Source organism: Struthio camelus, chromosome W (assembly GCF_040807025.1).
Source record: "Struthio camelus isolate bStrCam1 chromosome W, bStrCam1.hap1, whole genome shotgun sequence".
Lineage (NCBI taxonomy): Eukaryota > Metazoa > Chordata > Aves > Struthioniformes > Struthionidae > Struthio > Struthio camelus.
This window is the reverse complement of record NC_090981.1, coordinates 52,764,554-52,883,502: the sequence shown is the minus strand read 5'-3', so window position 1 is coordinate 52,883,502 and position 118,949 is coordinate 52,764,554. Positions and strand designations below refer to the sequence as shown.

The following is a 118,949-nucleotide window of genomic DNA, read 5'->3' as shown; positions in this document are numbered from 1 at the left end:
GGACAGAGGATATAATTTACAATTGTATTTTGGACCTTCTAGAAATGTCTCCAACTGCTTGTGTGGGTGCCAAAATTCCTAATTGTCATCTCTTCAAATAAGGCCCTAATTTAGACTGCACAGGCTGACTCTGTGCTTCCCTTAAATTCGCAGATTTTATTAACTGCATAACTGTCATTCAGCTTTCTGAATGCCAGAAATTAATCTGTGGGTATTTTCTGTCATACATGAGTCCAGGGGAGAAGCTTGAGCCGTGAACATTTTAACTAGTTAAGGCACTTCCTAAGAAGCAAGCCAGCCAAATTCAGTCCTCTGCCTGAGAGCGACGGTTACAAACATACCCCACCTCTCAGGAAAGTTCCCCAGTCAGTTAGCTAGAGACTCAAGCAGGTGTATTTTACATTCAGCATTACCTTTTATCAATACCCAAAAATGAGAAGAACCTAGAGGAGGGACTGGAACGCCGAAATTTCTCTCCCTTTAGGAGAATGTCCCCACAAACAGATTACACTGTCAAGCTCTTTGCTTACCCTCCTTGGAGGCAGGACTCTCACACTCTCTGCTGCACAATAACGTAATCTTATCAGGAGAAGCTGAGAATGCTTATCCTAGCCCCTGCTATTGCTTGGCACTTAGGGTTAGGGTCTGAACATGGGTTTCCCACTCACAGAGTGGGTACTCTTGACAGCTAAATTATTATATAGCAAGATTAAAGTTCAGTTATTTGGAAGGATGCAGGCTTTTGCCCCGAAGAGGAGGCTCTACACTCCAAGCAGACAAAGATGCCAGCACTCGCTCCAGTGCCAATGCTGCCGAGAAATACCTACTATTTCCTATTGCCTATTTCCATACATTTTTCTTCCTGAGTATTTTGAATTTTATCCTGAAGCAGCTGACTCAACCTCATGCGCTACCTAAGTGCCAGACATTTTACCTGGAGAGGCCTTCACTGGATTTTAGCTCTTATTGCAGTATTAGCTGTTGTCACCAATGGAAACAGTACAGAGAAAATCATTACCAGCAATACACAGCAAAAGGGTTCATTCTTCTCTACTGCCTACCTTGCAGAAAAGCACTTTTGAGATCACAGGAGGAGCAGAGGATGCTGCAGCACAATTATTAACAGGGATCAGAGTCTGACTGGGATTCAAAAGAGGAGGGAAATAAAAATCTCCGAGGTACGACGGAAGTAAGGATTGAAAGGAAAATGGAGGCTGATAAATTTCTGTGATTCCTTGCCTCTGTGAAGGCAAGAAACTGAGACATTCTGGAGAATGAGGCATCCAAAAATTCACTTACTGAAGAAGCAAGGAATACCAGTTTGATAGACTGCTATTAGCATCATGTTGCAGTTCCTGAATCGTTCTGGGAAGTCACCTGCTAGCAGAGCCCCAGGATTCATCTCAAGAATTTTCTTCAAGTCTTTCAAAGAATGAATCAATGCTGGTGAACTGGAAAGCTTGGCGGCTAATGTGGTGTTCCCCTAATTTGGGTCAGCCAAATTAAAACCCTTTCCGTATCACCAATATGACATACTATTAAGCAGGTTTAGAAAAATGACCTTACTCACTGAGGAAATAAGCACTGATGAAATGAAATGAAATGAAATAAAATAAAAAACTCAAGACATTATTAATCTTCCAGGTCCAAAAAAAAAAAAAAAAAAAAAAGGAAAGTAAGCCATGAAGAAGCTGTGAAGTCACTGTGAGAAGCTGGGGGAAGAACATGTCTTGTTCTAGGAGCTGCAGCACTTCCTTTCTCAACCCCCACTCTTTAAACATCGGTCATGATTTGAAGGACTGTGACGTGTACTGAGAGGGTCTGAAGGTCCTAAAAAGAAAGAATGGGGAATGTTTCCCATGGCTGGCTAGCAACTTTACTCAGGAGAGAACCTGCCACTGAGATACACAAGTGCGAAATAAGAATATTGGAATTTGTGTTTCTTAATACAGCAAAGATCTTTAATTCTGCAGGCGTTCTTCTTATTGAAAACATTTCTCCTTGGCTATATAGCTTGGTCATTCTCTCAAATAAAGTATGTCAAAAATGTGAATTTTATATCAGTTGCCCATACAGCCTCTTTCCAACCCTGCCTCTCAAAAGATTTCTTATGACAAAGCTGAGTGCTAAAAAAAACAGATTCTCCTAAGTTCTGGGTTTTTTTCAAATCTTAGGTCTTCATTGGCTTTTCGGGTGAGGAAGTGAGTCTGTTATTTTGATTCCTAAATGCAAAAAGCAAATTGGGGGAAGGAGAGGTCTACTCACAAATATATAATTAGTGCAAGTTCGTGCCCCACAGAGGTCATACCTGAATATACAGATAAGTGGTCTGGATCAGTATGGTACTTCTTATGTCTCTAATCTGCTTCTCCTTAATTCAAAAGAGCCTGAAGTTGGCTTTCAGAACATACTGCATTGATTTCTCTATCTTTTTAAAACCAACATTGTAGTAGAGGAATAATAATAAGTAAAAAAAAAGGTTCAGCGGAAACTAAAGGAAACTAACTAAAATGAGTTAAACAAAAAAGGTTGGTGCTCTTTTCTGCCAGCATAAATAGACACAAATGTTCTGGCTTCTGGTTTTAAGCTTTGCCTGAAAACACGTTTACAGTCACAAAAGACTTACGCAGAGACAAGTGCAAACATAACTGCTGCACAAGGTTATACTAACACAGGACTGTGTGGAATACATACAACACATTACATCAAAGCATGAAGATCAACAGACTTGTACCATTTTTACAGGGAATAAATGTGATTCCCCTTTTTGCTGCTCAAATTCACGGACTGTTACAGGAGTGTGTGAGGTCATTACTAACCCTGACCTTCAAACTCTGGCAGCCCTTGTTTACAGCAGGAAATTAAGTTTTGTCTTATAAACCAGCATGTCCACATGTTACATTTGCATTATTTAGTTAGCACCAAGACTTTTTACACTACCTCACATGATCTCACATCTGGCAACTAACAGTCCCTTCCTCCGACATTGTGACGTGCTCTTTAGTCTTCCATTGTATACTTGGTTATTCATTCACGTAGTTAAATTTACATTTTATTTATGCTCAGCGTGAGTATGGAAATTGGGGAAGAAGAAAAAGAGCTTGAAGATTTCTTTTATGCTTTTTGTATCCTGGGCCTACTAAGAAATAAGAGGGTTGCTCTAATTAAGGATCTTTCCTATCTGAAAGGACTTTCTGGACCCTCTGATCGTGGCAGGGGTCCAGAACACAAAACAGAGTGGGGTGTTTTCACCTGCATGAATTTTCCATCCCTGTACTTCCTGATTCAAGCAAGGGCTGCCAAGCAGCTTGGCACTAATGGGAAAACTCACTATGTAAGGAGCATTCATCCAAAACAGCTTCTTCCCCGTTCCTTTTGGATTTTTAAATTTCTTTTTCCCAGAAGGGCACAAAAGGACTTCAGTATAAAGCTCAATTATATGTTATGAAGAAACACTGTAGGTAGATTGCAGCTGAGTTTATGTTGTAATTTGTACTCATTCATTGCAGGACGTGTATGTACTGCTTTTGAAAAGTATAATGCTTTACCAATATGACTGGGACACATCCATATTAAAATTTTAACAGTACATACAGTTCCATGTCACCGTTACTGGAAAATCTACTGAAGAATCTTTTTTTGAAGAGAATTTGAGAAAAAATTACACAGGGCTAGTTTTGGCAGCTCTCTTTCTGGAAAATCAGATGCACGAGTTTCACAACTTCAAGAGGCATGGGAAATGCCAGCATTTTAAAGAAAAAGTTCTAATTCACTAGTCTATTATTTCAAGCTAAGCAAGAACAGAATCACCTCCTCTATTTTCATTTATATTTTTATAGTTAAAAGTTACTTACAACATATAAAATAGATTATTTGGATTGTAAAACTACTTGGACTGAGACTGTCTTATTGCTACACAATACCTAACAATGAGCAGCTGAGACCTTTCTGCACTACTCAAAACAAATAAACTATTAATAAAAACATGGTTAATAATATGCTTAAAATAATTGCTTCTGCAGTTCTCACTAACAACACAAAGAGCTTTGCTTGCTGGATTAGGACTGCTTCTCTTTTGAATTCCACTGAAAATAAGGTGATCATCAAACACCCCTCATCTGCAATAAAGGTTACACTGTTAAGCTTGCATAGCGAATCAAACTCCTCTGTCAGCTAACAGATGAAGGCTGCACAGATGTAACTGAGAGCATAAGCTGATTCAGGAAAATACACAGGAACATATTTGCACTCAAATCTCTTTTAGGTTATGTTAACCACCTAAAGTTAGGCAAGTAAGTAATCCCTTTTGTTTCATCTTATCTACACTCAGATACCACTTACAGTATATTGTCAGTCAGAGAAGGGGCACTCTGACCCGTCCATTCTCTCAAGGATACAGTTTTTGGGTTCTAATAAAAAAACAAATAGAAAAAAACAAGAAAGTTTTTTATTAGGTACTGACTGTCCTTCCCAGAGGTGGTTTTGTATTCTCCAGGAGACATTACATGCACTACTTGCCATAATCTCTGTTATTGCCAATGATTTCCAGCACATAAAATACTTGGAAGGAACAGCAATCTTTCACGTTTCTATTTACTGACTAACCAGGGACAGAAAGGAGATTTACTTTGGCAAGTGAATTAAATATCTTAGCTCTTCATCACTATTGTAAAGCCTATTTCCTGGTATTGGAAATTGTTTGCAATAGCCTGCTGCCCTTTCGTAGTTTTAAAACTACAGCGTTTCATCATTTTAGGTCAGCTAGCAGGAAGTTACTGATACATCATTTAACCATGGAACTCAGAGCTAGGAACTACAGAGTGTGACACGAGCTCCTCTCTAGAGCTGGCTTGTTCTTGAAAAACTATGTTTCATTGTAACATTCTCCAGTCTGCTCTACTGCTTCAACTTTGAAGAACTTAACTTTGAACACACTTGTCTGACTCAGCTTCCCCATTTGTGCATAGAGGAGAATAAATCTTTTTTTTTTTCCTTGCTAATTAGGGACCTAGTGAGATTAGCTAATGCTTATAATGCACTTTGAAGATAACAGTAGCTGTGCTAAATGCTACCACTAGGTGACTCACTAGAGGAAAAAAAGCAGCTGTCGGTGAAGAAGCTTTGCTTTGATAAATTATGAAAGGATGTGACATTTGATATCATTTAAATATATTTTATTCACGACACAGGACATCTCTGTTCAACTACTTTGATTTTAAAAGCCAAGAAGGTCTGGCTGCTCTGAATAATACAATAAACCTTACAACCCTCATGACTCACAAAAAGCCAGCCAAATACGACAATAAATAAGCAGCCTGGTAAACCATTTTCTCTTTTATGTACCTCTGCAAGTCCTCTCCTTCTCTACTGAGTAGACTTTTCAATTATTCCTAAAGGTCAGCAAGTATGGGTTATTCTGAGATGGAAAATATGTAGCAGAAATAACAAATACCTTTTGTGAACATGATAGGAGAGTGTTTTCAAACATGTTTTAACTGCAGAATATTGTGCCACATTTTTTCAAGCCTAGCTACAGTACAAACGTACACAACTCTAGCAGTAGTTGTTCTTGTTGCACAAAGAAAATCTGTTTGTTACCTCTGTAGACTGTAATTGTGTCAGTATGCCAGAACAGCTGGAATCTGAACTGAAAACTAAAGCTTTTATCTCCGTCAATGAAGTTAATTCCTGCTAGGTAAACAGCAATGATTTCCTGACACAAAGAAATATCACCAGCACGAGGGAAATAAACCTGTTCTCTACCTTCAGTCAATACCACTCTTTTTCAGAGACACTCCTTCCCCTGATTTACCTTGCAGTCACTGGTATCATATGTCATCCAGCAACTCAGTAACAGAGCTTTCACATTCCGGTTTTATAACCATGTAGTTCACCTTCACTTTTGCCCTTGAAAGCTTTCTTCTTCCTTGCAAGCCTAGAGTATGTGTATACTATGTGGCAATGCAAACAAACTCATTACAAGACCAGTCTTTCAGCAAGGTAGGCAGAACAACTGGATGAAGTTAAAAAAAAAAAAAAAAAGAGCAACAACTCTGTCTTTCATGTGTCATTTTCCAACATTTTTATTTTCCAGAGAAGGTACATTTACAGTCTATTGCATAAGCAGTTCGAACTTATTCTGATGAAATGGTATATACCTAGTCTGAGCCATTTCCCATCTTTAACTAAATACCTTTTGTGATCACAGTGGGAGAATGTTTGTAAACACATGCTAATGGCAAAAAAGAAAAAGTTGTACTCATCTTTCTTTTCAAGCCATTGCATCTGCTCACTATAAAATAGGAAAAACGCTCACACTCTTGATGACCAAGGAGATACTGCATTTCTTACACAGTAAATGCAGACAACAGAGAAACAAAGAAACATGCTAACACATTATCCCTTTGAAACAGACAGGAAGAATATCCTTTTTTTGTTGTAAATCTAGTCACAGCCAAACTGGTTTTCTTATATGAAATGAGCTTGCATAGAATTTGATCATTCAGCATGACTTTCAGTGGCAAAAATTCATAGGAAAACACTACTTAGTTGAAACTCAAGATTTACTGTTAACAGAAAGAGGTTATAACACCCAGAGGAACAGCAGAGGTGTGCAACCCTGTGCATCACCTACGGGAATCATGGTTCTCCTTAACTAACGCTCTAGCGCTCCTCTGCGCTGAGGGTTCAGATGGCAGCAGCAAGTACAACCCACAACTCCACGACAGCGCCACAGAATACTACCAGAGGTTTTTTAACTGCTTTGCTAAACCCTTAGCATGATAACCACAAGTGATGAACTTTTTTATATTGCCATTGAGAGAGACTGACAGTGCACGGAACAAGCTCCACTACAGGTTATCCAAGTAGAGCCTCTTCTAAGGCAGATTATAAATGGAAAAATCTAGGTCAACTCTCACTGGAAAGAGAAGGAGCAATCTTTTAACAAATTTCATATTCCTAGTCCAACTCTCCACACACCGAAGCTATTTAAAAAGTGCAGGGAAAACATATTTTACAAGAAAAACAACCTTAGCAAGTTACATTTTTCAAAGAAATGTACACTGAAGCAAAGACTTAGCATTGAAAATTTCAGCCACAATAAATATGAGGATAATAACTGAAATTACTAAAACTTTTAAAGAGATATTCCTGGTTTCGGACTGTTGAGAAGAAAATCGTCTAATTTTACAATAAATGTTTGTATTAAAAATGTTACAATTCATTTAAAAAAGCTGATCGTCCCTTTACGGAAACGTGTCAATCTACAAGTGATGTTGAAGTGCCGCAGGAGAACTGCATTCCGTTGCTTCACTTTTCCATGTCTCCCTCCAGGTAAAACTATCTGCTGGATAAAACATTCCCTGAAGAGAGGGTTTCCTTCTCCAATAACAGGAAATCATGACAAACGATAGGAAGTATAACCTGATCTGCAATCAAATTCAGTAAAGATGGGAGCCTGAAGCACCCATACTACAACTCCTGTGAAGTACTCACAGAAGTGCTTTCAGATGGAAATACCTTTATTTTCAGCTGAAATATTTTTATATTCAATTTCTAACAAGAAGTGACAGATTTTATCTGGGGGATTTTCTGTAGCCTTAATCCAGTCACTTAAAACAACAGTTCCATGTGAAACTGAGGTGTCCCATCAAAAGCATCAGAAAATAGCGTGGGTGTGTTACTCTTCAGAAAACCAAGAGAAAGCCTAGGTGTTTTCTAGACAGACTACCAAACTTAACAAGCCAGATAAGTTTATTTAAGATACTATGCCACCAAGAAAGGTAGAAGTCACTATTTTGGTTTTGTCTCACTGTTTTTGTAAATACTAAAATACCAAGCAAAGAGCATCACTCTTTTGTCACTCTTTCTTGACCATTAATTATGTAGTGTACGCCAAAGTTTTCTTTTCTCTACTTCCTAACTATATCCTAACTATATCTAACTTTTGTTTCTGAATTTTGCCACTGATCTTACTCTAGGCCTTACTGGACAGGGTGCATATCATACACGTAAACAATAAAGTGCAGTTTGGCAGTCTTTGTTCCCAAGTTCTTCATGGCTTAAAAGACGCAAAAGATCTATTGGACAGGATGGCAAGAAGAAGAGCTGCCAGGACCTGGGGAATTCACACAGCAATCCTGCTTGCGCTATGGCTGATGCAAACCCCAGCAAACTAAAACAGACTGAGGGCCTGCAATCATGTTTTACCTGGAGCGCTCGGTTCTCGTTTTCAAGAATATTGGGTTGTCTGTAAGGATTGAACAAACTTATACAGAAAAACTGATTTACTGAATATGTACTCAGACAAAAGCACTGCCAACTTCATAACCCTTCTTCGTATTTGGTAAAAATCCTTTGCAAAAAGAAGCATCATGTTATAACAGAAAATTATCACAAGTAGGTACTGTTTTCAGGAAGTTTACTGCACTTTGCTGTAAGGGAACATCAATTTTGCTCTGCCAATAAAATAACGCTGCCTTCTCTCCCTCAGTTTCCGGGAATAAACAACTTTCTCCATTCAGGCCAAACACTTTCTGTAATATCTCAACAAAGCAATCTATAAAAAAGGCAAAGAATGATGTGATCCATAGAGTTTCACATCAACAAATCATAACGTATCAGATAAGTTTTTCAGTCCTGTATACAATAAATCTTTAGCTTAGAATTAGTCAGAGTAGCACAAATCCGTTTCTGCCTATATGTGCAAATTTAAATTATGCCATGTTTGAACTAGATAATCAAATCTGTTCCGCATTTCTTTTCCCCACTTACAGCTTTATAGTGCATACATCTTTTTTTTTTTTTTTTTTTTTTTTTAAATCCAAACCGTTTCACTGTTTCTAACTTAAAAGCTGGCTATGGGGGTTATGCTAGCAACAATACACAGAACTACTTATTTCTGACCAGGCTTATAATTCTAGTTTTGTTTAACTATCAGCAATTTAAATTGAACTGTTAAATTGAAACTAATAGCAATATATTCTGTAAGCTTTTTAAGTGTCCTCATAGGAATGAACAGTCTGCTAAAATAAATGAGAGAATAAGCCTTAATGTGGTACAAGTTGTAAATTCCTCATGCCATTGTTACGTCTATTATCCTTGGCTTTACCTCTTTATCACAGTTCTTGTACCCAAACTCACAGCTACTGTGGTATGTTTCTCTGGTTTGTTTGCAAAAACTGTTGTGAATGGATAGACAGCACATAAAGCTAAAGACAACACGCCAGTCCAGGAACCCTTATGGAATATTAAGCAATTTTAAACGGGAAAAATGACTAAGACCAAACTCCAGTAAAACTGAATTAATAATTTACTTGACAACATGAGGAAGGCTCAAGGGACATTAGCAGCATTCCCCGGACACAAAAAATGTTTCTGTGGTGGATATGGCAACATAGCATATAGTCTGACTTGGTGAATTACTCTTTCAATGTATTTCAACATACAAACCCTTTGCCCATTTTCACACATAAGCTGGATTTGCTTAAACAAATTTGGCTTCACAAACTACCTAGAAATCTATTTAAAACTTCTATCAAGGGTATACAGGGTCACTTTTAATTAATTCTCAATATTCTGAGGACTTCCTTAACATTGCACTAAAACTTTGTTGCAGAATTAAGAGGTAGCACAGCCGGGTTTCTTATTCAGTTAGACAAACACTCCTCCTTCCCCATCAAAATTCAATACTAAATTACACGAAGAAAACACATGTAGCAAATGGAAAGTGATTATGCAAGCATCAAAAAAAATTGTGTGATATATTAAAGATAAATAGCACTTGTATTTACATAGCAGGTTTGTTGTAAAGCTATGTTATGTTACTTATAATACAACATTCAAACTTAAGATTCAATGTAGATAATGAAAAATTTGGGGAATCTAAATAAAAGTTCAGTTTAGTATTTTGAGGAAAAGTGTTGTTACCTTTTCTGTAATGAATGCAAAGCGTACTTTAAGCTGACAGCACTGTCTCTGTTTCAATGCAAGGTTTGTCTTTAACATGGAAACAAAATCTAAGTTGTAGAATCAAATTACCATTTGATCAACCCTCCTGCTATGCAACACTTAAAAAAAAAAAATATTTTTTTTCTGAATACATTCAATACATGAATACATTTGCATAATTGACAGAATTCAGGTTGGCTCAATTACTTAAACAGAAATGTACTCTTTTGATGTACTTTATCACTTAGTTTCATTCTGACATTAGCTGATGGAGTAAAAATACACATGTTCAAGATTATTAACTATGCATTAACATTTCCTTTAGAATGAACCTGAATCCCTTCCCTCTCTCCATATTTTTCTGGTCCTTTATTTCCATGAGCAAAGGAAATAAGCCAATACCAGTGGCCTGGTAGCTGAAAGTGCAAGTATTTCAATGCAATTCAAACTTGCCAACATTTTCTTTGGAGCATGACATCAATTACGGATAAGTCACTTATCAATATCCAGTTAAAGGTACATGATCATTAATACTATATACTTCACTATAACAAAAAATGGTACCAGTACTCATATGACAACATAGATTACATTTTAAAGTCGAATATAAACTAATAGAAAATGTGTTCACTTTTTCTATTAAGGCCTCTGGGTATTAGAAGAAACTTTATCTTGTTTCTGGAGCATTGGGAAGAAGAAACATTCAATCTTTTTTCTCTTAATTTGGCAATTAGTAGTATCTATCTTTTATGACAGCAATTCAGGAACTGTCAGGAGACAGGAAAAAAGCAACACAGTTCTAAAAAAACACAGTTCAAAAAAATCACACTTTCTTCAACTTTTAAAGTACAACTTGAAAATATATGGAAGTAGTTTAGATGAGCAAAATAAGCAAAGCACTGAAATAACAGTAATATTTTAGCAATAAGTATTTCACATTATACATGAAATCATTAGCTTGGGCTTGTTAATACTTTTTTGTGTAATTCACATGCTTTTTGTGCTTCACATTTAGTCTTTATTATAATACATACATTCAGATACTTTTGGGGCATTTTTGCCACAGTTTGGTATAAAAGTGGCAGATAACACAGTTAGATCAATCAACGCAGTTGAAATGTACATGAAATAGTGCTACGCCATTTTTAGGAAATTCATTTGTAACAGGGAATTGTATCTCCTAAGTGATGTAGGCTGAAACAAGTATTTCAATTCTTTGTTCTCTAATTGGGCTACCCACAAATTGCAGCAAATCACATGCAACATGTCTGTTAAAAAAAAAAAAAAAACTGTTAAAAAAAAAAATCTTAAAAAGCTGTCAATGGCCTGAAATAAACTTGCCTAAATGTCAGGATGAGGAGTGAGACTGACACGTCTGGTCTCCTGTGCAAAGCCCACTTATCTCGGATTTATCTATTAATCTCATGCACACCTTTCTTAGGAGTACATGCAAAATCATGAATTCCCACAAAACCGAAGATCCTTTCAAAGTGCCTCTACTTCCTGTTCCAAGTCCAAGGAGCGCTTCCTCAAGCTGTTTTTGCTAATGCAACAGATAGCAGCGTGCACATAAAAATACACAGAACTCTGTGAAGGAGAAGTGAGCGTTGAGAGGGAGAGAGAAACGAGTCACACGTCAAATGTTTGCTATTTTCCTTAACACATTTCTATTACATGTTCATTCACTGCAGTGGTAGAAGCGGTATAAGAACATGACTGGAAAATAGAGTAGTTTACAATATAGCTGGACATTTTTGCAAAAGAAACTCTAGAAATACAGAAATTGGAAATATGTATTTTTAAATTACTGGAGATGTCCCCCATGAGCTGATCTTTAAATATAGCTAGAACAACAGATTATTACTGTAAGATGCATGATGCTCTGCTGAAAAGTATGAGTTTAAGGACCATTGGTGGAAGTACAGCTACCATAAAAAATGCTGCAATGACAACCTAGAAATAAGAAAATGTAACTCCCCACTTTGCTCCTGTGTATGCTTCACTCTGCTACAAATCTGAATAAAGCACAAAACTATAAAAATATTTTGCCATAAAACAAGAATACAGAAAATTTTCTGCATGGATTTAAGCGCTCACTTCTTCCCAAAAGATATCGCTTATTGTCATTTGGTAGCCTATACTTTAAAACACACGTTAAAAATAAATGAACAAGCAATACTCCTGCTGCAGTAATCCATCATGCTTTTGGACAAAATACAGATATCAAGTTCCTACTCTGAGGGTGCTAAAGCAAGGCATTTGTGATGTTGTTTACGGAAACTTTTCCATGCTGTAAAAAAGAAAAAAAAAAGAGAACCACTGCATAAGAACAATTCTTTAAGGAATGTTCTGCTTCCCTAATTTTCTGTTCAAGAAAAAACCTAAATAATTATTCATTTTAAAATAAATGGCCCATTGTACTGTCAAGACAAGTTTCTCAAAGCATGGAGCTATGCATGAAAAACAAGTAGGGCAGAGACCATTCTTTTTGAGGGAAGGCACATTTTTAAATGGTTCAACACTTTCTGTAAACAACCTAGTGGGCTCCAGAGGCCTTCAGTACTTTGCAGCTGTCGAGGAAGGTTTGTTGTACCTATTAAGTCAGCCCTCACAGTTAATCTTTCCTATAATTTTTTTGTACTTTATCCTAATATATACTCACCCATATAAGTAATGCTAAATGTGAAAGCGTCACTAAGTTTTTACACTCTTCGTTAAGATTATATATGCTCCTCTACAAAAACACTCCGTTTCTGTCAGCTATTCATCACATACACTGGAACAACTTAGGTCCCATAGCCTGAATTCCATTGCCCCATTAAATGAATAAAAAGATTAATTAAATAGCCATTATAGACACTTCTCAGCTCACACACTGTCAACTAGACAAGAGCTGACCTTTTACTTTGGGACTTTTTCTGAGGAACTTTCATAAAACTGTTATTCTGAATAGCCCAGAGTGCAAATTGCTACTATTTTTATGAAGCTGTAACACAATCACATTTTTCTTTAAGGAACTTAATTTTTAAGGAAATTCCTGTCTCAGTATAATAACAATGCATTTCATTTTGCAATAATAAGGACAATATTGCACTGAATGGAAAATGCTGCATACAAGATGAATACAGTAGTAAGGTCCTAAAGCAATCTCATAATCTGAGCAATTTTAATTTTCTTGCATCTTACTGAACCTTCCCTAAAGCTTGTATTTCACTGAAATACAAGTTTGCCTTTACATTACTATCCTTAAATATTTAAGCTAAAAGTTCTTAGTTCCATTTTAAATAATATTCATAATCAGTATATTTTCAAACACTTTGGTCAACACACAGTACTGTAATCAAACTGTTCCCTCCTTTTGAACCATAAATAATAGCTAATAATAGTCTGCAAATTGAGTATCAAGCAACTATGAAGGAATAGAATTCAATATAAAGACTGTATAAAGACAGTCAGCGTTCAAACAGGTGCAGATATGCAGTTGCACATTGTGTAATACAAACACCATTTTTTAAAATAGTTGAATAGAGGAGTCCAGCATGAAAACAAATAAGTTACTAAAAAGTCTAACTGATAGTTCTCAGAAGTGATAGACACTAATAAATTCTGACTAATGCTTAGCATTTATACAGTACTTCACATTTTCAAAGTGCTATACAAACGCTATCTTGTTACAGGGATGAAGTGTGTTATTCAAAGGCAGGACATAAATCCAAAGTGAATCGTGATCACATGAACAGCACCATGATAGTAAGAACAGAATTTAAGAAATTTAATCACTACAGAGATCGGGTACTTTATAAATCGGCTAGCTATGCAGGAACTACAACGGAAGAAACACATTTTACAAGGGCAAAGCATAGATATGACATTATTACCATTCATGAAATGTACTTCTGTGGCCACAAGGAACCGACACTGGAGCTTTCACTATCTCCATAAGCTTAAAATGCCTAACTCAGAAGTCATTGCAAACATAGGGAAACCTTTTCAGTGATAAACAGATAGCTTATGTTTTAATATAAACAATTTCTAAGATACCTCATCCTTATACATCAATGTAGATTCCATGTTTTATAGACATTAATTCTCTAGTGCCTGTTAAGTACATAATAAATGAACATAGATGAGGTAAAGATGCTGTAATTGCCACATACAGCCAATACGGCAAAGGCGGAGTTTTTCCAAGTGGGCAAATCCAGAGGCCATGACGAATCCCGTCACGGACATGATGAGAAGTCCAGGATATGAACAACATCCAGGGAAGAAAGCACCATGAGTCCTTAAGCCTGAAAAGGTGCATAATAAACTTTAATGTCAGAGCCACAACAGGAATCACAGTAGAACAATGAAGAAGTGGTCTTTGTGGAAGAGTCAGAGCAGCCTGCAGAAAAGAAAAATATAATTGGCAATGGCTACAACCATGGCAGGGAAAAAAAATGCTTCATGGATGTTTAGAGGTGTATTATCAAGTGGCTGAATGGAAGTGCAAAGAAAAAGGTATTTTTCCTTTCCACTTTAGTTGATCAAAATTAACAATACGAATATTCAAATGCATGACAGCTGTGTACTGCCTTATCAATAGCAGAGCTGTGGGTGGTGGGACAGGCTCTTCTCTAGCACGTGATATGAATCATGAATCCTATTAAGCAGTACTGATGGTAAAACTGGTAGGAGAGGCGTGACATATGCTATTTAACATTTAGTCATGTGGTATACGTTAACCTGTATAGTATACTGCACTATGTATTATAAGTATTATTTCAAGATAACTTACAGGGAAAACAACCACACACTTGAAATATTAAATATGCTTTAATGACATTTATGTTCAACGAGACACTGTGTATTATACCACTTACCATCTGTGATATATTAGTTCGCCAATATCTAATACAAAGCGGCAATTTCTAATACCACACTAAAAATATGATGAAATTTACATAAATTTGGATTGCCTTGGCAAAGTGTTCGCCATTAACAGGGAAAAGACATGTTCAAAAGCCAACATTTGAATAACTTGTGATTGGGGTTTTGATATTAACAACTTGTTTAATATTCCTTCAATTAAAGCCTGATATTTGATTTTAATTAAGGTGAACGTCTAGCTAGTAAGTCTTCATAACACAGAGACTGAATTTAGCCTTTTAAAGAAATGATAATTATTAAACGTACATACTTGAGAAAATATTCTGGATGTACTTATTAGCAACAGCTAGCACTATCTCCACATTATCTCCACAAACTCAAAAGACAGTAAAAACTTAATGCTCTGGATCTCAGAGAACTTGTTCTAAGCAGCAAATAAGTAGACTCTTGTTTCTGTAAGAATAGGAACAATAATGGCACATTACTAAAAGACCTATACAGAGGAGAAACGACAAGCATGATTAACAGTCAAAGCGGGGCAAGCCCCTCAGCAAACTCTGCCTACCAACACCTAGTAACTAACGTTCAGCAGTTCAGTGAAGCATGACTTCATAATTCAGCATCAAAGATGCTTCAGTGGTAACCCTTCAACCCTCTTTTCCTACCTTCTGGCTCTCCTGAAGTCTGTAACTTGAAACATGGGTCATATTCATTAATTTTTTGCTCATTTAACCCTGTTATCTTCATGACCTTCTGGAGAGTCATCAGACTAATCCACAGTAGCTTCTGTTCCATGGGTGTAATCACAATTTGCTGATGCGATATTAATTGGCTTAATTTAAATACTAGTGAACATTTGGAAAGGCTGTAACAGGCACCTGACATGATAGTACATCAGGCTGTTATGTTGGACATGCATCTCACTGCCCCTACTGCTGGAAGCAGAGCATCACTACAGGACACAACCCAGTAATCTGTCCATGCAACACCTATGTTAACTGCTACAGGATTCAACTATTATTGTAACAGCAATTGTGGGACTCTGGAATAGCTTCAAGTTCTTGTGGGTATGTATTATAGACAAGTGCTTGGACCCTGCCTTCTCTGTAAGGTAACTGGTGTAAAGGAAGAAAGATGTCTCAACCTTAGCCAAGAAATGCAGAGATGCATTTCCCAAGGCATTTCCAAGTTATGCACTTCCCTGGGATATAACTGGCTTTGGATAACGGCAGAGGCTACGTTAAAAAAATTTGCAGAAAGCTTTGCTCTATTAGCGTCCCACCACATGCTTGCCTGTGACTCTCTTGAGCAGGTGACGGGGAAAAAGCTTACAAATACAAAAACAATCCAGTAAAAGTCTCATAACATTGTCTCAACAACTTTTAACTGAGCAAGTATGGAACCAACTCTTTTGACTTGGTGCGAGGATATATTTTTTTGCAAATTTATTTTTTTTCCTCCCCATACAAGTAGATTGTTCAGAGATTAAATTAGAATAATCCCTGTGATAATTAAAAAAAAATTCACTATCTAGCCTACAAGGTAGTCAGATTTTGTTATTGTCAGCGTGGGTCTAAAAAGTCCATATGACTCTATTTTCGCAGAATTGTCCTGGATAGTGATACATTTTGGCAGAGATCCTGTTCACTGGTCACTGCTTCTGCACTTTGTGGAAAAAAAGAAAAAAAAAGAAAAAAGAAAAAGAAGCTTTCAGTGGTAAAGTCCAAACGGTTCTTTTGCCTCTGCCCTATGGAGCTTAGGTGCCAATGGCAAACTCAGTGGATAGGGATAATTTGAACGTTGATTATTTAAGCAACTTATCAGTATTTAACGCCAATCTTTATCCAGCTCTGGGGAGGCAATCCTTGAAAATTTTTCATAAGAGAATTAGTTAGATGGCCGGGTTGCTTGTAAGGCAAACCACAGTGCTGAATTTTAGCAACAGAAACCCTATTTTATAATTGCAGCATGGTCATCAGGCTTCTGAAAAGATGTCGTCCAAGCTCCTGATCTGCTTTCTCTTTTACATTCAGTAACTAGAACAGTTACATCCTTGAGTTGCCAAGCCCACATATTTCTGTTTGGAAATATAAGCTCTTACACTTTCTCTTACTCCTAACAGGCAGATTTGTTGGTCTTTCGAAATCATTAGGTCTTAAAAAAACGGTTACAAGCCTTTTGTGCCTCAAACCCCCAGAAAAAAAAATCAGCACGGAGTGGGCAGACTTGGGGAGAAGTTTACCATAAGAGAGGTCAGGCTGCAGTCACTAACAAAATTTGCTCATGACACAAATGACCTTTTCCATATGCCTAGATTTTCAATCAGGTGCAAGAGCTTCTTGAGGTTCCTGTTCCTCCAGCACCTCTCATATACTACGATGAGAAGCTGGAGATAGGTGACAACAACGTGAGCTCCCTCAGTCACATTCTGTGACCCCTCAGAAGTCTGAGGTTCCAAGTTTTGGGCTAATTCCAGACCTGTACCTTTACTATTGAGTTCACTGTGCCATGCTTGTTCTCAAAGTACAGAAATGCTCCTGTGCAGCCCAGGCTAGATCACCAGCAGCACGTTAACTGGCTCTGTTACAATTTTTTTCTGATACAGTCCATCCTGATTGCTTGCCACTAACTGCATTCTCTACACTTTCGGGAGCCTGTAAGTCTTAAGCAGCAAAATAGCAGTGTCTGTGCATCTGTTCTGTAACCTGAGTGTCTGTTTGGGCTACAATCCTGGGGATGCTTCTCACCAAAGTCCAGGTGGTACATTTGGCCAATCATGCTGCTTAAGTTTATCAACAGAGCTGACTGGGATGGCAAGCTGCAGTAATTTCACTTTTAGGACTAGTCAGTGTGACAAATTCCCCAAACACTGATTCTTAAGATTCTTTTGTGTTTGTATGTATACAATATATAGTAGAAATTCTGGTATACATGGAACTACAAATTCGAAGCAGCAAGATCTTTGTAGATTTTATACTTGTTCCAAAAAATAATATGGGTAAAAGAGTAGATCACGTGCTACTTGGTATGCAAGTATTTATCCGAGTAAGCATATAAATACTGCAGGTGACTATTTACCCTGAAAACTCCAGAAGAATAATGATGAAACCATGAAAAACAGCGCAACAGTCAAACAGCCGGAGCAGCAGGCTGTGTTGGCAGTAACAGAAGCAAACGCAATTCTACTGGAGGAGTGTGGAGGTAGCATGTGAAGACAGATGACCGTACTGCCTTATGGCAAAAGGAAGCGTTATTCAAAAAAGGAACCCATCATCAGATTTTAGGATGATAACTAATAGCTTTATAATTGCTTGCCGTATTGTGAAAAATGCTATAATTATAACTTAGTAATAGTGCTGTGCTTAGTTAATGAGAATACTAATTTCTTAGTTTCTTAGTAACGTTGTTTAAACAATAAACACTGTAGTCTCTTAAATCAGTAACTCTCAAGCCAGCATTCTAAAGAGGGAGAATGGGATTGGTAAAGTAAAGTAAAAAGTAATTAACAAAAAGGTAACTCATGAAGTAAGAAATTATAGGAGAGTACTTCAGTTGCAACAGGAATGTGCTGAGGACAAGATTGGAATTCAGAATCATCTTGCTATGTGGACAAGCCTGGAATCATGACACAAAACAGAGGCACACCATATTAAGCTGAAGAAAGAAAAATCAAATATAAAAATTAGGTCTAACTAGCCAGGCAACAATACAGAACAGAGTATAAGGGGATTATATTAGATCACACACTAAACATTCGATTGTGATGGCCTCACAAGGAGAGACAAAACCTGTAATAGAAATCTTTAGAAAAGAAAAACAAAAGTGTAGTAGTATGCATGTAACCTGAGAAAGAATTAACCTGTTCTACTTGCCTCATAAGGCCTCATCTAAAATACTACAGGCAGTTTGGGATAGAACCCTTTAAAGATCTTTTAGGCAAGAGTCAATCCAAAGCAGACCAGAAAAATAGCAGAAGTCTAGAAAACACAAATCCAGGCCCTTCAGCCTTTTTGGGGACTTATTTACTCAAGAACAGACTTTCTGGAAGGCATAATGCTTTTACAAGTTTTAAGAGTAATGCTGTTAGAACTGTAAGGGTCTAGAGATGCACTAGAAGATAGCATTTGTAGATAGAATAAACATCCTTTATTAACCCAGTTAACATATTTGAGGTGGGAAGAGTTACACAGAGGCAAGCAACTATGAAAGGGTCTTTAGGGTAACTTGAAAGGGTCTTTGGGTAATTTGCCTTCTCCTCACTTTAGTTATGTAAGCTGGGCTATTGAAGAGCTATTCTTCTGCCTGAAGATCTTTTATTTCTAATTTGTAAAACATTTTTTGAGATAGCACAACAGTCAACTATTTCTCCCAAAGAAGCCTTCAAGAAAAAGTGACCAAACTGCTAACAAAGATGATTTAGGTTGGGTATTAGAAAAACAATTTCTAGCTGTTTAGGAATTGAAAAAAAAAACCACAGGAACAAATTAACTCATGATATTGCACTAATTTACTTTGGGATACTAGGAACAGTCTAGACAAACATTCTGCATCATGGAAAGTGTAAATATATTTAATATTGTCTCACTGAAGACAGTAAGGAGAAAGAACACCTCCTAATTCTGTCCTACAATCCTATGATAAAATACAATATCCAGGTTTCTAAACTGACATTGTTGTAGAATGCCATCTAGTGGTGGTGATTAAGGAAAATATAGGTTTTGATAATAAATGCAAGAAAGTAATACGATTGTTGCAACACTTAGTAGGTTTTAATAACTAGGTATTCATTACTGTGTTTACCTTTTCAAAATAAGTGAAAACACACAAAAAATAGATTTATATACAATATTAAAATGTTAGTATTTCACAGGTCACATTAATCATCCAAAATGATTTTTTCTTTTTATAGTTTCATAATTTTACAATATTTCCATATACAAAAAGAACAATAAAGGGGGCAAATGCTTTCTCTTTCAAAGATGAATAAGGGGGAAACTAATCATATCAGAAGTTCTGCCAAATGAACAAAGCAAATGCAAGTATCTTTTAATTACAGCAAATACGGATACTATATATAAGCAAAGAAGATAAAGTATTTTCCCCATCAGAAGCTTGATTTTTGGATCTCTGTCACAAGCAATAATGCTTCTTGCGTTCATCACTCCTACCAAATTTAAAAATTTGCTAAATGATTTTGCATAGTTCCTCTTCTAGTTAAGGAATTACACAGAACAGCAGTTCTCCCTCCATCTCCTTCCTTCCTCTCCTGCCTCTGCTTCTTAGGAGTTACTTCCTCTGTCAACCACATGAAGCGTTTAACACTTCTCCAAGCAAACTGGGGAAGAGGAGGAAAGAAGGCAAGAGGGTCAAACTACCAAAGTATGCTCTGGCAACTTGCTGGATAAAAAGCTGCCGCCTTTTTATCTTCCCCCGGGCAACAGTAGGTCAGTCTGGAGGTGGGGAAAATAAGTATCACGTATGCATATGCTTGCTAGCAACACCAGCACAATTAGACTGTGAGGAAGTAGAGCACCGAGGCTCTGGCTAAGGACACTAGGAGCCAGCTGGGTGCAAAGAGCACCTGCCGCAACCGGATGCGGAGGATCTGGAGGGCAGGGCTAAGGTGAGCGTGGCCTGGGCTGGCACTGCTGGAGCTTGGGGAAGGTGCAAATATTTTGGAGAGTATACAACATAGACTGTTGTGCTCAGACAAAAGCCAGGTATAAATCTTTGAAGCAGGCAATAAGACAGGGACAAATATAACTGTGTGTCTGGGGGAGCGGGAATAAGACAGATGTAAAAAAAATTTGAGAACCACTCACAGAAAATGCCATAATCTGGCTATACTAATCCTACTGAGGAACTCTATCCTAACAGGCAGTTCTGCAAAAGGATGATGATCCCATATACTCCTAAACAGGAGCCAATTCACTTTTCCTTTTATTAACAAGTTTGACACTTGCTTGAGTTTCTTCTACGTTTGTCCTAAAATGTAATTGATTGTAGATTACCTTCAAAAGACGGAACAGGTCATATATTGTTTGCTATTTCTGCTCTGCAATTTATGAGCACAAGTAACTAACAATAAAGCAATCTTAACCTGCCTGAAAATATCTGCAAGTTTGGGGGTGGGGGTGAATAGTCAGGGCTGGTGATTTCTCAGTAAGAATGGTTGAAAGTAACAAAAATAGAAGTTAGATTATCTGTTTTCCAGAGATTTCTACTCATTATCTTTCTTTGGGATTTTATAATCACAGTGACTGGGTACAAAGTATGAATTCCCATGCATCTTTTAAAAAGTATCTAATTAAAGTATTGTTGAAACTTCTTTGTAGAGCATATGGTGGAACCAATAAAGTAAACAGCGATTAACAACAAACAAAGACAATAAGCAATCTCTGATCAATTTACTTACCTTTAATGACAGGGAGCCAGCAAGAAAGAAGTGGTCCACGTCAATGACGGAAGAGAGGAAGCCTGCCAGAGTGACTTCAGTGAAGTCACTTTTCTTCCTGAGTCCAATCACTATTGCCCAGGACCACATTCCTAGTATACCATGCACTGCATTATCAGAGAAGGCTCGAAGCCAGTCATTTTGCTGAATGAAGGAAAACTGCAAAAGTCTGTCCACTACAAAGCAGAACATTCCCAAACACAGACTAGAAATCACTGAAGCTGTGCTGAAAGTCTGGAGAAGAGCATGGGCCTTTTCAGTCTCAGATGCCATTGTAAAAACCATGTCACTGCACACAAAGCGTCATCAGGATATACACTGTGCATTGTTCTTTGTAACTTCAGTCGTTCTGTAGATGTCAGAGAGAACGGAGAGAAAAGTCTTAAAGAAAAACATACTTCGTAAACGTATGCATTTCCACCCTAGTACCGCTCTCTGAGCAACTCATAGTTTATCCTGCAGAATGGTACGAAGAATAAGCATTAAGATAACCAAAACTACTAAAACATCTTCAGTATTTAGGATCAACACAAACTTGAAGAGAACACCTTTCGATCAAGAAGTAATCAAAATTAACTCATTACAAAGCAAAGCTACATGTATTTCTCCTCAGTATGTGCTCAACAGCAACCCCTACTGTCACTTCCAAGACTCTTCCAACATTCTTCCAAAGGCAAAAGGATGAAAGAAATAAAGGCAAAAGGATGAAAGAAGTAATCCTGTTCTCTTACTTTTGAAAAGCTGACTGCTGATTTGAAAATAAAAGCACTGATATTAGTATTAATGATTGATTTCTACCACTTACAAGTCCTCAAATGTTTATTTACATTCTCAAAAAAAAAAAAAAAAATCACCTTTTACCAGACAGTTTTGTAACCATTTCAGAATGACTACCCTTTCCTTAAATAACTGCTTACACCTCAAAAGAAACCACACACTAAATTAAAAGACCCCCACACAACAAGGAACTATAGAATACATGGATCATACTCATTTCTGTGTTAATTTTAAAAAACACTTTCCAAATAAAAGTTCTCATAATTGATGTATTCCCTAGCTTTGTTACGTTAAATAATAATTAAAAAGCAGACTTCAAAGCACAACATCAATTCTAACTATCCAATTTTTATGTTTTTTCTCTCTTTTGGGGGAAGCCCTGGAGATAGACAGGATGTAGGCTTTGAAATGATGGTCTGAAAATGGGTTCCTTCCCAAGAGGGTGCTATTTCACTGCAGTATATTAAATCTTGATAAGCATAACATCCTTTGTTCTAACAGTTCTATCAGGTAAAATTTTATTCTAAAGAAGTCTTTATGAATTTTAAATGTTTTGTTAAAAATGAATTATTTCTATCACTGTTGGCACATAATATTTTATGATTTTAAACACTTCATCAACTATTACAAGCCCCACAATACATCATATCTTTCTTCGATTTTGTCTACATGCCTGCTTATTGTAGAATTATCCACAAGACTTGACTACAGGCATTGATTTTTACAGGGAAAAAAAAAAACACTGAGGCATTTATTTGAAAAAGGTTAAAAAAAGAGAGAAGAAAGCATGAATAATATATAGGCTTTGCCTACAGATAAGAAAAAGCAGGTCAAGTTTAGAGTCTGTTAACCATGACTGCGTCCCTACATGATTATTCAGAAGAGTTTCTTGAACACTGGAAATGCAATTTATTACGGTAACTTTACAAAATGCAGTATATTTTGAATAAATTCCATTTTAAGGAACAAACCGCTTAGCCCTTAAAAGTATTACTTCTATACAACCATCATGTCAGGTCGGATTTTATTTGAGACCTGCATAAAACCTGAATAAGCCTCCTGTCTGGGAAGAAATGATGCAGCAACGCTTCCTTAAAAAGCATACGAACATTTAGTGCCAAACTTACCCTGACACCAGGAGGACACATCTTCCCTCCTCCTCGCTTCCCTCCCCCCCCCCACCACCACTGCAGTTGCCTTGACTTATTCCAGTGAGAAATGTCATCTATGCCTTAGAGCTGTACCTCTGTGGCTGCTGAATCCAGTCCAGTTCAGTCAATGTAGGAAAGAAAGATCCACACCTACATAAATGAACCAAGGCAACAGTAAGCACAGAGACTACAAAAAGCTTTACAAACTCTCCATAAAACATGCATGAAAACTGAACAATATTCAAGATTCAAAAAGAAGGAAGCAATATCTTTCTAATGAATTCCTAAGTAAATATAATTGAGCTGAAAGTAACTTCAGCTAGGGCTTAGAAGATCCGTAGAAGGCGGCAGAAAAAAGTCACACTGTAACACAACAGAAAGGCACAAATAAAGATAGAAAACCCAAAAATAATAAAATCCAATGCCATAAAATCAGAAAAGAGCACTTCCAGCCTTCTATTTTAAGGAACTGCATTTCAAAACGTAGAGAATTTATCTGAACAGATTGTTACCTGTAGCTATGTGCCTTAAAGATTCCCAGCTGAATGAAACATAATATGAGTCCCATCCAGAGACTCTTTTTAATTTAATCTAATCAATTAATAATCTTAGTATAGATAAACAGAGATGTACAAAGTCAAACACCAAGAGGTCTGTGCCAATTCTCATCTTATGCTCCTATGCTACAGGTATTATTAACATGTACATAAAATATATAAGAAAAGTAACACGACAAACTTAAAAAAAAAAAAAAACCAAACCCAAATGAATATCTTTGAGAATTATTTACCAAAAATGAAACAAAGTAACACTGCCAACTGGAAAACAAGAACAACGCATAGACGGGTGTCTTCGAGCAAGAACGTAGAACTGGAAGCTAAACTCAGCTTTAGTTGAGTCTCTGGCATAACTGTTCTTTGTAAACAGTCTGCCCCTGCAGACTTTTGTAGACAAAAATGACAACTCTCTGTAGAGAATCAAGTTACATTCCCAGATAAAACAGTGTAGGTATAAATATGCTGCAGGTCGAAAGTGACAAATCAGACAAGAAAGAGCAAAACTCCATTCAACTAGAACTCCTAAATAATCTTTTTTTTTTAAATCTAAAACTAGAAACTGTATTTTTGTCTGAAAAAATGTTTTTCATACTGCTTATAAAATACTGCAAGAAAGTTTTGTAAATTTTTCTATACTATAAATCTCACAAAGCACAGCATTAAAGGAATAATCAATTTAATCTACTTTGCTAAACAAAATATTGATTGTTCTTTCCAAACTGTTAATTCCAAATACAACAAAACCCACAAAATACTGAACAGAAAGTCTGTAGCTCAAGTTCCACACAAAAGTATTACATAGACAAAGGTACTACTTCCTGTGAGATTGTATAACATGGTTTAATAATCTTAAAAAAAGATTATGCTAATAATAATATTTAACCTCTTTGTATACTCTTGTCTACAAATACAGCCAGTGAAAACACAGTACACTGTCACTCCATCAAACCTCTAAAGGATCAAACCCTTCCACACCATAAACAGGAATATCAGCTCTGTACATAGCACTATAGAACTAAGGGAATATTATCTCTAGCTTTGGAGCTCATATTCTTATTATTAAAACAAGAAACTGGGAAATAGATGCATAATACAAGAATGCTTAGAAAGCTAACTTCACAACTAAAGACCATAGGTGCTTAGTTCAGTTAATATACTGAAGAAAAGATTTAGACTGGGTTTACACATGCACACAACAGTTGATATAGTAAAGCATTAAGCTTTATAATAGATAAATTATTAAGCATGATCTCTGTCTATACCCACAAAATGCAATTTTGCTGATATATCTCACTTCAGTTAAGGAAATCATAAAAAGGTTTTTTTTAAAAAAGCACAGATGACATTGTAAATTACTGACACAAGAAGAGATTTAGTACATCAGCCCTATAAGCATGGATGTGGGGAAATACCCGATATTAAAAGGCCTTTCAATTTACCCTGTAAGAGCAAAATAGAAAGGCAAGGGCTACAGTTAACCTTTAGAAACATTATCGCCCTCCAAAATTTTTGCTCCAACTTAGTAACAAGCTACTAGGTGCATTAATATATACAGGAATTAGTGCAGTGAAATTCTACTGTCTACTTTATGTTAAAAGCCAAAAGATCACAGTGGTTCCTTATATTTCTATAATCTACTAAAATATTATTTGGTACTGGAAACTAATTCCTATGCAAAACCGCATCAAATACAATGAAGGTTAAAGACGAGATCAAGCCCTATACAGCACTATAACCTGGAAAAGTAGATCAGAGCGTAAAATAATCTGAAGGACTAGTAACTACAACAATTTGAGGTCAAGTAATTATTATGTCAGGGAGGGAAGGGCAGGGCGTGAAGGAGGTGGTCGGAGAAGGATGAGGATAAAAACATTTCCTAAAGCATGCAAGTGTCAGCAGAATTTAACGAGATACTGAGGAACACACTGTGAACTGAAATCACAATGAATTTAAGGGGGAAAAAAATGATTAAATTGAGGATCTGCAACTTGGCAATTAAATTGTTTATTTCAGGGACCAAATATGAAAGTGACTGAAAAAGAGGCCAAAATAGATTCAAAATTCAAATTTTCTCTTTAACACGTAATTCAGAAGTGAGATGTATCTGGGAGAAAAGGAGGAGTTGAAAGAAATATCCTAAAAGCATATAGTAACCTTAAACAAAATTACAATACTATCAAGTTGAAGAAAGTTTCGTTTGTTATCCTAGACCAAAAAAAAAAATAAAGTGTGATTAGGAAGGTATGTGAATTAGCCCCGTTAATTATAACAACATTTGGATCATAAACAGCTAATCCAACTGGAAATTAAAAATACAATCAGTCTGTGTAACTAAGGAGACGGACAAAGGAAAAGACAAGCATGCTAGAGACACGCGATTACGGGCAGCAGCAACAAACGCGTTTTTACGCCTCGAGGCAAGGGCATCGCTTGCTTCAGCGACCTGCACCGAAACTCCCTGTCAGCCATCTCCTCAGTCATTAAAAACACACACGTACCGTCATCTTCCTCACAGAAACGGAACCCAGAGCGTTAAGGCGACACTTTAAATCACGTCAAGTCCGTTCCCCTTCCTTGTTATCAAGGCCGGACACCGCGCACGTACGCCCGCCCCGCGCCAACAACCGCCGCACGCTCGGCGCTTGTCGCAGCAGCACCGCCGCCTCCCACTTCCTCCCCCCCCCCAACTCGGGGCCCCTCACCAACGGCGACAACAGCATATTCAACCCCCCCCCCGCCCCGCGCCACGGAGGTTGAACCAAATTCAACCCGCACACGCCGCGCACAGCCGCAGCCGGCGGGCGGAGGCGCCGCCGCCGGGCGCAGCGCGGCCCCTCACGGCGGGGAGGCGGCACCGCAGACCGCCGCCCCGCGCCCAGCCCCGCTCCGCTCCGCGGCCCCCGCTCCCACCTTTCCAGGCCAGCCAGGCGGCTGCCTGCGCGGGACGGCGGCCGCCGCCGCCGCCCCTTCACCCCATCTCCCCCCTCCGCCGCACGCCGCCGGCGGGGTGCGGGGCCAACGGGCATGCGCGGCCGCGGAGCACGCCGGGAGGGCGGCCAGGGCCTCCCCCCGCCCCCGCCCCCGGCGGAGGGTTTGGGCTCTTCAACACGGGTTTTATTCCCCGCACAACAGCGTTTGCCGTAGGGCTTCCGCTGCGGTGGTCTGACAAGGAAAATTATGCGGGCTTTGAGTTTTCCCGACAAGATTAAATAAAGCACCGGAAGGAGGAAAAAAAAGGAGGGGGTGGAGTGAAACGGCGCTATTTTATCACTCAGGTTAGAGAGGGAAAATCGCCAGTTCGAGCTGCGCGCCAGTGGCTGGCGGACCCCACCCCGGAAGGGCCGCTGGACGGTGAAAGTAAACGCACGCTTGAACACATACGCATTTTATTACAAAACAGTAAAGTAAAAATAGTCGGGGGAAGTTCTTGCTCTATTCATTACTGGAAATTAAAAAACCAAAACCCCATGCTGTCAGCTTCTGAACGACAACCCATCCTCGCGTTAAGGCTGCCCCAGGCGCTCGAGGGGATCCGACCCGGTGGCTCACGCGGTCCTCTACCGTTAAATAACGGAAAGCCAAACGCACAGGAGGAGCAGCTGCCCCACCGCCTCAGCCCTGCCGCGCGCCTAGCGGCTGTGAGCCGTTAGGGCGCTACTGCTTCTTCCCCCGTGCGGGCTCTGCAACTGCGAATCACACCCCTCGCTAGCCTGAACAGGTCTCAGCTGTGAAGGCTTCATTCCTCTAACGACATAACATCTGTGGGACGGCTCCGATGAAGACAAATAATACAGGTCCTTCAGGTGCTGCGAAGCTTCACTTCCCAGAGGAAGCAAGCAGAGATTCAATATCTTGAATTACTTTAGAAGTTTTTTCCAATGCCTCCAGGATGCGCTCTTTGCTGATTTCTTCAGGCTCGCTCACGTTTTCTGCTTTTCTGCCCGGAGTACCAGGTGGATTGTTTTTTGCAGCAAATGTTCTTTTCAGAACATTGCTATTCTCCAATAGAACTAGCATCATTTTGTTAAGAAAAAAAAAATCAAGCTTTTCCTCATAAGAATGAGAAAAATTATTCTACATATTTGTAACCATTATTCTGCATTAGGAAGTCTCACATTCATAGCACAGTCATTACATAAAACTAAAAACTAAAAGTGCAAATTACTTACAATGTCCATAATGTATTTCTAGGAAAGGTCTTTAAATAAAACTCTAATATATCCAAAAGTGTACTTTAAAAAATAAATCATGTTAAGATAATAATAAATCAGACATGTTGCACAGTTTAAACAGCATTAAATTTTCATACTAATAAAAGTAAGCAATGGTTTTAAGCATATGAAGCACTGCATACTTTTTTGCAGCTGGTTAACAGTGAAGCAAAACTGAGGTAGCTGATAAGCACAAAAGTAGTTTATTGCAAGGACACGTCAAAAGGCAACCTAATCATCCCTTTCTCTGGAACAGATTAGTGGATGAGTGTCAGTAAAACTCACGGAACACCCTTAATAGTGGTTCCCATCCTTGGTATCTCCCTACCGAGAACTAACTCCTGACAGCTGGTAAAATGCTGTAACACCATAGTTCACCCTCCTTGTTAGCCCAAGATTTAATTTTTTTTCTGAAGCTACAAGTAGCATCACAAAATCTTCAGCAACAACCTACTATTCAGATGTAACGCGTTAGAAATACGGGGGGTTATATATTCCGCCATTGTTTTTTAGCTAGTGGTCTTGCACAGAAGGGGAATAAGATACATGAGAAAACAAAAATGGATAAATGAGAAAAAATTTCCCTTTTAAAGACACTATTGTTAAGAAGTGGGTAAGACAGAAAAAGAAGTTGTGATGAGGATAGAGTCTTTGATGATCTAAAATTGCAGCTTTGAATATGCAGATGAACAAAAAGTACAAATCTTCACAGCTTTCAAAAGGATACAGTTAAATCTCTGTATTTTTTCAAGCTCAGCATCAGCAGACCTGTAAAAAGATCATTATTAATCATAGTATCTACAAGGGTTCTCAAATGTATTTTGGTACTCCAAAAATTAATTTTTTATAGTTTTGCAGAACTACAGATAATCAGTTGAGCACAATCAAGAGGGAGGAAAAAAAAGCTTTATTTTTATCCTTCTTTCAACTGCGAGTCAATGGCTGCATTTGTAAACCATACATGTTTCCAAAAAATCAGGGCTCTGATCTAAGAATAGCCTCTTTGCTGTATATATGCATATCTATATATAATGTTTTTTGTTTCATCAACTGCTGAGTTACCAATAATTTGAATAACAAGCGCAAGTGTAATCAATATCAACTAATGTTTTTAATACAGTAGACCTTTGGTCAGTATCCTGGATTAAAAAGGACAAATGTATTAGGGACAAATGATCCAGATGTCATTTAAAAGCTCAATGTACTATTTTGGACTGTTTGGTGTTCTGTTAAAGTATGCCTTTCTTAGTCCAGTTTCTCCTGTTCACCTTGCAAAATACTAGTTCTGTAACACGAATCTTACTTTGGCAAAGTCACCATAATTCTGATTCTGAAGTACAGTAAAACAAGCTTCACCTAGGAATCAACTTATCTAACATTTTAAATATTGACAGAAAAACAGAAAACCAGGCAAAATAGTGGATTTAAGGGTTTTCCTTTCAGATCCTTAAGATATGCAGTCTGCAAAATACAGAATTTATAGTCTTGTTCAGTTTTATTTTCAATATTATTCATAATCAATTATATAGGATAAAGATGAGTACCAATTTTCTTCATTGACAGTGTGCACAGTATATTCAGGAGTCTCTTCCCTGTCATTCAAACTTCTGCACCATTCTACTACTGTTCTGATGTACCTATGTAAACATGAAAATTCACAGGAAATAAGGGGTTATTTAGATAAGAATTACACTCTGTTAATTCAAACAAAAAGTTGAAGGAATGAACCAAAACACCTGAATTTGAAAGAAAAAGCTACAATTCAAAATCTAGTTTTATCTAGGTTTCTTTGCCATTTTTTGATTCTCACTTTTTTTTCCCTAGAATCTCCTTCATATTTAATTCTATGTAGTCATAGACAATTCTAACAAAGCAGTGCGATTTGTAATTAATAGTATACAACTGTTATTTTTTTCTGTGAATGTCTGCTTGCTAAATTTCAGCAGAATAAGCTGCATTTAAAATCCACCCTAATGAGGCTGTAATTAGAGCAAACAGATTAGAAGAACAGTCTGCAGACAGAGGTCAATATCTGTAATGAAGCAAAAATTGGATAAAGCTTGCTCTTATTTGCTCTATTACTTGCTCTATTTAGGGCAAAGTTTTTTTTTTTTTTTTTTTTTGCTTATCCACTGATTTAAGTGCCAAGTTGCAGCTCTAGTCTGAGATTCTGTTTTTTAAAGACATTACTTCTCTGTAACAGTTATTCTGGAATGACAGCCTGCTGTGGTCCTGAGTCATACAGGTCTTGAATCCTTGCCAGATATGAGATGAGGCTTTTGTCACTGTGTTTTTCTGTTTTTTTTTTTCCCCGATACACTTACATTTATTTCAGTAAATGTCATTTCATCATACAAAAGGACTTGCACAGAATTCTTCAATAATTAATTTAAAACTGTTTAAATTACTTATACCTTTCATAGATTCCAGGATGACTCATTTGGATTAGCTGCTGTACCCCATCAGGAGCAGTTAATTTACACCAGCCTACATTTTCATTTACCTTAGAAGAAAAAAATTTAAAAGTATTAATGTTCTCCTACAGTCTGGAAAAAAAAAAAGGATGCAAATAAGTATTACCTACTCATTTAAAAATTAAATATCTGTGAACATTCCAGTTTAAACATTTAAAGATTGTATTTTGCTACGGATAGAATTTGGCAGTCTGCTGTCACAAATGGAGAAAAGAAAACCTGGCATGGTCCCCAACACCGATTTTGTGCTACTTAAGAGTAACTTACTCATAAAAGCGTGAAGAGAAGTTTCAAAACTTGAAAAACTTTCAATTCTTTCTACTTTTATCATTAGTGAATGTACGGATTTGAGCTGATTCACATTATACTGCTACTGTATCTTTTGACAAATTGAATATCACATTTAGATTGTTTATAATAGAGACATCCTGAGACACTTCAATACCTTTGTGTGTCTTGTCACCTTAGGGTAAGACGGCAGATACACGAGCCAAAAGTGCTGTTTTGCAAAAGTCAGTATAACCTTTCTACTTCTATATTAAGTAGATTTAAAAAAAAATGTATGTGGAATCCCCTATCTACAAGGTTACATTTCTATGCAGTGAAATTTTTCACTACCCATTTCCTCAGAAAGGGTCTCTATTACAAAATGATGCTTTCTGTCAGAGTGGGAAAATATTTAAGATATGTTATTAGTTTCTTAGTGGATGGTCAAGAAAAAAGTCCCAAATCAAATAGCTACAAACTACAGCCCATATAGCTTTAGCTATTATTATTTCTAATCCAGGAACCTTGCTAAAAACAAGTTTTTTGCGGACAAGTTAACATGATTGCACTGTACAGAGCAGGTGAGGCTTCAGGTCAGTCTTCATTCATCTTTTATATGTAACAAGATATTGCCTAGCTTACAAAAGTATGTGAGAATCCATCCTATCATTTGACTTTCATGTTTTAGGAGGACAAGAGGGAGTTCAGAGAGGAGAATGACTTCTCAGACAATTGTACCTTCCTCATTCCTTTATAGATAATTAGAAATTACATAAAATCAAACACTCCCTTCTTTGACCAATATGAGCGACTTGTTCAACAAATAGTCTCATTTATCTCTTTAGGCATGAGTTGTGCACTGAAAGATCTTTCCTCCTCAGTTTTCGGTTAGAACATTGGGAATACATTAATGACATCTCAGGACAGTTCCGATTTTCCCTTAGACCATTAAACCAGCTTAAGAGCAAACCAGAGCAGAAAACTGATATGATTCATGAAATTCCCAAAAGAGTTCACTTTGTGTTTTACAGGCATCAAAACTTTTTTTTTTTTTTTTTGCATTTCTCATTAATTTCCTATTAACACTTTCATCTGAAGAGTTTTAAGAATGTCCTTTCTCTAACCCAAGAGTTACCTGGATCCTTCTACAGCCAGGTTTGAAATCCCAGACCATATACAAGGTCATCCCATCCCAAAAAGTAGCATGCACTTTATTATCTGAGCATACAACAAGTCTTCCTATTCCGGGAATAACTTCTTCAGCCAGTAAACATGGCAACATCTCACGTCCATCTGTCTCAGGTATCTAGAACCAAACAAATAAATTAAAAAACTGAGGAAAGGTCAATTATGCCATTTGAGCTATTTATCTCTCCCCCAAATTTTCAGGTCACTTGTTTTATCAGACTACCACTAGCTTTCCTGATCATACAATTGATTTCTGCTTCACAAATGTATCTTAACATGGCATAGTTTTGTTTCCCAAATATATAACTCCTGGTCTTTGTTTACAGAATACACACACCATTCTTCCCCCTAGACTAGGCTCCATTTCCCATAACTGATATAATCATTTTTTAAACACAGAAGTATTTATAAAGCTTCAGCTACATACCATTTTCCAGCAGCAGATACTAGAGTTATGAGTTAATGAAAGTTTAGTCTTGTAGCAGTACTGAAGCATTCTGAGGAAAAAAAAAAAAACATACACAAACTAAGCATTTCCTAATTACTTATTATGTCTTTTACACAGTTGTGACCTTTGTTCTACAAGTTTACAGATGTCCCCTGTGCTAATATAAGTTCCTTTAACATTTACACTTAATGTAATAGGCATTATGTGTAATTTTAATTACTCTCATTTCAAAATCAGAGGAATTAATATAACAACAATAAAGTAGAGGAATAAGTTACTCGGTTGCCTCAGTAATGATGGAGGATATAGAGTATGGACTTCCTGGTACATCAGGAGGTAGACTGTTTACTGAATACATCTTTTCTTCTCTCTGCAGTAAAGAGCAGAAAGGAGTTGAGTGATTATAGCTACCACAGAATGAAATCAATATTTAAAAGCTTCCAAGACATGAAATTGCGTTGACTTCTAACTCCCAGACAGTAACTATAATCACATTTACGTTTATCCCAGAAAACAGATGAATAGCTAGTTGAAAAGTAAAAAAGTCAGATGCCTCCTTTAAGCCTCCTTCTGTAGCAATATATATATTCATAGTTTCCATGCGCTCAATATGGACCAAGAAGTTCTTGCATCACACAGTAGACCGTGGTTCATTACTGAGTGACTAAGTTTGACTATAAGTTAAAGAGTAGGTTTGAAGGCTATAACACTGACTCTCATGATTCTTTAAAAATACAAATACACAAATCTAGTGAAGGACTGAAGAAAAAAGTTTTTCGATTTGAAAGTATAGTTAATAAATAGTGAAAAAAGCGTGGGATAAATTTACGAAACATAAATGGAGTAAAAGCTGTGCCAGAGAAACTCGTCACTTAAAAACAAAGAAGTATCTTTGCTATTATGCCTCTGAAATACATTTTTTAACAGAGCAAATTTGCTATTCAACTCAGGGATTTTTTCTGAATTGCTCTAGCTACCTAACTACTAGCTACCTTCCATATTAGCAAGCACCACTACTACTAAATATTGAACATTGTGCTATGGGACAAGAGAGATTAAAGGACTATTGCACCTCCTTCCTGGCTTTCAAAGATGTTCTGACCCTCACAGGAAAGAGAAGGATTCACGATCATTCAGACTGTCTTTAAAAACACCTCTTTGGGAGGGTACCCTTCAGTGCAGTGCTGTATTTCTCCCCTTATTTTCCAAGAAGTCGTCCCTTTGCTCTGCTGCTCAGATTTGGGTAATGCTCTTTATGTACACTTTTTTCAAACTGATCACACTCAGCTAGCCTACAACATGTGAGGGGGTAGAGTAGTAAAATAGTGCCTTTATAAACATGCATCCTGACAGCACAGTTACTCCTTCACTTGCCCAAACACACCAAAGTGTCTCACTACTGGTTTTGTCTCTCTCCACTTTTCTCTAGCATGTGAACTGCAAAGTGGAAACAGAAGCTGTCTTACCATCATCTTTTTGTTTTATCTTTGCAGTTACAGGCAAAACATTGTATTAAAGCACTGCATAAGCCCTTGAGAAGATCTCCACTCCAGGAAACTTACGATAAACAAGACAAGACAGACATACAGAGAGGTGAAACCACTTCTCCAGCACTAAACAGCTGGTCTGTGGCAAAGCTGGGACCAGAACCAGCATGTCCTACATTGTGTCCCCATATAGCACCCTGCTGAGAAAAAGAAAACACTTCCAACTACATAAAAAAGATTACAGTTTACTCCATGTAAATATATTTAAAAAGTAAACTCCTCTTCTAAATTAGTGAGAAATGGATATTCCAGAATCTTACAATGCCTAGGCTTTTGAAATAAATCTTATAACACAGCTTTTTCTTATTGTGTCCATACATTCTGAAGCAGAAGGAATAATTTAAAAATTGATTGCTTTAGTCACTACAGTAATTACCCGATGGAAAATTGTAGGGACTTCACTATATACTAAACACCCAAGTGTCTTAAAACTATGAAAGCTGCGAACAAAGGAATTTGGAAAATATTTTTAATAGTTTTATGTCTACCTTTTTTGTTCCTTTCTGAATTGCATAATGCATGAAGTATTTTCCCAAAAACGCTCCTTCTGACTTTAAAAATGTGCCATCACCAGGATAAATTTCAGCAATGTTTGTACTACCATGGATAAACCTATGAGAAATAACATGATTTTTAACAAAATGCTGTGCCACTAGACAAGCAACATACCTTAGTACAGTTGAAGAACATGCTAAGCACAAATACATTTTCACCAAAACACTCACAAGGAAAGCTTTCTACCGTTTCCTAAGCAGCAGGGCTTACCAATTTCTTTTAAGACAGAAAGTCAGCATTACTTTTGTAATGTAATGAGGGGCTTTTATTTTGCATATGTGTTTGTTTTTTTCTTTTAAAGAAAGTGAGGAGAGCGTTTTAGTATGCTGTGTTGAGGCGAACATCTCACAAGAGTTATTCAATCTTCAGACAGCAAAATACAGTGATGCTGAAGAGACGAAATCTACTCTTTTTAGTGGAGCAGCTCTACCTTCTGTACACAGAAGACAGAATTGTCGGACTAAACTGCTTCCTGAACAACCTGAAGCGTTCACTCCCATTACAGCTGTACATTTTTCACTAAGACTACCAGACTCTGCAATCATGCAGTATCTTGGGGCTCAAAACTTGTTTAAGGATCAGTTTCTGAAACTGTGTGGTCAGATGCCTTGAATTCACTAGTGGGGCTTTAAGATCCCAAAGAAATGAATTCTAGTTCCAAACTGCTGCTACACATTTTGTTCAGATGACCTCAGAATTCGGGAATTACACTGAGAAAAATGAAAAACATTGGGCAGAAAGACTAAAGCTTTAAAGACTGAATTGCTTTCATCAAAGACATTGTACCTACTTCTCGTATTACAGATGCTGCTAGCAAATGTAGCATTTTTGAAGTTTGTATCACAATTTGAAAGACATATTTTTAAAAAAGTTTTATTTAAAAAAAACATAGGGATACTCTGATTGCCAATAAAATCCACAGTGAAGTTTAGCTGCCTGTAACAGGGTATTACAGAGATCACCAAGACAAACGTTTCTAAAACTGAAGTCTTCAACACCAAGAGAAGTGATATAATTTGCAAAGAAACCAAGCATCATAATTGCCAGTGAAGTCTATGGGAGCTACAGCTGCCCAGTAACATCTAAGAAGTCAGACCACTTTTTTTAAAATCCTTAAATATGATTTCAGACTCTTTGCTTTAGGCACACCCACTTTCAGATGAAATCCCACACAAATGAAATCGTGCAAAGATGAAAAGCATGATCTCCTTTATACCTATAAAGAACACCTTGGCACCATACAATTTGAATTTGCTGAGGGTATGAATGCTTTTCACTGTCTTCATTCTTTTGTAGAAAGAAGTCACAGAAACTCCACCTGTATAAAATACAATAAAAGTTTCACTAAATCTGCAGGGTTTTTTTTTTTTTGTTAGTCACCATTTCTGTAACCTACACAGAAATACGTTTCTATACTGAGAACAGATGTTTGCATATCTATTCAAAGGAAAAGAGACCACATACGTTCAATGACCTCTGGTTCCTTAATTATCTGAGTCAGGTACCACATTTATTTTCTCAAATATAAAACCAGTTATTCAAAGGTTTTTGAATTCTTTTCAGCCGTGCTAACAGAGAATACATGTCACTGTCCCAACTCTTCTCAAAATCAAAAAAAAAACAAAAAAGAAACAAAAACCCAACCCTGTTGTGTTCTTTCTCAGCATTATCTTTTTCACTTATTTATATAAAATATTCACATATTTATATAAAATAAATATGTAATATTTAATGTTATAAAATTTATAATTATAAAATTATAAAATATTATAAAATTATTAATATATTAAATTTTATTTTTCTCTAGACTAATCATTAGTTAATTTCATTACATTAGGATAAATACTGTTAGCCTCACAAATTTCACTTCACCAGAAGCTCCTCATAAAGAAGAATGGGACAGTACATTTTTTATTTCTGATAGATAAAACTCCGTTATTTTGCTAGGGGCTGAAGTTCAGATCTGCAGAACTGTAAAACAGCTGTTAACAACAAGGCAGCAAATAGTTTATATTACCTGTGTAAATGTGGTGCACTGCAGCTGAGTGGCAAAGCTGTAGGCAAACAAGAAACTGTTTCATATGTTTCAGAGTCTTTTAAAACATTAGATCCTGTAGGTGTATGGTTATTTTCCTCACAAGTTTCCATTTCATTGTTAACAGTGAGTAAGTTATAGCACGTTAATGCCAATGACAAAGGGTATTTCCATTCTTCTGGGTATGAGGAAACAGACCAACGCTGTGTAACCCATGTGTACTCAGAAGAACAATTTGTGAGGAACAAAGGGACTCCATCTCTGTCTTTTTGGTCCTTTGGTATGGTTGGTTCTCCATGCTTACTTTCAGCACAACCACATTCATTCTTCTTTGTCTCCGTCTTCATTTGTTCTGATGATGTTTCTGGAACAGCATTTTTACTTGATTGCCCACACTGATTTTTGGCTTGATAATTACTATTCTTTCGAGAGGAAGGTAGAGATGTGGCAGATGATTGACTAACTTTGCCTAAGAACTCCACTGTAAATTCTTGCTGCAATTCTGAGAGGTAAAGGTGAGCATAACCGTCTATTGATGAGATCTTCACAATGCCGTTATTTATACATGCTGTCAGATCAGCAGTAGTGGGGTCAGGCCATCTAACTTCTAAGATATCACAAAGAAGAACCTAATACAAGAGAAAGGATTGGAATATGTTGTAAGATAAAAATGACATGCTTGCTGGAAGTTACAGTGGAGGGTTTACATTTAAATGAATTGAGTGTTTCTGCAAGGTGATGTGTGACAAGATATTTTATCCTGTAATTAATTGCCTGCACGAACTCAAGAGGAAGTAAAATAACCTTCATATCCCGCTTCTTCCTGTTCTAACAGGATTCTATCCAACATCAAGGTTGCAGTTTAATATCAACTCACAAACCAGTCAGCTATAAAAACGGCCAACTGACCAGGAACAACTGCCCACATACAGCAGATACTTCTGTTTCCAAGTGCTTCTTAAGAAACACTGAAGAGAAAGCCTAAATTATCTTGATCAAATCAGTTAATGGTAAAGTTCACAGAAATTCTACATTAAAATTGTCGACATTAAAGTGTGATCCATTCTGAATCTTCCCTTGATTTATACAACTAAAATAATCCTATAAAGCGGCACATATCATGCATTCACGTCTTCTTACCAAAACTGAAATGTATCAAAAGCCTTTTGAAACTGTGTGACTAAACTGACTGAATCCCCTGACAACGGTAGCAGCACTGAAGATGAAGTTATACAGCTATTACTGGGATGTCTATGAAACATGCTTCTGAAGAAATTAAAATATAATAAAGATTTTAGACTGTTACATTACTACATTTATAAAGCCTCACAAGAGTAGCCTCCTCTTACCCACACAATGACACCCAAGTGCAGATTCAAGGCCACCTGACGCTAACTGTGCCTTTTGCTAACTGTGCAAGGCCCTGACTGGCCTCTTAGGCTTGTTATCAACTTGTTATGAGCACTTCCTGTGTAAACTGGAGCTTGCTATCAGGTATCTCTTGTTAGAACGGACAACTGAAGTGTGGGAAATAGCAAAGGCCTTGAAAATATGGGCACTGGTTGAAAACAGAGGCCACAGAGCAATAAACTGGTGGTAATTCCTGGTCGTTGAAAAAGGTCCTGGAAGCAGGAAACGGGGCGCTGGGGACTTCCAGCCCGGCCCAGGCCCACGCTCCCTGAACAGGCTCATGCACGTTTTTGGCAGGGGAACTCCATGCGTTTCCGAACTGGACAGCCTCTCACGAAAGTCCTCTTTCATTGAGTCTTCTCTGGAAAACTTTTAAAAACCATGATGTATAAAATAGCTCATATTATCAAATGTAAAAGACCCTAGGTTTTACTGTTGCTAAGAAGAGCAAACAAACCCTGCAGCGTCCACCTGTAAGAGACATGCGCAAATACAGGACCAAGTTTAATTTGAAACTGTAGCTTAAACCGCCTCTACGGTACTTAACTGGACAAATGCATTACCCGAGCCGCACGCTGCAGACCTGCCAGAGCTGTATTCGGGCAGGTGCACGCCAAACGGTGCAAGCCCCCTCGCCAGACTCCTAGGGAGGTTTTTGGTTTTTTTTTTAAATGAAAGCATTTCATGCGTAAAACTTACCTTTTTTCTTTCTGGGGGTATAATACGCGACGGTAAGTACGGGCGAGAAGAAAACTTGTTCCGGAAATGCAGAGCTCGCAGGAGCTGTTCCTGCTTGGGGGAAAAAAGAGGCGGGGGAGGGGAAGGAAAGAAAAGGCAGTACCATGAATTTGTCTGTTCAGTGAAAACGTCTGAGCAGATTCAGCCTCCTCTCTTCCGGCAACAGAGATCAACGGTCGCCTCGGTGTCACCAGGAGGACGGGCACGGACGCGCGCCGCCGCGCAGCCATGGCGCAGGCGCAGACCGCCTCCCGCCGCCCGCCGCCCGCCGCCCCTGCCCGCCGCCCACCCGGCGGCCGCTGGCCGCGAACGGCACCCGCTGGCGCCGCCTCCCGGCCGGCGCCTCTTCCTGCAGGTACTCGGAGCCGCAGGCGGAGAGCCGCAGGCGGGAGCCGGCCGCGTAGTGCACCTCCACGGAGCCGTCGCCGTAGAGCACCATCAGCCTTTCCGCCTCCATGGCCCGGCCGCTTGGCGGGGCGGCAGGGGCGGCAGGGGCGGGCGGGGGGAGGCGCCGGCGGGGCCGTCGGTCGGCGCTGCCGCGGCTCCGTTGCCCTCGTCTTCCTGCTGGCCGGGAACACGAGCGGGCTGACGTTGCACAGAGGCGGCGCGTGCAAACACGCGGGTATTTTTATCCGAACTTGGTGGGTTTTGTCCAGCGCTGGTCACGGTCTGGTGGGAGGCGGGGCGCCCGCTCGGGGCGCGCTGCTTGGCGCTCCGGTCTTCGCGCCCAAGCAGCGGAGAGGCAGCTGGTTCCGTGCGGAAGTGCTGACTGCCCCAAGCTGGGGGGATACGAGCCGACTTGGGAGAAAATCGGGCGGAAAAAAAAACGCTACTGAAAATGGATTGTTCTTTAAAAGTTTGCGAACAGAGCGTGATGTAGCGGCCTTGTGATAATCGGGAGACAACTGTCGGGCTAAAACCGTGGGAGGAAAGTTAGCAGGGAGGCCCAGACTATACAAAAGTACCGTTTACCTGTAACCGTGCTTATTTAAGAGGCATTTCAGCACGTGCCTTTGCAGGCAGCGCAGCCGCGTGGGGAACGCGTGCAGCGGAGGGTGCCCCCAGCCCTGCCGCCCCCCGGCGGCGCTATCACACCTCCTCCCTCTGCCGCCGTCTCTGCCAAACGATGCAGAGGCTTACGGGCGGCAGACTGCAGAGGTGCAACACAACCCAAAGACGACAGGCGACAGAAAAATAATTCTCTTGCACTTCTTTACATATGCATTCATACACTAGAAAAAGCCATCAAATAGCTGTGTACTTCAGAGCAGGGTCTCAGAGGCCCCAGCTGAGCACATGGTGAAGGATTAATTTTTCTAAAGGCCAATTTAAAAATTAACCCCAGTAGCCTTTCTGGAAAATATACCTGCTCTTCCCCCCCCACCCCCCATTTATGCCATAATCAAAGTTGTTTTCAATTGTCAGTTTACTGTTAAGTGACAGTTTATTGTCAATTCCTGTGTAAAGCACTAACCAAATGTAATTCAGGATCTTTTTATATACAGGTCACACTGGAGGCCCCTGTAGTTTCATCTCGCCATGAAAAATCATGTATCTATGGAAGCAGGGGTTTATTAGATCAGCATGGAATTGTGGAAGAAGTGAATTCCGTACACATTTCTGTTCTCTAATCTGCTGATAAAGCAGTTGTAGAGGACAGATCAAAAATCTAGAAGAGTGGCTGCAGACACAACTATGAATCAAACGAGTCACATTCAATTTCTAATTCCCTTTGTAATGGTTATTATACAGCATTGTAATTGTCTGAAGCAAGCTTCAAAGCATATTTTTTGGATGATGAAGCCTGTTTATAGCACTTTCATTGAATGAAAACCTAGCAATGTAAAGACATTTGGTCTTACACAAGCATAAGTTTAAAAATTTATAGGACTGGAGCAGGGTTGAGAATGTGCAGCTTTTTGTCCTGGGTGAGCATTAACTTATTTGTATTTTTCTTGTAAAAATAGAAATAATGGTTCTTTTCTGCTTTATAATTTTTGATTTCTTATTTACTGATGAAGCAAGCCATGGAAGATGCGTTGTTTTTTGCTAGCACCTTCACTGCTAAGGTTACATCCCAAAGCTTAGGAAGCGCACAGGGAGGTCAAAGCAGGCGATCTCTCTATGCTTGAGGGAGGTGGCAAATCCAGCAATTCACGAAGTACAAACCTGCGTATTTCTTGACTTTTGGCTCGAGTGACATTTTTGTTTGGTATCAACTAGTAGAACCTACAAGAACAAACTGGATAATTACACACAGATTCGAAAAAGAAAATTCATAGAAGGACAATAGATATTAAGAGATATAATAATCTCTGCAACTGTGTACTTTAGGAAGAAAAACAAGGTGTTAGGGGAAGCGAAAAATGGATGGAGAAGGAAGGAACAAAACCGAACTTTTTGTTTTTTAAACAAAAACACAAAACACAAAGCACAGTCAAAAATATACCAAAGGAAACAAAGCTAGTTAGTTTTTATTTTCCAAAACTCAGACCTAAATGAATATGTTAAATAAACATCCAGAAAACAGTCAGTGCTCACTGTATTAGCAGACGCACAAGTTATTTAACCAAACATATTACAGTGAAATATTAACAGAATTATTTACATGCATATTTACAACATGTGTTCTTTACAGTAGCTACTTTTTGGGAAATACGTCCGTTTGTGTTTGTAAAGGGGTTCACCTTAGTCTAACCAATAACAAATGACAACAAACAGTACAACTTAGATCAGCAACAACAGTGGGAGTATCCTAGGAAAACTAATATGATTATATTGGGTCAAAAAAGGAGCGGTTGGCTTCAGAATGTTAACATAAAATAAATGAATGAAGGTGCACGAGCTACAAAACTATGACAAATTATATAAAATAATTAGAAGAATGGAAAAAGTTTAAGGTTGCCAGAAGGTTAGACATGTTAGATACATTCAGAAATATATGAAGAACTGCACATACTCATGAGGAGCATGGTTAAAACATAACTATATTCACGTAGCCTTGAAGAACACAGCAAAGTATTTAAACAATAGTTTTTGCTTGTAAAAGTTGAAAATATCTGAACCAAAGATCTTGAAAGCACCTGACTTTCAAAATACTGCTTGCTTCTTCACAATATCAACATATTAAATGTTTATTCCAGGAAAAAAAGTCCAGACCTCACCCATGTGTGTTTTGCAAGGGGGAGGAGGGAAGGGGGGGGGAAAATCTTAACAAACCACTTCTCATGATTGTGACGTACAGAAAACATAATCCATATTCTGCTAATACTCTGCTTAGCAAAAGCAAACAAACAACCCCCCCAAAAACAAAACCCAAAACCGAAGAGCATCCAACCAAAAAAGAAAACCACACACCCTAAACCCAAAGAAAACCCTGCCAAAACCCAGATATCTTGCATATGAGGAAAAGGATGAATATGTCCTAATATATACTAAAACAAGCAAGCAATTAAATTTAGATCAAGTTATTTATCCCCTTTCTCCCCCATGAGAAATTTAATGGGACAATTCCCAGTTAGTTAAGTTTTATTTCCATTGTGATACTTTTTAAATCATTTTTATTGCAGCCAAAACATTGTTCGTTTACCTGTACATAAAATAAACTATGATATATACACAACATTTTAAGTTACAGGGCATAAGTTTACAGTTTTTGGCAGATTCTGTTTAACAAAATGGAAATTGTGTAACGTTAGTACTTGAAGAAACTCAGCTTCCTTGTTTTGGTACAAATGTTACAGTTCTGTGTTCCCCTGTATTCTAATCATACCTAAACTGCTTTAATAAACTAACATTTATGTGTAGCATCTCACTGTTTTCTCTTATGTTCTGATTCTAGACAGAATTTTTCATAGGCTTCTTCAATTTCTGGATCCATCTCGTCATCGATGTCATCAAAATACCTGCAACAACAACAACAACAACAACAAATACATGAGTTTAGGTACAGATTTTCCAGAAACAGCACGTAGGTGAAATTTCTATGTAGTTTTCAAGAATAAAGTAGAGCTTCATAAAAATTAGTCAACAGGGGAAAAAAATCATGGCTAGCAGGAGAAAAACAAGACGAAACAAAAAGCTCAAAGCAGCACAGATATATACTAATTACTACAGTGTTTGTGACCGTTATAGACCATCTTTGCTGTCCACAGGTTAAACGACAGAATTAGTGTTTCTTGGATGACAGAAAAGCAATCCATAATGCAATGCAAAATAACTTCTTTCCAGACTTTAGTAATGTGCCTGCACTGATCTATGTGCAAAAAGCTTAATTAGCACCGTGTTAGTATAATTTTTGATCGGTCAACATCCTGGTCAACTTCCTGCTTCACATGCTGCCTCAACTTTTATTCACACACTATTCAGAAAAAAATCTTTATTACACAGACAACTTGTATTCATATTTGCCAATACATGAAAGAAGGCAATCTCAATTCATTTCCTTTTTGCATCTGCATTATGGTATTACCTTCTATTATACGGTAACCAGTCTTTATTTCACAGAATGTGTCATATTTAGGCCAGATAAAAGACGTGGTCCTGTTAATGACAGCTGGTATTGCAGAGAGTGGAAGCTACCACAGAGTTTCAAAACAAAGCTGTGGAGTGGGGGTGACACTGTGGAGCGTGAAGTGACAGCTTCCCCCCTCCCTACACTTGCTGGAAGCAAGTTCAATGTTGCTTGTTTTCTGTAGGTACAAGTGGAGCATGAGGAAAGGCATAAGGAAAGTATTTTCTTCTGGAGCACTGTGCATTAAAATAATCTGTCTACATACTTGTTTTATTCATTCCTCCTTTTTCGTGGAAGTGTAGGCTTGAGGAGGGACTCAAACAGAACCGTTTTTCCCAATTCAAATGGCGCAGCTGACAAAGGTTCAGGATACATTTAGCTAAGCTCATCTTGAGCCTCTAACAAGGAAGGGTCCAGTCACCTTGCATAAAGGTTGGCTCACTGTCTTTCGTATGCCACTCTTCAGATTTCCTGGTTTTTTTAATCACTGTCTCCATTTTGCATTTCATCTGTTTTTCTAAGCACAGCAGTTCACATGGGTATTTATTCTGAATATGAGCGTCTTTCATTTCTGATGACATCTCTAAATTACCAGAACTATTCTAACGTCTATCCTCCAAAGTTATTGTAGCTCTTTTCAGCTAGGTGCTACCTAGTTTTCCAATTTATTACCAAAAATATTGATTCAGGCCAGCACTCTACCACAGATACAAACAACACTGGACATACTTTTCAGTACAGAAGTTCACTATCAAATCACGATCTGAGAATCCTCCCCACCCTTCAACAAGATGAGTACAAAGCTCAGAGCAATTTGTTCCGGATCCAGTTTCCTTCTACAAGTTTTCTGTTAAACGCTTATAAACTGGTGTCAAAAAGTCAGATTATATTCCCATCTATTGCTTCCTCCTTTGCTATTAGGTTGCTTTTCCTGTTCTACAGGAATACTGAATAGCTGTTTATTCAGAGAACAGTACCTATCCTGAGGAGCAAAACCGGAATCCTTAGCAATCCTTTCCTCTCCTTGAAAGATTTTCCAAATTTTGTGATCACCTATAGCTAAGATGTATGCACATAAATCAAATTCAGATTGCCTCATTTCTGACACTTCTAGCTCTTTGTGCTTCATTCAGGCAAAAATATTTTTTAATGCAGAAAAGAATATGCTCGCGTATGTGCAGAAATATCTGAAGTATAACCACCCTACTCAACTGTATAAATTCAGTATTTGTTTCAAACTTGTGTGATTACAAACCAACCTACACAAGAACAAACAGTTTCATTATACAGCTTTACATTTTTGTCAAGACTGTGTTCTTAAGTCTGTAGTAAAAAGAACCAGTATTTAAAAAAAAAAAAAAAAGTATAATTCTAAAAGGAAACATACGGATCTCCAGCCCCTGGTAAGTCTGTTCCATTTTCTTCGTAATCTGGAAACAAATCCTCTCTCTCAAGCAGCTCTTGGTATTTTTCTTGGTAATCTGGCATAGTAAAAATGAGACTGAGTGACATATAATAAGATTAATCCTATAAATCAACATTCATCTATACTGCTTGAAAATAAGCTATTTAATGAGACCATAAATGCAGGGAAACATATTATAGAAAAACCTCTTTCCTACAGCATTTTCTCAGGACATCAATCATCATCTGTAAGAGTAAGGAAGACGCACCTGTTTCCCAGCGAACTGTAAAGGTAGTCACAGATGTTTACCTCAGATGATGTCACGCCACGCTGTGCCCAGACAACAGAAAACAAAGAGGCCACCAAAGAAACAAACCACCTTTTGTTAATGACTGCTAATGGTCCAACAAAAATAGAATGGAAGATTTCTGACTACCTGGAGAGACAGCAGTAAGTGCTGAGGCTTATGGCCAAAATTCTCCTGAACCATATGAACTCAAGTACATCTCCTCTAACATTTACATTATTTTAATCCAGAACAAGGCATATATTACACACCTCAAAGCCAGAGATTCAAACATAATTTTGCCTTTTAAATTGTATTGCTTTCAGATACTTAAAAAAGAACTTTGCATGTACTTCAGTGGGACAAACTTAATTACAACTTTCTTAAGGGTGAAAAGACAGGTGTACTAAGCTTAAGACATACCTGGATCTGCTGCAGTGAAAGGAACACCATCAGAAGTGTAAAATGTTGGTTCATTCTAAGAATAAAGTTATACAGTAAATGATATGCTTTCAGAGAGATAATTGTTTGCAGTTTTCAGTAATGCGATTGTCTATGATCAAATTAAATTCACAATATATTAAGGAGCTGAAGTTTGATAATATTCTTACCATAAAGTAGTTAGGGTCATTTTCAGGGGTAGCTTCCCTATATGGAGAAGTCGCATGAACTCGACCCCAGTTACTTGAACGTAGTTCAACTAGTTTCAGAAGCATTTGTTTCACATCTCTGAAATAGGGAAAAGCACAGAAGTTTGAATACTTTGTGCTAAGCAACATATTAGACCTCTTTTATCCTGCAAATACCAGTTCATTACATCAGAGTCCCTAAAATCATTTAGGGACCATACTTCATAAAAAAGAATAGGAAAAAAAAAATTACCAAACACATCAGTAAGAGAAAAACTCCTTAACATAGCTTTGTTAAACCTGTTACTGCAGATTTACAGTCATAAATCAGTTTAAAAAGACCAGCTAACTGAAATAACTTTCTTACAGTGGCTGCAATACACGACATGAGAATTAATTTGCATGATAATTATATTGCAGTGTTAAATCCCAGCCTGCCAAGTTATGTTTTTAGCAAAATACATTTTATGATAAGAATAAATTACAACTGAACCCAATTATGGAAAATACTTTATAGAACACCACCATTGCAAGCAACAAAACGCCCTCCCTAAATTTCTGTCAATATCACTGAATAGAATGCTAATGAAAACAAAGTCGTTCAGATTTACTGATAGGTTTATAAGATTGGAAACAGCATGAACATGATGCATTTTTTTCTGTTATGTCCAGATTTAGCTTCACCAAACGTTATTTAGTTAACACAAATTACCACTTTGGTCTTTTAGGTGGAGATCTCTCTCATACTACCCTTGCCCATCTCCAGACAGCCACTCTAGTATGTTTAAGCACATTAAGCAACAGCTTCTTCCTTCACAACAATGATAAAGTATTTTCCTAAAATGTCACCTTTGGACCTCATCAATTAACATAAATTCTGTTGGTTTTTTATCAATTAAAATATTCTATGAAAAATGTTCACAGTAGAACACGATGAGTTTATCACCATCAAAAAGGCTTTGCTTTTTCATCTATGGAAGCCTACTTTACGATATCCCAGAGACAACAGAAAAAATGTGTAACCAGCTTGAGTGATTATAGTATCCTGACGACAAGATAATTTTTTTCCTCCCTCAGTGACATTTAAAAAAAAAAACAACACACTCCAAAAGGACAAAATTCGGTCCAGTCTGCAGAAGACTGAATTAATTCTCTCGTCTGGGTCTAGATGCTTTATATGTATGTCTCTCAATTATGAGATATAAGAAGGCTCAAGACACTTTCCCTCTCCACTTCCTCTGTGGTGGAGTAGGCAGTCCATATGAAATAGAAATTGCTGTAGTTTTCAATCAAGCTATCAAATCTGCAGCACAAGTAGTTTTCTTACAAAGGACGGTAGCGGGGAGCAACAGGGAGTGATACTCTCACAGTAGTTTAAGCATCTAATTAATGCTCTTCACTGTTGACTACAGAATTTCATTGTGATGTAGAGGGCCAAAGTTAAAGTCTCCAACACATTAAATACCATCTCCAACATCTTCCCTACAGTAAGGGGAACTGCTTTTTTCCTCTTAAGCAATTCCATGAAGAAAAGCTCAGTGAGTCCCATTAAAAAAAAAAAATCTTCAATTCTTTCCTTCACTAAAATAAGTTTGTCCTTTTGTATTTTGGACTGTAGCTTGTGCTATCAGTGTTCTCTGGATTCTTGAAGCAGAGCCTTCCTCCTCTGCCCTGCAGGGCAGCTCAATTACCACCCACAGACACTACCAGGTACTGCTGGCATCCCTCCATAAGGCATAAAGCAAAAGACCAGCTCAGTGTCTGAACGCTCTACAGGTATACAAGTTTGTACAGAGCTGACTGCAGTCCAGAAGAAGAGTCTATTAGCCAAACATTCATTTTTTCCAGCCCATAGTAAGAAGCTGCCAAAAAGGTATTTGTTCTCCAGAAAAAAATATGTATTCCTTTATGTCCTTACGGACTATGATTTATACATACCGTATTTAATGTTAAATTCAGATGTAAAAACACAAACTGTCACATTCCAGCATTATTGTATTTTTGTACTTATTTCTCTTAGAGCCTAAAGCATTGAAGACATATTTCAGGACGTAAAGGTTAGAAATTCTGAGTGTATCTCTATTAATAGAAAAAAATTGATTGAAAAATATTTTGTTAGGTGGGAAGTGAACAAAATATCACCATAATTTTCATGAAAAGTTTAAGGCTAATAAAAAATAAAATGCTGAACATAAAAAAAACTGTCTTCCTACCTGCTGCAATTTGCATCCAACACAACATTTTCAATTCTCTGAATCATTTCATCCATTTCATTCTTTCCTTTTTCTTTCCAAGCATCTTCTAAAACTGAGCCTGTCAACTAAAGACAATGCATTAATAAAAAACAAATAAATAAATTTTAATCAAATTTTAGAAAACTAAGAAGAAAAGTTACCAACGTAAGAGATTCTATAACAACCTGTAACATATCAAAATGCATTGTTTGACTACCTGAAGGCCAAAACGGGCAGTCTCCTAGATCTCTTTGGTTTCATAACATTACAGATCTTTTAAGTAGATTATTTTAGACTACGGGTGGTATGGTAGCTCTGTGTCCACTGTTTATGTTACCTAGAAGTTAACAGGCATTTCCCTCCCTTCAGTCTTTAAATATAGCTTCAGAAAAACTCTTCCGTGATTTAATCACACTGAGGCATGTAATGTGACAACAGTGTCACATTACAACAGAACATATACATCTAACAGTATTTTTGAATATTGCAGCGATTTATTGTGGAAAACTAACACATCACAGTCTTTCTGAGGTTGCACATCAATGGGAGACATATTGCATCCAGTCATTCAGTTACCCAAGTCACATCAATTCAGAAATGCTGCAACACTTTAAATCCTGCTCAAAAGAACCAACAGTAGCAAGTCTTAATTACTTTAAGTTCATATTATGAAAAGGTGGATCACGTTTTTGCAGGTCACCAGCTTACGTGAGAATAAGGAATAGGTTAGCAATCTTTAGAAACACTTCACTCAACACAGCTAGCACCAGACATATGCCAGAGAATTTCATGAGGAGATGCACTAGGGGAGCTAAGAATTATCTAACAAAGTCAACTTGAATTTTAATATGCAAAACCTGTGAGGCTGGAACTGCTGCTTAGAGAACTCTAGCAGAAGGCAGCCTAGAACTGCTGTGGATGAAAGCCTTTTCCACTAAGAACAGGCATTTCATTGCCTGCCAATTGCACAGTAGGAGTTAAGAGTTAAACTAAGAAAAAGTTTGCCACCATAGCAAGCAAAGTTAACAGCAACTCCCAATGGACTCAACATTAAGTTGCACGATCCAAACCGCTCAGAATGGAGTCTCGTGCTGCAAAGGACTAAAATGTAAATCTAAAAGCAAACATCTTAGCCAGCACTCCATTCACATTCCTGGTTTTCTACTACAATCCTGCTTTGATCCTAGATAATAGTATGAAGGTTTGATTAAAAATAAACATATTGCAAAGCAAACAGGTAAAAACCTGCATCTATTAAAAGGGACAAGACAACAGAAACCGACTTATTTTATCAGTAGGATACTAAGTTTTTAGGGAAACTCAGATTTCACTAGAAAGCCTAATCTAGCTTCAGATAACACTAACATTTGTAGATACTTTGAGACATCAAAAATCACCTGCATTCAAAAAAAATCACTGATTCTATTCTAACACATTTTAGATTCAGCAATGTGTCATAAAATACTTTAGATCACTAGTGGGTGTTTTTTTTTTTTTTTGGAATGAACACTGTGAAGCGAAATAAACATTGCAAGAACATCCACAGAACCGGCGAGTCCTTCATCTTCTTTGGAAAACTTTGAAGAACTGTCAGAATAAACAGCAGCATTTAAAAGCTTCCTGCTTTGTATGCTGCCTTTTTTGAAAGGTCCGTTGTGGTCCTTGCCACAAGGAAGCTCTTACAACACAAGGACTGCCTGCAGGAGTGAACGTCCTCGTGGAGCACAGCCTAACACTTGCTATGAACCATCCTGCTTGAACATCCAATCTTTGTGTAAAATGCTTTGATCAGAAGTAAAACCTCTCTTCCCTTTTCTCTATTTGCTAAGCAGAAGGAGCCCCCGGAACCTGAATTTAGAAGAATTCAGAAAACAAAACCACCCCGCCCACACACACTGTAGGGTGAGGAAGAAACAAACCAACCAGCTACACAAAAAAAAAAAAAAAGAAAAACTCCAGAAAAACATTGTTTAGTTTTTGACCCTCATTTCTAAAAGAAATTGTTTTCCCCATTCTACGAGTATAGCAGTGGTTTATGAAGATAAAAGAGTTGCTCCCTGCACAGAGGCTAACAATTTTTTTTTTTTAAGAAAAAAACAAACTTGGGAGCAAAAAGACTTGTTTTCCTCATGCAAGAGGATATTTCTATAAATGTAATGGTGCAAGCAGTAGGAGAGAACTGAGATAAAGAATCTTTTGCTGCAGAAATCAAGATACACCCTAACTTTTTGATGTCCATCAAAACATACCCCAAAACCCCCCCCACTCATCCAAATCAATAACAATTTTCTCTCACACCTGAAGTGACAAAAGCAGTTTTAAAGGGATCACTTACACCTTTGTCTTTGCCTCTGTTCTACTGCTCTTTCATCTACACAAATAGCCTTAATGTTTGTTTTTGAAGTAGTATGTTACTTTGTTTGCTCAATTTCATAATGGAACTAAAAGAAAGTACAGCTTGCCCAACAAACTGTGTAAAGCAAAAAACCCTATACGTGTTTCCTCAGCTGCAGTTTGTTTCCCCACTGCTCCCAGAGGTACACCTAGCCATTGCCTCAAAAGGAGCGTAACAGTTCCCTACATACATTTCCTGGTCCGCTAGGGCTTTTTGAAGAGATAACCGTTCAGTTACCAAAAACATTTGAAAAGCCTCTCTGTTTTCTGTTTCCAGACTTCAAGCACTTCTAAACGTGCAAAACTTCTCATCTTTCTAATAAGAAAGTCTTTTTTTGTGAGACACTGTCACCTACACTGCAGCATTCCAGAAGCACAGCCCACTGACATCAAGCACTGCTCCCTTCCCTTTCCAGGCATTCCCAGAGCACAGAAGCACGTCACAAGTTGGAGCTCCAAAAATTACAGACAATTGCTTAACTCCATTAACGTTCATGCTGAAGGAGAAACACTTCCTCCTTCCTTTCAATTAATAAATCTTGAATTCCTAATTACCTGTAATTAGAAACCACTCCATATCACGCCACTTAAAGATAGCGGTTAACCACATCTTATAGCATGGATCTACAGGAAGAATTGTATGATGTGGCCGCCTGTGTTAGCCTGGATCTTGACTCTGTGATACAGGAACCCCTTCTAGCCTGTGCCACAATGAAAGAGACTAACTTATTTTTTCTCATCTTTCTTTTTTGGGGAGGGGGCGGGAGGGGAGGCAGGGCAGGGGGACACACACAGGTGGGGAACGGGAGAAGGGGGGAAGGAAAGATAGGGACATGTATCCTGTTAGTGAATTCTACTCAGCTGAATATCTACATGTGAAAAACCTGAAGTCTCCTAAGCATAACCAAGCTTCAGTTCACAGCTCAGCCTCACACACCTCCATAATCACAACCACAAGAAATGGTCAGTATCAAATCTGTCACCTACTGACCAGCAAGAACTGATTATAGCTGTGATCACTAATTCTGTGTTCCTCCCATGCCTTGAGAAACTAACCTAAAAGAAAAAAAAAAAAAAAAAAGAAAAGCTCCATCATGCCCATTTTCTGCTGTCAGTGTTCACCATTTCAGTACTACCTCCTGACCTCCTTCAGCAATCATTGCTAGTTGTACTAGGAGTGGTTTATGTTTTTACTGAGTGTACATGCTCCAGAGTTGTGTGTTTTTCCCTCCTTTGCCTATAACTGTACAATACTAGCACTGAGAGCATCACAGAACTTTACAGCAAAACGCCCTCCTGTTGTGCCACACAGAGAAACTCTTGTGCGCCATTCTCTTCAGTTTAATCAAAGCTGCCATAAACCTGATTTATAAACTTGCTGTCTCATCTCAGTTTGAGAACGATGGAAAAAAATATCAAACTGATGAGAGTTATCTAGCAATACATCCTCAAGCTCCAGCATTACTGTTTCAAGTGGGTCTCCTGCAACGCATCATGAGGAAAGGAAGAAAACAAAGCAGAGTTTTGAATGGCTGATCAGCAAAATGCAGGATACTCAGCCTGAATAGACTGGCTTATCCGAATAATGGCATTTGTGTGGATGCCACATACAGTCAGGAAATCAGATGTACCGCACTTCTCTGCGGTTTAACTGATGCACTTACAACTACTTACAAGTAAACATTTTCTGTTTAGACAGCGCTCTTTTGCATCATATATACAAAAAACATGGAAGGTCCTGAACTCGGGCAAGCTACCCCCTTGACACCTTCCCCGCAACCTCTAAACTGCAAAAAGTAAATAAGCATGAGAAATGATATTTTCCATAGATGCTAATTATTGTTATTTAAATAAGATTAAACATAATTATTTAGCGGTTCAGTTTAAGAAGGGAACAACCTGAGGCATCTGAAATTTGCCATGAAAGTCTGAATTCATTGAATGAGAAAGCTAATTAGCTAGAGGAGAGAAGGAAGAAAATGACAGTGTTTAGATTTTATCTGAGATTTCTGTTGAATTATTTGAAGTTCTGACCTTTAAGATATTTAAGACATTATTATTGCTAACTATTAATATAATCTACATTCTTCTGATCAACTGAGTGAGATATTTGATGGGAATCACACACAAAATTAGAAAGGTACAAGTCTCAGGTAAGTTGGCTAGACTGTTTCACATTTTTCTTTTTAAGACGACAAGCTGAATACAGATGATGCTCTCTTTCATTCAGGACTATAATACATTAGAAAAAAACAGAAACTACAAGACTTGGGTTTTTTTTTTTTTCTTCTTTTAAAACTACCGTCTCACCTTCAGCAGTTTCACTGCACATATCAAATTGTTGTCCACAGGATTAGAGAAGAGAGCATTTAGTAATTCCCCAAGGCCAGCCTGAAGAACTTCTGCTCGTGTTACTTGTCCCTTTGTTCCTTTAATCTGCAGAAGATCAAAAACCCAGTAAACGATTTACTTGCTAGAAATTAATTTAGTCGTATTTTCCCTCTCAAACGCTGCATAGTTTGGTTTGCGAGTAACACACATGGGCTCTTCAGCTGGAAGAGCATGCAAAATAGGCTCTATATTTTAGAACACAGACTGAGTAATAGTCTTACAAATCTGACATATATTTAACAGTGTACGTCTAGTATTTTGTTTCTCTCTTAATCCGTTCTTGAGAGAAGCCGGAAAATGCCTGGCAAACGGTGCACATCATCCCGAATTCTTGGAATCCCAGGCTCTTTCCCATACCACGTTATGCATTCACTACAGCTGCACAATAGCTTGCTTCTGGAAGGCACTCTTTACATAATCGCAAAATATAGAAAATGGTTTTAAAAAAAAGGAAATACTCCACAAAACTTGACAAAACAAAAAACACACACACCCTTTGGAAAGCTTCCTTTTTACTTCTTGCAAGTGAGAAGTAGATTTTAAAGCCCACTTATAAGCAAAAACGGGTCAGAGCACTGGTTTTTTTCCTCTTGCCAGCAGAACATTTTTATAGTGCCTGATTAAATCAAACCATTGAAACAAATCAGAAATATATTTAAGAACATTACAAAAGTTAGTGAGCTTACTGAACTCATGGATATGAGAGTCCAGTAAGTTTTATGTGTATGTACACATCATAGAGAAATTGATCTAAATACAAGATTTCATGCCTCATGTATAAGCCAAGGACTCAACTTTCAGAAAAAAAATCTCTTTGAAGGCTTGCATTTTTGATTGCTCATTTTGAAGATTACCATGCCTTCCTCAAACATTTGTTAATAGCTCCCATTAGTGGCTGAATACTGAATTACATGGATTACTGATCCTGACTTGCCTCTGGTAGCCTGTATGTGTCCTATGTTGTTTAAGCATAATAGTCTGGTATTTTCACCAGACAAAATGAAAGAAAATATCAAAAAGTTTTTTCCAATTTTCCAAGGCAATCAGAGAGAAAATACCTGTGACCAGACACAGATTTTGGGAAAGGTGGTTTATGGTTGCTTCTTTGTATGAACTCTTACACTGTATTTTTCTTGTTACATTTCTCGTCTAACTTCTTGTCCTTTTTTTTGCTTATCCGCTTCTGTGACACACATTTTAATGAAATTGTTCTAAAGTTCTTTGACTTTCTTCCTTTCTCCCTTTTAAAAAAAATCTCAAATGATATTCTATTTTAGTGTTTGCTTAAAACAACAAAAAACTAACAAAGAAAAAAACTGACACAGAACTTTATTTTTACCTCCAGGTTAAGGTAAAGTTCAGCTAAGAAGAGCACGAAGGCATGAAATTGTTTTCGAGTAGTCTCATCTCCTTTTGCCGCTTGATCTCTGTTTTCATACTCCGTTCGACACCTGAAAACATTACAACAAAACTCATTATCATCTGTAAATATCCCAACATATACAACAAGTTACTTAAGTAAAGCAATGCTAAGAACTTATGAACTACATTAAAACTGTTAAACACTGAGTGCTAAGAAATACGGATTGTGAGGAAAATGAGGTCTTCACAAACATAATGTGGATTTTTGTCAAAGATAAAAAAAAACATGATTAATTATGTTTTCAAGCAGAGAAGTTTGAGATGGCAGAATGAAATAGGGTAAATTACAGCAAGTAAAAATTAGAGATGGTTAAATAGTTCATAGATCAGAAAATGGGTCCAAGAAGTTTTAATAAGGCAGTCACATTGTCTTAGATGCCTTTACACTTATTGCATAAGTTTTTTATCCTACCATTTTAAGTCACAGCTATGTATCATTCCATCATAAATACAAATGCTTGGGATTCAAATTCAGGGAATTGATTTAGTAGTATTTAAGATACCATGGCAGTGAAGTAATTTTTCTAGACTTCAACAACTGTGCCAAAAATATGCAAGTTTACATACCAATTCATAAAAGGAATTCAGTATTTGAAATAAAAGGAACACAAGGTAGCCTCTAATTTATTCTCAATGGTTATGTGATGCATTAAGAAGCCCTTGAGAAACTGAAAAATCTAAGGACTTAGAATATCAAATTCTGAGTATAAGGTGGGCTGAGAAACAGAAGAGTTTTCTGTAGGTGTTGTTAGCATGTCCATATTTCCCCCCCCCCCCCAATCTATACATATCAGCAATAAAAATATAAGCAACCCTAAATTTATGGCTTCAGAGCGCTAAAAGGAATGTTTTTTATTGGACTGGCTTCAAAACTAGGAATGAAATAGATAATCGAGCATCAACAAGGATTTCCTTTATGGTATTGCTGAAGTAACAAATATACTCACGAATCAGGGAAAGGAAAAACAATGAGATGCAGAACATTCAAAAGGTGACTGACAATATTCTGGTATCTAATCATTAAGAATACGGATCCACAAGTTAAAAATCATGATTTGTAGTGTCATTTTGAAAGAGAAGAGGCTCATCTGCTAGCAGACAATGAAAAAAGAAATGTTTCCACCATCTCCATAAGGCAATGCTGATTAATAGAAATGATGATCTTTGAAGTTAATCATGCTTTTGTTCCTAACCACAGGTGTACTAAATGAGACTTTTAAAATGAAAAAAAAAAAGTCTGAAGCTTAAAAAGCCAGAAGCCCTCAGAGAAAAAGTGATCCTTTCTAAAGAATCATGAAGAAAAGTATTAGCGTACTAATCTTTCAAAATCTCATGTAACAAAATTGAAAAGGGAATACATCCGTTTAAAAATAGGTAATGTTTCTGTCAACTGTGAAGTTGAATCATGTTTTAATTGTAGGCCCCCAAAATTCTGCAACTGAAAATTTAGCAAGTTTGTGTGTGTCTGTCTCACATGTGTAAAGTCAATCAGCCAATTTGTGAATAAACTTTACACAGCAATTACAGCCAAAAAAGTAACTAAAAAAAAACACAATGAAATAAGTAGAGAGTCAAGGACAAGGACTGTAAGTAAGTACATGCACATTTCTGGTACTTTTAAAGTTGACTGTCTTTCAGACTCCCCCTGTAATTTGGTATCGGTCTAACATACTCTTCTCAGTTCAAAAGAGCCTACAGAACCCTGAATTGAGTTCTATTTGTATATTAAAATTATTTTTCTATATTAAAAAATACACATATAGGTTTTAGATATGCAGTATGCACCTCTGCTTTAACAAACCTCAATTTAAACTTCATTTTTAAATATATACTACTTTGCCACTGAATTAAGAGTTACATACACAAAAGAGGAATACATATAACATAAGTAATAGGCTTGAAATGACATGCTGATACTGACCTTTGAAGTAACAACTGTCGGAAGTTTCCACTTTGTGGATTAATGGTTAGGTGGTGAGATAAATAATTACACAACCGTGCTCCCATGTAGGAAAAATTTGGGACAGATGTGGCCTTCCAAAATAAATTTGGAAAAATAAATTATTCATAAAAAGTAATAATTAGATTATTAGGAAGTATCTTTAAATGCGTTTTGGAAATCATTGTTTATCAACAATTGACTAGACTGCTGAAAAGCAGTATATCAAAAATTACAAGAACAATCATTTGTTTCATGCTAATGTTTGTACCTCAGCAACAGTTTGCTATTTGCATTTCAGCACTTAAAAGTTCATTATACTGTGATTTCTTGGCTTTAAGGAAACAATCACCCTCATGCCATGCGTCCTCAACTCTGCATCCCCACTGCGACCTACACTGAGTGTCTGAAAGTCACTTACAACCTGTTTAGACACAAAAATCAACAGTTAAGACATGCTTTTAAGGACGTGCTCTCTCTCTCTCGGAGCAATGAGGGCATTAAAACAAAAAAAATTCACCTTCATTCAGTCTAAGGGCTATCTAGCCCAGAATCGTTTCTGGCAACAGTGACTGCTCAGGGAAAGAAGGTAAAAACAGGTCAAGTCAAGATAAGTACTTCCTCTAGTACACCCTTCGGCAATCTGCAGAACAGCAACCTCCTGCTTCAGAAGTTAAAACTGTATCATTCCGGTTAATAGTCCTTGATGAGTCTTTTTTCTAAAATGACTCCTATTACTTTTGAACTTATACTCTTATCAATTAAAACACAGGTGGTAGCAATGAAATTCCACAGTTTGAGCTACGCAGGGTCTGAAAAATATTTTGCTTTAAACCTGACACGAAAACCTCTGGAGGTGCAAAAAATCATTAGAAATTGATTCAGGTATACATTCACTCTCTTTTAGAACTTCAAGCAGAACATCCCCTTGTTTTGGCAATTTGTTACTCTTCATTTGCTTTAAACTCTCCTCTAGCAACACTCGAATTTGAGATTATTTCTCAGATACAGTTTCAGCGAAAAAAGGCTCTGGAGTAAGAAACTATCAGCTCTGTCAAAGAAAGCATGGATACTGAGAATTCATTAAACTTTCCTCCTTTGGCATCTTTGAACATTCCTTTTACATCTCGATCATCCGTCCGCACTGCAGATGCTCTTGCAGGCTTCTATTTCTTAGATGTTTGAAACAACACATCTTACCATTAGCAAGTCAATGTGTTATATCTACTTACCTTTTACAAGCAGAGGAAAACATGCACTCAATGCAGTTAACTGAACAATCTGCATAATGTTGCTGGAAAGAACTCAACTGTTTTTGGAAGCTACAATAAATTTGATTACCTAAGATAATCAAATAGATTTTAGCTTCTGTTAAGAGATATACGAAACATCTAACAAGTGTTTTTGGGCTGTTCAGTAAGTTGCTTGGACCTCAAAAGGTGCCCCCTGCTTTTAAGACAAGGTAAAATGCATCAATTAAAAGTATAACAACTTTCCTTACTGACAGGAGAAAAAGCTTTCTCAAACCTCAGCTGCATTGTACAATCATTGCCTTCCTATGATTAGTTGGTTTGCATTAGTGGTTGCATCAAATACAAAAGCAATTCAATTTTAGATATTATGCCCTTGCACAGCACACAAAAGACCAAAAAAAAAAAAAGAGAACCACTTAAGACATCATCTTAATAACCAATCATTATAGTGTAACATCTTTGCTGCATTGCTGTTGCTAGCACTCCCAGCTTGTTTCCCACTCAAAAAAACCCCAAAATCTAAGCATAAAGGCTAGTCTATCAATGCACAGCTTGAAAAATTTTAGTTGTTGGAACAGCAACAATCTACTATATTAACTAGACAACAATCAAGATTCTTTAGGCCATGGAGTCAGAGTACTCAGCTTTTAGAAAACAGAACTGACACTTCACTCCGGATAGAGACATAAACGGATTAGGAAGAACAAGGGGAAAGTAGATAAATAACCTTTTAAAAAGTCTGAATTACCTGACACCCAAATGAGGGGAAACTGTATAGAACTTGGGGCTTTTTTGTTTTAGCCTTTGTTCTTACAAATCTAGCATCTGTAGTTCTGCTCAGGTGGGTTAAATTAACATCACTGAAGCAATGCTTATAAACACATTTAATCAATTTTAACTGACTTCTTGCAGTAAGCTAGGACTAGGAAACACAAACACCTGAGCAGAAACTCAGGAGAGAATAATAAGCATTGCCGACTGGCATTTGAATGCTGTATTCTCCTTATCTACATACAAACCAAAGTCTTATGCTTTTGGACAATAGGACAGCTATTTTACATTGAGCTATAGTTTTATGTTTCACATAAAAATTGTTTTATTTTAGATTGTTTGCATGCACTGCTTCTTAGCTGAGGAAGGCACACTGACCCTCAACATTGGTCTGTTGTTTTAAATAGGAGGAGAGAAAAGGAGATGACATTAAAGACTTTATATTAAAAGTGTGAGGCAATTTATGTATACAAAAAGTTACATATGTGAAATTCCTTCATTTTCTTACAATAAAGTTATACTGTATATTTTAGTCTTTAATTATCTATACTCCCATGTGCCCAAATAGAAGACGGGAAAATGATGCTGCTGAACAAAGCACAGGTAATCTCAACGGGTAGCTGAACTATGTTCTGAATTAAATGTGCATCAGTTCTGTATGACAATAAGAAACTTAATACTCTACAGTACTGTATGATGACCAACTGGTCATGCAGCTCTACACACCTTAGACTATTTTATAGGGAAAAAAAAAAAACCAATGGGCAAGTATCTGCACTTCAAAAGTGAATAAAAGACTGGTTGTTCACACTCTTAATGACAGAATTTGACAGAAACCAACACAGAAAAGTGAGATATACCCAATGTAATAAACAGCAAGCACAAGTGTGACTTATTCTCTGCAGCAAGCCCAAAAGACAGTAACAGCAGCTCATTTGCTTAGCAACACAGATTAAGCTTTCTTTCCAATGGCTCCCTCAATTAGTACAGAGTTCAAATCAAGGTCTCTGTCCTCATTTCCATGGCCATCAGTGAGACTGGACCTAGTTACTCGGCAGACTAGCTTTCTTTTTCTTCAATTATGCTGTTCCGAAATAGATATATTGCCAATAAAAAACAAAGCCAGGGAATAAGAGCATCTCCCAAAAGGTGATGTGTACAGTAAATAGGAGTGTAGTTTATAAAATAGCAAATAATGAAAAGAAAAAAATACCTAAGTATTATAAAACAAATTTATTTTTGTGGAAGAAAAATGGAGAACTCTGACCTAGCTTAAGGGTTTGTTCAGTCTCTACCATAAAACAATTCAAATGTAACTCCTAAATAATTGCTGTAATTTGCACAGCAGTATATGCCCTTGGAAAAACCAAGGGCACAGGAAAGGAAATGAAGTAAATTCTGGAAATTAATCAACCAAGCAAATACCGCACACTTGAGCATTCATTTCAGTTTATTAGACAAAAAAACTTTCCCCATACTATTCAGTCTAAGCTGAAAAAAAGAGAAAAAAAAGTCAAAATAAAATATTACATAGATAAAATTACCCAACAAATTATACCCATATGGATATCTTGGACACCAGGGAACAGAAGCACAATACCCACGTTATAAAATGGAATACACAGGCTACCTGCTGATAGATGAGTTCAACAAGCTCTTGCAAAGCTTCATCTGTAGTGACCCAGCCATTCAGTGTTTCGGCAAACTGCTCTATTTCGGTTTCAAAACAACCTGGTTGCTCAGTGAGGTGATTTAGGAAATCTTGTACATACTCTGTCAAAGTCAGGTAGCCATCACATCCATCTTCAAAGGAAGACTCCTACAGCAGTGAAGGAATATATCAACAATTTAAGAAGAACCTAAAGCAAAGCTGTTACACTTAACCATCTCCAAAAGTAGCTATATGACCCTTAGTCTTAAATAACTCCTGATGCTCTGCGTGCTTGATAGTGAACTTTATTACATGCTACACTTGAACATTTTTAGACAGCATACACCTCAGTGCATCAGGAAGTTCCAGTAAGTCCTGTAATTTTAAGAACTGTGTCAGTTGTTATTATACAGATCAGAGTCTCCCAGCCAAATATATCAAAAAGATTTAAAAGCAAATCAAATGCTTTACCAAGTTGGGCATAAAATTAACTAACACTTTCAACCCCTTAAACAAACAAACAAGTGTATCTGTCAAGAATAAAACTATCAAACACCCTCAGAACCTAGAACCTTTCCTTCCTGATGCCTACACAAACTGCACTGTAGATAAATGAACTGCAGAAGGAAAAATAATTGGAAACTGGAAACAAAATGTTTTGTGCTTAAATAGAGCAGAAGCGCTCCAAAATAAGCAAGAGAGGAGAAACTAAAGAAATACAGTAAATATAGTGTAATTTTTCCATGTACAATAAACCCAGAAAAACTCATCTTCTAAAGTCAACAACTTGCTTGGCAATGAATGAAGACTACAAGGCGTGAAATGAAATTAGGTAGAGCAAACCATCAGTAACTGCCGATTAAAGCAGTAGTATTATGAAAAAAAAAAAAAAGGCAGTAAACACACCTGCTCCCTAAAGAAAGGGGCTAGCACAATGCCAACCTTATCAATGTTTATGCTCCCACTGATGGAGCACAATGCTACTAACTTTATACATTCATTTTCAAATGGACATGTAACAGTCTGTAAAGTTCAATACTCTCCTGAATGATTGCAATGCTAATGCATGACAGGAATAGCAGAGGGAATGAGATATTTTGTGATGTAACTAGTAATAATATAGCACCAATAATTCATTTTATGAACAGTATCTTATATGAGCATTTAGAAGTGAAAGTCAAAGCCCAAAGAGGGATCGCTTAAAGAACTGACTTAAAACTAGTGATTCAAACCATAAGGGTAACATTCAGGATAAAGAAGTCTCAATCGACCTACTATTTAATAAGAACAAGATTTAAAATACACACTGCAATGAAAAAATGAGCTAAAACACACACAAACATTTTTTTGTTTCTTTAGTGGACATACATACACTGATCAGGTTTATAATTTCATTCTCCTTGTCCCCACCCTTCCCTAAAGGAGATGTCTTTTACTTTCTAGCTTCAAAATGCCTCAGTTTCTCCTCTACTGTGAAGCAACATGGATTTGCCATCTATGAAAGACGGAAGACCTGGCTATGAACTATAGAGAAATGCAGATAAACACTGCTGCAAAAAAAAATCAAGTACTGACATTAATTTCAGGGCCTGTAAGGAGCACATGGGGAAACTTGCAGACTTTTCAAAATTCTTCAAAAACCCAAGTCTTAAGGGCATACAAGTTAAGCTAATGGGGTACACAATCAAAGTAACAGAAGATAAACTAGAAAGACATTCCTAGGATGTCTAATTAAGTAGAATAATCGCCCAATGGACAATACTGAACAAGACTTAAAGAGACTTAATAAGGCCCAGCAGAAATGGGAAAAAACATGTTCTTGACTTAAATAAATAGTGGCAAATTGTTACTGCTGACAATGAGAAAGCTATGAACAACCTGATCTATGTTGGTTGTGCTTTGAGTGAGTTGTTGGATCGGATGACCTGCAGAGATCCTTTCTAACCTACAGTATCCTACGATTCCAACAATTTGGAGCTTACGGAGCCAAGGAGTAAAAGCTAACAGGCCTCTACATAACTTGCTAAATATTCTATTTCTATAAAGGAAATCAACTTTTACTAGGCAATTTCAAACAGTTCAATAAAAGTACTACACAATGAAGTTAAGACTATTTTGCTCCCCAGAAATATGACACTGTGTAACAACAGTCAGCTGCAGTTTATATTAATCACATACAGCAAACAGATTGTTTGAAGCGATGCTAGTTCTGAAAATTTTGTAGTCAGGTGGTAGGGAATGCCGTAGCTTATAAAAGAAGCTGCTCTTTCTGATGTTGCCTCTCTTCTATTAAGAGTCAGTTTATGAGTTTAAAGACATAATAATGGCTAAATAAAAGCTACCTAGATTGTAAAAACCCTCTTCTATCTACAGAAAGATAAAGAATAAAAACTACAGGAAAAGATCCATGATCCAAATCTGCTCTCAGCCTCTGTTTCAGCATGTGCCAAACACTACTTTCCTACACCTGAGGAGCATCCAAAACATTTCTGCTCAGGAACCGTCTTAGTCACCATTAATTTATCATCAGTTTGATTTTCTTCAGATTTTTTAGGAATAAGCTCTTTTTCCTTCGGATGATATACACCCAACAGCAAATTTACAAAGCGTTATAACAAACGAAGTTACTGCAAAAATTGAATACAGAACTGCCGCATTTACCCATCCAATCTATAACGGTGCCACCTAATCCGTAGTGTATATGTGGCTAAATGAGCCACGTAGAACTGAGCCTGCTTAGCTTCCTTTTGGAATTTAATTGAACTAAACAAAACCTGTGGCGAGGGAAAAAAAAAAAAAAAAAAAAGACACTCCACCCAGGATAATATGAATCGCACTCTAAAGCTATGAAGCGAAAACATTGTGCTCTCAGCATGGAGTGACAGCCATCTCCTCATACACCTATGCCAGAGAAAAGTCTGGCATTTCCTACAGGCAATCCAAATCTAAATCTATTCACCAATCCTACTGAAGAAATCCACAACTTGCTATAGTACCAGCAGCTGCATGCCAACAGAATTCTACAGAGCTGTTCCCTTCCCAAAGTTTTGTTAACGTTTTTGCTAGCTTCCTGGTATGCCTTAGATGCTGTACCCCTTAGAGTATCTTGCCAGGAAATCGTTAATTTTCAGTATCAGAACTAGCTGGAAAGGAACTAACCTAATAATTGAATGTTATACAGACACAACACAGGAACTACAACAGTGTATGATCAAACAAGGAATCAAGAAATTATTTCTAAAACTGTAAATGCTTAATAAATAGCAAGAAAAGCTGTGTATTTTTTCAGAGAAATGTTAGTTTTCATAGCTAAAGCTAAGGAGTATTAATGCTAATTCAGAGAAACAAATTTCTCAAAATTGTTTTGCTTCCAATTTGCCATTGTAAAACTCAACCTGTGTAACAGTAAAGTGTGCTAAATTTCATGCTTGCTGCAGATGAACCCAGTTTATTAAGTTAATTCAGTCATTAAAATACCAAGTTAAAAGCCTACGTAATAGTGAAGGACTAATAATCACTAGTCCATGCCTATTATATTCTGATGGATCTTGTATGCCTAGTATACTGATTAGATTAGGGTCCCTACAACATACCAAACATACCTCCAGATAAATGTTCTGGGTTTCACGAGCATTTTAGAGCTATTTTTATTAGCAGATCAGTCACTTATATTCATAACATTCTTACAACATGGCAACTAGAAACTCCTACATGCTTGTGTGTTTTTATAAAACAGCTGAAAAGCAACATCACTGGCCTTAACTGTTTGTAATAACGATGCATGCAAGTGTGTTGATTCCAAATGGCATTTTTTGATCTTGGAACCGGAATCCTTTATTTATAGAAAACAAGTAATATGTATTGGGGCAAAGCACTATTTTCCCCCTAGATTATTCATTCACTGAAGCATGTTCATGTTGGCATTCTGTCAACGGTTGTCTGTTGGCTATGGGCTTGCATTATTCGGAACAGTAATTTTATTCAGTACACTGGCAAAGCTTGTAAGGTCCTGATAACATCAGTTTTATTGATGAGGAAAAAGCTCCAAAACATCAAAATACCTTATTTAGTATTCAACTTAAATATTTTTCTATTGATCATTCAAAATCTAATTACTTTAACTTAACTGCTTAGTACACTTGAGCATATTTGTAAAAGTGGCAGTTCCCCCCCCACATATACACCAGTTTGGCTGCTTGCATAACAAAAGGGTATTATGAGGATTAAGACAGGTCTTCTGTGGAGTAAAATTACTGTACCAATAACATGCAAAACAAGGCAGCAGAAAACAAGTAGTACACAGCTTTTATTTACATGGGGCATCCACAACATGAATCTGAGACTACCCCTAGTCTGCGTGCAAATATATCCCCTAGCAGATAGACCGCTGCTAGGAAGGAGCCCAATCGTACTTTTCCTTTGGTGATATTGTATCACCAAAGGGCAAAATTATAAGATATATGATGGTACATACAGTCACAGTCAATCACAGCCACGGCTCAGTACATTCAGAAAAAGGGATGCCTGTGCTTAGAAGAGCACAAGCTCCAGCTTTCGCCCACACTTGCTTCAAAAACCTGAGAAGTCTTAATGAAAGCGCAGCTATGCCTTTACTTAAAACGCAGTACAGATGCAGCTACAACGGATGCAGTCTCAGAAGAGACAGTTTGCTCTCATGTTGGTGAAGTCAATGCCTGCTGCATTCCTTCTTGATTGCACTTATCTGCAGTTAACTTTAGCAAATCATCCCACACTGAAGGCTCTCAAGTGCTCCCTGATATTCACCCATTATCATTTAACATTCTGTGTCTCAGGTGGTTGTTATCCAAATTTTGGATTCTCTTAGAACAGTGCAGCATTCAAGCCATCTCATACACACGATCTCAAGAACATATTGTTAATCTGAATACAAGTAAATTGGCATATACTAAGAAGAGAAGATAAATACTCACTGCAAAGTTTGGATTGTATCCTGAGGGATAAAACTCAGGTGCGTTAACAGACAATTTTGAGATTACCACAGGAGCCACAGCCACCTGAGGTTTAGCCATTGCTGGTCCAGAATCAGGAATTGAAACCTTGTCTTGTGATCCAGGTGGAACTCGTGTCTGTCGCAGGTGTTCTGGAAAGTTTTTGTTATGTTAACATCTTTTCTTAGACATCAGTAATTTTCTATAGATTCATATAACCTAATACATAACCTTTTGAGGGTAGAGTGCGAAGAGAAAAGAACAGGAATTACTTGCTCTTACAGGTAAAAAAGAACGTGACCATGATATTTTCCGCCCCAAAGTGGTGCTGTACTCCCTTCTGGAGTATAAAAAAAAAAGTTTAAATATTTTAGGTGTGACATTCTTTAGAAATTAAGTCCCTCAAGTTCAGTTTTACTTTAGAGCTCATAGTGAAAGCTCCATATTTATTACTTTTCTTAAAGAGTAAAAAAAAAAAAAAAAGAAAAAAAAAAGTTGTGACTTCAGCAGACACCAGAGGCCCTTCCACAAGTCAGGAAGCAAACACAACATTAATGTGAAGGTGGCCGAAAAAAAAGGAGCTCTCCTCCCCCATTAAAACACATTTTCTAAGAAGGCTAACTAGAGAAACTAGTCAATCTGCCTATGCCAAACTTGCTGTTCTGGTGGGCTTTTCATCATTTCAAAAGCAAAGGCACAGGCAGGCCTTGCTAAATCTTAACATATTCTTCAAAGACACTTTGCTATTGTCTTTGGCATAAATCATTGGCCAAAAAATCCAATCAAATCCTATTTCTGTTCTAAGCACGGTTTCCACATTTTTTTTTTTATAGAGTAGCTCCCAAGTTTATTGGAAAGAGGATTTCATAGCTATCTGGAAAAGCTAACCAACAAACAATGCTCTGTGCTATTGTTGGGTTGGGTTTCATTTTGGCAAACCTTTAGGCCAGAATTAAAGGGGAGTTCTTCAATAGGAGAGAGGCTGCGACCATCTGCGGTGGGATTAACAGACAGAAACAACGCACACACAGATGTGTGTACACACAAAAGGGGGGGGGGGGCAGAGGGGTTTCGCGGGAAGGCTGCAATGCAACATCACGCCTTCCACCTGGGCACAGGCCCCCAGCCCAGAAACGGCACCGCTGGCCGGCCCGAGAAGAGGCGCAGGTGCCGGGCACCCTGCCGGCTCACCTCCGCGCGCTGCCCAGAGCGGCCAGGCAAGCGCCCGGCGGCCGCGGGGCCTCAGGCCGCGGCGAGCTCTCGGCCCCCAGGCGCGGGGGAGGGGGGGGACGTGGTCCCGCGGCCAGGCCGGGAGCGGGGGGAAGGCAAGGGGCACCCCAGGGTCCGGGCCGCGCGGGGCGGCCAAGGGGGGCCGGGGCGCGACGCCCGGCGGCGGCAGGCCGCTCAGGGGGCCTCTCCGTGGCGGCACGGAGGGGTCCCCCGAGCGGCGCGGCGGCCGCGGCCGGTACCTGCGTTTCCGGTGCCCGGCGGCGCCGTCCTCGGCGGCCGCAGCGGCTCCTGCTGCTGGAGGAAGCCGCCCGGCCTGTGCTGCTGCTGCTGCTCGGCCGAGCCTGAGCTGGGGGAACCGCTGCCTTCGAGGCGGGCCGCGCCGCCGCCGCTCTCCGACGCGCCCGCGCCGCTGAGGAGGGCGCCGCCTCCTCGGCCCCGGCCCCGGCCCTGGCCCTGGCCTCGGCCGGCGCCTGGAGCCCGGTCGAAACTCTCCGACATGCTCGGGCCGGCGCGGCTCACGCCCTCATGGGAGGGAGGCGGGGGCGGGGGCGGGCGGAGGACCGCGAGGAAGCCGCGAGCTGAGCTGCGCCGCGCCGCGCTTCGCTTAGCCCGCGCGCCGCGGCCCGAGCCCTTCACTTTCAGTTTCACCCCCACTGGCACCGCCACGATGGTTGCGGCCCAGCGCGGCCCGCAGCGCCCCCTGGCGGCTTCGCACCGCCCGTCGCCATAGCAACCTCGGCGCGGCCGCGGCCTAGCGCCACCCGCGGCGGGCGGCGGGCGGCGGGCGGCGGGCGGCGGGCGGCGGGCCGGGCCGGGCGGGTGCCCTGGCTGCCCCGCCGGCGCGGGCCGCGCTCTAACGCCCACGAGCTGCCCTCACCGAGGGGGCGGCTCGGCTGCTCTTGCCCGGCGTCAGTGCCGTGTCGCCAGCTCCACGTGTTCAAAAATCATGAGTCAGCCCTGCGCAGGCACGGGCTGGGCTTTCCGACGACGAACGAGCGAGCGAGCGGCGTATCCGTGCTAGCGTCCCGCTCCGGGTCCTCGGGGCGCACCTGAGCCACGCTTTCCTCAAAAGTCACGAAAGCCTGGAACTAGCATTTTCAAAAGGACAATATTCTCTTGTAATTGCGTCCCTGCAGGAAGAAATAGCGGGAGGTCATAGCACAGTACCAGGACAGCAGCTGCAGGTGCCTGCCTTCAAACGCATCGCTGCGCTGCACGCGTAGCGCTCTCTTCACGGGAAAGCGGCGTGCGTGGAAAAACTGCAAGCTAAACCACAGCATAAGGCAAGAAAGCCAAACAATTATTACTGCACTGTTAGGTCTACTTAGCATAACCTTCTTGGTTAAGAATAAGGCGTTTCATGTATAGTTACACAAAAACGTAACAACAAATGCTTTTCTGATTTAGTTCCTGTAGGCATGGAGGGTTTTAAAAATTTACTGAGGACGGAGGTCCACATAATGCATTTTGCTAATATTATCTCATTAACCACTAATGGTTCAATTCACAAGTCCACTCTCAATTTAATTCACGTTATCTTTTGTTCAACTTCAGTCCTGGCAGGGTATTTCTGTGTTTGGTTTGCAAACTCCAGATTACAATCTTTTCAGACCTAGGAAAAGAACTGAGGTGCCTAAAACGTGCCTCAGTTCACCCCATTGGCAATGCTTATATTTTGTCTCCCTCAGCAGTCTGGTCCATGCTCATCTTCCCACCTGTTATTTGTATAGACTTGAAAGGCTTCTGTGCTGCTGGTTCAAACTCTGTTGATGACTCATGAGAGGATGCAAAAATTTCCAGGATGTATGAAACTTTGTAAAAAATCAGAATGGTACTGTCTTACATATTTTAAAAATATGGTTGTATTGTCAAGTGATGCACTTAGAAGTTATGTTAATGTCTTTAACTACTTTTTCTTACTACATTTCACTATTTTTAACTATTAATGACTAGAATAGACTGTAAAATATAGCCTAGATTTGCTATTTCCCCAAGGCACGTAGCAGATTGATTCTTGGTGAGAGTCAAAGTTGGCCAGACAGTAAAGGTAACAGTTAGAATTAATTAGGCTCACTGGCAAAGCTAAGCAACTGTTGATGAAAGTGATAACTAATAAACTAACAAATATAAACCCTGTAACTGAAATGAGAGCAAATGTAGGAGATTTTGATGAGTTTTTTTAAAAAGTCACTTGTTTCCACTTGTTTAAGCTGAACAATTGTCAAAACTAGATTTAAGCAGTACTACCAAGCTTTTAAAGATCACAAATTAGCTACTAAAATAACTAAACAAAAATATTCAGTGTTCTTGCGTTATTTAATTTCTGATTTTACAGCCTATATTGTGACCTCTGGTCACATTTATAGACTTTATTTGTAGACTTTGCATTACAGCAGCAGGAGGATTAAAAAGCTTACATTAACGTGAAAAAGGAAGCTGAGATTCTGGCTTAATTGCTGTTCTCAGTATGCTGCGGTATTAAGAAAATCATATACTGGCATCAGTTTTTAATATGTCAATCTTTCAAGAAAGCAAATCTTATTCTCTGTGGTATATGTGTATGAGGAATGCCTCAGATTGTTATTATTGAACCATACGACTTTTCACATTCGGTCATAAATGTGAATTATTTTCACTTAACAGATAACCTATATTATCTTAATTTAATGAGTGTTTTGAGAACTACTTATGGTGTAGAGTGGAGAGGGATCGCAGGGCCATCTTTTCATCACAGATGCACTACAGAAGTTGGCATTAGAGCAGTCGTGCTTGGCTAGGAGCCAAATTTCTCCTCCCAGGGTAGATATCTAAAAAAAAAAAAAACCTTCATGCAGTTAAATCCTAAAGTGCAATCCCAAATACCACGTGTCAATGCCTTTAGGGAAAACCTAAAGTTCTGCCCGAGTAACTGAAGTCCTTCAGCTCACTTCAATCCTTTGAGGACCAGCAAGCAGAAAACCTGAGACAGCCAAGCTAGCAAGACATATTCTGAGCACCCAATGATAGGACTAAAACTTTCACCAAATGCAGTTGTGGACACTTATTTTTTAAATAGCAGCTAGAGGAGTTGCCTGTCTTGCCCTACATGTGTTACCTAATAGCCTAAAACTCGACTCAGAAGTGATACCACACAGGCCTGCAGCACGTGGTGCTGAGACACCACAAACTGCAACTTTGCCACTTTGCAGAACAAAAACATGCTACACACTATGCTTTTATATGCTGCCAATGCATTTCTAATTAGGGAGAAGATGGAGGGGGCTGGCTCTAGCTTTTAAAGCAGAATCACTGGAATTAAATTGATCTCTTTCATACTGATGAGGCATGTTGTTGCACTACTCAACCGTTACCAAGCCGCAAAAATAAAGCACGCATGCCATAGCTCTAAACTGAGTATTTCTCACATATTTATTTAAAAGTACTGTAGTCTCCTGAACATCTGGCACTAGGCTACCATATGAATTATTCTCAGACTCACATTTTCACAGCCTCGTTTCACTTCTGGTCTTAATTCATCAGTTAGGAGATTGGGAACCGTGTGTGAGGCTGTCGAACTGCATCAGGCAATGCATATTTCGGATTAACAGTTGCACAGATGTGAAGAAAAAGCCTTATACCTGAAACTTACGGATTGTGTGAAATATGACAACATTTAGAGGTGATGGTGTGGATAACCTAACAAGACGTCCCCTGTATACAATCTCTTTAATGTCATCTTAGTTGCGAGCGTCCTTTTTGTTTCCTTTCCCCTCAGGTATTGTATGTACCGTCCTGCATGTACCAGTTCAACACACGTACCACATGATTGCTTTATTACACAATTCAAGACACAGCAGCAGCAATAAAAAAAGATACCACCTATACGCTGTGGCGTTTGTTCAAGTGAAACCACCACGTTTAAGGAAGTACTTCTCCTCACCACTCGGTTGCCTCGACCCTTGTCTTCTTGTCCCTGTCCCCGCACACCAGCGCGATCCGGACAAGCAGAGGGACGGAGGCGACAGCGGCCGCCTGCTGCCAGCGCGGGGGCCCGCAACACCTGGCGGCTCTCTAACAGCCGCGACAACTTCAACCGTCGCGACACCTCCGCCTCCAGCTCCGGCCCTCGGGAAACCCCACGCCAGACTTCCCCCGCAGAGCCGCCGCAAGGACAGCGCCCAGACACCCCGCACCGCACCGCACCGCACCGCACCGGCAGCCGGTAACGACCACCCGCCCCCGCCCCTCCCCCTTCGCGCGGGCGCCTGAGCCACGCGCGCCCGCCCCACGCAGGCCCCACGTGACGCGCAGGCCCCACGTGACGCGCCGCCCCCTCCCCCGCCGCCCCCTTCCTAAGCGGGGAGGGGGCGGGGGCAGCCTCCCGGCCGTGCGTCACCCGCTCTCCTCGACCTCCGCCTTCCCCTCACTGTTTCCGGGTGGAGGGGAGGAGAGTCGCCGCGCCCCGCCCCCGCCGAGGCCGCCCCGCCCCCGCCGGGGCCGCCCCGCCCCCACGCCGCGCCCCGCCCCCACGCCGCGCCCCGCCCTCACGCCGCGCCGGCTCGCCCCAAGGTCGGTCAGTGCCGCGGCGGGGCCGGCGGCGGTGGCGGGTTGTGCGGGGGGCGACCCGCCTGCCGGAGGTTGCGGGGGGCATCCGGGGCGGCGCCCTCGCGTTCCTCTCGCTGCCGGGGCGGCGGCCGTTGGTGCGAGGGGAGCGTTGCGGTGGCGGGTGCCGGCAGCGCCGGGCCCTCGCGGGGGAGCAGCGGGGAGGAAGGATCGGTGGAGGAAGCGGGTGACGGGGAAGGGGGGTCGCTGAAGAGCGGGGCGGGCGGCGTCCGCCGGCCTGGAGGGGTTGCGGCGGGTCGGCGCGGCGCTGGCAGAGGGCGAGCGGCCTGCCCAAGGTCAGCCAGGGGCCGCGGGCTATAAATAGCGGCGGGAGGGAAACGGGGCCGCCGCGAGCCGCGGGGACGGGCGGGCGGACGCGGGGCTGCTCCGTCAGTGCCGGCGGCGGGATTTCGGGGAAGGGCACCTTTCCCGGCCTGAGCGCTGCTCACCTGCCCTTCTGCAGGCTGTCCCGCTCTGGATAAGTCCTTCAGGAGCTCCAGCTGGAGCTCGGATCGTTTGCCTTCCAACACAGGAAACCTTGCTCTTATCAAGCTTGCATGGCATGCTATCTCAGGAAAAGAAGAATAAATCCAACCTGTTGCATGGCGTTTTGTTAACTTTAGCTTTCGGGTTATTTGGTGGCCTTTTTTTTTTTTTCTTTTGTTTTGCCAGTAGTCTCTGCAGGCTTTCAGTGCTGGTTTTGGCATGTTCTGGGGGAAATGCATTAATTTTAGCAAAAACTTTACAAAATGCTGCTAGGCAAATAGCTGTTTTCTGCAAATATTTTTAGTTGTGGCAAGGAAAATCCAGTCTTAAGTCACAGAAATATCAATCCATAAATCAGCTTGTAATGTTAGTGCTCTCATGGGCTTGTTGATTTAGTTTTGGTGTTTACTCAGGACTTGATGTGGAAAAGTGGACTTTGTTTTCTAGTTGGAAAGAAAAGGGTGGGAGAAATGATCATCTTGTGGCTAGCGCCAACTAGACTTAAGCTGCTGAGTTTCCGTACCTCCTTGTATCATTAATAATTCTTGTTTTGTTTCTTACGTGAGTAGCAGGCTGCAGTAGGGATTCCATTGGTGGCAAGAAGTCTGCTGTGAGGTCTGGGTGACATGGCGAGCCTTCTGCGTATTGCTGTTAGTGGGTGCTCAACTCCCATCTTTGGCAATGTGTTACCACCAAAGGTGTGTTCTGCGAAGATGCCACGTTTCCGAATGTTTCGAACCCACCAAATACTGTGGTCTCAAGCACCTCTAAAGCCAGGTAAATTGACTAAACTATCATAAATAATTCTTTCATTTCACGCTATTAAAGTTTTGAGTGGGATCCTGAAATAGTTTTTTTTTTTTTCTTTTGGATATGTGTTGGTACAGAAAAGATTTAAAATAAAAAGAACACCTTTAAATCGTGTCAGTAGCTGATCTTAGTTAATCAGCTGCAGTACAGTTATACACTGGTTTTACAGGGCTTATGCAGAAGGAGTTTGTGTTCTCTATGAATACTTTGGGTCCAAATAGTCTTCAGGGTCAGAGCTCCTGCTGACAGTTAATCTTGCTTGAAGGGAATATTTAAACAAATGCCTTTCTCAGGTAAAGGCCCTGGTTTCCTAAGAGTTTTGCTAGCACAACTGTTTGTGTACCTATGGCAAAAACACATCCCTCACAAGAAGAGCATCTGCCAGCATGACTGTGTGTAAATTAATTATGTCATCTAAAAAGTTCTTGACTTTGTTCAGAGAACTCTTTTTTTTTTTTTTTTTTTTTTTATGTTGTGCCATCTTGCAGCTCTGAGCTGGATCTTCAGTTGTAGGGGTTGTTGGTATATTTGTACTGATTATGTCTTAATAAAGATAATGGGCAGATTCAGGTGTTTTCAAGAAAGTGTATGTGAGGGGGTGGGGGATGGAACTTCTTTGGTTCCAGCCTATGGTGAGAGCCTGCTGTTATGAAAGTCAGAGCTGATGGTGTTTTTTTTTTTTTTTTCTTCCTCTCTCTTTGCTCTGTTCTATCTGTCCTATACTGTGTATAGCCTGACAATTTAGAGGACTGGAGAACATGTAAAAGTACTTTAATGCTTTTTTTTGCCCGTTATCTTGCATGGGTCAGGTCTCCCTGAAGGAATTTAGATGCTTCAGTGCTGATTTTGGTTTTCTGGGTCTGGGACAGATTAATATGCGTGTGAAGAGTTAGTCTGATTGTACGGTGATGTTCAGTTCTTCTAGTGCAACACCCACTGTGCGTGTGTAGATCTTTTGGAAGACCTTGGAAAGTAGCGCTGTTTATGAACAGAAACATCTGACTGTGAAAAAAACAGGACATGATATTAGACCACATAGCTCAGCCAAGCCTTTGTTACAGGGTATTTACATGGGCTGGTGGATCTTGAGGTCCTTTCAAATTGGTGACCCAAAGTTTTGGGCTTCTGAAGAAATGTGGAGAGAGGAGTTTCTTTATTCTCAGGACTCCCGAAAATCAGTATTGATGGCTTTGTGGTGAAACCTTAATTTCTTTGCTCTGACGGACAACCCAGGGATCTAGGGCCTGTCAGAACTGATCAGATCATGTTTTTGTCATCCCTTGAATTTGTGACGTTCCAAATCTTGTGACATTGCACATTTTTTTCCATATTCACTAGCTGAATGAGAGAGACATTGACGTTTTACCTTGATGTGTCAAATTGTTCTTGATTGGGGTCTTTAACTCAGGACATTGGAAACTAGGTTCAAAGTTCTCTCTCAGATGTCACAGGTAATTGCCCTTGCTGTTTGGGTATGGAGTCAGTCTTTCTGTTTGACACAGGTCTGTTTGACACAGATCACAAATTTGGTCCTGAAACTGAAAGATGTCTTCAGTTCTAACAAAATAAGTGTGTTCACGTACACGCTTTTTTTTAATGAATAAGTTTTCAAAAAAGTTTCCGTGAGGAGGGAGAACTCTGACTGGTGTTACATATTCAAGCATTCGGTGCTGTCCCCTTCAGATTTTTCATGTGAAAGCCTTTATTGAGGGAAAGCAGTATTTATAGTCATGCAGGACAATTATTTAATGTTGAGAATTATAAAGTTTCATTAAGTCTCTTGGTTGATAATTAAGCTGTCCTTTTGGCTCACTTTGGTAACATGAGATTTGTCACTTGCTGGAGGACAAATCAAGGGTAAAAACAGTAATTGAGAGACATTTGAGTAGCAGTGCTGTTGTCTACACATACTCTTTTACGAACTTCTGAATCACAAGTCAACAGCATTTAAATTGACTATATTTTATTCTTTCTTTTAGAAATTATATTTGAATATAGTGACACTTGGTAAAATCACTGTAACATTATTCAGAAAAATAAGCTTCTTGAAAAGTGTAGTGTCCCTGTAATTCTTCTCAAGCCTATAGCTATTACTTGTCCTCTCTCAGATTAGCCTTCATGTTGTCCAGCGTATGTTATACATAGGAATAACAGCTGCCTGGGTAGTAATGAATACATTTGTATTTAGTTGAAAAGTAAACTAGGAGGATGGATGCTTGCCTGTCGCTATTTGTCTTGCTGCCCTCTTCTTTGCTTCTTAGAAACAGGAATTTTTATACAGGAATAAACAACTATTGCAGTGTTGCATCTCAATCGGTGGCCAGTACCAGATGCTTCAGAAATAAATGCAAAACTTCCCCAAGCCTTGGTAATAGATTTTTACATAGTGACCGATTCTGACTTTTCTAATGTGCTTCCAGTTGGTTTGTATCCTACAGCATTTTGACTTTTACCCCTCTCCATTTTAGGATTTTTAATATCGTTTAGAATAAAAAGCTTTCATTTTAAAAACTCCTGTTTTTTCCCCCCCGCCCCTAAATCTTGCAAGACTTGTAAATCCATAATATTTTACTTTCAATTCTCCAGATGAGCTGTACATTGTTTATAAAGTATAAACATTGTCTTATAGTTTTTTCTTATTTCTCCTTACTTGTGTAAGAAGAGAGATAAGGTGTGTGTGTTTAATCTTCTATGCCATTTTTTTTCTTGCCTACCTACATCATATCGCTGTTCTTCAGAGCACATCCTCATCTTACTTCAGAACAGGTGAGATGGTTCATTTAAAGCTGATTTTAGAATATCTTAGCAATTGGGTAAATTTTGTATCCAGTTTTCCCCATCCCAGAAATTGTAGCATATAGTCAAAACTTCTATCTGTTTCCTCTTAGTCAGTCTCTAACATTTGTTGACACTGTTTTCTACAGGCCACCTCCTGAAATCAGATTAACTAGGTAAAAAGGTGTATTTTCCTGTATTACTCTATGTACAATGTTCTGAGTTTTCTTGGTGATTTTGATTTAGGATCTTCCTTAAATATTTGATTTATAGATAGAAGTTAAAAGGAGAAGAAAGTGTATATAGCTGTTTTTTTTTTTTTTTTTGAAGCTTGGCGATCTTAGGTTACCTACTTTTTTTGTTGTTTTCTTTGAGTCTGAGACGGTATTTTGCTATCTCCTCATTGAACAGTGGAGATTATGTTGAAGGGGGAGAAAGCATAGTCATAAGAGTGGCATATTTACAAATACAGTATTCTCATCCTTTCTTTCTGAACTGTAATTTATGTATGTTTGCTGTTGAGATTCTAAGGCTTGTGAAATTTAGTGATTCTAGTTTTGTGATAGTGGTGAGTTCTTTCTCACACTGACTCTTTGCATCAAAAAGGTTTTGTATTGTTCATTCAGTTAAGAGATATACATTCAAAGTCTTTATGTGACTCAAAAACATGCCCAAGGCATGTGTAACTTGATTTTTTTTTTTTCCGAAAGTGTTCTTGTTGTCATAAAACACTAACTTATTAAAACATACCCAAAGCAGCTCTTTAAGAGGTTAGCTGACATAGGAGGGTTAGAACTTGGAAACTGCACCCCTTGCTCAGTTTTAAACCCGTGACAAGGATAGGAGAGGTGCTTTTTCTAGGGGGGGGGGGGGGAAATAGCGGCAAAGTCCTAAGTTTATAATTCTGGGTTTGAATCTTTCAAGACTAATGCCTCTAGATGAAACTGCTGAATTCAACAAACTGTGAATTAAACTAACTGTGTTCTGTTCTGTTAATACCGTAGCTTCCTTCAAACATAGGTCTTCCATCATATCCTGTCCTGAACTTTATGTAGATCTCTGCAGTGTTAGACATCTTCTCCTTTTTGATGCTGAATGATGTAATAGCTGAGGGTGCTCTGCTTAAAAAATGTTCTATACCTGGCTCTACCTAAAGGCTGGCAAACAGATTTCAGTTTGTTTCACTGTTTGCTTGAGTTTTGGTTGCTAGAAAGTCAGTAGTGGGGCAGAGGAGAAAAGAGGATGTGAGAGGAATGAGACTTGTTGAATGTCTTTGATTTCCCAAAGCATTGGAGGAGGGCATAGTCCTCTTTATTGGTCTCTAACCATTCCGCTTACTAGAGAAACAAATGCTTTTGTCTGAAAAAGCTTTACGTATTTTTTACTGCAAGCCACATCTACAGTGTGAACGAGGAAAATGAGGAAACACATTTGGCGCATAGTGCATCTTCTGTCCCATCCCTCCCATTTATTTGCCCTTCTGCTTTGCTCTTCCATGCAAAAGCAAGTGGACAAAGAAGAAAATGGAAGCAACAGTTGTCGTTTGAGCTTGGGCCTTAGGAGCTCTAAAATTTCTATTTGAAAAATGTATGAGCTTTAATCAATTGTTTGTGTGTCTCTAAATTTGCAGTCATCCTTCTAGTCCCTGTATGCTATAACTTATTCCTTCCTTCCTCTGTGCATTGTAAAAATTTGAAAAGGTGAAAGAGAAGATAGCACTCCATTTTTATTTTCTTGGAGCTTTTTGGAAAGTTTTCTGTTTTCTACCTCCTTTCCCAAATCATGATTCATTTCTAACAAGAAATTTCTATCTGTTAGGTTTCATTTCTGCTTTTAAAAAGCAAGAGTTTTCATATTTTCACTGAGTTAATTTAGCAAAAATTAGAAGCAGACTTCATTGCGTAGTACTTAAAAGATGAGGGGCAAGTTCTCTTCTGAATGGCAGGAGTATTAGTATGAATGGTGCCAGCAGTTACCATAGCTTTTGTGGTGCTGCAATAGTTATGCCTTAAGTTGCACAGTGATGTTTGAATGTGGTGTATGCCAATGAAGCAAATCTTTACAAAGCATGCTGTTACCTCTGTAGTTCTTTTATTTGAGATGCACATTCTGTTCCTTTAAACATATTTTTTGAAATTGGTTTTACCTAGTAATCTAAAGATTTTCAGATGTTCTCTAATATGTGGAATATTTAAAAAACTTCTTCTGTCTCAAATTATTTATTATGATTTTTCTCTGTAAAACTAAACTGGATCAAGATAAAATCAAAAAAGGAAGAGTAGAAATAATTAGAAGTAATGCACTTCTCTGTCTGGTGAACAGACCATCTGTTGTCTTGTTGGATATGCTCAGTTGCAGTTCTTAGCAACTGTATGTTATATTTTCAGAACACTGTGAGGTGATGGCATATCGTGAGAACTGTTACTCTAAAACATATTCAGATCTTCAACTTTAAGCACCTGTTAGTCCTAGTTTCGTTTCATAGTTGTAAGGATTTTAAATCTAAAATATGTTGAAATAATTCCCTTCCTCAAAATTCTCACAGTAAGGTACGTTTAGGTTTTGCTTGCTTCTGTCTTAAAAAAATTTAAACAACCGCCTTCCCCCCCCCTCCCTTTTTTTTTAAGCTTGGCGTTTAATATGAGTGACTTCTCAGGCTGCTTAAGTTCTGTTCATAGCAGTGCAGTATATGTGGTGTAGGCCTCTCATGTATAAATGTCACAATGCAAATTTATATTTTGGAGAGGAATCAGTGGAAGCTGTTGCAGAGCTGGGCTTGCATGCTGAATTCCTTGTAGTTTTGTGTAATTGAAGCAACATGGTAATTTGATATATGATTATAGAAAGGCCTGAGACCGTGTATGTATAAATAATACATCAAAACACTTGATTGGATCAGAGAAATTCAGCTATCAAATGTTAGACTCAAGGCCCTCAAATTGCACGTAATCAGAGGCTTGTAATTTGAAACTTTAAGCTAAAACTGAAATTGCAGCTTCTGCAAGTTTCCCGGCATTGTTTAGTAGAACTTGGAACACCTTAAAACAGGGAGATAAACTTGAAGAGAAGTATAATTGAATGAACTAGTAGACAGTCAGATATTTGATTATTCAAGTACTCCTAAATTCAAGATGTTAACTTCTGTAGCAACTGTCCAAGCATCTCACCAATGTAAGTTGTGCCTTTCAGCATGCTTTTTCTGTGGAGTGAAAGTTATGCTCGTTAACAGCAAGCTGAGACAACTGTTACATAATCTTGATAGGCGTTCAAAACTAACGTTCGTTTAAAATGCATTTCAACTACTCAAACTCATTTGCTTCTTCAAAGAATATGATATCCCTAGAATAGCATAACTGGTTGTATAAACTGGGATGAGTATGAACTGCACCAGACGCTTGTTAGTGCTTGTGTGATGACTGCACTGACCTGTTCATATCTAAGGGAAGAGGGATGTCTGGAAAGATGGTGTAATTTAAAGAAATGTAAAATACACTGCTGGAAAGTGTAGTTCTGCTTCCTCTTTCCTGAGGAGGGAAAATTACTAAATGTGACCTGTCTGAATGTCTCTGTGCAGCGCTGAAGAGTGCCGTTAGTATCGATTCAGTAGTCCTCAAGGTCTTTGATGCAACTAATGCTGTCTTATGTGTTACTCTTACAGGAATTCCTTATAAACAGCTGACTGTAGGTGTCCCCAAGGAGATATTTCAAAATGAGAAGAGGGTGGCTTTATCACCGGCTGGAGTTCAAGCCTTGGTTAAGCAAGGCTTCAATGTTATAGTGGAATCTGGTGCTGGAGAAGCTTCCAAATTTTCAGATGACCATTACAGAGAAGTAGGAGCAAAGATCCAGGGGACCAAGGAAGTACTGGCTTCGGATTTAGTTGTTAAAGTAATTTCTTTATTTTTTCTGTTGCATTTTTTTCAGAGTAATGTATAGCTCAAAGATTTCTGATAGTTTCCTGAAAGTTCATTAAACAAGCTCCTCTAAATTTATGCTTTCTAGTCTAAGTTCTGATTTAATTTTAGTCTTTTTTAATATAGCTCAGGTGTGGGCCTAGACTAATAAAGTAGTATATAGGATTATTTCTGTAAATAGCAGCACTGAAGAATTTAAGGACAACTTCTTAGCAAGTTTTTCACTGCTGTGGAGTAATTGTGTTTTCTAGAGCAAGGTAAACTTCTGTTCAGAACACTAATCAGAAAAGATCCCCATTCTAAGAAACTTCTTCTCCAAGACTGGTAACATCCAACTCCAGGTTACTCTCTCAGAAGAGTTACTTTGGAGTTTTGAAGGTTTCTAACTCTCCTTGTCTGGATATCCAGCAACTGCACAGGAACTGAGTGTGTGTGTGTGTGTGTGTGTACAGCAGTTGTAGCTGATCTGGGAAGGCTGCTAAAAGTAAAGTTGAGAGGTGTTAGGTTGCACAGAATCTGGAAGCAAGACGACCTTGAACTTGGTGTTGCAGCTTTCTTTGAATGTTTTGTGTGAAGTTATCCTGTCAAGGTTGAATGCAAGAGCATTTCTGTGAGTTAGTTTGTGAACAACCTAAACAAGTAGGTTTCTTATTTATAAAGAAAGTGAATGATTTAAAAGAAATCATTAAAAAGCAAGACTGGTATTTGCTATACCTCATGCTTGAAATTCTTTATATGTAATGGTACATTGCAAACTTACTAGTAATTTTTTTCATGTACAGCTTGTCACATCTGTTCATTAATCTTTTTGACTGAAAATGACTAGTTTTGAGACAGCTGTCTGTTTTAAAAGCCAGTAATTGCCTGCTAGAAGCCATGACATCTTTCTGAGCATGTATGCTATTACTGCTCTGTCACCCATCTACCTAGAGCTACCTCTATGTGAGCTATAGCTGAAAAGTTATTGAGCTTAGTTGTACAGCCAGCCTTTAATATACTTCCTTCCTCTTTGTGGTTAGGAAAGGACAGACTGCAAATTGGGAGAAAAAGTGGGGCATGCACTAATTTACTTCTGCTGATTAACTTGGAAACTTCTCTCTTTCTTCAGGTGAGGGCTCCAATATATAACCCTGCACTAGGTGTGCATGAGGCAGATCTTTTTAAGACAGCTGCTACCCTGATTAGTTTTATCTATCCAGCTCAAAATCCAGACCTCCTGAATAAACTTGCAGAAAAAAAAACTACCGTCTTGGCCATGGATCAGGTTCCACGGGTCACCATTGCTCAGGGATATGATGCACTTAGCTCCATGGCCAACATTGCTGGGTATGAAATTTTGTTTCTTCTTGAGTAAATATATAAGCGACATTTTGCTATTAGGTGTATTTAAGACAGTTCTGTGCCTTTGTTCATACAGCTGTTTGAAGCAGGATGAACCTGCTGGAGGTGCCTAACAACTTTAACTTGCTCAAATCAGAGCAGGTTTTAAAAAAGAGTTGAGGAGAATTCTTTCAGTTCCTGTACTGGTTTGTCTAGTACCTCTTTACTCTGGACTAGTTTAAAGCTGTGTTTAAGACAGCTTGAACGCAGAGTGTCTGTCACTAAAATCTAGTGTTGTTGGGAACTAGCTAATGAAAAGAGTGCTCGTTATTAGTGCAATGGCCATGGCAGGTGCAAACAAAGACCAAATGCTCTCCAATATCTTCATGTTTTGTGCCTGGCATTGTAGACTTTAGGTGTTTGTTGTCAAGCTGGCTTCAATTTTATTTGTTTATTAATTTTATTTTTTTAACTTCATACATAGATGAAGTATGCCTATAAGGCGTATTAAGCCTTGTCCTAGGAGAAGACTGCTGAACTGTTTTGTTGACACCACAAACATGTAATGGTTTGGTTCCTTCTCTTAAGTTTTCATTCTGTATATTTTTACTGGAATACCGTAGGATTTCTTAATTGTTTAAAGGTATAAAGTCTATGAGCTGTATTCCAAATAAGCACTAATTTTAGGGCAAACAGACCTAGATATATCTCTGCTAGACGTGGGGGAAAAAGGGTAGAATGGAACTGTTGAACTATGACAGTGTTAGTAAAAATACAAGAAAACGTGCACTGTTAAGAAAAGCTGCAATTCCACAATAATCTGCGTTTTCAACTCAGTGTCCAGCTGTCCGTTCTAGGGTGGCTACAAAAGCAGATGGGGCAATAGAGGTAGAAAGGTTAAGCAGCTTGTCCTATGCCATACAGCTTTGCAAAGCTAGGATGAGAGTATCTTATTCTGAGGTTGTTTGCTTGCCTAAATGCTTACTGCATTACTACTTGCTGCAAAATTACTCTGGGTTTTGTAGTTGTTCATATGTGATTTCTTCCTTAACAAGCCTTGGGTTACAGTCTTTAAAGGTCGTTTCAAAGATGACAAAGTTAACTTTTGTCAAGTTATGTGTTTATTATGCATTCAATATTCTACTTGAGAGAGTGAGTAGTTATGGGCATCCAGCATACTGCTGTCTGTGAATTCTCTCTAAAAATGCATTCCATCGTAAAAAAATGTAGTGATAAATATGAGCAAAGGCATAGAGAGTATTAAACTTGTGCTCAAGAGTGAAATATTAAACTTGTTTCATCCCATGTATGCTTTGGTTCAGAGTATTCTGATTGCTGTCGATGGATGACATTGAGCTGTGCCTGAGAAAATACTGAAATGTGTTCTTGTCTTCCTTACTTGACAGTTACAAGGCTGTTGTATTGGCAGCAAATCACTTTGGTCGATTTTTCACGGGTCAGATCACAGCTGCTGGTAAAGTTCCTCCAGCCAAGGTATGTACAATGAAACAAGCAGAAGAATAGGTCATTTCCTGAGCGCAGCTAACCACTGCTGAAACTGCTTCTGTTAAAAGCTTTTTCCTCGTTTGGGCTTGGTAATTTTTGCTTGCTACCTTTAGTCCTTCTCTTGGGAAGAGTAGAATAATTTGAGTTTTATTTATATTTGTTTATTTTTAAACTTCAGACTAGCTATGTATGGTTGGATGAGGACAGGTTGTGAAGCACTAAAGAAAGGTCAGAGATGCTAAGAGTTCTGGTGTGTTGGAGGCTGTGATGGAAGGGTATTGCCTGACTGGAATTGCAGGTGATTTGGGATGGAAGAGAAATGAAAGTGTGAGAATTAAAAGGAAAAACAACAAAAACACAACCCCCCGCCCCCCCCAAAAAAATCAAAACAAATCAAGGGGAAAGCCTGCATTTACTTATTAAATTGTTAAATTTACTTACTAAATTAGTTAGCTCTGAAATAGATGAAGTGAAAAGTAACAGTTTAAAAGTTGTGACAGTTACAGGGCAACTTTGGTAAAGTCATTTGGGGTTTTGTGTCCTAAGGTGACTTGTTCAAATGACTGTGTAATGAGACAACTGTACTGTTTTGAATGCAGTACAATTTTGTTACTTTTTTGGCCAACACTATTTTTAATTTATGGTCCAAGCATGTTAGTGATGTCATTCTAGGTCCTGATCATTGGAGGAGGAGTTGCTGGCCTGGCTTCTGCAGGAGCAGCTAAATCGATGGGTGCAGTGGTTCGTGGATTTGATACTAGGTGGGTGTGTGAAAATGGTAATGGCTATATAAAATGATTGTAAAGTTAATTACTTTGTAGCTGTTTGTATTGCAGCAAAAGCTGCACTGAATTGCAGCTCCCTGCCTGCTGCTTGTATTCCTGCATTATTCTTCCATTTTTATTCCTAACAGTGACCAAACCTTCCAAAGAGTTCGTATTATTAAATCAGTCAGGGCTATATGAATCAAAAAAGTGCTGCTTTATAAAATGAGAAAGACAGGAGTTTTGTCCTTCTTGGGGACACAAGGCAAAATAGTGGAGAAAGAGTCTATATGCTGTCACTTACAACTTGTTTTGATCCAGGCTGATAACTGGATAGTCATTCAGCTCCACTCCCCTGCTCCCAGGTAAGCTAGCTAGAAATTCTCTGGAGTCAGACTTCTTGCAATCTACTGGAAAAAAAATCATTTTATTTAGGGAACTCATATCTTAAAGATGAAAGAACAGGGACTGCAATTGGAGTCGAATTAAGCACTGCTCTCTTGGGGCTTCTTTTTTCATTCAGAAGGATTTTCTTGTGCTATAGTCATTTTTAGAGCAATAGACTGGGAAAATCATCTCTATCTTATCTCTATAGGGACTTTAAACTTTATTAAAATTTTCTATATTAAATGATCTTCTAATATTGAATTTATATGTGCTTAACATTGTGTCTGCATTAAAAATACTTATTCATGTTTATTTTTTTTATGCAGAAATGGTATCTAGTGCTACTTAGTTATACCTAATGCGAAAAAATAAATGCGCGTATCTCCATATTTGTGATGTGCAGTATGAAAAAAGCCTTCACTGTGGTGCATTAGGAAAAGCAGCATAATTTATAAAACAAACTGCAAATAATCATTTTACTTAAAAGCATGATCAAAATCTATCTAAAACTTTTTAGATATAAAATGCTCTTCTGCAGCATCCTGTGTTCATTTATCTTGATGTACAAGGATGTCTGTGGTAAATACCTGCATGTGGTGAATGTCCACCTCGCTCCTGGAATTTAGTCTCTCATCGTATGCTGTGGTATGACCTGATGTGAAACTGTAGTTTTTCAAAGAATTTTGTCATCCATCTAAGGTCCTTACGACTCTGATCTCAACAGTACTCACAGGGCTTAAAAGCTCTGTTGCAGTCCCTGTGAAAAGGGGTATTCCCATTTCACAGATTAAAAACAGGGACACAGGCTACGGAGCGTGTGTGTCACTCATCTTAGGCATTTAAGTTTGGGTTTTAGACTTACCTAGTGAAGGCAAGAGAAATGGGTGAGCAGACTTAGTCAGTAGTGAAGCTCCCAGCTTTGGCTGTCTTCTCAGGGCAACTTCATTTGATTATACAGAAAACTGTAGGCTGCCCTCATTCCTAATCAAAGCATCCTCATGAGGAACCCAAAATTAGTGATGCAAATTCTCTTTCTGTTCCACTTAGCAAATAAAGTGAAGACTTTTATCCTGGTCTCCTTAGTCCTAGAATAAGCTTGGTAGTTCTGTTTGAAGACAGCTACTACTAAAGTGGCCTCAAAACTCAAGGTGGATTGAGCTGCTGCTAAAATGGACTTCCTGTTTTTAGGTAGTCCATCTTTATTTATTTATTTATTTATTTCTTCTAATTTTCTTTCCTTAGAGCTGCAGCTCTGGAACAGTTCAAGTCTCTTGGTGCCGAGCCTTTGGAAGTAGACCTAAAGGAATCGGGAGAGGGGCAAGGTGGTTATGCTAAAGAAATGTCTAAAGAATTTATTGAAGCTGAAATGAAACTCTTTGCTAAACAGTGCCAAGACGTTGATATCATCATCACTACAGCACTTATTCCGGGTATGTTTTACATGCAGCATGCTAGTTTTCACGTATTGTGTGTAAATTTCTATGTTTTGGGGGTGCTCCTGCAATGAAAGCAAAGGTGTAAATAGATTATCTTTTTGTAAGCACGTGCCTTTTCCCGTCCTTGATAAATACCTGCTTTTAAGGAGACTTTTTTTTTTTTCTTTCACAACTGTGTTTTTGTTAGAAAAGGAGAAAATAAAAGGTTTAACCTGCAGGGAAATAATTATTAGTTCACTCTGTGCTGTTCTTCCCTACCTAGAGTTTGTCGTGCTGGAAAGTCTCTACTTTGCTTCTGGAATGTCTGTTTTTTTCTGAGCTTTCTGTGAGTGCTTATGTGACTTACGCCATGCCTCCCTCATATGTTGATTCTTCCCCAAAGCTGAGCCGTTTGAGAAGAAAGTTGAAAGTTCCTCAGACTTGCTGGATAATAGTGATGCCCTACAGCCCAAATAAAGAAATCTCAAACATTAGTTTAGTTAATATATGTGTATTAAAACCCTTGCATTGTCTGTAGAGTTCATGGTAAATATTTGCCCGTGCTTTGTTACATTGATGCAGACTAGCAGTATTTGACTTAGTATCTTCGTATTTTCTTATTAAACAAGAAATAGACAGTAAAGCAAGAATAGGTGGTTCTTCTACATGTTTATTGCATTGTTGTTACTTCTGATACCCAGCATGTGCGCTAAAGCAAGTACAGTTGCAACAGGATTGTGTTTTGTAATTGAAACACAGTAAAGTAGAGCTTAAGATTCAGTGCTTTGTATTGCACAACAGCAGTCTTCACCTATAATGTGGCATTTTTGTTGCGTGGCTATGACTTGAATTGTAAGAATGGAAGTTGTCTGTTTACTAAGGACGAAATCAGACTTTCTGGGATATTTGATATGCTGCCGATGAACTCCTTGCATATGTGCAAGATGTTCCAGCCTCTCTTCTCTCTGCCTGTATAAGCAAGTCCTCCATGACGTTTCATCTTCAGCAAAAATTTAGACCTTTTTGTACCTGTAAAATGCAGCTATAGCTTCTGAGGCAAATGGGAGGTTTATGAAGAAAGGAGGGGAAAATGTGTCTCCTGGGCTTTACAGATCAAAGCTGTATTTTGTGTTTAATTTAGTATGTCTTGTCTTCTCAGGTAAAAAAGCTCCTGTCCTGTTTCGGAAAGATATGATTGAATTGATGAAGGAAGGTTCGGTTGTTGTGGATTTAGCTGCAGAAGCAGGGGGAAACATTGAAACTACAAAGCCTGGAGAACTGTATGTTCATAAGGTGAGCATTTGGACTGCAGCTCATTCTCAGTTTGTGTGAATTCGCTTTCGTACTTAATTTGAAGACTGTACTTTGTAAACTATGTGCTGAAAATGAGTAGCTGCTTATGCTAATTTTAATTTTGTCACAAGTCACATTTATGTGCAGTAATTTGAAGGTTTTTATACAAAGGAATCCGTTTCTTTAAAGTTAATTAGTTTAGTAAAGTAAGGAAGTGTTATGCCCTAGACTTGGAAGTCAGTAATTTGTCTCTGCTGAGCTGAGTGTATGGTGTGATATCTGGCCTACCTAAAGAGGAAGCAGCAGCAATATTTTCTTCAACTTGCTTATCACCTTCCACAACTGAGGTTACAATCCCTGTAACAGATGCAGCTGAGCAGGTTCAGACTATGTCTGTGTTTATTTCAGTGCGAAGTCTCTGGCTTAGGTCAGTATGATTTCAGCTTCAAGAGGGTGCTGTCTTGGTAAGTCTTCAACTTCTATAGCTGTTTTCAACCTGAATATATCTGGCCTAGAGTATCAAAACCACTTGTTACCCAAACTAGAAGTAGCATGAGTTAGTTCATGAAATTAAACAAACTTGCCCTTGACTGAATGAACTACATTGTGTTGATTCCAATGTTCATAGGCTCAGCTGAGAGCTTATTTTTTGCTTTTTGGTGTGGGGTTTTTGTACATGTGAGAAGTCTGTTAGCAGTTACAGAAATTTGGTTGATGAGGTCAAAGTAGCGGTTTTCCAAGGTTATTCTTTGATAACGTGTGGGCATACTGCTGTTTGTTCTGCTCTAGGGAAGTCTGTAGAATGTACTGTTTAACACCACATTACTGTTTTCATTAACACAAACAAGGCAGTGCGTATGTATTTTGAGTCACACATTGTGTTTGGCTTTGTGGTTTTTTAGGGCTTTTGATGTCACTACTTAAAAACTGAACTTGCAGGCAGAATATGCAGAACAGAAATAAGCAGATATTACATGGAGAATTTACATGGAACAGTTTTAGCCAGAGGAGCACTACCCCTAGATATAGTGTAGGATCGATACCAAGCATCGATGGGGCAGAGAATCTGTTATCTGACGGCTTTAAGAAGCCGAGTTTTGAGAGAATAGTAGTGTTTGGAGAGGACAAGCTCTTGAACCAGTACATCCTCCTCTCTCTTCAGGCTTGTTGCATTTAAGGTGTTTGGTTTGGTCATCCTAAATTTTGAAGTCCTGAGTAACACCCTTCCCCCTTGCCCCCAGCTACTAATGGTAAAGCTGCAGTAACAGTTCTAACTGAGTTTAGAAATAGAAAGGAATTAAACAGTTTGGGTATATATTTTTCAGAAGGATGTGCTGGAAGAGATATTGCTTTCTCAGAGATTCAATGAATGCTTAATATTTTACTGGGATTTTTTTAGGGTGTTACACACATTGGCTACACAGACCTGCCTAGCAGAATGGCTACCCAGGCCAGTACTCTGTATTCCAATAATATTATCAAACTCCTAAAGGCTATTAGCCCTGACAAAGAGAACTTCTACTTTGAACCAAAAGATGAATTTGATTATGGCACTCTGGATCATGTTATTAGAGGAACTGTAGTAATGAAGGTAAGTCAATAAATGGTATCTTTCTAACTCGTGATGCAACCTGTATGTTTACTTCTGTGTTTATCAGTGCTGTCTCCTAAATGCATTCGAAGGCTTTGCGTGCTTACGTGCTTTACAGGTAGCTTGATGGGCAGCCTATGCAATCACATTTGTATTTATTTGAATAGTCCTCTGTCCTTTTTGTAAAGGGAAACCTTTTTGCTTCTGTCTGTAAGTTTTGTACCTATCGTGGTTAAACAAGTGCCTAACATGCCCGTTACTTAAAAAATAGGAAAGGTATTACGTTTGAGTTTGCAGATTGTATTCATGTGATTAAAAACATGGTTATTTAATGCATTTTTGAAATATCTACTACAGGACTGGAAAGCATTCCTCCTTTTAACTTTGTTTTAATAAATACATTTTTATTCCTCTTCTAAGAGTAACTTTAGGAGAAAAAAAAAGATTTAAATGCTAAATTGAATCAAATAGTTTTCCTCACACTGAGCTTTATTCCCCACATGAAAGGGTGTGGGGCAGGGGGGGACCATGAAATTCAGGCACAGAATAGGTACAATGTGAATATCAAAAGTGTACATTTCTTTTCAGGATTAGGAGCTAGACCGTTATGTGAGCATGCCATTGCTCCTTCTCCACCCAGTGCACTGTTGTCTCATGTCTTAGATATCTGTCCAGGAGGCTTGAAATAAGACCGGGAATTAACATTCTCCTTTTCAGAATCAGAAAGAAGGAAATAAATATACATATTTTTATGTTCTAGATCAACTTTTTTGTCTCAAAGGAGCTTAATTTAACTGTTTATGATAGTAAACTCCTCAAATATGTCTGTTGTATTTTGTGAGCTTGGTACTCTCGGAGATTAAGGGAGTTAGAATTGTATTGCTGGCTTTCTGTTTACCTCTCCATGGTCATACCACTGCTTATATTTTTCTGTGTCTTTATCTGTCTAACACAGACTTAGGGCATGAGCCAGTATAGGTTCTCTTGGTGCAACTATGACATACTTTTAAGTTCTATTAGAAAACAATCTGTAGTTTAGGTAAGAGTTACTCGTTTTTTTTTTTTTCCCCCTGAGTTTTGCTGGATAATTTTACCAAGATTTTCTAACGCCTATTATTACCTGCTGTGGAGGAAGCATTGTGCTGACTTCAGCTCTCTCCAGCCACTGAAGTGGGGCATACAACTTTGAGGCTTGACAACTCAAGGCGTGACTCCTCCAGAGGCTTTGGAGGATAGCAAGAAATGTGAGACACCGTATCTGGAAACTTGCTGGGCAGGTTCTGGTTTGCATTTCAGATCTGTAGCAGAATTTGCCATTTCCGTAGCCCTATTTTATTTTGGAAAAAAGTTTTCCATTAAGGAACTTTCCCTCTCTGTTTTGGTTCCTGCTTTCAAGCCATGTACTGTGTTTTTTAACAGGTGTTCTGGGATACTGATGTTAAATCTTGTCAGAAATACGTGTGAATCAATATGATTAATTTGGTCAGGCTGTACCTTCCAGCCTTGCAAACTACTTCTGGTGTGGAAGGAGGATATTCCTGTGGCATGGCTCTAGGATGTTAAGGCTCATCTGAGCCACAGGATACGGAAGAGCGGACTCTAATTTTAAAGAATCTGCCATGTGAGGGATAACTGTAAATATCTCTTGTCAGGATGGCAAGGTAATTTTCCCAGCACCTCCACCAAATAACATTCCTCAAGGAGCCCCTGTGAAGCAGAAGACTGTAGCAGAGTTGGAAGCGGAAAAAGCAGCTACTATTACACCTTTTAGAAAAACTATGACTAGTGCATCTGTATATACAACAGGTAGGCAACTTCCACAGTTGGAGAATCAGTATGGAATGATCCTTATTTGGCTAATATTTTAAGTGGCTGCACATCTTACTCATTTGATTTAATAACTATATGTGAGAGCAGTTGATTGACTGGTGTATCCTAGTACGAAATCAGTACACTGTTGCAATTGCTTTTGAGAGAAGAATAAAAATTTAGAAACTTAACCAAAAACATTAACATTTCAAGTCGTGCTAAGTCATGCTTTGTGCATGCATGAATGTGTTTCTAGCTTTCTTAATTAAATCTTACTAAAATTAGAGTTTTGCAGTACTCCTGCAAGGGACTTTGTGCATACTTTACAGCAGAATCAACTTAGTGGCACTGCTTTCTTCAGTGTTTATGGATTGTGAGACTTAAATGCCCACAGTCTTACCTGAGTATTGGGAATAGGAGTTATCTTCACAAGTAAATATTGGTAGTTCCTGTTGTTTAGTGTTCTGTGTCCATCAGAAATTCTCTGCTAGTAGTTAATGAATTGAGTATTCATTACTTTTAGGTCTTGCAGTAGTATCTTAACATGATTGTGGCTCTTCTACGCTTTTGTTATAGAACAGGAGGGTGACAGGAGGCAATATTAGGGAAGAAAACTATCCTTGCTGCTTCATGTGCATGAGTAACAAAAATGGCTGCCTCATATTTGTGTATTTTCAGTTTGAAAAGAAACACTAGCACCTATAGAGCTTTGTACTGGGTAAAGACAATCCGTCTGATCTTGGAAAGAGTCTGTGCACAAAACTCCTGCTTTTAGCTTAATACTAGTGTTATACAGAGCTTAATGTAAGAAACCATTCAGAAGTCACTGAAAAGCTTTACTATGGTTTCCTCCTAGGTTTAGCTACCATGTTAGGACTGGGCATCGCAGCTCCAAATGCTGCGTTCACACAAATGGTGACTACATTTGGCCTGGCTGGAATAGTGGGGTACCATACAGTCTGGGGCGTGACTCCTGCTCTTCACTCTCCGCTCATGTCAGTGACTAATGCTATCTCAGGTAAGTAGCTGTTACAGAATTGCTCATTTTCTGTGTGAAGTTGGCACAGCTCCTTTTACTTGAACTTTAGGCAAAATTGTGATAGTATGTCGTTTAAAATTCTTAAAAGCCTAGTACTACTTTGCATCTCTGAGTTTACTTTCATAAATAGCGACGACACCCGAAGCGTACTCTTTTCAAAGAATGTGCTTTTCAAAAGAAAGGTGAACATGGTGCTGCATATTCTTGACCTTTATACATAATTTTCCGTTCTTAAAGCATCTCGTTTAAAGGTTGTTTTATTTGGAGTGCTGCAGTCTCCCCTTTGATACAACACACAATACTTCATTCTTCTAGTCTGTCCAAAATTTTGCCCCTATGGTAACTTCTCTCACCTGCTTCCTTCTTTCCTTATTTGTGTCTCCCCAAACCATGTGACTTGGGGGGGGGGGGGAAGGATTCCTAACAGTGACCTGTAAGATTTATAACTTTCACTCCTATTCAAAAAAACAAGCAAACAAAACCCAATAAAAAATTGAGTACTTGATCTGATGATCAACATGAGTTGGTCTTTTCTAGTGTACGATTTCTGTCAGACTGGGATGGTCTTTTGCAATTTGAATAATGAAATCAGAGCTGACCAGTTCTGAGTTCTAGTTGCCTGCAGATGAAAACAATTTATTTTCAGCCTATCAGTGGTTTGTTTTTTTCCTTGAGGGACAGTATTTCAAAACTGCATTCATATACTATATTTTTATTTTCTCTTGAAACATATTTGTATTACTGGGAAAAAAAAAAAAAACCCTTATGGCAGTGTGTGTTTAGATCCTAATGTGGAGAGTGTGGTACAAAACTTGAATTAACTATTATCTACTTGATAACTGAGAGGAAGCTTGCTGTAATAATGAATCTGTTTAGGTTCAGTAACACTTTCCCCTTTTAAATAGGACTAACTGCAGTTGGTGGGCTGGTGTTGATGGGAGGACACTATATACCTGAAAATGCTCCTCAAAGTCTGGCGGTGCTTTCGGCCTTTATCTCGTCAGTCAATATCGCAGGTATGAGTGTTAATTTTCTCTGAAGGTAACTTAAAGCGCTTATGTAATTCATTTATTTCTTTTAGTTCTTTAAGCGTATAGATTTGAGAAATGCTCTTCTGGGAACAGGATCTGAGAATATCTTTTAGTAAAGAAAAGCACTTTTTGTAGTGGTTAGAATATCTGGTTCACACACTTCATGGTATAACCTCTTTTTAGGGAAGCATTTAAATGCTCATTTTTCTTTTACAGCATCCTGTAGGTGATAGCTGTATGAAATAGTCTCTTCCTGTTTATCCAGAGATGGTACTGCATTTGTCCTTGTATTCCTGTTCCACATGCAAAATATACCAGTGGCGTAGAACAAAATTCTGTTTGCTTGATCTTCAACAGATGCAGCTTTACCATTATTTAAAAAAAAAAAAAAAAAGTGAAATTGAGCCATGTGACTTATAAATATTGTTTTCTAGCTGGAGTAGACAAGGAAAAGAGCAGTCTCATAAACAAAGCTATATTCTATAATCAGCTTTTTAATTACAAGATCAGAAAACACCTCCTGCAGCATTTTCATTGTGGACTTCTGAGACACGTGATGCATTCTGGTTGTGCTGTGGGAACACATAATGGGTGAAGAGTCTTTGGTGTAATACAGTGTGTGTTTGTGAGGAGGTAAATAGTTGGGAGCATGAGCAAAGCAGCAAGCCATCTAAAAGAAATAGGAAAGTTCCTCCTGTTTGTAGAGTATGGAGCCAGAGCCAGTCCTCTGGGCTCTCAAACTCCTTTGAATTCCTTCCTACAGCTAAGGAAAAAACAGAATTTCACTGTAATTTCACGTTTGTTTCTTAATAGCTTATCTCCAACTTTTTAAGCTTTTCAAAGGCTTTATTGGTGTCAGTTATTAACTCCTCTCCGTGTGGTAGTATGGTATAACCAAATATTTTTCTCATAGTTTGGCATGTGCCTAGTTTCGGATTTTGTGTTTGTAAAACGTTTTTCTTTTTGGCCAGGTGGGTTTCTAGTTACCCAGAGAATGCTGGATATGTTCAAGCGTCCCACGGATCCTCCTGAGTACAACTACTTGTACCTACTTCCCGGTGGCGTGTTTGTAGGAGGCTATGCAGCTGCTCTCAGTGGTGGCTATAATATCGAGCAGGTAAGCACTTTTGTGCTTAACTTCTTTTTGGCTCTCAGCCTGCTGTTCACAGCATAAGCTGCAAGCTTGCTCTGTTGAGCTTCTTAAATACTAAATTATTTATGGTCTTTTCATCAGTTACTTACTCCCACAAGACCAGTCTGAAGTTGGTTAAGTTTAAACTTGCAGTCATGCCCTAAACGGTGAATTTGCACATTTTAGAAGCTTTTTAGTAAACTTTTTTCCTCTTAAGCAGCTGGTCCTGACAGTACTGGACAGTTCCTAAATTACACCTTAAATATTAAAATGAGTACAGATACCAGTCTTTTTGGTTTAAATGTTTTTAGAAGTTCAACTTGGAGTGACAGTTAAGGGAGATACAGCACAGAAGGATTTCAGCACAGAGGGGGATACAGAGATTGTACTTAGTGCATCTTTAGTGGTACGTTTTTTGCATTTGTTTCAATAGGTAGCAAAATGAAGATGTGTTACCTTCTGTGTTTGGAAAGAAGTGAATCCAAGCACAGTTTTATTCTGGGGGCTTGCAATACATTACTTTAGAAGCACTGGGTTTTTTCAGTGGTCTAGACATGTACAGGCTCAGTTCATTTAAGTTTGTTTATCCTTTTTGAAAACAGGAGTTCAAATGTATCAAAAGTAAATTCCAAGACAATTCTTATAACAATTGGGCAACAAAGTTCAACTGTCCTACGCTAATTGGGTTGTCCTAAAGAAAAATTTCCTTCTGAACTTAAAGAGGAAAGTTGATTTGACTCAGATTTGTTTTTCACAATACAGATGAACTAAGGTCACGAAACAAAAGGAAAGTTTTTTTTTTTTAATAGATGTCGCATTTTAATTGGCCAAAATTGCATCTATTATGACAGTTTCTTTACAGTCTGACTTCTACTCCAGTTAAGAACAAGTAACTTGGTGAGTTGTACACACTCAGGAGCAATCTGCCCCTTTTGTGTAATAATGGGAAAGATTTTAATTATGGTATATTATGCTTTGTATGCCTCTACTTCATATACACTTACCTGTTTTCCTTGTTTTAAAGATGATGTATCTGGCCTCGGGCTTATGCTGTGTTGGTGCCCTGGCTGGTCTGTCCACCCAAGGAACTGCTCGTCTTGGCAATGCTTTGGGTATGATAGGTGTTGCTGGAGGCTTAGCAGCAACTCTTGGAGGCCTTAAACCATCACCTGAGTTGTTGGCTCAGATGTCAGGTGCAATGGCGCTTGGTGGTACCATAGGTATGTGTATTATAATATGAATTTATTTACATATGCACTGCATGTGCATTTATGCAGGCTTTATATATGCATAGTATTGTATAGGTTACAGGTGAAATCACTAACTTACGTTTATGACTTGCTTACGTTATTTTTGCAAGTATGTGAATCGAAGAATCATAAGATCCAGGGCTTTTATTAATGCATCAGGATGCAGTAAAGAATAGGAGGACTAGCAGAGAATCAGGAACACATAACTGTTCTTTATAATGGTTAGGAAAACTGGGCGTGCAGAAGTTAGTATGCCCAAGCCTATACTTAGGTTTAATTGCTGACTGAAGACTGTCAAATTCTTTTTCATACTGTGCCGTCTTCATAGAAAACATTGGATTTCCCAGTACTTAATGAAACTTAGTACTTAATACACTTTAGTCTTCTTTCTAATTTGCATGATATTCTCATATTCTCACAAAATACAGATATGCAGCTTCCAGTTGAATGCTCTAGACACCAATTTGTAGCCTAGAACAAATGTTGCCGTTAGAGGAAGCATGTGTGTACATGTATTGACTGCTCATTGAAAATGATGCATAAGTTTCTGATTGCACAGTTTAATCGTGTGTTGTAACACTTCCCCTCTGTCTTCGTCTTTCCATAGGTTTGACGATTGCTAAACGCATCCAGATCTCAGATTTACCTCAGCTAGTTGCTGCTTTCCATAGTTTAGTGGGTTTGGCTGCTGTTCTCACCTGTGTGGCGGAATACATGATCGAGTATCCTCACTTTGCTACTGATCCAGCTGCAAACCTCACCAAGATCGTGGCATACCTTGGCACGTACATTGGTGGAGTCACTTTCAGTGGCTCTCTTGTTGCTTATGGAAAACTGCAAGGTGAGACCTTCCATTCAGAACTAAGTGGATTTTTTTGTTTTTTGTTTTTTTTTCCTAGACTTTAGCTCTGCCTTTAGACTGCTGTGTAGTTGGAAAGAAAGCTTGTATTTTGCATCACGCAATTGTTGTTGTGGTTAGTTCTCGTGACTGTACTTTCTCTTTTAATGCTGTTCCTGCTTTGTGTACTTCTTTATGAACGGTTTATATTCGGTGTTTGGTCACGTTACTGCTATTAATTACTAAATTCTTTCAGTTCATCTTGTCTAGAAACACTTCTCTTTTTTAAAGAGTTGTTGTTTAAGAGACAACTTAATCTTCCTGAGCAGATGTTTTAACAGCAGGGTCAGCTAGAGCTGTTCTATAACCCAAAAAAAAAAAGGAAACTGAAAACAAACAAATCTGTATTTGTCCTTTTCAGCTGAATCACATCGCACAAACACCCAAGTCACTTTCTCTCTACTCCCTGCTGATGTATACATAATGTGATAGATCTTAATCTGCTCTAGGAAGATTTGTGTGACTGAGGGAACTAGTGAAGTTAAAGCATATGAAAACAGAAAGATGACCAACTGGGTAGGAAGGGATTTTTATATTAATAATGTTTTATGCCAATGCATAATTTAACACTTAAAAGTGAGTACATATCTATCCGAATAGGACAGTTGTCACTGTTCTCCTGTTTGTCAAACTACACTTCTTTTATACCACATCTGTTCTTGAGTATCTCTTGGGTGGTTCTCTTAGTTCCTAGTGCTGGATATTAAAAAAGGGGGGGGGGGGGGAAGGCTTTTTGAGAAGAATGAGGCAGGTAAATGTCTTTCCACCACTTGCTCCTATGAGGTTTTCTTTCAATATCACAGGAACTAAAGTATTAATAGAAACAGTTACATTTTAAAGACTCTGCATCTGTGTATAAAAACAAGACTCAAGTTAGTGTTGATGCAAGTCTTGAATCAATGAAATCTGTGTAATGCTAAAATCTATTTCTTTTTTTGTAACTTCTGAGCAGGATATGAAAGAAGAAATGTGTAACGTAAAGAGCTTCCAACTCTGATCTGGTGCTTCCTTGCGCTGGGCAAATTAGAGCTAGAATACAGACAATGTCAAACACCTTTTTGGATACACAGATTCTATATTCCTTATGAACATCCCTACTAATAACTGAAATGTCTTAGTATCTTCACAAGTAGGGATACTGCATTTAAAACACTCAAAAGGAATTTAGGATGCTTCCAGGATGTACTGCAACTAGTAATTGATAGGGTTTCTTATAAGTTCCCTTAATGTGCTCACACATATATCATAATATGAGTGACTATATCCATTTTTTGCAAGCTTGTTAGTTTTGCCCATACTTCTTTACTCATATTTTGGGCTTTTTTTAACAGTAGGAGGACACTTCTTTGAGTTTTCTATGCAGTCCTGCTTTGCAGTGCATGTGAAGATTTGGGGCAGTGCATGTGAAGATTTGGGGCCAGAGCGTAATTTTTTGTTTTGTGGGAGAGAGATTGAGGAGGGGAAACAGATCTTTGTGACAGGTTATCTTGAAGCATTTCAGAGAGATTAAGGAATAAAATGAGCTTAAACAGGGGTATTTGAGAGTGCAGAATGATGTCTGAATGTGTGTTGTTGCAATACTGAGTCAGCATGAGGTCACAGCTTCAGCTAACTTTTTGTTTTACCTTTTCTTCCTTGTGTGTGTTTTTTTTTTTTTTTTTTGGATTTTCTTTTGCCAAGGTATTCAGTCTTCTCTGTGGCAACAGACAGGCTCTCCTGCATGTATGTATTAATCTCTGAATACAATAATGCATTTGATTGCAGGTATCCTGAATTCCGCACCGCTGCTCTTGCCTGGTCGACATGCATTGAATGCAGGGTTGCTAGCTGCCAGCGTTGGTGGAATGGTTCCATACATGATTGATCCTAGTTACACTACAGGAATTACTTGTTTAGGTTCTGTGTCAGCACTCTCAGCCATAATGGTAAGTTGGAACTGTAGGAGGTAGAACAGAGTGTACAAACGGTTTGTTCTTTAGCTTTCTAAGTCTTCCTTCCCTTAATGATTGTATTTTACCATCTGGAGTCACCGTCATCACAGTGCCTGTCTGTTAACTTTATTAGCAAGTAGCAACTGACTTTCCTAAATCTAGCTGGAAAACAACCATTCTGAGTAACAGGCATGTGTTTATATAATTACTTTTTGCAGCTATGACTTAATGGAACCTTTTAATGACAAACTGAGTTTTAAAAGACTTTTTGAAAAGTTCATCCTTAAAACAATTATAAGAGCAATGGATGTACAGATTGTCATGATGACTTTATTTTATTTCCATACTTCCCTCCCACACTCACTCCACCTGTTGCAACGTTTACCCTGAATATTACTATGCTATAAGCTAAGTCTTGCAAAGACTGTTCAAGTATGAATAACTTACTGGTGTGAGCAGTTGCACGGAGCTTTTTGTGAGTGAAAATAGTGAATTATCATGAAATGAGGATAGTGGAGTGCTTTCCTGTCCCCTCTTATTAAGCAGAATCGGTAAGTCCTGTGCTCAGGCCACAACTTGATCTCTTACATAGAAAGTGCTTGGATTTGTTTTTGCATAACTATATGTTTGTTGTTTTTAATGCTGCAGACAGACTATCTTCTCTGCATTTATAGCTTATATTAAAGCGTGTATTTCCTTTTCTTTTTCCAGGGTGTCACTTTAACAGCAGCTATTGGAGGTGCTGACATGCCTGTAGTTATTACTGTCCTGAATAGTTATTCTGGATGGGCTTTGTGCGCTGAGGGGTTCCTACTGAACAACAACTTGCTGACTGTTGTTGGTGCACTCATTGGCTCCTCTGGGGCCATCCTCTCTTACATCATGTGTGTGGTAAGAATTGAGTAGAAACTGTGCTTGTTTTACCAAATAGTAAAAAAAAAAACTTTACTTGGAATGTTTGCTAGGAAGATAAGCAATCGAAAGACCAGACTACTAGGTATTTAGAGACTAGAAAGTTCCTGGTTGAAAATGTTGAACGGGATGCAAGTCATCTCTCTTTGGCTTGGGAGAGATACCTACTTCAAAACTGAATAAAATTGAGGCAGGCCTTTACGCTGACTTAGACGTTCAGTGTGAATCGAAGTCCAGCACATGTAATCATACCTGTCCGGGTTATCTTTCTAATCATGTTGCTCTGCAGTGTAGTTAAGTTTGACTTTGATGCTTTATCAGCAGAAAATATTTTCAATAGTGAGTTCCTACAAAACCTACAGTGTGCGCGGTTTGATTAGAGATTAACTTTAAAGTGTAGCGAAGTGTGCTAAACGCTTTGTTTGGAGAACAGTTACTTTGAAGTACCACGGGGTGGCAGCAGGCTTGCATTAATGTGTTACTGATACTGCTTTCTGAATCAGAGCGAACTTAAACTCCCTATGTAGTCGTATTTCAGTACTGTAGTGGTCTGTTTTTTCTGGAACAGAAAAGTCTTTTTTTTTTTTTCCTCTGTGTGTATTTCCCTGTTATCCTCTAAGATGGAGGGGGTAATGACTTAAAGAAAAGTGCTTATAATGCAACAACTGGTAAACTGCTGGTGCTCTGCTGTATAATTCTGTTCCACCTTCTGTTCTTGAATTCTTTTATGATCTGTGTCACTGTCCTATTATCATGATATTTTCCTATGATCAGCCATGGCTGTCTTCCTTCACTGTCTATGCTGTTGAATTAGTATCCCACAGATAATGTTCTATATCGTCATTATCTCTTTTGAACAATTTCAGGAAAACGTAAACAAGTTTTTTTTTTTTTTTTTTTTTGTTACAGCTTCATGGTAGTGAGTCCAAATGGACAATCCCAGGTGTGAATTTTTAAGAGTCTTGTTCTCTCCTGGATATCTTGTGTCCTTTCCAGAAGAAAATCAGATCATATGGCATATGAGACACTTTTACATTTCTTTTTTTGCATGCAGTTGGCAGTTTAGTCCATAGTAGAAAGTAGATGCTTATGGGACAATATAGCTATACAAGATGTGTTCTTTAGACTGCAGATCAGATTCTTGCAAGGAACTGGAAAGAGGCTTGATAAAAATAAAATCTTTTGGGTATGTGTTTACCAGTAGGATACTCACTCCATAGTTTCATTTTTCTTTTCCTGTCTCATTTACTTTTTTTATTGTTAGCTCCTCTCAGTTTGCACACACCGCAAGTTTTGAGATCCTGGCACCTGTTGTTTGGAGGAGCCTATGTAAATTCAAAGCCTGCGGTTGTAATTCACAAAATAGTTATGTTGTGGTAGAGGGGTTCACCTCTACCTATTTCTCAAACTTAAGTTTAATTTCTGAGATAAAATTCAGGAAATCTTGTGCTATCACAGCTCAGTTTAGACAATTACAGTCAGTCAGTCAGTGTTATTGAAATCAGTATGTATTTCTGCACGATAAACAGTATAACTTGCTTCCAGAGCATTATTCTTTTCGGCTCTACTTGCATTAATGGAAATTGTTATTTAAAAAAAAAACATTATTATAACCAAGGGATGCAGCATCTTTGTCTGCAAGTTGCATTTCAGGAGAAAAGCTGCTCCAGCTGCTCCTCTTAAAATTTTTGCACTCATCTGTTTGACTCCCCCCCCCCCCACCCCAACTCATCCACCTTTTGTGGCTATTAGTAGGGTGAATTAAGGACAACGAATTTAAAACAAAAAAGCAAAGGTGTGTACTGTGTGTACTGTTAGATCCTCATTTTGTGAAATTTGGCTTCTTTTACAACATCAACTGATCTGAAAAGGACAGGTTGTGTTAATTTTATTAGCACATCCTTCTCCCTGTTTTTTGTAGAGTGAATATGTGATCATTCCAAATGTAGAATTAGAATCTGTATGTTTGGGAATGGTTGGTGGGAAAAGGCTTCAGATAGGAGAGGAACTATTAATTGGATGGGTGGTGAGGAAGAGGATGAGCAGATGATGAAGACAGAGCAAGAGAAGGGACAAGTGTTACAAGGAATGAGGAGCGTACAGTCTTTAAGACTGTATGAGCTGTGTTGTTCACGTGGGCATGGTGTGGTGCGAGAAGACTTGATGTTCTCAAGGATCAATGGTTTGGTTTTCCGTGCGCTGGAAGCTCCAGGGCAGTATCACCTGTGTATGCACAGCAGAAAGAGCTCTTTATTGCTAGCTGGGTTGTCTGTGAATGGTGCAGTCAGGACTTTATTAATCTGTGTTTCTGATCTGTGGTGGTAAACAAGGTGGGAGAGGGTGTAGAAGGCTTGCCACACCGTCCTTGTACTGCATAGGCCCTTAGTTGTGTTGGTTAATTGTTGCTTAAAGAGATCTCAGCTCATCTTGAAGACTTCTGTACTACCCTCTTTTTGCCAGGCTTCTCTCCTCTTCCCTTGACTCTCTGGTACATAGCCAGGCTAGGATGCTTCAATCTCATGCTTACCCTGTGTAGAGTCTCAGATGTCTAATAATATTTGAACTTTTTCTTTCCTTTGGCGTGGCTGCTCTTTAAGAAGTTTGTTTTAATTACTGTTGTTTGTTGGTTTAGAAGAGAGTTTAAAGTGCATAGCTTCTTGTAAAATTAGCCCAAATGAGTGTGCAATCTCTGAAGAGTGTGTTTTTCTGTCCAGACTGTCTTATTTGACATTTAACTTCTGTAATACTATTGCTGCTAGTCTGTATTCCTCTGTGAAGATTTAATATTGCGATACGTATCAAAAGCAATGTGCCCTTAAAGGATGTGAACTACTACAGTCACTGGAAAGGTGCTGATTCCAGAGAGCCTACCTGTGGGCCTAGTTGTGAGTCTTCCTTATAGTAACTCAAACATTGATGAAGTACCAGGGCAAACAAAGTTCTTCTAAAATTTTTGTGGTGCTGTTGCTTATTTGCTAGATGAGGAATTTCAGAACGGCACATCTCAGGCTATAGCAAAAAGCTCTGGAGTTGCATAATATGACATGTAAGTGGAAACTATACACTTGGAAGCATATTTTTGCATGGGTTTTTCTTCTTGCTTGTATGTGTGCGTCTCCACATCCATCCTTAAATTTTGCTGTGGTTTGTAACCTGGTGCAGCAGATGGATGACACATGTTTAATTAAAGAACTAATTTATTCTTGTTCCTTTTCTGCTTTCTAAAGTTTTGCTGACTGCAGTTGCAAGTTTTACCTACTTCCAAATGTTGCCAGATATGGCTTTAGGATCCTGCTTACAAGGAGATGTGCCAGGGAAAGAGTTTAGCCAGTGGGTTTTCCCTAGCTATGCATCTGCAGAGCTGAATTCTCAGGACTTGTTCTACTCTTGAAGTTCCTAGTTTAAGATCTCATTTCTCCTTAGCGCTCTGCCAGTAAGATATTGGCCCTTCTGAGTTCATTAAAACTTTGTTTTGATTTAGCATTGGTTAGTTTTATGTGGCTGTTTAGCTTTGTTCTCCTCTTTTCTGGCTTGATGCTGTAGGAGCTCTGTTTCTGTACTACCTGTGAGAGCTATGTAGTTTCCATGCTGTCATAGAGCAGTTCTGTGCTTACGTGCTGAATTGCTCAGTAACTCCGGAAAAGTACCTGTGTCATCAAGTATATGCTCTTTTATATTCCTCCCTTTCAGATCAAAAAGTTACCAGTATTTGCTGAGGTTGGTAGTGTTTCTTTTCTTTTCTTTATTTATTTATTTTAACCTCGGGGAGATGCTGATTATCTCTTATTATATGCCTAACAGATGGTATTGGGAGCTGATGTTTGGCTGTCATCGTTTTAATCTAGGTTTCTGTTTTAAGGAGTGTTTTAAGAAGTTTTGAGTTATAAGCAAGCAAAACTAGCAGACAAAGCAAGACTATTGTCAGGAAGATTTTAGTATTTCTAGAAGTTTGCTTTATGGACATCTCTTCTCTTTTGTTCTTGGATTTCATCAAGATGATCAAAATTCTCTTGTCTTCCAGGCTATGAACCGTTCCCTTGCGAATGTGATTCTAGGAGGCTACGGCACCACGTCAACAGCTGGTGGGAAGCCCATGGAAATTACTGGAACCCACACAGAAATCAATTTGGATAACGCAGTTGAAATGATAAAGGAAGCTAGCAACATTATTATTACCCCAGGTAAGATGCTCGTGGTTCATACAGTAGGATGTTCAGTGGATATGTCATTTAAATGAAACCATAATCCATCTTGCAGTTGTAAGATAGCAGCAGCGTAAAAGGTGTTGTGCAGCCCAACAGGGATCGCGGGAGGTCTGTTTTTGTTCCCAGTTTAGTCACCGTTCTTCTGCGTAGGTGTGTGTGTATGTCACTTTATCCTATTTATTTAGATTTTAAATTGTTCAGGACAAAGGCTGTCTTTTGTAAATTATGTGTACAGTTAGTTTTGTGTACAGCTGTTATAGTGTGAGTTTCCAAGCGCTACCATAGTGCCAGTCTTACCAGTAAGAAATTCTGTCCCTTAAAATACTGCGACAGAGGATTCATTTTGTGCTTCTTGCACAATTTACTTGCTTAATTTTGCATTGTTTGATTGGGAAACCTGTAGAAAAACATCTAAATCCAAATTAGTGTCCAGTAAATAGTGGGATTTTTAAAGGGGAGTGGGGAAGCCTGAAAACCAATGCGCGCTCTCTAAAGCTCTTAGGTTGGCCATAGGCTTTGTATGGTTCAATAGCAGTAGTTCCTCTTAAGAGAAGTGAGGTGTTACATAGTTTAAGACTTATTTTGCCTCAGCAATTATTGTGTTAAATTTTATTTTAAAATAAAAAAAAGCTAAAACCGAAGTCTTTGCGTGTTTTGTTTCAGTTTAAACAAAAGCGTGGGTTAGGTAACGTTCTAATTTGGAAAGCTGATTTTGTTTCAAACAAGCTTACGCACATCTTCAAGAAGTTTCTCTTTTATTCCTGTAACAACATTAACCATTTATACTCTGTATTTTCTTTCTGGACATTATTGCTATACTGAAATGATTCAAACAGAAAAACTGGAAATATTGTTTGCTGCTAAAGACTATAATTGGCTACTGGATTTGCAATAGAGAGATCCAAAACATTGTTGAGGGTATGATCTTGAAGTGATCTGATAGTAGCCTCTGTGCCAATGTTTTGATGTGTCTATCTGAAATATTCTTTTCTGATAAAGTAATGAATTCATCTTTCAGTGAAGCTGAAATAAGTTGTTCCTGTGTAGCTTGACTGGTCAACCCACTGTACTGTTACTTGGTCAGGAGGCCAAAAAGATTAAATGAATTACAGTGATCAGGATGAAAACCCATGAGAAAAATGAGTACCTGATTCTCTTTTGATGAGAGATTCTGTTTGCTGGAAAGGTGTAAATGTATTTCTTCTTGTAACTCTTCTGTCTGTATGGAAAAATAGCTTAAAATGTGGATGTGTGTTTCAGGTTACGGTCTGTGTGCAGCAAAAGCTCAGTACCCCATAGCAGACTTAGTGAAGATGTTGAGAGAACAAGGGAAAAATGTCAGGTAGGTACTTTTCTTGTTGAAAAATATTACAGATATTTGGGTTTGGGGGGGTTAGGGTTTTTTGAGGTCTTTTGGTTTTTTTGATCCTCCACAAGTCTGTATTTTGGGTCTAATTTGTCTTTCAGCAGTCATTCTTACACTGATCTCTGTCTGAGAGATATCAGTTGGAGGAATGTTCTAGTCTTATTAACCTGTACCTGCATATGTAGAAACTTCGTGCTTTAGCATAAAAGGTATTTCTACCTCTTACTGATTTCGGGGAATTAAAATCTATTTATGCCTTTGTTAAATTTGGGTTTTGGAAGTAGCCCCAGAAGTTGGAGAGTAATTTTATTTCATTTTTTGTTTGGTGTCGTGTGGAAATTCACTCAAAAAGAATGGGTTTAACTTTTTGTTACTTTTAATTGTAACAACCAAATCTTACCACTGTTGTAAGGAATCTTCTTCTTTTGATATGGTCTGCCTTTAGAAATCGTAGTGCTTTTCTACAAAACCAGTGGTGAAGTTTTTTGAAAAGTAATATTTTATTGTAGTTTGTACTCTGCTTAAGAGAACAGCCAACTGCCTTTTCTACAGGTGGCGTTTGAAGACCTCTGTTAAAAGCAACTGCTTTGTGGAAACATGTTACTGTGAGGAGTAATCACAAAAGCTAACTTCCGTGCAGAGAGAATAATCTTTTTCTATGCTTGTGGTCAATGGAGAGGGAAGGAAAGACAGAGCAAGTCTAACTTAAGTGATCTGAATTGCCTTCTAGAGAAGCATCCGTTAAAGAAGATTACTTTCTAGGCTAAAAAACTTCAAGATCATAATTTCCTAAAGGAATGGGCCCCTCTGCTTGTGAAGCTGTTAGGGAACAGTTGGAAGGGTGTGATGGGAATAGTTGTGAATCCTAGGCAGGAAAGGAGGGTCTCCTGAAGTATGGAGAAAGTGTTTGCTAGGGTCAGTCTGGTATGACAGGAAAAAGTAGATCAGGTAACAGCCTCTGCAGCAACAGTAGTGGTAGTAAAAAGTATGGGCAGTCACATTTAGTTCTGTCTGGCCTGTTGGAAACTGCTGAGAAAATGTTGAGAATTGCACTAAAATATTTGATAGATATCCTTTTTCGTAGATTAAAACTCCACAGTCCACCTTGCCTTTGTACTCTTCTTTTCCTATAACCTCTTCTACACTAAGGGATAGCTAGGGACACTTAGTGTTTAGCAATAAGAAGTATCTTGCAGATGCTCAGAAGCTTCTAAGTTTGGAGTAAGAGGTGCTACACACAGTCTCTCTCTTAGAAGTAGATCTCTGTTCCTCAGAAGTCCTTGTAGGTCAATCTGTTTATCTTATGTTCACAGCAGGACTTTAGCTTCCATGGGATATGCTTCCTGATCTGCCTTTGACTCTTCCTAAGCGTCAGGGCTGTGGTCTTCTCTCACACCATACTATTAAGGTTTCTACAGTCCCATTTATTCAAAAGGAGCCACTGAAGACAGGGAAGTCTGAAGAGAGAAACTTTTGTCACTATTTTAATGTATCCTAAATCTTCAGACTCATAGAATGGTTGAGGTTGGAAGGTATCTCTGCAGATTGTCTGGTCTAGCCAACCCCTTGCTCTAAGCCAGGTCAACTAGAGCAGGTTGCTTAGGACCTTGTCCAGTCAGGTTTTGAATATCTCCAGGGGTGTAGACTCCAGAACCTCTCACAGCAATCTGTTTGTGTTCGATAAGCATTAAAACAGTTTTTTTCTTACGTTCAGACAGAATTTCCTGTGTTGTTCAATTTGTGCCTCTTGTCCTGTCACTGGGTACCACTGAGAAGAGTCTGGCTCAGTCTTATTTACTGCCTACCATTAGATATTTTTAAACACTTAAAAGATCCCCCTGAGCTTTCTCTTCTCCAGGCTAACCAGTCCCAGCTATCTTAGCCTCTTCTTGTATGGGAGATGCTCCAGCCTCTTAATCATCTTACTTAGGCTTACTCTTACTGACCTCCCATAAGTTTTTTGCTGTTGCAAGCAATACTATTTTAAGAGTCCCTTGAGCATTGCATGGAAAGATTAGTGGAGTGCATGTGGCCAATCTTGTGCATTTATTCTGCTAGATGCTGTTACAAAAAACAAAGATAAAATTTAAGTACCAGTATTGGCCTCAAGTTTCTTCCTGCTTCCATTTTTTTCATAAAACTTACAGGTATTGAAAGCACTGGAAGGCTACCATCATGTCTCCCTTGCTAACTGTTTGGGAAACTATTTTCTAATTATGGTAATTTAATATTTTCAAATGAAAATTGAGCCTTGACTAATTTTAAAAAAGACATTTGGACAGATGCTGGTTAATCAGACTCATTCTCTGATTTCTTAGTGTTTATTTCAACTAGATGGTGACTCTCCTTTGGAATCAATACTTTAGCAATTAGTGTTTTTTTTTTTTTGGTCAGTATTTTTCTAAGCTTCTATGAAAGATGCATATAACTCTTTGCAATTTTAGCAGGCTTGTGGAAGGGTTTAGCAACAGTTATGTGTTGATGTTCACCCGGAATGTTGCAATTTAGTGTATAAAACTGCTTATGTACTTGCATTTGCGTATGCATACGTGATAAATGAGGGGTACGTGCTAATACATCTGCTTCCTGGAGCAGCTCTCCTCGGAAGTTATTTCCCCATGCTTAGTATCAAAGCTACATGTGTCCAAATTGCATTTAAAATTTTGAAGACCTGTTACTTGTGCAACAAAGGAACCTTTCTTGGCTAATGTGATGACAGTGTCATGTGCTTTTGGCTTTCCTTTCAGAGCTGCTGTGTGGGCTAGCTTTGTTTTTATTAATCCTAGTGGTATAGGGATTATTGGTTTTGCCTTTTATGTTGGCTTTGCAGGGTAGAAACGTGAAGGAATCCTTGAAATAACTGGCTTATATTTGAAATGAGTCAATTTCAGGAAGGGATCACTGCAGTGGTTACCTAGTATTTTAATGAAATAAATCTGTATTTACAGTTTGTGGTAATTTAGGCCTTTCATCACTTTGTGGAGCTCCCATGGTGTTCATTGAGTGCAGCTGCTGTCCCTCTGGTTTCAGTAGGCCTGGAGTGCCTCAGGACCCTAGTACACTCACCATCCAGATGTAGTGACACTCTCACACATCCGCTGTGGAAGGGTGCCAGCATGGACATACGATTGTCATCAATTTGTAATGCCCATACCGTGCCAAGAAAAATTGCATCTGTCATATGGTCTTTTTTGCTTCATGGCTCATAATCCAGAGACACTGTTGTTTTCTTTTACTTTGCCTATAGCCATAACATTCTCTGTGAAGAACACAGATTATATAACATGATGTATAACCTTTTATGACTAGGGTTTAAATTTAGAAATACAGGAGGGTTGGGGGAGACTTCAGACTGTTTCAGTTATTAAATTGCATAGCTAACATCATCACTAACTTGAGATGGTCTTGCAGCAGATCACATCTTTAATGCATTACTAGGATCACAAAAAAAAACCCTGTATTTTGCTGAGCTTTCGTTATAGCTTTTTCTTGTTATAGGTAAAACAACAAATCTTTTCATAGGTTAAATCCCATAGTCTCCAGAATTCATTGGCCTCGGAGAGATTTGTGTTCTGTAACTAGTTTTGCAGTTCTACAAAGCTAAAACTGCGTAGATTGTTGAAGGCTCTCACCTTACCAGAGGTCTTTGATAAAAATGCTGTGTTCTTTGTAAGCCCTTAGTTGTGAAATTCTAATTTCTTCTATATAATACAGCTTAGTTTTATACATTCTCATATGTATGTGGGTAATCAACATTGTTCATGTCCACATCAAGTTAACTATCTTAGCATTTTCCACAGCATCACTTGCCTAAAGCTTTTTTTTATCAGTGTATTTCAAGTTCCTGCACAGTACTCATGATCGTGAAATTGAATCCCAGGGTGAAAAAACTCTTAAAACAGTGCTTTATATGGAGTTCCTGAATCTACTAACTGATAATTAAGGTGTGCTGGTTTTCTTGTAACTCATAGCTGAGGGAAATGCAGATTACTTTTTGAAGAGCCTTTCAAATTAGTTGCTAATAGGCTGTTTTATTATTGTTTGTTTGTTTTTTTGGTTTTTGTTTTTAATGTAGTTGTCTTTGGTAGACATCTTGCAGGACTTGCATTTCTATCTTCTGATACTGGGAAATACGATTACTTTTGAGTACGTGGAAACACTGATTTCTTACGTATTTGAAAATGTGACAGGATGGATTTAGTGTTGGATCTGCAATTTTGAATCTTTGTTTCCTCTGTGGCTGGTCTTTTAATGAAATATGTTCAGGATTCTGTTTTTCTCAGTAGTTTTAATTGCTTATGAGTAACAGATGATGTGGATGGATACCACTTGCACATTTCTTTAACTCAGTAAATCGATGAACTTGAATTGCTTAATTATTTTTAGTTTATGGTAATCTTTCTTTGTTGCTCTAAAAAAAATACAGTAGATTTTTAAAAGATGAGGAGGTAAGATGCTGCCCTCATCAATCTTAATATACTACATAATTCAGCTTTGCATGAAATTACTGTCAGTGTCTGAATGGCAACTTGAGAACAATACATTTTGATAGAGGTTTCCACCTGGGGTGTGTTTACTAGGAAGACACTAAGTGTGTACATGTACGTCAGTTCTGTTTGTTCCTTCTGGACAAATTAGCTGAGTGGGTTTTGAATTATTAATGCTGCAGGTGGAGGGACAAATGAAGTCCAATGGGTCTGTTAGCTCAAGTGCTCAATCTGTGCACCTAGAGAGAACTAGGAAACCTTGCTGTCTCTGAGCTGCTTCTGCGGGGATATAGGGGCTTAATGTTCCTGGGAGTGTAGTGTGGGTGTCTCATTGGTTCCATATGGGTCAGCTCAGCTCTAGTTATTAGCTCATTTTGTTGTGTTTTGTAGAGACGCGCTCTGTTTTGCGCGGAACCCATCGTTTGGGTTCCTGAGAGGTATTGAGCTAAGGTTTGTGCCATGTGCTTGGATCCAGTGTTGCTACACCTGCTGTCCTAAACCCTTGCACCATGCTGGTGGGAAATATGGAGAGTGCCAGCCCTTATTTAAGTAAGAAAAATAGCGGTTCGGTTATTAGCACACTCTTTCCTAGCTAACCCAACTCCAGCAGAGCTGCTCTGTGCTGAAATACTGCTTCTGGAGAAATCTTGTTGCCTGAGGCATGTCACCAGACCTGAGATAGCTGTGTGCTTTAGTGCTAGTAATCTGCATAGTGATCTGTATGTGTGGTACTGTGCTTTGATACTTAAGAATCTGTGATTACTGAGCACAGTGCTGTACTGCAACTGATGATGTGTGGCTGGATTCAAGCTGTGGGATATCTGAACGCTAGACTTCCCAGTTTACTGGGTTTTTTGTTTTGTTACCCTAACAGATTGTTGTCTGTACTGGGAGCAGAGGAATCATCTGTATGAAAGCCCAAATAAAGTGAATGGGGAGAGGGGAAAAAGAGCGTGTGAAGCAGAGCCCCTGGGTAAATTATTCTCTATATGCACGACTTGTAAAATATTGAGCAAGCTAAATTAGGCACCAGCCACATGTTACTTATATGACTCTGTCCAGCTTTGGCATAATAACAGGTATCCTATCTTTACATGGGTGAAATGATCTTGAAACACTTCTGCATTAGGTTAGGTACATGCCAGCTCTCTCAATGTTGATTACAAGAATATTATCTAACTAGTTGTAATAAATAAAGAAAAAAAGTAATTTCCTTCCTGAGATGCTTCAGTTATTCTTTAATGCAGTAGCTTTATTTTTTTTTGTACTGCTAACAGTAACTTTATTTGCCCTAGAATTTAAATGCTTTCTGTGTTAGAAAGGGCAATACTAGATATGCCATGTGTACGTCAGGAGTTCTAGATCTTTAGTCCAATTTAAGAAGAAAACGTTCTATGTGTATTACGGAAAAGGTTAGAAGTGTGAAATAGTTCTTCAGTTTACTGTGTTGTTTTTCTGAAGCTACCAAGAATCTGAAAGATGCTGAATGTCCTTTCCTGGTAGGCATGTTATTTAGGTGTGAAGTCTGTTAGTAGCAAGGAGGTATGCTCACTTCAGCTCTACATCTGCGAATTGGAGGTGACAAGCAAGGCCCATGTCATATAGTCAGAGTCAAGGTTCAGAAAGAAAATTCTCGGTGAATTTTGTGTTTCAGGGAATAGAATAGTGTTTCAAGTCAGCCACAGCATGATTGTGAATCTTAAGTTTTCAGTCTGCTCGTGCTTTGCCCCAAACAATGTCATCAAAATAGAAAGTCAGAAGTAGTGTGATACTTAAGGGGTTCTTGCATCACTGATATTAAAAGCATATCAAAGGAAAACTTAGCAATTTTTTACTTTAAAACATTTTCCTCATAAAACATGCCTCCTTTTTAAAATCATTCACATTTTGAATCTTTAAATGTGAATGGTCGTTTTGAAGAACTGTTGCTGTTGTGGGTCTGGGGCAGAATATACAGCTTCTGTTAGACCTGCTGTTAGCCATCAAGGATGGTACTGGCAGGCTACTGTCATATTTGGTTAATGGATTCTCAGAAGCAGACTTCTAGAAGTCATTTCAGTGGTGTGTTGTGTATGTGTGTCCAAAAATCTTGTGTGTGAGCAGCTTTCTCAAACTCTGTGAATACACAGAGTTTGGTTTCAAGCAGGGTCTGTCAGAAGTCTCTTAATTGCCGATCGTCCATGCCATGACTCTTCCTGGACCAAGATTGTTTGTCTCTTTCTTTCCTTTTTTTTCCTCTACCCCTTGCCAGCAATGGTGAAGTCAAAGGTGAAATTCATTCTCTTGGCAGTTTAAATTTTGGCTTTCCAGCCCTTAAAATAAGATTGTGTGTGTGTATAGTATTTAATAGAAACCTCACAAATATTTTGTCTTGTGTATTGCCAAAGCAGCTTTGGTCACAAAGAAGCTCAAATAATTTTATTAGGAACAAAAGAGAATTTTGCTGGAAAATCTATTTTCGCTGCCAGAGGAGTGATGATTTTCTTGAGTATACTTCAGAATAAGAGCTCTCCTGCTGTACTGTAAGTGATTGTATTTGGTACAGTTTAGGATAGCTGCAGTCCACACACATGGCTTATATTACTGAGTGATTGGTGTGAAATGTAAGCTGTTAATATTTTGTCCTGTGTGTTTTGCTCTCCTTTTTCTGATTCTAGGTGTTATCCTTCACATCAGGATCCCAAATGTTTACTAGCTAAGTATAATCTTTTATCTTTGTTCCTTTAAAGTGCTCCTTGTAAAGCTAGCTTTTATGCTGCTCTTTGACCTGGAGCTTACAATCACAGTATATCTAACAGGATGTGGATTAATCGTATGTCCCTAATTATGTTTCTGGAGTTCCAATTGTCTCGTCTTTGTATTGTCTTAGTGTTGCCTTGCTGATGGAGCACTGAGTTGCCCTTTTAAGGATGTATTCATACAGTGTTAAATCTACAAGTTTGCTGGGGTGATTGGACTATGACTTGTGGACTCTCTGGGATGTTACCCACTTCCATCACAGTGGTGATCTGTTGAAAACAAGTTGGTGGCAATCTCTGTTATAGCAAGTTGATTTATCAGTCTTTCTTTCCCTCCAAAAGAAGTGCATCTGAAGTCCTTTTATTGCACTTCTGACTTGCTTGGATTTCTGTTCAGAGATTTCTGTTCAGAAATTCAAAAATTTGCTGTTTTCTCATTGGTATTTCTGCTTATTCTGGAATGAGTAACTTCCTTATTAAACATTTAGCTTCAACTATATGCAGTGCTCACAGAAGGCGCTCCTGGTGTGCTTGAGTCAGCAATATATTTAGTGATGGCTCCAAAACTGGAAAGATAGTAAAAGCCCAGGACAGGAGAAATGCTCAGCCTAGTTTATGCAGGGACAGTAGAAGAATGCAATCTGCCCGCGAGGAATAGATTTGCCTCTAACCAAAAGAAGTCTCTTGGAGTTGTGAACGAACCAACTGAACATCTCCGTTCTGAACTCTGTCGGGTTGTTATCCTTATAGAACTAGATGTATGCCTTCACATGCCTCCTCGCCTCCCAAAATTGGTATATCTGTCTGAATTCCTAGTAGCTCACAAGCAGTGTATTTTCTGTAAGTTGGCTTTGAGCAGGTCTGAAAATACTTTTTGAAATTCAGTTTAAGCTTAAACAGGTATAGCTTCATAGCTCTTCTCCACATCCTGCCTCTGCCCTCCAGATCAATCATGAGACAAAAGTGGTGTGTTACCCCAAGCGCAAGACAACGCCTTGCTGAATTAAAGTTGAACATGCTGCTAAGATTTCTGTGGGTGTGGGGCGGGAGGGTGTGGGGCCCATGCAGGCTCTAGATACCTGATACAGCAAGGTCATTTGCCAAGGGCTTTCTTAGATTCAGGAGTCCTTTTCTTTAAGGAAGGCTGCGTAGTGTTTTGACCATTTCATGGGAGCATGTTAGATTGTTGCCATTTTGTTTACTCTGTTGTGCTTTGGACTGTCAGTCATACAAGGGAACCTGTAAAGCGTATTAATGTGGGTGATGGTTTTATAGCAAACCAGGCTTATTCATAAAGAACTAAAGGTGTCAGTCACATACTTTTAAATATGTTACTGCTTGAAAGATGGACATGGATGCTTGCTGTATGTGACATGCCCTGGCTGGTGATTGGAGCCTTATTACTTTTGAAAGTAATTGAATATAAGCTGCCAAGTCTGTTGATGTATGGGTGGCCAAGTTACTATGTTGTTTCATCCTGCAGTGATGTATTTCCTGGCATTTCTGGCCACCGGTTCCTCCCATGTTGTCACTAGAAATGTCGCTGGCGTTTTTATTGCAGCAGGCTCTCTAAAGCCACTTTTCTTGCAGGTGCAACAATTTATTAAATACATCTTTTTATGATGGAAGAATTTAAAATGTTCTCCTAGCATGTTTAGCTTTACTGGGAATTGAGCATATTCTTTTGCATATCTGTTGTCCATCATTCTTTGACTTACCAGGGAAGGAACAGTTACTGTCCAGGTGAAGAATCAAATCTATGGGCTTTGTTTGCTCTCCTTCCCACTCAGTTCCTTACAACGCTGGAAAAGTACTTACAGTATTATTTACAAGGTTTAACCTTTTATTTTATTTTTAAATCATAAATGTGCACACGCTTTCAGAACTTTTCAGCCTTGTTGTAGGTCACAGGTGGCCATTTGTTTACTGTATAATGTGAAGTGGTCAGTACCTATTAATGGGGCTGGGCTTTCTTTCCTGTTAGGTTTGGTATTCATCCTGTGGCTGGCCGTATGCCTGGTCAGCTGAATGTACTCCTAGCAGAAGCTGGTGTTCCCTATGATATTGTTTTGGAAATGGATGAGATCAACGAAGACTTCCCAGGTTTGCATGCGAACTTTAAGTTTCTAGTAGACTGGGTTTGTTCTTGTCAATTTGTACTTGATTCTGTTTTTATACCGTACAAGGACCTTCAAAACGGAAAATCTCAGTCAGGCCATACAGTTTTACTTTGTGCATGGTACCACTGCAGAGGAGTAGATGTGCCAGTGGAGAGGAGGGGATGTATTTTTGCACTCTTGAGTGCTCTCCCAACTGATAGCAAGGAAGCATAGAGAAATAAAAGAAACAACCTGAATCAAAAGCAGAAAACTGAGAAGCAGAGAGAGTACAGACAGGTAAAGGGAAGGGAAATACTGAATGCAGGAGCGGGCGGGGGGAAAAGTTAGTATTGAAGTGAGAGGGATTTAAAAAAAAAGACCTGGGAAGTAGGTTTCCTCCAGAGTCGAGAGAAGAGTGTGTGTGTGTTTTTGGTGGTTTTTTGTTTTTTGTCTTGCTAGTAGCTGTGCAGTGAATGACAAATTCTGTGTCTTTTTTTGTCTGTGTTACTGCTCCATACAGGAAAATTACTGTTTTTTTTTTATGTCAGTGCTGTCCATTTTGTATATGCTTTGACCCTGTCATATCTTGCAGACCAGGCTAGCTTTAAGTAGATGATTTTGTTTTCTTATTTTTCTTTATTTTCTTTCTTTGAAATTCAGCAAACTGTCTAAAGCTTTATTAAAAGATATTTAAAGGGAAGAGCCAGGCACAAAGAAACTGAAAGGTGCTGGTGCTACGTGTTTATGAAATTGTATTTAAATGTTAAAGGGTTTAACTTTGTGTGGTCTAAAGAGCCCTTAGAACGTGGTTCTGGATGCTTGGAGTTGGCTGGAAACGTTAGCATCCTTGGATTCTCTCACACGTACTTTCCTGATTAGGTTGTAAGATACTTGGGAAAGAAGTCCCAGTAAATGTTTGTAGAGCGTTTGCTACAAGAAATTCTTTGCTTCTAAGGTCCAGATTTAACACAGGTGGAATGTACCTCAGCCTCAGTGTTGAAGATTACGATAACTTTTCCTCAGTTTTATTTGTTCTCTTGTTGCAGAAACTGACTTGGTGCTTGTAATTGGCGCAAATGATACGGTCAATTCAGCGGCTCAGGAAGATCCAAACTCAATCATAGCTGGAATGCCAGTTCTTGAAGTCTGGAAGTCCAAACAGGTGAGATGAACAGGGTTGCATTAGCGCCTTCCTATAGATAGCATGCTTTTTAAAAAAAAACATAGTTTATACAAGTTTATCTAAAGAAGATTCTCTTACTCTTTCTGTTTCCGTGAGAAGCTCTTCTGCAAGGTGTCCGGTAAAACAGGCTGTATTCAGCAAGTGTGCTGCGGTTTAATTCATGATTTTTGTAATCATCAGTCTGCTTTAATGAGACTAATGCTGACTGCAGTCAATAAGACCCATGAATGTACTTCTGCTCACAAAAGGGATTAGAACAAATGATGTTCTGCTCACATCTGCTACTCTAAAACATTTCAGTACAAAAATATCCTTTAAGTTTATAGGAATTTTGATTGGCAACTTTAATACAGAGATAAAAATACAAAAATGAATACCATGCTTGAATAAAATACATGAATGGGTGGGTTCAGCAGGCAGCTTTGTGGGGGGTGTGTGTGTGTGTTTGTAAGTGTGTGTGTGTGTAAGTTCAGCTTCATTATCATGAACCGTTCAAGTATGCAGCATCATGGGCACATCGTCAGTTTTATTTATTCTATTTTATTGATTTTAAACACATATATGTTTATTTATCAAATTGCGATAAATTGATACCACTTCACAATGTCTTTTCTGAAAGTGCAGTGGCCAACTCTTTTGACATTTCGGCTAAAACTGGCTGAAATTTATTTTAGTGTTTTTTTTCTATAGAAACTATGTGTGAATTAATGACATAGTAATATTCTAGAGAAATACTGGAGAGCGTTGCCCTGAGCATTGATGTGAACACTCACTTGAAGTGTGTCTTGGGACTGGGTTCTTAAAATAGTTTAAAAAAAAGGGGGGGGGAACTGGGACACCTTCTATACTATAATCATCAATGTCCATCTTGCTCTGACTTTTTACGTGGAGTAATGAATGCATGTACTATCCACGATCTGTTCATCTGAGGTGTAATAATATATTTCTCTGAAATGTGTTTCTGAAGCTGGCCTGGATTTCAATTATTCCTTTTCTTCCTGGAATATTAGAACTTGAAATATATTTTCTTAGCTGTGAACACCCTGTTTTGACCATGGATCGATCTCTCTCTCTCTCTCTCTCTCTCTCTCTCTCTGTTCACTGAGGTTGGTTTCATGCCCGCCATATTTGAGGTGGGATGACTGTTGATTTGTGCCATGTCAAATATGAACTCTTTATGTGCAGGTCATTGTAATGAAGAGATCTTTGGGAGTTGGTTATGCTGCTGTGGACAATCCAATATTCTACAAACCCAATACTGCCATGTTGTTGGGAGATGCTAAGAAGACTTGTGACGCCCTGCAGGCCAAAGTCAGGGAGTCGTATCAAAGCTAAATACTGATTTATATTCAACTCACTCATGGTGATGGCTATGCTTTTGTCACAGAGGTCATGGAAATCAAGAGTTAGAAAAAACTATTACTGTCATAGGGCAACTTGCATGCAGAGAAGACTGCATTGACTCCTAGGGGATGTAGTTCAGTTAGGGGTACATCCTCTTATGAAATGATGGGGACACTAGCCCTTCAAACTACATCTCCTCGTGAGGCAATGTGTTGAAGTATGAAAATATCCTTTCTAAGTTTAGTAATGAGCTGTTGGAAGCAGGAAGCAAATACTCTTTGTCACCTTTAAGTGGCTATTGGCTTCCTCCCTCTAACTGTCTGTACTTCTGTCATGGAAATTCACTAAAAATTACTGTGCCAAAATAGTATTCCATCTTACCATCAAAGCTACCCTTCGGCCAGTATGAACAAAAATAGCTATTTCATCAAAATGTAAGGCAAGGTTGCAAACATGCTTACATGATTTGAGAGCCTCAACATAATATTCTATTAAATCTGTATATAAAAATTAAAAACTGTTCCTTTTGTGGGTTCTATGGATGCTGGGAATTGGGAATATTTGAGGGAAGTTATTTTTCTTTGAAATACAGTTCCGCTTTTTTCATAGCGTGTGCTTGCATTATGTAAAACGAAGCACAGAATTTCAGGGACCTACCAAGTGATCTTCAAGCCTGACAAGGAAATGTATGCCTGCACTGCTTAACTATTTTCAGCAGCTGCTAGATTTCCCCTCTTTGCCAGTTGTTGCCTTTTTAAGTGTTCTGAGAAAAATATGGTCCAGGTCTGCACAGGCAGAAAGTCTTGCCTACCTGATCTGTTCAAAGAATTTGGACCACAGTGTTTCAGTTTTCATTCACTTTGAACTGTATTTGCTACTTTAAAATGTAGTGATGCTTTCTTAATCAACATTTTTGTGATGCTTTGGAAAAGGCACTTTTTAACATATTTAAGATGCTGGAGTTTATTAGAATGTTTCTAAATAAATAAGCTATTGTTTGGACAGCACAGAAATATACCAAGCTTAAAATCCAATGTTTTGATTATTTGACTTTTCCCTGATCTAATTAAAAGTACTGTTTAAATTCCCATAATAAGTACAGCAAAGAAGTAAATCAAATTATGACATAGACTGCTGTTTTGTTTTTACTATGTTAAGTGTACTTGAGTGGAACTCAAATATTTGCCTAATAAAATGAATTTATCATGTTTGCATAATGATGTAGCGACTGTCCATGGTGACAAAGGCTAAATGCAAATAGCTGTACTTGTGTTAGCAAGCATTAATATCTGGGGAAGACAAACTGCTATGAAGTAAATCTTGATATTAAACCATTTTGACTGATAGAACAAAAACTTTTTTACAGAATATATTGAGACCTTGTATAAAATATAACATGAGGAATATCTTCCACTTAGCTACCTCTGTTTTTATTTGAAGATCACTTAAAACCAAGACTTTGCTACATTTAACACGTTACCTGTTCAATGAATGAAAGAAGCTACCCTTCTCAGAAATCTCTTCTATAACTTCAAAACAAAAATTAGCACATAAGCATTAATATATTGTGCACTGCATGAAAATACTTGTAATTAAATTTTAAATTAAAACGTTGCGGCAGCTATGTTTGAATGTTATGGCCTCCCGATTTCGTTGTATTCTGCTTTTCTTTTAGGCCTGCAAAAAATAGCAGGGGAATGGGAGAAGGGAGAGGACTAGAAAATGATCCTATTTTTCCCTCCCCTCTCCCTCCCAATTGAGCAAAAAAAGGGATTTGAAAGGATTTAAAATCCTGAGGCATTTTTGTCTTGCCAAACTTTTAAGTATCTAACTGCAGTATGCAATGTATCTCTGCTTATATGTAGCTAACTTAAGAAAACCTTTTAGAAAAAGAAAAGGAAGAGGGGAAGTTTTTTTTCTTTTCTTTTTGAAATGAGACAAAGTTATGTAATGAATCAGAGGTACCAGTGTTATCTTTAAAGCTATGCTTTACAGTGGAACGCCAGGTAATTGTTGAAGTGCTAATAAAAAGTTGGTTATTTTTCTGTATTGATCACTGTCTCTTTTTCTCCTGTTGTGTTTTCTGAGTAGATAAGTAGTCTAAGAATCTTTCTGGGAGTTACAAGATCAAAATGCCACGAAAGGATGTTGAAAGGCTATAACGAAAATGAATTCCTAATACGATACTTATTTTCTTTCTGAGGCTTACCTCAAGAAGATTAAGAAAATATGCTGTGATCCTGGCAGATCGGGAGGAAGGAGGGCACTAGTCTCTGTTCAGCTGGTAGAACTTTTCCAGTCTTCTGTGTATGCCTGTGGCCTTTGAGGTGCCTTGGATCTTTGCTTTTAATAAAAGCTGTTGCACTATTAAAGTCACAGAACAGCTTAGGTTGGGAGAATACTCTAGAGATAATGTGTCCAACCCTCTTGCTGAAAACAGATCCATTTAGATCAAATTGCTCCAGGCTTTGATTTGAACACCTCCAAGGGTAGGGAAATGGGGACTGAACCTACTTTCGTATTTTAGTTTTTAGTTTGAATCGGGAGTTTGCTTTGAAATGAACCTGTCATTTTTTTTTCCCACTAGCTGTGTTTTGTTCTCTGTTGCAGAGCAGTCTTGGAGCACTTGGATTCTTTTTAGATGAAGCTGTAACAGAAGATGCGTTAAGAGGCATAAATTAACATTCAGTCCACGGGGGCAGCGCTAGAGATAGTCCACAGTAAGAGCCTTAAACACAGAGGTGGATTTGTATGCTCAGCAGAGCGTTTTGTTTGCCAGGTTTGTTTGTATTGTGCCATACTAATTGCTAAGGCAGACATCCGGAGCATCAGAGAGATGGGGTATAATTCACTTCTTTCCATTCTAGGGCTTAATTGTTTGTAATAAGTTAGCAAAAAACTTTTTGCTCCACCAGCAAGTGTATGCTCTTGCGTAAGCTGTCAAATTCTGCAGGAAGGTTTTACACTAAGGAATTTGAATGCTGGGAGACCTGGGCAATCTGTTGTATATCTAAATGGTGTGGATCAAATATTTATATCATGGCACTCACAATGAGTATTCTTCCAGCCATATGACTAGTGTAGGGTGGCTTAAAAAACAAACAACAAAACCCCCGCATTTCTTAAATGGTAGTGACTTGCATAATCCAGCTGCTCTATAGCTGCCCAGAGGAAAGATTATTACATTAACTGTGTTAAGCTGTTGTCATATGATACATAGTTATTTTTGAGAACAAGAAATGTACTTGCACACTTTCATAAATGGATGTAGTAAGCTCCAACTTCCCAAAAGCTGATGTTTAAAGTAGAAAAAACAGTCCTAAAACATTATTTTAAAGAATTATGTGCAAAACTAAAAGACTAACTTGTGGCCTTTATCCTAAGGTAATCATCATGACTACTTTCCAGGTGAGAACTTTATCTCCAAGAGATAGGACAAATGTTAGTTAATGAGAAAAGAGCGAAGAAAAAAAGGTGTGAGAAACGATAGCTTTTAACTACTTTTTTTTCTCCATCTCCCTTTACCTGGGGACACATCCCCCTGAGAAGGAGGGGGATCCCACTTCTTCAACTGAGCGTAAGTAGTTTGTTTGCTCCCCTTCAGAAAATCGATCAGATTCATTTCTTCCCGTACAGTTCAAGGCTGCATGTAGCCCTGCGACTTCACTGTGAAACCTGGCGCTCCCCAGTCCAATTTTCTGCACAGCACAAAATACAAATTAATACTCAATTGTGCATAATTGTTAGGGGCATAGCTGTGTGAATTCTATGTTGCTAATTTTTGTATTCACCCGCTTGGACACTTGTTTGACCTCTACAGGTTTTATTTTTATTCTTGTGAAACAGTTGTAGTTGGTCAAGGATGTACAGACAGTTATTAAACCTTATTTACCAGCTACATCTCTCTTGGAAAACTGTGTGACCCAGAAGAACATAATCGATGGGTCATGTTTTGAAAATGGGATTGAAATGGGTTAGAAAAGATTTTTCACAAATTTTACATCAGAGGAGTAAAATAGTCTTGCTGCGAAGATCAAACTTCTTCCTTGTATGTATGTAGTATCTTGAAACTAAGATTGTATGTGGTACACTTCTGCTAAGTGTGCTGAGTATGACTTTTACCAACAGTCTGATGTTTTGCAATTAGACACCAGGCAGAAAAAGGCCTTGTATGTCTGTTGACCTTTTTTTCCCTGTTCCTCGTTGACAAAACCCTGAAAACTGGTAGTTATCCAAACCTCTCCCTACTAAAGGAAGGAAGCAACAGAAGAACTGAAGGGCAAAAGGACTGAGGGGGCTTCACACTCGGTAAGAAGTGTCTTCTGAAAGAAGATTATGGTTGAGCTTTAGCACAGCATGAAATTAAATTATTCTATTACATGGTCAGTCTAACCCATAATTAAAAAAATTCCTAGCAGAATGGAAACTAGCAGCCAGTGAACATAAAAGCTCAAGCAGATGTTAAAACGGTCTCATGCAATAATAACTAGCAGTTGCCCACTCCTTATTAAAATATTACAGATGTGGATGGGAAGAATCATTTGGTTCTCTGATTTTACATTCTCAGAAGCTCATTGTTGTCATAGGCTATGGTGCAATGAACTTACGTTTTCAAGTGTTTTATGGTGTATTTGTTAATGTGTGGACACAATACAGGAAGCTGGCTCTTCTCTAATTTATCAACACATCAACAATCCTTTTTTTTTTTTTTTTGGGTCAACATTTTGTCTCCTAAGGTATCCATTGAAGGCTAGTTTAGTGAAGCGGATTATGAGGTGTTCTAATTATATTTGAGTTATCTAAATAGTGTAATGTGCTAAATATTGCTGTAATTTTCATGTTGTACAATGTTTGCTGAGTCATTGGGAATTTTTCTTCTGCCATTGTTCTCAGGCTTGGAACTGATTTTATGTGAACTCAATTTGCTTGTACTTCTAAAAAAGGAAGTGGTGTATGGTATTAA

General features: G+C 38.6%; 4 protein-coding genes and 1 long non-coding RNA gene across 15 annotated transcripts; 1 reads left to right on the top strand and 4 right to left on the bottom strand.

The window, feature by feature from the left end:
* Positions 1-6,058: 6,058 nt before the first annotated feature.
* LOC104140566 (transmembrane protein 267) lies at positions 6,059-26,802 on the bottom strand. 3 transcript variants are annotated; one of them, XM_068925691.1, is made up of 4 exons: positions 26,670-26,802; positions 23,296-23,352; positions 21,236-21,623; positions 6,059-14,335 (listed from the first exon to the last, which is right to left on the bottom strand). In XM_068925691.1, exons 3-4 carry the CDS (start codon positions 21,557-21,559, stop codon positions 14,000-14,002), a joined length of 660 nt encoding a protein of 219 aa, XP_068781792.1. In that variant the 5' UTR covers positions 21,560-21,623; positions 23,296-23,352; positions 26,670-26,802; the 3' UTR covers positions 6,059-13,999. The 3 variants fall into 3 exon arrangements, with proteins under 3 accessions (XP_068781792.1, XP_009667696.1, XP_068781793.1); XM_009669401.2 differs by lacking the exon at positions 26,670-26,802 and adding an exon at positions 26,258-26,414; XM_068925692.1 differs by lacking the exon at positions 23,296-23,352 and having other exon boundaries at positions 26,670-26,782.
* Positions 26,803-27,128: 326 nt separating this feature from the next.
* LOC104140578 (uncharacterized protein C5orf34) lies at positions 27,129-39,104 on the bottom strand. 2 transcript variants are annotated; one of them, XM_068925671.1, is made up of 12 exons: positions 38,922-39,104; positions 38,594-38,683; positions 36,467-37,113; positions 35,666-35,767; positions 34,383-34,506; positions 32,626-32,717; positions 32,327-32,396; positions 31,847-32,017; positions 30,385-30,473; positions 29,515-29,607; positions 28,698-28,738; positions 27,129-27,769 (listed from the first exon to the last, which is right to left on the bottom strand). In XM_068925671.1, the coding sequence occupies exons 1-12, from the start codon at positions 39,087-39,089 to the stop codon at positions 27,576-27,578; spliced, it is 1,881 nt and encodes a 626-aa protein (XP_068781772.1). In that variant the 5' UTR covers positions 39,090-39,104; the 3' UTR covers positions 27,129-27,575. The 2 variants fall into 2 exon arrangements, with proteins under 2 accessions (XP_068781772.1, XP_068781773.1); XM_068925672.1 differs by lacking the exon at positions 38,594-38,683 and having other exon boundaries at positions 38,736-38,923.
* A 1,972-nt stretch (positions 39,105-41,076) lies between these two features.
* Positions 41,077-66,354, bottom strand: LOC104140565 (polyadenylate-binding protein-interacting protein 1). Its single transcript, XM_068925673.1, has 11 exons — positions 65,960-66,354; positions 64,473-64,642; positions 59,500-59,688; positions 55,828-55,940; positions 53,824-53,935; positions 52,404-52,529; positions 47,679-47,785; positions 45,448-45,565; positions 45,260-45,314; positions 44,533-44,626; positions 41,077-42,537 (listed from the first exon to the last, which is right to left on the bottom strand). Exons 1-11 carry the CDS (start codon positions 66,216-66,218, stop codon positions 42,444-42,446), a joined length of 1,437 nt encoding a protein of 478 aa, XP_068781774.1. The 5' UTR covers positions 66,219-66,354; the 3' UTR covers positions 41,077-42,443.
* Positions 66,355-66,741: 387 nt separating this feature from the next.
* Positions 66,742-69,927, bottom strand: LOC138064177 (uncharacterized). Its single transcript, XR_011137473.1, has 3 exons — positions 69,640-69,927; positions 68,407-68,527; positions 66,742-66,850 (listed from the first exon to the last, which is right to left on the bottom strand). It is a non-coding gene; the product is annotated as an uncharacterized lncRNA (long non-coding RNA).
* On the top strand, positions 69,784-116,039 carry LOC138060840 (NAD(P) transhydrogenase, mitochondrial). 8 transcript variants are annotated; one of them, XM_068925663.1, is made up of 22 exons: positions 69,784-69,921; positions 71,357-71,564; positions 78,031-78,260; positions 79,395-79,612; positions 81,013-81,100; positions 81,785-81,873; positions 83,506-83,693; positions 84,838-84,971; positions 86,371-86,562; positions 88,215-88,368; positions 89,228-89,389; positions 90,316-90,426; positions 91,413-91,558; positions 92,598-92,793; positions 93,431-93,664; positions 95,486-95,646; positions 96,364-96,543; positions 100,586-100,745; positions 102,030-102,111; positions 111,345-111,463; positions 112,506-112,621; positions 113,828-116,039. In XM_068925663.1, exons 2-22 carry the CDS (start codon positions 71,414-71,416, stop codon positions 113,975-113,977), a joined length of 3,261 nt encoding a protein of 1,086 aa, XP_068781764.1. In that variant the 5' UTR covers positions 69,784-69,921; positions 71,357-71,413; the 3' UTR covers positions 113,978-116,039. The 8 variants fall into 8 exon arrangements, with proteins under 8 accessions (XP_068781764.1, XP_068781763.1, XP_068781769.1 ...); XM_068925662.1 differs by lacking the exon at positions 69,784-69,921 and adding an exon at positions 70,218-70,268; XM_068925668.1 differs by lacking the exon at positions 69,784-69,921 and adding an exon at positions 70,257-70,272.
* Positions 116,040-118,949: the final 2,910 nt, after the last annotated feature.

Coding starts and splice junctions, on each gene's coding strand:
- LOC104140566 (XM_068925691.1), bottom strand. CDS start 21,559: ATGGTTTTTACAATGGCATCTGAGACTGAAAAGGCCCATGCTCTTCTC. Junction 14,336..21,235: donor CTGGCTCCCTGTCATTAAAG/GTAAGTAAATTG, acceptor TCTTTTCTGCAG/GCTGCTCTGACTCTTCCACA.
- LOC104140578 (XM_068925671.1), bottom strand. CDS start 39,089: ATGGAGGCGGAAAGGCTGATGGTGCTCTACGGCGACGGCTCCGTGGAG. Junction 38,684..38,921: donor TCGCGGCCAGCGGCCGCCGG/GTGGGCGGCGGG, acceptor TCCCCCAAGCAG/GAACAGCTCCTGCGAGCTCT. Junction 32,018..32,326: donor GTATCTGCTGCTGGAAAATG/GTATGTAGCTGA, acceptor GTTTGGTTCTAG/ATACCTGAGACAGATGGACG.
- LOC104140565 (XM_068925673.1), bottom strand. CDS start 66,218: ATGTCGGAGAGTTTCGACCGGGCTCCAGGCGCCGGCCGAGGCCAGGGC. Junction 45,566..47,678: donor TTGGATGCAAATTGCAGCAG/GTAGGAAGACAG, acceptor TCCCTATTTCAG/AGATGTGAAACAAATGCTTC. Junction 42,538..44,532: donor TTACCAGGGGCTGGAGATCC/GTATGTTTCCTT, acceptor TTGTTGTTGCAG/GTATTTTGATGACATCGATG.
- LOC138060840 (XM_068925663.1), top strand. CDS start 71,414: ATGGCGAGCCTTCTGCGTATTGCTGTTAGTGGGTGCTCAACTCCCATC. Junction 84,972..86,370: donor GAGAACTGTATGTTCATAAG/GTGAGCATTTGG, acceptor GGATTTTTTTAG/GGTGTTACACACATTGGCTA. Junction 89,390..90,315: donor AGTGACTAATGCTATCTCAG/GTAAGTAGCTGT, acceptor CCTTTTAAATAG/GACTAACTGCAGTTGGTGGG.